General features: G+C 42.8%; 1 protein-coding gene across 1 annotated transcript; it reads left to right on the top strand.

Annotated features, from left to right (window-relative positions):
- Positions 1–18,657: 18,657 nt before the first annotated feature.
- LOC124594093 (sialin-like) lies at positions 18,658–88,134 on the top strand. The gene is made up of 7 exons (XM_047132444.1): positions 18,658–18,678; positions 19,031–19,118; positions 24,474–24,694; positions 31,116–31,268; positions 47,552–47,684; positions 50,759–51,000; positions 87,840–88,134. Exons 1-7 carry the CDS (start codon positions 18,658–18,660, stop codon positions 88,002–88,004), a joined length of 1,023 nt encoding a protein of 340 aa, XP_046988400.1. The 3' UTR covers positions 88,005–88,134.
- The last annotated feature ends 20,088 nt before the right edge of the window (positions 88,135–108,222 follow it).

Below are 108,222 nucleotides of genomic sequence, written 5' to 3'. Positions count from 1 at the left end.
CTTTACAATTTAAGTTGCTCGTAATTGTAATTCCTAGGTATTTAGTCGAATTGGCAGCCCTTAGATTTGTGCGATTAATCGTATACCCTAAATTCATTGGATTTCTTTTAGTACCCATGCCGATGACCTCGCACTTTTCTTTGTTTAGTGCCATTTGCCACTTTTCGCACCATACAGAAATCCTCTTTACATCATTTTGTAACTGGAATTGATCGTCTGATGATTTTACTAGACGGTAAATTACAGCGTCATCTGCAAACAATCTAACGGGGCTGCTCAGATTATCACCTAGACCATGTATGTAAATCAGGAGCAGCAGAGGGCGTATGACACTACCTTGCAGAACGCCAGATATCACTTCTGTTGTACTCGATGATTTACCGTCTGTCACTACAAACTGTGACCTCTCTGAGAGGAAATCACGAATCCAGTCACACAACTGAGACGATGCTCCATATGCAGGCAATTTGATTAATAGTCGCTTGTGCGCAAGTGAGGAACGGTATCAAAAGCCGTCTGGAAATCTAGGAATATGGAATCGATCTGAGATCCCTTGTCGACAGCACTCATTACTTCATGCGAATAAAGTGCTAGCTGTGTTGCAGAAGAACGATATATTCTGAATCCACGTTGGTTATGTATCAATAAGTAATTTTCTTCAAGGTGATTTATAATGTTAGAGTACAGTATATGCTCCAAAATCCTACTGCAAATTGATGTCAGTGATACGAGTCTATAATTCAGTGGGTTACTCCTATTTCCTTTCTTGAATATTGGTGTCACCTATGCTACTTTCCAGTCTTTAGGAACAGACCTTTCGTCAAGTGAGCGGTTGTCTATGATTGCTGAGAAAGGCGCTATTGTGTCTGCATACTCTGAAAGGAACCTCACTGGTATACCATCTGGACCGGAAGACTTGCCTTTCTTAAGTGATTTGTTTCTCAACACCTAAGATATCTACTTTTATGCCACTCATGTTAACAGCTGTTCTGATTTCGAATTCTGGAATATTTACTTCGTCTTCTTTCGTGAAGGAACTACGGAAAACTGTATTTGGTAACTCCGCTTTAGTGACACCATCATCGATAACATTCCCATTGCTATCGCGCAGTGACGGTATTGATTGTTTTTTGCCACTGGTGTACTTTACATACGACCAGAATCTCTTTGGGTTTTCTACCACATTTTGAAACAATGTTTCATTGTGGGAACTATTAAAAGCATCTCGCATTGACGTCCGCACTAAATTTCGAGCTTCCGTGAAACTTAGCCAGTCTTGGGGATTTTGCGTTCTTCTGAATTTGGCTTGCTTTTTTCGTTGCTTCTGCAACAGTGTTCTGACGTGTTTTGTGTACCATGGTGAATCAGTCCCGTCTCTTATTAACTTATGCGATATGAATCTATCTATTGCTGTCGATATTGTATCTCTGAATTTGAGCCATATCTGGTCTACACTTACATAATTAGCTTGGAAGGAATGGATAATTTTTATCTGCTGTTTTAAACAGATATATTTTGCGTTTATTTTTAGTGGTTTTGGTTGATATGGTTTTGAGCCTCGCTACGATGACCTTGTGTTCACTAATCCCTGCATCCGTCATGACGCTCTCTATTAGATCAGGATTATTTGTGGCTAAGAGGTCAAGTGTGTTTTCGCAACCATTTACAATTCGTGTGGGCTCATGAACTAATTGTTCAAAGTAATTTTCAGAGAAAGCATTTAGTACAATTTCGGAAGATGTTTTCTGTCTACCACCGGCTTTGAACATGTATTTTAGCCAACAAATCGAGGGTAGATTGAAGTCTCTATCAATTATAACTGTATGAGCGGGGTACTTATTTGTAATGAGATTCAAGTTTCCGTGAACCGTTCAGCTATTATATCATCTGAGTCGGGGGGTTGGTAGAAGGAGCCAATTATTATTTTGGTACAGCTGTGAAGTATAACATCTACCCATAGTAATTCGCAGGAACTATCTATTTCAACTTCACTACAAGATAAACTACCCCCATGAAAAATGGACCTTGCCGTTGGTGGGGAGGCTTGCGTGCCTCAGCGATACAGATGACCGTACCGTAGGTGCAACCACAACGGAGGGGTGTCTATTGAGAGGCCAGACAAACGTGTGGTTCCTGAAGAGGGGCAGCAGCCTTTTCAGTAGTTGCAGGGGCAACAGTCCGGATGATTGACTGATCTGGCCTTGTAACACTAACCAAAACGGACTTGCTGTGCTGGTACTGCGAACGGCTGAAAGCAAGGGGAAACTACAGCCGTAATTTTTCCCGAGGACATGCAGTTTTACTGTATGGTTAAATGATGATAGGCCCCCATTCGGATCTCCGGGTGGGGACTACTCAAGAGGACGTCATTATCAGGAGAAAGAAAACTGGCGTTCTACGGATCGGAGCGAAGAATGTCAGATCCCTTAATCGGGCAGGTAGGTTAGAAAATATAAAAACGGAAATGGATAGCTTAAAGTTATAGTGGGAATTAGTGCAGTTCGGTGGCAGGAGGAACAAGACTTTTCGTCAGGTGAATACAGGGTTATAAATACAAAATCAAATAGGGGTAATGCAGGAGTAGATTTAATAATGAATAAAGAAATATGAGTGCGGGTAAGCTACTACAAACAGCATAATGAACGCATTATTGTAACCAAGATAGACACGAAGCCCACGCCTACTACAGTAGTAAAAGTTGATGTGCCAACTAGCTCTGCAGATGATGAAGAAATTGACGCCTGGTAGAATTTTGCACAGAGCACAACATAATCATAACCAACACTTAGTTCAAGAATCATAAAAGAAGGTTGTATACATGGAAGGATCCTGGTGATACTAGAAGGTATCAGATAGATTATATAATGGTAAGACACAGACTTAGGAACCAGGTTGTAAATTGTAAGACATTTCCAGGGGCGGATGTGGACTCTGACCACAATCTATTGGTTATGAACTGTAGATTAAAACTGAAGAAACTGCAAAAAGGTGGGAATTTTTGGAGATGGGACCTGGATAAACTGAAAGAACCAGAGGTTGTACAGAGTTTCAGGGAGAGCATAAGGGAACAATTGACAGGCATAGGGGAAAGAAATACAGTAGAAGAATGGGTAGCTTTGAGGGATGAAGTAGTGAAGGTTGCTGGTAAGATAAAAAGACGAGGGCTAGTAGAAATTATTGGGTAACAGAAGAAATATTGAATTTAATTGATGAAAGGAGAAAATATGAAAATGCAGTAAATGAAGCAGGCAAAAAGGAATACAAACGTCTCAAAAATGAGATCGACAGGAAGTGCAAAATGGCTAAGCAGGGATGGCTAGAGGACAAATGTAAGGATGTAGAGGCTTATCTCACGAGGGGTAAGATAGATACTGCCTACAGGAAAATTAAAGAGACCCTTGGAGAAAAGAGAACCACTTGTATGAATATCGAGAGCTCAGGTGGAATCCCAGTGCTAAGCAAAGAAGGGAAAGCAGAAAGGTGGAAGGAGTATGTAGAGGATCTATACAAGGGCAATGTACTTGAGGACAATATTTTGGAAATGGATGAGGATGTATATGAAGATGAAATGGGAGATACGATACTGTGTGAAGAGTTTGACAGAGCACTGAAAGACCTGAGTCGAAACAAGGCCCCGGAAGTAGACAAGATTCCATTAGAACTACTGACAGCCTTGGGAGAGCCAGTCCTGACAGAACTCTACCATCTGGTGAGCAAAATGTAAGAGACAGGCCAAATAGCCTCAGACTTCAAGAAGTATGTAATAATTCCAATCCCAAAGAAAGCAGGTGTTGACAGATGTAAAAATTACCGAACTATTAGTTAAATAAGTCACCGCTGCAAAATACTAACGTGAATTCTTTACGGACGAATGGAAAAACTGGTAGAAGCCGACCTCGGGGATGATCAGTTTGGATTCCGTAGAAATATTGGAACACGAGAGGCAATACTGACCCTTCGACTTATCTTAGAAGCTAGATTAAGAAAAGGCAAACCTACGTTTCTAGAATTTGTAGACTTAGAGAAAGCTTTTGACAATGTTGACTGGAATACTCTCTTTCAAATTCTCAAGGTGGCAGGAGTCAAATACAGGGAGCGAAAGGCTATTTACAATTTGTACAAAAACCAGATTGTAGTTATAAGAGTCGAGCGGCACGAAAGGGAAGCAGTGGTTGGGAAGGGAGTGAGACAGGGTTTTGGTCCCTCTCACATGTTATTCAATATGTATATTGAGCAAGAAGTAAAGGAAATAAAAGAAAAATTTGGAGTAGGAATTAAAATCCATGGAGAAGAAATAAAAACTTTGAAGTTCGCCGATGACATTGTAGTTCTATCAGAGACAGCAAAGGACCTGGAAGGGCAATTGAACGGAATGGACAGTGTCTTGAAAGGAGGATATAAGATGAACATCAACAAAAGCAAAACGAAGATAATGGAATGTAGTCGAGTTAACTCGGGTGATGCTGAGGGAATTAGATTAGGAAATGAGACACTTAAAGTAGTAAATGAGTTTTGCTATTTGGGGAGCAAAATAACTGATGATGGTCGAAGTAGAGAGGATATAAAATGTAGACTGGAAATGGAAAGGAAAGTGTTTCTGAAGAAGCGAAATTTGTTAACATCGAGTATAGATTTAAGTGTGATGAAGTCGTTTCTGAAAGTATTTGTATGGAGTGTAGCCATGTATTGTGTGTGAAATCTTACGGGACTTCATTGCTAAGTCATCAGTCCCTAAGCCTACACACTACTTAACCTAAATTGTCCTAAGGACAAACACACACACCCATGCCCGAGGGAGGACTCGAACCTCCGCCGGAATTAGCCGCACAGTCGCCATTTATGGAAGTGAAACATATACGATAAATAATTCGGACCTGAAGAGAATAGAAGCTTTCGAAATGTGGTGCTACAGAAGAATGCTGAAGATTAGATGGGTAGATCACGTAACTAATGAGGAGGTAGTGAACAGAATTGGGGAGAAGAGGAGTTTGTAGCACTACTTGACAAGAAAAAGGGACCGGTTCGTAGGACATGTTCTGAGGCATCAGGGGATCACAAATTTAGCATTGAAGGGCAGCACGGAGGGTAAAAATCGTAGAGGGAGAACAAGGGATGAATGCACTAAGCAGATTCAGAAGGATGTAGGCTGCAGTGCGTACTGGGAGATGAAGCAGCTAGCACAGGATAGAGTAGCATGGAGAGCTGCATCAAACCAGTCTCTGGACTGAAGACCACGTCCGCCCCCTGTAGTTGAGTGGTTGGCGCGACAGAATGTCAATCCTAATGGTCCGGGTTCGATTCCCGACTGAGTCAGCGTTTCTCTTTCCTTCAAACTGAGTGTTGTGTTGTCCTAATCATCATCATTTCATCCCCATCGAAGCGCAAGTCGCCGAAGTGGCGTCAGATCGAAAGACTTGCACACGGCGAACGGTCTACCCGACGTGAGGCTCTAGTCACATGACATTTATTATTTATTTATGAACATGGTGCCAGTAGAATGTCTAAACCTGATCAGAACACAATTTCAGCTTAATTCTTCTTTGAAATTCGAACATGCCACCTAGTGACGATTTGTAGGTCTCCTATCACTCAAATATATATATATATATATATATATATATATATATATATATATATATATATAATTAAAAAAGCTCTTGAGCGGTGTAATCGGTAATCGGTAATCTGTGTTCATTTCGAAGTTTTCAGTCCGTGAGGCGTTCTCGGTTTTCCTTTCGGGGATACTGTTTGACGTCAGAGATGGAGGTTGCGCTGTTCCGCAGGCTGCGGCCGCACTACGTCAGCGGTACGCTGGCAGCGCTGGCCAACGCACACAAGCGCTTCCTTAAGCCGTCGGCACACGGACCGTGCATCCGAACGTTGAGCGTTGAGCGTGCCGAGTTTCTGACGTCATAGCGTGGAATAGCACGTTCGGGAGTTTTTCCGAACGTGCAGAGCAATATCTGGCATGTCAGATATTCTGAGCGTGTGTCTGAGCGTTGACCAATGAGATGGGACAACGCCACATACGTCACACGCACGCGTCTCCTTTTAGTACAGAGTTGTGAGGCACCATATTGGCATTCATCTCAAGCCTATATGTATATATGCTGTTTCTGAGCACCAGCAAATTGAGAATCACCGGGAAACCCGTTGTTAATTGTGTGATTCGTTCTAATAAAATGATGAGAAACATGACATTCGTGGCAAAAGAATTATTGTAACTTGCGTATTTGAAGGCAGCGACACACTGAAGATCCACGCAAAACGCATTGTTCTTGGTACAATTTGTTATAATTAAATTTCAATTAGTAACATAATTATCTACGATTAACGTTTTTAGCAAGGGTAATACAATATGGCTAAGTGCAGTGAACGAGTTGTTGGTGTAGCGTAATGAGTAGCGTCTATTTCCACTAATCAGTGTAGATTTGGTCGGTGGTTCGCGTCGTAGGACTTTCAAATTTTTTTTCCTAACATTCGCGTTTTTATTAGGTTCTCATACTTTATTATTAGTTTAATATAAGTATATGCAATAATATTTGATGTTATGTAAATATACGCTCACCTTTCTTTGAGGGGTGACTTTGTTCGATTGGCTTAATCTACAGGACAGCTTGCGCTACTTCTATAAAGATATTTTGCTGCTTTTTCTTTTACGCTTCGTAATTCACATGTTGCAAAGATTCTGCTACTGGGTAGGAATAGTGATCAAGTAAGACTGACCTTGGGGTTTTACTAAAATGTGGGAATGATGAAATAACGTTTATCTTGTGCGGAGAAATATTTCAAATTTGTACCGCATTGTTTGTAACGGAACTTTTATAAGCCTGTGTCCTTATCGATTGGACATGGTACTTTCCTTTTCGCGGACGATGAAGGAAATGCGCATTTTAATAGAGCCAACGTGGAAATTTTGCGTTCGCCCGTTGAGTAAACAGTGTGATTTACTAACTAGAAACATCCCTCAACTGCCGCCGGAGTGCGTTGCGATCGCGTATAGCACGTAGGGGCCCACGTACCGTGCCGGCCGAAGTGGCCGTGCGGTTAAAGGCGCTGCAGTCTGGAACCGCAAAACCGCTACGGTCGCAGGTTCGAATCCTGCCTCGGGCATGGATGTCTGTGATGTCCTTAGGTTAGTTAGGTTTAACTAGTTCTAAGTTCTAGGGGACTAATGACCTCAGCAGTTGAGTCCCATAGTGCTCAGAGCCATTTGAACCAACCCACGTACCGTATGCACAAGTCTCATCGTCCCTCAGCGTTCAGCAGCACGTTCAACTTGGCACGCTCAACGTTGACGTTCGACAGCACGGTCCGTGTGCCGACGGCTTTAGGTGGCAGACGGGTCACGCGCAGGCTCACTGGAGCTGCGTGTTGGACACGTTCTTGGCGTCCCTCATAGTTACGTACTGCACGACAGGCAGATACATTTTTGCAAACGGCTCATATTTTAGTAAATCAATCTTAACTTGTCCGACTCCACTCGAAATAGGCAAGAGAAATTTTTTATCCCATCTCTCTTCTTAAACAGAAATTACTCGTCCACATTCTCTTAAAGCTGCCTTGCATGATCACAAGGGATTTCAAATGGGAGCTTGAATACTTTTACAGTAAGCAAACCTAGGCCAAAAACGTACCTGAACCCACCCTATACTTTCATTAACGTGTACAAATTTCATAACATCTCCTGTCTCGTCAATTACACGGTAGCAAGTTTCACATAAGCAACAGTAGCGTACAGCGAAAAGCTGCAACCGTCATAACAAGCAGGAAAGGACCTAGAATGGCGATTTGTTTTCTTTTTGGGGGGTGATGGTATCTTTGCCTAGTTATTTTGTATGCTGTTTTAAATAAAAAATTAATTTGCCTCTGATGGATTAATCAGATAAAAAAATAACTGCCAGGCTAAACACTTTATTGTCCGTAAATCCATACATTGATTCATAGGATGGCGATTAAGTGAACTGAAATTAGCTCGAGCCCCTAATACAGTGGTCAGGGAACTCAATATATAAATTAAATAAATAAATTAGCTGGAAAACACGGGCAGTGTTCACAGCTAAAATTAACCACACTAACTTCAATAAATATAACTCTAGCCGATACACAGTGCTCTAAACGTAGGTGTCGATTGTTAACAGAAAATTCTTCAAAGTCCTACACTGGCAAACTGAGCTAAACTTCAGACTTACGCTATACATTAAGGATTCAAATAAATTTCACACGCAAAAATACACGTTCTTCTGAAATACCATCATAAATAAAGAGTGCTGGCTACTGCAGAAAAACTCTGAAACATTTCGCTTGAATTCACTGGGAATACAAAGCGTCGTGACACGGCGCGAAAAAATTTCTGTCACCGAAAACGATCGCGGCTGGATCACCACTCAGACCAGCATAGATGTTGCTTCAATCTCGTTGCAAACTGTGAGAGCGAACAAAACGTCCGCCACTCTGTTAAGGATTAGGACATCGCCAACACGGAAACACCTGGCGTCTACGTGACTTCGTACTGTCACCAGCTTGATACACAATTTTTTACACATAAACGATATTAAAACTCTGAACGTGCCATTAGCTGCTTCCTAAAACTTCACTTAGTTTTACGTGCAGAAGTTCGTCAAAAGTACTTCAAAGTGCCTCTTCTTGAAATCAACGAAAACTTCAAACAACGAACATTAAAAAAACAATGTGAACAACGTCAATTTACAGTCCACAAAATTAACTCAGCGAAACAACTGTGAAATAGTCAATTACTCAACGGCAATACGGCAAACTTTCCTTGCTCTTTGCAGTATACAGCTCAGTGTCAACACGACCGTTCGTAATTAGGTTTCAATCGAAACAAAATTTCCACTGAGGTAGCGAACAACTGCAGGAGACATGGCTCCCTCATTGCCCTATTGATGGCTCAGACAGACAATTCGCAACGTAAAAGATGAGATAAGTTGCAATATCTGCTTGGAAGGGACTTCCCGGACCCGAAAACATAAATTTCAAAACTCGAAGTCGCCCATTAGGTGAAAATCATTCAGATTACATAATCGCAATGACAAGAAAACATCAGATGAGTCTTAATCACTACAGGAAATAAAAAGATGATCACACAGTTTCCAAAAATATTACAGGGTGTTGCCACGTCCCAGGGTAGTATCAAGGAGAATATGTTTCCACAGCGGAATTGCTTCTTGAGTATCTCGTACTTGCATTTCGAAGACACGCACCAGGTAGAAACCGAGTTGTCTATAAATAGGGGTCAGAGCTAAAAAGTAGTTACGAATAATATTCATATTCACCCATCACAACACGAGCAACATAAATCAAGAACAGAGGGAGTAACTTGGGTGGCCTTCCTCTTCAATAGCTGTCATAATTATTCTTGTTTTCTGTCTTAAGGATGTTGTTGTTGTGGCCTTCAGTCCGAAGACTGGTTTGTACAGCTGTCCATGCTACTCCGTCCTGTGCAAGCCTCATCGTCTCCGAATAACAACTGCAACCTACATACTTCTGAATCTGCTAACGGTATTCATCTCGTGGTCTTCCTCTACGATTTTTACCCCGCACGTTTCCCTCCAGTACTAAATTGGTGGTCCCTTGATGTCTCAGAATGTGTCCTATCAACCGACCCCTTCATTTAATCAAACTGAGCAACAAACTTCTTTTCTCCCCAGTTCTGTTCAGTACCTCAACATTAGTTACTCTATCTACTCTTTTAATCTTCAGCATTCTTCTGTAGCACAAAATCTCAAAAGCTTCTATTCTTTTCTTGTCTGAATTGTTTATTGTCAATGTTTTATTTCCTTGCGTGGCTAAACTCTGCCTTCAGAAAGGACTCCCTAACATTTAAATGCCGAGCCCAGTGGCGCTGTGGTTAGCACGCTGGACTCGCATTCGAGAGGACGATGGTTCAAATCCGCATCCGATCGTGAGTAAAGTTTTCTGTGACTTCCATAAATCGCTTCAGGCAAATGCCTGGATGGTTCCTTTGAAGGGCACGATCGACTTCCTTCCCTAATACGGAGAGACCGATGACTTTGCTGTTTGGTCCCCACCCCCAAACCAACCAACCAACCACCCAACACTTAAATATATTTTCGGTATTAACAAATTTCTCATCTTATCATTCCCAGTCTATATTATATATCCTGTCTACTTCGGCCATCAGCAGTTATTTTGCTGCCCAAACAGCCAAACTCATATGTAACTTTAAGTGTCTCGTTTCCTAATCAAATTCCCTCAGCATCACCTGTTTTAATTCTACTACATTCAGTTATCCTTGTTTGGCTTTTGTTGATAGTTATCTTATATCCTTCCTTCAAGACTTCCGTTCCGTTCAACTGCTCTTCCAAGTCCTTTGCTGTCTGACAGAATTACAATGTCATCGGTCAGCTTCTTTTCTTCTCCCTGAGCTTTAATTCCTACTCCAGATTTTTCTTTGGTTTCCTTTACTGTTTGTTCTTTGTACAGATTGAATAACCTCGGGTTAGGCTACGACCCTGTCTCACTCCATTCTCAACCACTGCTTCCCTTTCATGCCCCGCAACTCTTATAACTACCATCTGGTTTCTGTACAAGTTGTAAACAGCCTTTCGCCCACCTGCTACCATCAAAATTTCAAAGACAGTATTCCAGTCGCATTTTCAAAAGCTTTAAGTCTAAAAATACTATGAACGTAGGTTTGCCTTTCCTTAACCTCTCTTCCAAGCGAAATCGTAGTGTCATTATCACCTCGTGGGTCCCTACATTCATTCAGAATACAAATTGATCTTTTCCGAGTTCACCTTCTACCAGTTTTGCCATTATTCTGCAAAGAATTCGTGTCAGTATTTTGCAGTACTGACTTATTAATCCGATAGTGTCCGGCTTTGGTGGCTGAGTGGTCAGCGCGACGGAATGTCATACCTAACGGCCCGGGTTCGATTCCCGGTTGGGTCAGGGTATTCTCCGCTTAGGGAATGGACGTTGTGTTGTCCTTATCATCATCATTTCATCCCCATCGACACGCAAATCGCTGAAGTGGCGTCAACTCGAAAGATTTGCACCAGGCGAACGGTCTACCCGACGGGAGGCCTTAGCCACACGACATTTTTTTCAATCCGATAGTTTGGTAATATTCACACCTGTCACCACCTACTTTCTTTGCAACTGAAATTATTACGTTTTTCTTGAAGGCTGAGGGTATTTCGCCTGTCGTCTTAGGCACACCACAAACAATTTTAAGACGTTCTTCTCGTCCAGCGAAGCCAAGTGAAGAACGATGGCCTCCGCCGTTGTTCAGAACCTCATTTAAACATGTTCTCTTACTACCAACTAGAATGAGGCTAGATTAGATTACACCATGCAAAAACGGATGCTGCAGCAAATAAAAACTTACACTCGAAATTTAGTTTTCGTGTAATTATTGAAAAATAAGGGATAAAATACTCATTCTCGCTTTGCAAACCGATGGCTTGTAGAGATTTCTTTGGTACTACACAGTTCTCTGTTTGTTTCCCTGCTATACATGTTTCTAAAATTAACGGGAAAAAACCATGTTAGTTTTAGGTGCAAATACAATATTGTATGGTGGTCGCTAATTATTACACTAAAATGCCGATTTCGGATCAAGTAGGAGCCGTTGTAAATGTTCACAGTCGATTGTCAATATTTTATTTGTGGGTATTAATGTAAGGAAATGATAAATAACTTAAGCTTCTCATTTCAGAAATTAGAAAATTCGCTTCTCTATTGTCCGTCCTAAGAGATATCCTGGTAAAACAATGGCAAGGATACGAAATATACCAGGAGCCAGGGAATACCATGCATCGTTTACCCCAGTCGGACAGTCGGGGTAGTATTCGTTTGATCTGTAGCCTTTTCTTATACTGAACTGCAAAGGTTTACTGTCTGCTACGCAGTAAAACAACCAAATAGAAACAGTGCTACCGATGTGCTGCCGACTTCCAGGTTTCGCTACTGCACTTTGGAGGAAACAACAACTACTACTGGACCGTTGTTAGGAGTTAATAGAAGATGAATTTTATGCAAAAACGGTTTAACAAAAGGGGCACTTGTTCTATCATAAAACGAGGAAAGGAAATAGTCATGTATCAGCGTCAAGACCGGGGATAACAACATTCTTCGTGATGTGCGCTTTGCATGCGATGACGTGGAACCTGTAAACGGATTTACTAACTATTCCGCGATTTTATTTTGCACACAACATTTTTAGCCTGTCGCTGCTGACACATTCTTCTCTACATCCCTGTCATCAAAGTTTCATTAAAGGGAAACCTCAAAAACACTTGAGATGCCACAGTTCGCATATACTAGTCAGACATTTCTGACACATTATGATGAATCGATGCTTACATTATATGAAGTTCCATGAATTAGATGATGGGCTACAAACTATTGACAACAGCTAGTATTTCAAGTTTCTGTCACCTTAACAAACCAGATCTAGCAGATGGACGTTCAGTGGGTCGCTAAAGATCTGATAACAACACGAGTAAGTTCAGAGATGGATGAGACACAATCCTTAAGCATATGGTGTTTGCTGGTAATAACATGATTTTATGTCCATGTGGAACCATGTCTCAGTGTCGTCCAGGTAGATGTGCTGAGATCGATACAATTTTTTCTTGTTGTTGCTGACTGTCAAACGTTTCAGTAAAACGAAAGGTAGACCAGTGCTAACAACAACCATCCGTTGGCGGTACAGACTAATGGCCACCGCTACCTGCAACTAAAAAGTTTATTTTTGGTATGGATACTGTTAGAGCTGGCACGTATTTCTGCATGATGTCATGATGGCTGATACGGTAATGTACTAAAAACGCATGTATAAAGGAAATTGTCAAGAATCATATTGAATCCACCTTATATTTGTCTTACATATAATTTAATATTTTAGTTTCCACATCTACCGTAAATATTACAAGTAGTGGAGATTACAACTGAATTATATCACCCATTTCGAGGAAACCAACGACGAGGCAGCATGCCAAACATTTGTCACCCTCCTACACATGACAAAGCCGGTGAGCAGACACTGTCATGTGGGCTGTAAGAAAATGGCTGGACTCTGTGGCCTCTAACGATTCGCAACAGAAGGTGTAAAGCAGGATCCCTCTTGTCTGTGCCACCATCGGATATTTGTTGTTAGTACTGGTCTAGCTGGGTAGCAGCGTTCATTTTACTTGCACGTTCGATAGTCAGGAACAAATAGAAAAAAAACATTTCGATCTCAGCACAACTATCTGGATTACACTGAGACAACATGATTCGCATATAGACATAAATCATGTTATTACCAGCAAATATCATAAGTTTGTGGATTTTGTCTCATCCATCTCTGAACATACTCGTATTGTTACCGGATATTTAGCGACCCACTGGACGTCCATCTCCTAGATCTGGTTTGTCAAGGTGACAGATACTTGAAATACTAGCTGTTGTCAATGGTTTGAAGCCTATTATTTAATTCATGGAACTTCATATAATGTAACCATCGATTCATCATAATGTGTCAGAAACGTCTGACTAGTATATGCGAACTGTGGCATCTCAAGTGTTTTTGATGTTTCCCTTTACTGAAACTATGATGACAGGGATGTAGAGAACAATGTGTTCGCAGTGACGAGCTAACAATGCTGTGTGAAAAATAAAGTAGCGGATCAGTTAGTAAATCCGTTTACAATCTCCGCGCTGTTGCATACCAGGCGCACATCATGAAGAATGTTGTTATACCTGGTTGTGATGCTCATACGTGACTATTTTCTTTCCTCGTTTTATGGTGGATAAGTGCCCCTTTTGTTAAGCCGTCTTTGAATAAAATTCATCTTTTTTAACTTCTAAATGCGGTACAGTTGGTATTTCACTTGTTATTTCCTTGAAGGTGCAGTAGCGAAACCTGGGAGTCGGCAGTATGTTGGTAGTACTGTTTCTATTTGCTTGTTATGCTATGTAACAGACAGTAAACCTTTGCAATTCATTATAAGAAAAGGTGACGGGTCACACGAATTCTGTTCCCGACTGCACATCCTGTATTGGCTCCGACTGGGGAAAACGATGCACGATATTTCCTGGTTCCTAGTGTATTTTCTATCTTTATCATTGCGTTACCAGAATATCTCTTAGGACTATCACTGTACTTCGTGATTCGGTGAGCCGGCAAGTCTGTGGATGGTTTTTACTCGGTTTTCCATCTGCCTCGGCGAATGCGGGCTGCTTCCCCTTATTCCACCTCAGTTACACTATATCGGCGATTGCTGCCCAAACAAGTTCTCCACGTACGCGTACACCACCATTACTCTACCACGCCAACATAGGGGTTACACTCGTCCTTTGTGAGACGTTCCCTGGGGGGTCCACCGGGGGTCGAACCGCACAATAACCCTGGGTTCGGTGTGGGGCGACGGAGGGGTGAAGTGGACTGCGGTAGTCGTCGTGGGGTTGCAGACCACTGCGGCTGCGGCGGGGACGGAGCCTCTCCGTCGTTTCTAGGTCCTCGGTTAACATAACATAACATAACATCACTGTACTTCAAATTGTTTTGTTGATCACTTATGAAAAAGAATATGTACGCGTTTCACTCATTATTAGGAACAGAAAGCTTATTTTTGGAATGAGGAGACTTTCATACCTGTTTTTTTTTTTTCATTAAAAAGACATGAAGGCCAATCACAAGCAATGGGATAGAAATATGCAATTGTTCTTGAAAGTAAACCAGTTGAATATCTTGCAAACTATTCTTTCGAAGAGGATTTGAACGTAATAATAGATAGAAATAAAGCAGCGTGAACAATCATTGCAATAGATCTACGTGTTGTGTTGTGAAGTTTTTATGCCCTGTCATGAAATGAAATAGCCTACGCGGCAGAAAGAAAACTGCCAGTAGCCTTAACCGGGAAGCAAATGTAGCATCCATCTGAAATAACAACACTGACAAATTAAATCAACATAGGAATATAAAGCGAAACAGAGTTCGTGATTAAAGGCCTACCGTTTTTGTAGCTTTATCGTTTCACGCTTCGATGGTCAAGTAATGTTAGACTAGATAATAACAACGTGAGTACTGATAATCTTCCTCGTCCTTCAATGTCAGCTTATCGATCTCATGATGAATAAAAGCACTCCATCGCAAGAGCTTTGCTAGTATCCGCATGACAACATACAATCACGTGATGAGCTGTTCTTTCGCCGGCCGGAGTGGCCGTGTGGTTCTATGCGCTCCAGTCCGGAACCGAGCGACCGCTACGGTCGCAGGTTCGAATCCTGCCACAGGCATGGAAGTGTGTGATGTCCTTTGGTTAGTTAAGTTTAAGTTGTTCTAAGTTCTAGGGGACTGATGACCTTAGATGTTAAGTCCCATAGTGCTCAGAGCCATTTGAACCATTCCTGACATTTCTACAGTATTGCACTGTACTCTTAGACTCTCTTATGCTTTATGGAAAATGAACACTTGTTCTTCTTCTTTCGCTGTGTGTTGAGGCATTAATTAATTCCAACGCGAGAAGGTACGCGTATCATGTGATAACATTCTCTGCGAAGAAAAATGAGTCAGACCCACGTGGTTTTATAACTAGCACAAAACACATTTACTTCTCAATTGTTACCTTCGATTTAAAGGCTTGTAGAACTGTTATCAATGTCTCATATGGGGTAGGTCAGTAATGACTTACCCACATAAATACGAGCTATATATCCCTTTTGTCACTCATAATATTTCATTCTGTGACACACTGATGCTGTTCATTAATATTCTTCTAATTCACATGAAGTATCTGTTTCTGTACGGAATCAACACGAACCATTTCAGTCGCTTCCCTGGAATCTTCTCCACTCCTCTGCAACCACTAGTTGGATCCACGTACGAATTTCTGCAGCTTCCCTAGGAAAATCACACTGTCGTCCGTAGACTTTGTCGCATATGCAGTTAAATGCAAGAACTGAAGCTGTTCTTCCTAAGTTGTAAATTCAGGCATTTGTGTTTACTACCATATCAAATTGTCCAATAATTCGTAACATGTTACTACACGTGCAGCAGAGCAATACACATGACCATTTTATTTTCGAAGGATATGATAATGCATATTGTGCCAATAATTTATTGCCTTCTTAGTGTAATGGTTGTTTCCCAGGTAATCGGCACCTTGCAACCCTAAATAAGCAAAGAACGGGATTATGTACAATGTAGGAATCGTACAAAAACTGTGGCCGTTGGAAGTTAGCTGCAAACAGTACGTCTGAAGACTACCGGAAAGTCAGCTGTGCAACAGGTGCTAATAATGAAGTGTTCTATGTGCCAAAATGTATGATTGACCACCTACAATAGTTGAGCAAGTTTGTCTAAAGAGTTCATCTCTTGCAGTTGCGTATAGTTGGGTTCAAAATGGTTCAAATGGCTCTAAGCACTATGGAGCTTAACATCTGAGGTCATCAGTCCCCTAGACTCAAAACTACTTAAACCTGTCTAACCTAAGGACATCAAACACATCCATGCCCGAGGCAGGATTCGAAGCTGCGTCCGTAGCAGCCGCGTGGTTCCGGACTGAAGCGCCTAGAACGGCTCGGCCACCACGGCCGGCTATTGTTGGGACTTGGTGACAGCGTCCACTATAGACATACTGTCGGACTGATGCATAAAGGTTTAAGCGATAATAAAAACAACAACAACAACAATACTGACACTGACCGTGTTTATGAGATTTCCATACCAATGTGGAAAGTCTCATAGTGATCACGTGGCACACTATTAAAGACAGATGCGACAAATATAGATGACGTACACAATTCGTTCATCTGGAAATATTAGTGGCTGCCGAGTTCTTTCTGAGTAACGGGCACGGAAAGATAAAAAAAAAAACCAGAAAGATACTCGCTTTTCTTTCTCTTTCTGAGCTATCCTTAACGAAGAAATGTCTACACCTGCACAACAGGTAATTTAACTGCCAGACGCAGGATATTCCATCATCAAAGAGTGGGAACAGGCACAGACTGTGCTAGACACGTTGCAGGAGAGCTATGCCGAGCGGGGTAGCCGCGCGGTCAATGGTGTCTTGTCACGGTCCGCGCGGCTCCCCCGTCGGAGGTTCGAGTCCTCCCTCGGGCATAGGTGTGTGTGTTATCCTTAGCATAAGTTAGTTTAAGTTAGGTTAAGTAGTGTGTAAGCTTAGGGACCGATCACCTCAGCAGATTCGTCCCATAAGCCCTTACCACAAATTTCCAAAATTTCAAGATAAGCGGCCACTAGTTCGCACCTATACATTTGGCAACCACCCCAACGACCTGTTTCCTCCACCTCTCTATAGACTGCGGTATCAGGCTGCCGAATTTAAAATTGATTCTTCACGACAAGGCGATTAACGTCCATATGAGGTCTTCCAACAACAGTCGTCATCATTGCATGAACGCGAAGAACAAGTGCTTATTGAGAATACCGTTTCGATGATGCCATCAGATGCAGTACGTTTGAGAAGCAACAATAATATATTTGAATATCCACAGTGTTTGTCTTACATCGTTAAATATGAAATTGTGCTTCAATGGATTTTGACATACGAGGGTTGGAACTTTAACAGTGGCAACTATTTATTTATAGCTCGTACAAAATAGATACGTGTTTCAAAGTCTGATTGACCTTCAAAGTAGTCACCAGCGTTGTGTATAACCCGTTGTCAGCGATGTGGAAGTCGTAGGATACTCTTAGCAGTGCCAGTCGTGTTGACAGTTCAAGCGGCGCGGTCTATTGCACGACGAATGTGTAGCAGTTCTGAAGCGAATGCCGTGAAGTGTTTCCTTCAGTTTAGAAATCGAGTTGAACTAACGAGGGCTTAAGTCAGGGGAGTGCAGTAGGTGGTATACCACTTAGCAGCCCCATCAGTCAAACAAATTAGTAACAGCTTGCTCTGTACGTACTTAAGCACTGTCCTGCAAAATGTTGGTCAGGTCCTGCAGGAAGTGTTATCACTTCTGTCTCTAAGCTGATCGTAGGTTGTGTTCCAAAAATGAACAACGTAGAGGAAGAAGTGAAGACACCTCCGTCAGGACCTAACCATCATTTTGCAGGAAATGCTCAAGCACGTACAGTGCAAGCTGTTACTGATTTGTGAGACCTTAACTTTTCCCGGTGAATTGAATGTTTAAATACCTTACGGGGATTGCTGCCGGGTGACGTCGTCGACCACCGCCGAAATATCGACGGTGGTCGACGACGTCACCCGGTAGCAAACCCGTAAGGTATTTGTTACTGATCTGTTTGATCTATGGGGCTGCTAAGTGCTATACCACTTACTGCACTTCCCCGTCTTAAGCCCTCGTGAGTTCAACTCGATTTCTAAACTGAAGGAAACACTTCACGGCATTCGCTTCAGAACTGCTACAAATTCGTCTGGCAATAGACCGCGCCACTCGAACTGTCAACACAACAGGCACTGCTACGAGTGGCCTACGACTTCCACATCGCTGACAACGGGTTTTACACAATGCTGGTTCTAGGCGCTTCAGTCCGGAGCCGCGCGACTGCTACGATCGCAGGTTCGAATCCTGCCTCGGGCATGGATGTGTGTGATGTCCTTAGGTTAGTTAGGTTTCGGTAGTTCTAAGTTCTAGGGGACTGGTGGCCTCAGATGTTAAGTCCCATAGTTCTCAGAGCCATTTGAATCATTTTGAACAATGCCGGTGACTACTTTGAAGGTCAGTAAAACTTTGAAAGATGTATCTATTTTGTACGAGCTGTAAATAAATAGTTGGCGAGTATTAAAGTTCCAACCCTCGTAATTACGTGAAACACTGAATAATGTCAAATAAAGAGGAAAAATATCATACATGTTTTTTCAGACTGTTCACTAATGACGTAACGGTTGAATAAGAATATTAGACGTCATATTTTGGAACTGGTTTACAATTACAGTAAGCTGTCATTTATTATTGGTACGTATACATTTATTTACATTAGTGCTGAGAGTACATTATACATCGAAGTTTTGAAAAAGTTATTCGTTAAAAACAATCGAGCAAGCATTTGAATTCTGTTTCCTTTTTTCAGGGTGTTGTTATTCCGTCTCTCCAGGCTATGGTATCCAAGTGGTTTCATCCAAAGGAGAGGTCGAAATTCTCAGGATTTTTATTTTCAGGTATTAATATTAAACTAAGATATTTAATGTAGCGATAGTTTCCACTCGCTTTTTCAAGCTGTAGCACTCCTCACGTTTCCTATGACTATAATTTCTTTTGTAATTTTATGACAAGTTTTCTGCAGTTCAAATAGTAGTTACTTGTAAATACGGTTCTATACATTTCGAGTTCTAACAACTTTCAGTCCTACTCGCGGTATTGACAAATGGCGACGCCACTGTTTATCTTTCACAGTGACGCATATTTCGCGGATAATGTCTAATTATCACGAAGTTATCTAGATAAACTCTTCGCTGTAACGAGCTCCTGGCGCCTGTGTTACGGACGCGCGCCACTGTTGGACGACATCAAGGTCGCAACCCATTTCTTCCGGCAGAAGACAAGAGAGGGTGGTGGGCAGGCGGGGGAGGGGGGGGGGGGGGGGGAGAACGTTCCTGGAGGAAAAAAAAAAAACGTCCATAAGTGTTCGAGTCAATGTGCAGCGCTCTGTCATCAATACCACAACCCATACAAAAGGAAAGATAATTGAAATCCCTGATTAAAAAAAAAGTGAAGCGTGCAGAGCGGGAGGAAGAAATGAAATTAAACATCATAGGTTGAGAGGGAACATTATGTTATTTCAGGGACTACAAAATGAAACCAGATTTACAAACAACTTGGTAATGTGGGCTTACTTATCGGTATGAACCTGGACCCCTCTGACATGGATGTATGCAATGATAAGGTTGGAAAGGATATCACAAAGCCGTTGTATCCTTTCCTGAGGCAAGCTGGCCCACAACTGTTGTAGCTGGTCCGTGATATCTTTGGACACTGGCACTGGATCAGAGTTAACGTCCGAGCTGGTCCCGTACACGTTCTGTGGGGGGCAGATAGCACCTTGGAAGTATCAGTTCACTGAAATACGTGTCATGAAAAATGGCATCACGGTACTAGCACAGGAGCAAAACGTACGAGGGCACAGGATGTCAGTGACGTACCGTTGTGCCGTCAGATTTCCCTCAACCACTACTAGCCGTGACCTGAAGTCATACTCGATGGCTCCCCATACCACGAGGCCAGAAGTAACATTACTGTGCCACCCGAAAACACTGGAAGAATGAGATCTCTCCTTCCTATGACTGCTCCATCCCATATGCAGCCGTTTGCGTCGTGATGTTAACGGCAGCCCACGTACGGGGCGATAATTTCCTAGTACGGCTACTGTTAGTCTCCGGCCAACGGTGCGGGATGGCAGAAGACTTTGCAGAGGGTGCTTTACCTGTTGGGGATGACATTCGCATATGTCAAGGGTTTACGACGTGCTTGGCGCACAATACAGCGATCCTCCCTTGCGGTGGTCAGACGTGGTCGATCGGAACCCTGACGACCAATAAGAGCGCCCCCACGTTCCCATGCAGTCCAACGTTGGGATATGTCACACCCGAATGTTCCACAAGTCCGAACATTGCGCGATTCACCCAGCCGGCCAATTGAAGACCCTCAATGAGATCCCATTCAAACTCCATCAGGTACTAATAACGCTATCTCGCACGAGCACACGGCTTATGCGTGTGATCACTCAATATCGACGCTGTTCACGACCTTATATAACCTACCAGGCCCGGTAATAACACTAAATATGAACACTAATTCACTCTTGCGGGCGTTCTACGTGTCACAGAGAATTGCAACTCTAATCATTTACATACCCGCCGATCGTGTGTACGTGTACGAAGTTACATTCACAACCGGCCGTGTGTTCTGGGTGCTTGATATTTTTTCGGACACTGTACCAAATCTCATAATCAGCATAATTGTCCCATAGGAACGCTTTGAGCTTGTTAATTGTGAAGTTCACACCTGTATTAAAGTAGGCCTATAGCGAAAGCTGCAAAACCTACAAAAATGAGGGATTTTTGACGGCAACTTCATGCATCTAATGGTATATAAATGTCAATAAGGAAAAGTGAAGCACAAATAGACACGAGAGGAATGGGAGTGACACTTAAAGGGAAGAAAATGTTATTATAATCAGCACTTCTTTCCTTCATAGTAACATACACGCAGGTGACAAAAGTCAAAGAATACCTCCTAATATCGTGTCGGACCTCGTTTTGCCCGGCGTAGTGCAGCAACTCGTCGTAACACGGACTCGTCAAGTCGTTGGAAGTCCCCTCCAGAGATATTGAGCCATGCTGCCTCTACAGCCATACATAATTGCGACAGTGTTGCCGGTGCACGAACTGATCTCTCCATTATGTCTCATAAATGCTCCATGGAATTCATGCCGGGCGATGTGGGTGGCCAGAACCAGTCGCTCGAATAGTGCAGAATATTCTTCAAACTAATCGCAAACAATTGTGCCCCGTAACATGGCGCATTGCTGTCCACAACTCATAGGGTCAATTGGACGAGAGGGAGCCACCATCAGCTTGCACTGTGCCTTGTTGACAAGTTGGGTCCATGGCTTCGTAGGGTCTACACCACACTCGAAACCTATCATCAGCTCTTACCAACTGAAATCGGGACTCATCTGAACAGACCGCGGGCTTCCAATCGCCTAGGGTCACGAGCTGAGGAGAGGCGTCGCAGGCAGTTTCGTGCTGTCGGCAGAGGCACTCGTATCGGTCGTCTGCTGCCATAGCCCATTACAGTCAAATTTCGCCGCACTGTCTTAACGAAAACAGTCCGTAGTACACTTTTGCAGAAATGGTGAAAACATTGAGGCACCCACCTTAGTAGCTTTTGTCAATCTTTATGCTTTCCTGCAGGCTGTGAGTCCGACACTTTTTCGCACAGCACAAAGTTCTTCAGGCCAGGCTGCCCCTCTTTTTCGCCGCTGTACATCAGTATCTTGAAATGCACGATCGGATGTTTTTTTTTATGCAACACAGAACCTCAATTCTCTGCTCGAACTTGTAAATGCACGGTTTGGCTAAACAAAAAGTTTTCTGGTAATAAACTTTTGGTTGGCCGTTTAACTAAAGGCGATGGCTTGAAAAGACTTGCAAAGTCTTTGAAATCTGTCATTTGCATATCATATAATTCGATCAGTTCCTTGAAGCGGCATTGGCGTACAAACTATTGTCAGTCCCACAGTGTCGCAGTTAAGGTATTTGAGCTCAGTCTACTTTTGACTCGTTCAGGAACAGCACGGACACCAACTACGATAAGAATTTATGATTCATCACTTTAAGATTAGGAACAGATTTCATAATCCAAAAATATGACACAATGGGGAAGTTACGATTCGGACCTCTGCAGCTATCAGTTCGTATAGTAAGTTCCTCAGTTTGAATTTCAGACGAGTTAGCCAGGACCCACTTCAGCAAACAATATGGCACTTCTTTGGGTCCACAGCCTGCAGCTATTTCATCCACATGCAACAATGGGATTTCTACTCTGATACATGAAGGATTTTCACATTATAGTGTGTTTTATCTAAGAAATCTCTGGACATATATTTAGTAAGGTGTGGTGTCGGCAAACATTTCTGAAGATCGAACATGACAACCTTTCCTTTAATCCAGATTATTTAGACCGATTTTTGTCAAAGGTCTTGTTTTTGTGTCTTATATTACTGACCAGTGGGCATCATAATCTTATTTAATATGGATTGCTTCTGCATCTGTTACATCATTCTTTAGGTTCATCTGAAATTTGTCACTGTCATCACAGGTATCTTTAGCAGGTTCCTTGACACCAAAGTCAAACTTGGTCTTAAAATGCCATGGTAAAGTCACTGCTTTGTAGTAAACTCTTGCTTCACTTGTTTTCCCTTGCAGTGCTCTAAGTACAAAGAATACATTTTTGATATATTGAGATGGCTACGAAGATGCCTGATTTCTCTCGGCTGTAGGGACTACTGCTTTTGGGGAACATTGTGATGTGCATTCTGACACCGTTCCTTATTTCTTCGGCCAACTTATTTGGTGGAACTTTCTTTTCTCTCCGATCTGGTTCAACAATTCCATCAGCAGAGTTTCGTACCAAACTGTGGTGACATACACTTCCGAAATACTCAAAGTATTTAACAAAACTGTTTTGCAAACTTGAAGTCTCTGGCCTTGAAAGGGAACTTCACCACCGGAATCGTCTGCCTCACTACGACCGCATTCGATCTTTTCATCGTGTATTTCATAGTTGCATGTCTTACCGATGTCGTCATCATCGGAGCTGACCACATAGTAGGACCCTATACACCTATACTCGGCTACCACCTATGAAAAAGGCGGAGACTTCAAAACATAAGGAAGCAACCAAATTAATACGACTTAAAATGATTAAAATCATCATTAGTACAATTGAAATGCCGTTAATTGTGTTTTGGTCTGAAGTACATTTTTATGCACATTTATGTAAATGAATATCTTATGGCCAACCAAAATGAGAATTGAAAATCATATTCCTGGGATTCTTCATTCGTTAGCAACATATCGATTCCATCAATAACGTTGTCTTAAGAGACCACAACACCCAATCCATTTGCAGTGTCATTTTCCTAAGTAAATAAGTAAAATAGCATTATTATGGAAAATGTAATCAATTTTGCTGAATGCAAATGTCACATTATGAGTAATAGAGGCGTAACTTTGATTGATCGTATGATGTGTCAGTTCTGTATATTCCAGCCAGTCATTTTCGTCAGAAGGAAGAGCAGCTTCTGTAATTGTGTTACGATATTAAATGGCCTCCTGGCGGTAAAGCATCCAGATCATTCTTCTCCTAAATCGGGGAATGTACCACAAGGGCTTGTTACTTTCCATTATAACGAATAATACCCTACAATCTGCAATAGTTATGCACACTGACTGAAAGTTCTCGGTTGATGAAGGAGTGAGATTGTAGGATAGAATATTAATTCTCGAGGTATTTGAAGTACTTAAACATTTGCTTACCTGTACTAATTTCAGCGCTAGTTCCACAAATGCTGTTCCAAACATCAAAATATACAGAAGTTTGCTATTTGCACATGATTAACAATGCATCTGATGATACGGAAGTAATGTATAACTGAGAGGTAAACTATCGTAATAGCCGATACGATCAGGAGCGCGGCGCTCAACATTCGTCTCACTTGAAGCATCATCACTAACAAGTGTTTACCGCTGGATTCTGCTTGCACATACGATAGTATCACATTTCTGAATTTCTATTCTGTGAAACGTACACATACAACAGTTCACCCCACAGAAGATGCAACTTAAGCAAGCCACAACCTCAAAATCGTCATTCTTGCACTAGCGATAGTTTACCTCAGGCGTCAAGAGTTATTGTCCTGCTGTCATCTGAGATTCTCATCACAGCTCATGCTGTTGATCAAAAGCCCAGGTATATCTCGAGATTTCCAGTATGCGTGTTCTCTTGTTCAGGTATTTACGCCGGCAGTCTGATAGCTATGGCTGTTTCCGGCGTGCTGGTTGAAGCAGGAGGGTGGCCGATGGCGTTCTACTTCTTCGGCGCCGTCGCTGTCGCTTGGTTCGTGCCCTGGCTGTACCTCATTTACAGCACCCCAGACGACCACCCACGAATATCGTTGCAGGAGAAAGAGTACATAAAGGCCGGTTTTGGGCAGCAGGTTAACGACAAACAGGTGAGTGAACTTATGATTGTTTTGTTATTCCCTTAGAATTGTGGACGTACACGCCTTTAACTTGTTTCGAAGTAAGGTAGGTCTATGCGCCCAGGGAAAGAAATCGGAAAAGACTGAATTACATTTTATTTCGATATGCTCTGACATTTAATCTTCATTAATTCCATACGTTCCACTTATCAGGCGTTATCTCTTGAAGCGTTTATGTGTATGCTGCCTATCTTATCATCTAGGAGAATCCAATACATTTTCAGTTTAGCGGCTACAACAAAGAAAACTGACAGCTGTTATTGAAACTCGTGCGCAAATTGGTATAGTGGATGAGGAAACGTTTGAAAGATCATTGTGGCTCATTGACTGATGTTATGAGATAAATATCTATACTGCCGTATATTATGCGTGCTGTTAATGGAGACTACACGTACTGATGGTACTGGCGGTGATGATGGAGATGATGAAGAGACTAATACTTAATAATAACGTAAATATGGAAATTGGTATACAAAAGCTAACGCGACAGCTGGACCGTTCTTTACTTTGTAACATAGGTAATTGTGGAGAAGTGGTCACTGGCCCATCTAAAGTAGATATCCGTCTATAAACCACTGAAGTCTTTTGTTGAACCCATATTTACGATGTTAGTCATTTCGAGTCATTCTCTTAAGAAGTAGATGGGAAAGAACCCTACGTGGAGGTGGAAACGAGAAAGAGTTCTTGCAATAAATACGTGTAGCGAAATACAACAAAGCACACCCAGCGCAAAAAGTTTCTTTGGCTTTAGTTGTTAGAAAAGGATAAGACGGATACGTTTCAGGAACCCAACATATTAGCGAGTGGCCGGGAACAAGACATTTCTAAACATGGTGACGTCGGCAGAGGAGTGGTACAACAGCGGACAGTGACAGTAAATGTATGAGTGGAAAAGAACACGGAGGCAGCTCTCAGAAATAGCACAGAATAAAGAAAACGGAGAACGAGAGATGATATCAGAGGAAGAACACCAACGAAGAAAAGCTAAGACATTTAGCATAGTGTACAGCATGAATGGGATTGAAAGGGCTCTTAGGATTCTGGGGCCCAGTTGATTTGAAGGCTTCACGTCGAACATACTAGCTCGATATTTAAAAACCTATAAAATTATACAATTTACATGAAAGAAAATATATTGACTGCCCGCAAAGATCTGTCCGCAGGTAATGTTTATCCCGTTTAATTCCGCACTATCGTTACAAATGGGCGTTATATTCGGAGAAAGGAGAGCTGCAATGAAGAATTTAATCCACTAGGACTTGGTGTATTACTGTACCCGAGACACGTTAGGGTCTCGCATCACTAGACACTTCCTTCTTCCTCCCCCACATTCCGTATCTTCTGTTTTGGTAACATGTAAGCTTACTATAAATGTCAGTGAGTATGAGAACATATTATCGTGTATAAGTTCATTGCCTCCTACAGAAGGGATACGGTTTATGAAGATGAGCGACGTATGACCAAACCGGCCATTTTTGAACACGTGTTACGGTGATAGTGTCCATGTCACTTTTATTCACAGACAGAAACTCGTTTTTCGCTATGTCCACCGAAACTGTCACCATTATTCAGCTTCTTGATGCCCCAACTAGTCTCTTTTAGTCGCTTTCTCACATTTTATTTGTTTTATGGTTTCACTGCAACACGTCCATATGATGTCAGGTTATTCAGTACTAGCAGAACAGACTGTAGGCTAGCCTTTGCCTCCTTGAGGAACAGAATATTTGTTGTTTATGTTAGAATGGATAAATATCTCTGTAGTCAATAGGACTTGTTAACATTAGTGGACGCAAGGTGTGTGACGACAGTCTATACACCAGAACGTGTTTAAGAGCAAAATGGTTCAAATGGCTCTGAGCACTATGGGACTTAATTGCTGAGGTCATCAGTCCCCCAGAACTTGGAACTACTTAAATCTTACTAACCTAAGGACACCACACACATCCATGCCCGAGGCAGGATTCTAACCTGCGACCGTAGCGGTCGCTCGGTTCCAGACTGTAGCGCCTAGAACCGCTCGGCCATCCCGGCTGGCGTTTAAGAGCAGTTCTAAAGCGGTTACCTAACGTATGTGTCAAGATGGGGAAAGGAATTATTATAGCGAATTTCAATGCGGCTTAATTGTAAGGGTCCAGACCTTCCATCCTTCCTACAGAGAACTTCCGTACGAGTTATATGTACATTTCAGGCGCCCCTGCAGGTCATGTAATTGCTAAATCGAGACGTAAGGAAAGCACTACACCCGATCACTGGATCACGTCGCCCTTACGTGGGCCTGGAGAGGACGCTGAGGGTGCTTGACGAAGAATATTTTTTGTATATGTTGTAACATCATTGGAACTGCGTGGAGGCTCTGTAATTATATGTAGTTGTTTTACTTCTCTGGGATCGGACCAATATTTACAGCCTATGATACAACGAATAATTATGGTCATGAGAACACAGTGAACAGTAATTCGCTTCCCAAAATGTGTCGACAGTTTGAAATGAGACCCTAAGGGTATTAGTCTAGTTTATTGTTGTTGTGGTCTTCAGTGTTGAGACTGGTTTGATGCAGCTCTCCATGCTACTCTATCCTGTGCAAGCTTCTTCATCTTCCAGTACCTACTGCAGCATTCATCCTTCTGAATCTGCTTAGTGTATTCATCTCTTGGTCTCCCTCTACGACTTTTATCCTCCACGCTGCCCTCCTGTACTAAATTGGTGATCCCTCGATGTCTCAGAACATGTCCATCCAATCGATCCCTTCTTCTAGTCAAGTTGTGCCACAAGCTCCTCTTCTCTAGTCTATTATTTAGCGTGATAACTGTCCTCTCTATAGAGTAAAGGAAATTTCGTCATGGGTGGAAGAAAGTGGGTTTGGTGGACTGGCTCGCTCAAAGCTGCAACGGGAACCTCAGTTTTAGCATAACTGAAGTAACGGCTACTGCCAAACCAATACGCCTGAACACGGACGACAACTAGAAGAACAAAAAAATAATAATAATAATAAAAGAAGCAATCCTTCCATTGTTAAAAACAGTTTATAAATTCACTTATAGGGATGTTCTTTATTTCTTCCAGCGATTTTTGTTTTACCTCCTCCACAGTGGCAAAACGCTTTTCTTTCATGTCTCTATTGAGTCTGGGGAACAAAAAGAAACCAAGGGGGCAGGACCTGGTGAGTAGGGGGTGCGGGTGGACAATCGGTGTCGTGCTGTTTTTGGTCAAAACTGCTTTACGGAGAGGGCCGTGTGGGCCGACGCGTTGCCACGATGGAAGAACCAGTCGCCTGTGCGCCAAAAATCTGCCCTTTCCTTCAGGATACTCTCCCTCAGTCTTTCAAAACCTCCAAGTAGAGCTCCTGGCTGACAATTTACCCGGGGGAACGAACTCCGCTTGCACAACACCTCTGCAATTTTAAAAAAAAACAAACGAGCGTTTTGTTGACGTTTGACTTGATTTGCCGAGCTTTTTTGGGACGAGGAAAGCCACTTGTCTTCCACAGGCTTGATTGCTGATTTGTCTCGGGGTCGTATCCATAGCACCACAGTTTATCGCCAGTAATCACCTCGGGAAAAAATTCAGGTCCACTTTGAGCTGATTTTGAAGCTCAAAACATGCCTGGAGTCGATGCTCCCTTTGCTCGTCTGTAGGAAGGGGAGGGACAACTTTGGCTGCAACCCTTCTCATGTGCAAATCATAGGATAAAATCGTCTGAATGTAACTCCATGATATTCCAGACACCTCATAAAGTTGATCAACGTTTCGGCGACGGTCTTTACGAACGAGGGCAATAATTTCGTCGATGTTTTCGTCACTTCTTGACGTTGAGGAACGTCCTGAACGGGTTGATCTTCAACTGACATTCCTCCATTTTTTAAACGTGAAAACCACTGGTAGACTTTGGTTTTACTTAAGGCAGTATTCCCATAAGCAGTCTTAAACATTGTAATAGTTTCCGCGTCCGATTTCCCCAACAGGGAACTTCTTTGTTGCTGAACAGCTGTTTATCAAACGTCCCCGAAGTTATGCCACTCGAAGCATACGCTGGGCAAACATCAAGAGGAAGGCAAGACTAATGCCCGATTGCCAACTGTCGTTTATCATTCCTGGATATTACGAAAGTCCAGCTGGTCACTAACGCCATATTTTCTCCTCGTCTTTCAGGCCAACCTCCAAAATGATAAATCAGACTTTGAATTCGAGTCCTCTGAGTGCATCAAAAACACACTGATCTGTTCTGTTTATAGCTCGGATTGGAATAAACAATAGAAAATAAACCTTCAGCTATCTACAGCCAAAGTGTTTTACTATATACAGCGCGAAGTAACTCTTCTAAATATTTTAGCTAAACAGTTAATGGGTGACCTGCAACTTTACACAGAGCATGAACAGTGATGCCACCAGGCATCTTTGCATTAAACGAAAGAATGAAACAAATGAATATAACTTGAAGCCTTAATAAATGTATGATCCTAGTAAAATTTTAATCAAAAGTAAGATATTGCAGTGCCTGTGTTATTTTGAATTACGATGCAAAATTCCTCCAGACATGTATGCATGTTCGAAGGGACAGGCACTGTGGTGACTACAGCTGTTAAGAAATACGTGAAATGTACTCGCAGGTGTGAATACGTTTCATGTACAGTCAAAAGCGTTGCAGTTTCTCTTTCGACGACTTGACTGAATTAGCAGATGCCACTGACCTGGAGTAGGGATCCCGTAAAAACGTAGGTCGCTTCAAGCAAAAAAGTGACAAGAGCCAACGTGAAAATTAAAAGAAAACAAAATGTCTTCTGAAGTATCAGAGGACAATGTCCGAACTGCCATTCTTACTTTTTGTTACAAAAGACATCAGACGACAATTTTTGCGACAGTGGGAGAGCTCAGAAACTGACGAAGCAATCAAAGTTGTCATCTGCTATTACAGTTTTGGGTCACTGCGAATCATCAACACCTCATCGATGGTTCAAAAAAAAATGGTTCAAATGGCTCTGAGCACTATGGGACTTAACTTCTGAGGTCATCAATCCCCTAGAACTTAGAACTACGTAAACCTAACTAACCTAAGGACATCACACACATCCATGCCCGAGGCAGGATTCGAACCTGCGACCGTAGCGGTCGCGTGGTTCCAGACTGTAGCGCTTAGAACCACTCGGTCACTCCGGCCGGCGCATCGATGGATCGCTCTTACTCATGAGATCCTGTAGAATATTTTGCAATTTCTCAAGAAGAGCAATCTTGTCTTGAAAAGTCACGAGAGATCCTGCCATGTGAATCTCAAACGTCTATAGTAAACTTCCAGTGAACAGAGCACGTTAACCGTAAAATTCGGTCTACGTTGATCTCAGTACCGACGTCGAGAATTCGAGTGACACTTTCATCTTGTTTTATGTATGTACGTATGAGAGCAAGAACTGAAATCCATTACAATTCTGGACCTGAGAAGAACACTCCGCATTCTACAGAACAAAAGTTGGTGTTTAACGTCCAATCGACATCGAGGTACAAGAGTTCGGAGGATATCATCAATAAGTCTTCACTCCTCCTATGAAACGTTCCGGAAATGGTGGACGTGTCTATGTGTGCTAGCGCTGATTCCTGCCCACATCATCGCTATATTTGAATATGTCTCACAAAAATGTTGGCTACCACGCTTTCCCCAGATGTAAAAGTTATGTTTATTTGGCCGAACACGATACCGTGATTCGTCAGAGAATGAAGCACAAGTCTAATACCCATTCGACGTGCTCCTGTTTTACAATTAAATATGCTTCTGCATAGCGGGGTCACGTTGTTATTAGCACTAAAAACAGTGTCCTAATTGTAGGTGTACACCTCACCTTTGAGAAAACGATTGGGAATAGTACGGGCTAATATTATCGGCCCTGTCGAGGTTTTTAGTATTTGTTCTAGCTGGCATGCCTGCCTTGCATTCGGCACCCGTGGAAGTATTCGCTGTTGGAAAGGAATTTCGCCGTCTTCATTTGCTCTCTTGAACACTCAAGCGGAATTCGCCATCTCTCACTTGTATCTATATTTGCTAATATCAGAGTGAACACTATAAATGACCGCCAACTAACTCTTGCAAGTTTAATACTTGTCACTGTCCCACTTACCAGTAACATTTGTGATTGATGTGTATACTGCCGTTTTGCTGTTATCATAAGACTTCAAGCTCAGCGTCTCTCATGGTGCTATCCAGGGAGAGCAGGCTACCGACATTGTGTTTCCGTATATTCCTTGATATGGTACCCCAAAGTGCTCTAGACATTCCATTCGAACCAAGAATTATCATGATATACTGACTGATATCCTTTTTAACCAGTGTATATGTAATGTTGCTTATGAAAACTGGAATCTGGGAATATTTTCCTGTGCATAATGCGAAGCTGATGTTTTTCAGGAGAAGTTGCCCGTCCCGTGGATGAAGATTCTGACTTCTGCACCAGTGTGGGCAGGAATAGTGTTCCATTCTGGGACTGCGTGGGTACTGTACACTATGCTTTCTGATCTTCCGACTTACCTCAAGTTCATACTTCACTTCGGCGTTCAAGACGTGAGTGTGGAATACTATTATATCAGTTTTACTTTACGGACGCATTAGTCGAAGTGTTTGTTGCTACGAATATAGCTCACTGTTGCATTTTTTTCACTGGTAAAGAAAAATGGTTTACACTGTTTTTTACAGTTGTGTTGATGCAATCATTTCAACTCATAGCTAGCAACGCATCTGGCCTGCGGAAAGTACATCACAGCCCCGACGTATGCACTAAGTAAAACGCGATGCACTTAATCGTTAAAGTCACCGAAATTAGAACAATAATCTGAACTGTGTAACATACAAATTATGCAAGTTCGCTTTAAGTCTCATCTACTATCGATTTTTGAGATTTCTGTAATATGACCATCCTGTGCAATGTGGTCAGAAACAGCCTGAATAGCTTGTAAGGATATTGCAGGGGAGATTTTGCTGGGAAACAATTGTTAAGAAAGAATTCAATTTATCGCACCGTTCTCGAGTTATCATTGCAGTTAGCCAACGAGGTCGTCTTGCGAGTAAATTTAAGCACTTGCTCAAATGGCTCTGAGTATTATGGGACTTAACATCTGAGGTCTTCAGTCGCCTAGAACTTAGAACTACTTAAACCTAACTAACATAAGGACATCACACACATCCATGCCCAACGCAGGATTCGAACCTGCGACCGCAGTGGTCGCACGGTTCCAGATTGAAGCGCCTAGAACAGCTCGGCCATAGCTGCCGGCCAAGCACTTGCACGCGCTAAAATGCTGTAATGCACAGACATCTGTGGATCTGTGACTTATCACTCTTCCAGATGCTCATTACTACTTAAAATGGGTCTGTTCGAAAGTGATAAATCTAAGCTAGGCGAGCAAGAACTACGTGTGTTCGGTCTGAGAAAACCACACGAAGAACACGTATGGCGACACTGTCTGTATCAGGCTCCTTGAATTTGCTCGCGCAACTGCCTCATTAGCTAACTTCAATGCTAAATATCTCGGAAACGCTGCAACGTGTCAAATTTTTTCTTAACAATCATTTCTCAGAACTACCTCCTCTGCAACACCCTTACATGATTTTCAGATTGTTTCTAACCGTCCTGCACAGAAAAGTGATACAATAAAACGTCAAACGAACACGCTCGAACTAGGAAGGCAACGAGAATTCTTGAATACTGCCCATCTAGCTAGCACGCAAGAGTAATCTCATTGGCTGCCTACATTCAGAGCCAGTGATGTCACAGGCCAGGTCCTCCCTATTAATGACGTCATCACTTTCATCAGTAATGTCATCATCCTTATCAATGACATCATCAACCAATGCCACATTTCCCCCTGCCCTCCCCTCTCCTCTCCAACCAATCGAAATCCAAGATGACATAAGAGGCTCAATTGTGCATTGTACTCGTCCCCTTCTCCAGACAACCGCATCATAACCTTAAAATGAAATAGTCAATAAAAATTCAAGAGGGCGGATTTAACCCAGTTGTTTTGACAAGAAAATAAAGAAAAAATTCAAGATGATGGCATAGGCATTGTTTGGTTTTTTGCCCCTCCAGTCAGAGCCTAGTATTTTAGCCACTATTAAAATCAAACAGCTAGTTACCATGTACTATTATAGCAGCCACTGAAATGAAACAACCCATCGCAGGAAAGCCATCTTGGCTGTGCTCATAAGTATCTGAATGGCCTGACTTATTTGTGCAAAAAATGCGTTTGCAATATTTTCACATCTAAAATACATTATCAAAACACACACACACACACACACACACACACACACACACATACATACACACACACCCACTTTATAAATACACAGCCCATCACAGGATAGCCATCTTGGCTGTGCTCATAAGTATCTGAATGGCCTGACTTATTAGTGCAAAAAATACGTTTGCAATATTTTCACATCTAAAACACACACACACACACACACACACACACACACACACACACACACACACACGCGCTTTATAAATACACAGTCTCCACCTAAACTGCGTGGAACAGAACGCCATTAAAAGAAACATTAACTGTGTTTTCGTTCCTGAGTACAAAAAAGTTGTTATGGAGTGTCTTGTCAGTCACATCCGCAAATTTCATTGGAAATTATATGGCACTCATTGTTGAATATAAGAACAATTATAAAGCATACGCATCATAAATAGTTCAAAACCATTTTTCACGGATGCAGTGTAATTAAAAAATTAGAAATTTATAGTTGCTGAAGATGAGTTTTACTTTAAATATTATTCCACAGGACTTATAAATGCGAAATGATATAAACTGTTGCTTTTGCCTCTTTTGCTTGTTGTCAAAAACAGAGGACAACACTTTTGAACATCCAGTGAGCGATTATTGTACCAAGCGTGGGTTAAGACACAACAAGATCTCAAATCGTATATGATACATATGATTGGGCCTAGTCGAAGTTAAGTACAAAACGAACTGTTGTAATGCTTACAAATTGGAACGATAGAGCTAAGTCTCTCTAAAACATTTACCAATCGTAACTGTGACTCTCTAAAATTGTAATCAACTAATGAATGATACCAATATTTAATAACAATACGCAGTGTAAAAACCACACTCAGCCATCCACCCATCCACCCTCCCACCCACCCACCCACGCACACACACACATCATAGCCAAACACCATATTAGAAAGTAATTAAGGTGTTTTTCTTACTATGTATCACTTAAACTACAAAACACGAAGGACAGCAACTGCTTGGTTTACACCCAGGAAATGATCAAAGAATGTGCCAGAGTTATATCACCTACAAAGAAGATGACAGAATCGATGTGCCCAAAGTAAAATCTGTGACAAGACTGTGTATCATTTACCGAACACAGAAAAAACTTGTAGGTTACTTATCGTAATATGCAAGTACAATTATAGATCTCTTAAATGCGCGTTTTGCACCGAAATAAAATTCTAAATTCCAGGCACGAAACACATTTTGCAATCACAATGGGTCATCAAATGAAATACTTTCTCATCTAAATTGTCTGTATTATTTATTGAAACAGATACAGCTTGGATATTTGCACTACTATCAAAAACGAAATTAAATGTGCGAATGACATTTGTGACCAGAATCCTCTGCCTGATGCAGGTCTTTTTAGTTGACGCTACTTCGGCGGCTTGCACATCGATGATGATGAGGACAACACACACACACACGCACCCAGTCCCGAGCAGAGAAAATCCCCAACTGAGCCGGGAATCGAACCCGGAGTCCTGAGACGCTAACCACAAGCTGTTGACACCACTGATTAGAGCTGTTAGATCAAGCAGGACTTATTAATGATAAAATTTTGAGTGCTGTACCACACTTTGCAAGCACAATGGACCTCTAAATTATAGAGTTACACATCTAAATCGTCTGTATTACTTATTAAAATAAACGGAGCTCGCTTAGTCACATGATTGAATTATAGATTAATAGATGCCATGGTTCGATATTTGTACCACAGATTACATTCATCTAAATGCGCAAAAATCGGGTGCAAAACACGCACACGAGGACGAACAGCCTAAATGACAACTTCCTATGCTCCCAAAAAGCATTTCATCCACACATCTGCGGTGCATAGCACTACTATTAAAACGCATTTTGTTGGTTCGACAGAAACCTCTATGGAAGGTGGAGCTGTTTTCCTCATAATCTCACTCAGTCTTGGATCAATGACTGAATAAAGTAAGTTCACCATTATTTATCTAAGCACTTCATGGCTCTAGCTAACATTTAATGTTCTCGTATGCAAATTACCATTGAGTTTTTCACTTTGTTTTACACAACTATAAGCAGTAATTACTGGTCACTGAAGTTCCTTTATTTCAATGTAATATGAATTACTGCCTACTGTTATTAAAGTCAGCAAGAAAACTAATTGCTCTGCCACATCATTCAGATCGATGTCTGCTGGCGAATTGTTGGAGACCATCTTCCACTCAAGAAAATCATCATCTTTCTCATTGTAAGCATTCTTTCCTTCTTCTCCATCTTCTGCTTTTAAAAAGCTATTGTGTTTAACATCTTCGTGTTGCTCTGTGTTATAGAATCTCCATAGCAGCTGAGAAACGGTTTGATACGTATGCTTCTTGAATTTAATCCTCCCATCTAACAAAATCTGGCTAGATTTTTTGCTTCCAACGTTAGGCTCTGCTGGATTAGGGTCTGAAATTGCGTCCTTTCCCTTATCTGTAGGAGAGATACCTTAGCTTATAAGCACTGATTGCCTTCAGAATTTTACCACAGTTTTCAAGATCTCGTGTATCTCTGTTTAGGAGATTTAATTTTAAATAATAGATTATATAATCCTTTCGTTCCTGAATAGCTTATATTGTTAATTATTAAATCATCTCCATCAATATCGACCAGTGAATTACCAATCATCCACACTTTTGGTATAGGTTCAAATCCGATGTCGTACACTGTATCACAAAAAATGATGTTGCAAGTTTACCCCCTCCCTTTCGTCACTTTCCTTCATCTCCATCGGCATCGTCCACACTGTACTCTTCTTGTTCTTCTTCACTTCCAAAATCTCGACCTTCTGCTTTCATAAATACATTATTTTCTTTGGCTTCATTATTTTCGTCTTCGTCAATCTACTTTTGGAACTGCTGTCCCAATATCTGTAGCGGTTCAGTAATAGGACTAAATACATTTTAAAGTACAGAGTCAGCTTCGAATTGCCTTTTTTGCAGCAATGCCAATTTCCTGCAGACATTTCGTCGAGATTTCAACGTTTGACTTTTAAAGGTAATCTTTTGTCGAATGGATATGAGAGGCATGTTGACAGCAGTGGTGTGAATTGTGTGTGAAATCTTATGGGACTTAACTGCTACGGTCATCAGTCCCTAAGATTACACACTATTTAACCTAAATTATCCTAAGGACAAACACACACACCTATGCCCGAGGGAGGACTCGAACCTCCGCCGGGACAGCAGTGGTGAATCAACAACTGAACCGATTACAAGGAATCACTGCTCACGAGTAATGGATGATGTAAAACAAGTTATCAAAAATAGAATGGCGTCATTCACATAGTCTATTTAAGAAGTGGGTCGGATCAGAACGGATTGGAACGGAATGAATCAGAATGGAACGAGTAGAAACATACCGGATTAGATCACCAATAATAAAACGTAACGAGGCAGAACACACAGGCCGCTTAAGAAAACAAAACAGATTGTCGCCAAAAATAAATGGAATGGGCCACTGTTTAAGAAAAATGAAATGAGTGACCATTTTAAAAAAATAAAACAGGTAACCATTTAAGGAAAAGGAACTGGTCGCTAGAATGGCCTAAACACACAGACAGTGTAAAGAAATGGAACGGATTACCATTTAAAAAATAGCCAAACTAGTTACCATTTAAAAAATGAAACAAGTGGGAATACAAAGTCCATTTAGGAAATGGAATAGATTGCCATTTAAAAAACGGACTGGGTCATTGTTGAAAAAAAAAAAAAAACAGAATGGGTCAGAATATACAGATCATTTGAAAAAAAATATGTATTCTCTCTTTAAATTTCACCTGTGTGCACATAACATCGAAAGAGAATGATGTACAATACATCCACATCTGTCTCATCATCCTAATCAGTAAACTTTCTCGCTGATTTATACGCCTCAGTAAATTTTATCTGTCTCTGTGTAATGTGCTAACAACATTATAATACGCTCCAAGACAACGACACACCAAGGATGGAGCCGGCCGCTGTGGCCGAGCGGTTCTAGGCGCTTCAATCCGGAACCACGCGGCTGCTACGGTCGCAGGTTCGAATCCTGCCTCGGGCATGGATGTGTGTGATGTCCTTAGGTTAGTTAGGTTTAAGTAGTTCTAAGTCTAGGGGACTGATAACCTCAGATGTTAAGTCCTATGCACAGACCAACAAATAATTATAGTTTCTGAAAAATTGATGGTTTATTCAAGAGGAAGACGTTCACAAATTGAGCGAGTCAGTAGTGTGTTGGTCCACCTCTTTCCCTTATGCAAGCACTTATTTGGTATGACACGGATTGATAGAGCTATTGGATTTCCTCCTGAGGTATATCGTGCCAAATTCTGCCCAATTGGCACGTTATATCGTAAAATCCAGAGATGGCTGGAGGGCCTGCCCCTAATGCTTCAAACGTTCTCAATTAGGGAGAGTTCTGGCAACCTTGCTGGAGGAGGCAGCGTTTGGCAAGCACGAAAGCAAGCATGAGAAACTCTCGCTGTGTGCGGGCGGACATTATCTTGCTGCAATATAAGCCCAGGATGGCTTGCCATGACGGCCAACAAAACAGGTCGTAGAATATCGTCGGTGTACCCACTGTGCTGTAAGGGAGCCGTGGAAGACAACTAAAGGAGCCCTGCTATGAAAAGAAGTGGTACGCCAGATCACCATTCCTGGTCGTCGGGCCGCATGGCGGGCGACAGTCAGATTGGTATACCACCGCTGTCTGTGGCGTCTCCAGATATGTATTCGGCCTGGATTCATGTTGACTGGAGTAGAGTTGTCTTCAGTGCTGAGTCCTACTTCGAACTGAGCACAGATGACCAGCAAAGACGTATCTGGAGATGTCCTGGACAGCCCGCCATCGGCTCGATAACCAGGACTGATAGTATGGGAAGCCAGTTTATTTCAAAGCAGGACCCCTTTGGTTGTCATCCGCGGCAACTATACAGCACAATGGCACGTCGACAATATTCTACATTACGTTTTGGTACGCGTCATGGCAAGTCATCCTAGGCCTACATTTCAGCAAGTTAATGCCCATCTGCATACAGCGAGAGTTTCTACTCCCTCTCTTTGTGCTTACCAAATCCTACCTAGGCCAGAAACGCCGCTGGATCTACCCCCCCCCCCCCCCCTCTCTCCCACCAAATTAAGAACGTTTGGAACATTGTGGGCAGTGCCGTCGGACCATCTCGGGATTTTCACAATGTAACGCGTCAATTGGATACAAAATTTGGCATGAAATCCCGCACGAGACATCCAACAACCCTATCAATCAGTGCCAAGCCGAATAACTGCTTGCATAAGCGCCAGAGGTGGACCAATAAATTACTGACTTGCTCATTTAGAGAACCTCTTTAACCTGAACAAATCATCGAATTTTTCTGAAACTATAATTATTTGTTTGTCTATACGTGTAAATTACATCTACCGATTTCCGTCCCATCCGGGTAATTTCTTCGTGGTGTGTCTTTTTTTGTCTTACAGTACGTATTATACACTGAAGAGCCAAGGAAAATGGTAACCTGCCTAATATCGTGTAGGGCCCTTGCCAGCTCGCAGAAATGCCGCAACACGACGTGGTATGGACTCAATTAATGTCTGACGTAGTGCTGGAAGGAACTGACACCACAAATCCTGCAGAGAAGTCCATAAATCTGTAAGAGGGGATGGAGATTTCTTCTGTACAGCGAGTTGTAAGACATCCCAGGTATGCTCAATAATGTTCATGTCTGTGGAATTGGGTGGGCAGCGGTAGTATTTAATCTCGGAAGAGTGTTCCTGGAGCCACTCAGTAGCAATTCTGGACGTGTGGAGTGTCGAATTGTCCTGCTGGAATTGCCCAAGTCCGTCGGAACGCACAATGCAAATGAACGAATACAGGTGGCCAGACAGGAGCTTACGTAAGTGTCATCTGTCAGAGTCGTATCCAGACGTATCAGGGGTCCCATATCACTCCAACTGCACACGCCCCACACCGTTACAGAACCTCTACCAGCTTGAACAGTCCCCTGCTGACATGCAGGGTCCGTGGATTCATGAGGTTCTCTCCATACCCGTACACGTCCATCCCGTCGATACAATTTGAAACGAGACTCGTCCGACCAGACAACATGTTTCCAGTCATCAACAGTCCAATGCTGGTATTGGCGGTCTCAGGCGAGACGTAATGTTTTGTGTCGTGCAGTCATCAAGGGTACACGAGTGAGCCTTCGGCTCCGGAAGCCCATATCGATGATGTTTCGTTGAATAGTTAGCACGTTGACACTTGTTGATGGCCCAGCACTGAAATCTGCAACAATTTGCGGAAGGGTTGCACTTCTGTCACGATGAACGATTCTCTTCAGTCGTTGTCGGTCCCGTTCTTGCAGGATCTTTTTCGGCCGCAGCGATGTCGGAGATTTGAAGTTTTACCATATTCCTGATATTCACGATACACTCGTGAAATGGTCGCACGGAAAATCCCCACTTCGTCGCTACCTCGGAGATGCTGTGTCCCATCGCTTGTGTGCCGACTATAACACCACGTTCAAACTCACTTAATATTGATAACCTGCCAGTTTAGCAGCAGTAACCCATCTATCAACAGCGCCAGACAATTTTGTCTTATGTAAGTGTTGCCGACCGCAGCGCCGTATTCTGCCTGTTTACATATCTCTGTATTTGAAATACACATGCCTATACCAGTTTCTTTGGCGCTTCACTTTAGATGCAATCGAAGGAACACAGTTTTCCCTCAGTAGCTGATACCAAATGCGCTGTGGGCACAAATCTTCATTTCGTAAGTCTCAACTTGCTTTTGTTTGTTGTAAAAAATTTCAGTTTGCCAGATTTAGATTGCTTAGTCAGCATCATAATGAGACTTGCAAACATCTGTGGATGCTTATTGCAGCAATCTCCTAGCATCTGATAGTTAGCCTAGTCGTGATTTAGTCATCTGGAGGATAACGACATTCACCTTCTCAATTGACCCCATCCTTAATTGTATCTGGGAGGGGGAGGGGGGGGAGGGGTGTTAATGGCAGTCACCCACAACATTGCTGTAATGTGATCATGTGACTTGTTGGAAACAGTCAAAATTATTTAGGACATGCTAAGTGATGTAAGGGAGGCCAAGCTAAGATGTCTACATAATCTTACCCAGGGTAATTGTCGTCACTATATGGAGCTGTATCAACTATTACTTTTTTGCCAGCTTAGCACTGTCTCTATAAGATGACAGACATTTTCTACTGGAAGATAAAATTTGCACCCCACCTAGAAGTCGCTATAATGTTTGCCTGGCCTTGAGATGATGGCAACGTTTCTTAACTATGTGAATGTGTGGTACAACGTTCCAGTATGCTATTTCATCAATAAAATAGTTCCACCATCTTGGATTTTTTTAAATTTTCTGCTATAACCTCTATTGTAGATTCACCATCTTGGATTTTGGTTGACTGTTTGATTTTAATATTAGGCTTTGAGTGGTTGGAGAGGGAAGGTGCTACAAAGCCCAACTGGGATAATTTGACCATCTTGGTAATTTTCCATTAGCACAATTAGGTTAGTTCTGCTATTTTGAATGTCGATTGATTGGAGAAGAGAGGGAAAGGAAAAATGCAGAATGACTTGATGATGTTATTGATAAAGATGATGTCACTGGTAAAATTTAGTACATCACTGAGAACGAGGGTCTGACTTATGATATCATTGCCCTGTATTTAGGCAAGTGGTGAAGTTCTTCTCAGGTGTTAGTCATCTACATCTACATCTACATCCATACTCCGCAAGCCACCTGACGGTGTGTGGCGGAGGATACCTTGAGTACCTCTATCGGTTCTCCCTTCTATTCCAGTCTCGTACTGTTCGTGGAAAGGATTGTCGGTATGCCTCTGTGTGGTCTCTAATCTCTCTGATTTTATCCTCATGGTCTCTTCGCGAGATATACGTAGGAGGGAGCAATATACTGCTTGACTCCTCGGTGAAGGTATGTTCTCGAAACTTCAACAAAAGCCCGTACCGAGCTACTGAGGGTCTCTCCTGCAGAGTCTTCCACTGGAGTTTATCTACCATCTCTGTAACGCTTTCGCGATTACTAAATGATCCTGTAACGAAGCGCGCTGCTCTCCGATGGATCTTCTCTATCTCTTCTATCAACCCTAACTGGTACGGATCCCACACTGCTGAGCAGTATTCAAGCAGTGGGCGAACAAGCGTACTGTAACCTACTTCCTTTGTTTTCGGATTGCATTTCCTTAGGATTCTTCCAATGAATCTCAGTCTGGCATCTGCTTTACCGACGATCAACTTTATATGATTATTATTATTATTATTATTATTTCGTTTGGCATCAAGGATACATTACTTGAATTGAACAGCAATGATGTTACTGGTAACACAATATGCATGTACTACAAATAAAATAGATTACATTCATTTATGGTAATAAAAGTCTTAGATTAGATCGATAAATCAATAATATACATATGGATAAAAACACTAGGATGAGTTACATGTAAAAGAAAAATGTGGTTTTTATAAACAGTAATATTGACAAACAGAGCTTGAAGTTGTAATAAAAACTATAGGTTAATATCTAAAGTATCCAGCCAGGAGATTGCTTCCTCAGAGACCTCATGTATGCTGGTCAGAGTTGCAGCATATTTCCGTAGGGGACACTCTGTGACTATGTGGTGTATTGTTTGTCGTTGGTGTCCCCAGTCACACTTGGCACTTTCAGCGATTCCCCACTTATGCTTCAAGTCCTGCCATCGTCCGTGCTTGGTGCGTACGCGATTTAGGGTGGTCCACGACCTCCTAGGTAAGTGGAATCCAGGAGGGACTCGTGTAGGATCAGCAATGAGACCTGCAGAATCGGGATTGGCTGCGAACCATTCTTCCCGCCATGCTGTTTCTGGTTGGAATCCTTCAGCAGTAAGCCTTTTTCCAAGTCTCCAGGAGGGTTTCCTGGACTTAAGACGTAGGCTTTGAGTGACATCACAGTCCTGGTGTAGCGGTAACTCGGGATTCTTGGAGCATTTCTCCCGTTCCCTTTTCAACGCTGCTTGACGTCGTAACTTCGGTGGTGCAATATTAGACAGAACAGGTAGCCATTCTGTGGGTGTGGATTTTATTGTCCCGGATACGCTTCTCATGGCTACATTCAGCTGCGTGTCTACCATGGCTGTATGGGCGCTGTTCAGCCATACTGGGCTGCAATATTCTCCAACAGAGTATACAAGTGAGAGGGCAGTTGTTTTGAGTACTGATGCCTTAGCTCCCCAGCTTGTTCCGGAGAGTTTGTGTAATATATTGTTTCTGGTCCTCATTTTTAAAGCTGTTTCAGTTAGGTGTTTTCTATATGTTAGCGAACGATCCAAGGTCACACCGAGATATTTTGGGAATGGGTTATATAACAGCAACTGATTTCTAAAGGAAATTTGCGGTTTATAGAGAGCATGCCTATTACTCAGATGGAAGGTGGAGGATTCAGTTTTATTTCTGTTTACTTTGAGTCGCCATCCATTAAAAAATTCATCTAGAATTCGCAGATCCTGAGTGAGAGTCATTTCTGAAGTTGTAAAATCGTTAGCCTGCGTCACCAAGGCTATGTCATCAGCATAGATAAATGTTGTTGCTTTCGTTTCTGGCAAGTCAGCGACATATAAATTGAAAAGTAGGGGGGCCAATACTGATCCTTGTCGTAGTCCGTCATTTAAATTGTATACCTTGCTTACTTGACCTTTTAGGTGAACTTGGAATTTCCTGTTTATGATCATTCCATTTTAAATCACTCCTAATGCGTACTCCCTGATGATTTATGGAATTAACTGCTTCCAGTTGCTGACCTGCTATTTTGTAGCTAAATGATAAGGGATCTATCTTTCTATGTATTCGCAGCACATTACAATTGTCTACATTGAGATTCAGTTGCCATTCCCTGCACCATGCGTCAATTCGCTGCAGATCCTCCTGCATTTCAGTACAATTTTCCATTGTTACAACCTCTCGGTACACCACAGCATCATCTGCAAAAAGCCTCAGTGAACTTCCGATGTCATCCATAAGGTCATTTATGTATATTGTGAATAGCAACGGTCCTATGACACTCCCCTGCGTCACACCTGAAATCACTCTTACTTCGGAAGACTTCTCTCCATTGAGAATGACATGCTGCGTTCTGTTATCTAGGAACTCCTCAGTCCAGTCACACAATTGGTCTGATTGTCCATATGCTCTTACTTTGTTCATTAAACGACTGTGGGGAACTGTATCGAACGCCTTGCGGAAGTCAAGAAACACGGCAGCTACCTGTGAACCCGTGTCTTTGGCCCTCTGAGTCTCGTGGACGAATAGCGCGAGCTGGGTTTCACAGGATCGTCTTTTTCGAAACCCATGCTGATTCCTACAGAGTAGATTTCTAGCCTCCAGAGAAGTCATTATACTCGAACACAATACGTGTTCCAAAATTCTACAACTGATCGACGTTAGAGATATAGGTCTATAGTTCTGCACATCTGTTCGACGTCCCTTCTTGAAAACGAGGATGACCTGTGCCCTTTTCCAATCCTTTGGAAAATGGTCCAGATTTTTCACTGCCTTCCTACTGATGTATAATGTTCTTCTAAGTACACTAGTGTTCTGGAATGAAATTTGAGCTTCAACCGGTAATCTTTAGCATCTGGCTCTAACAACTGAAGCCAAAGGTCTTTCTGCAGAGGTAACACCAGTTCCAGCCATATCACCTAGGTTAAACGCTGTTGGGCTTTTCTAGCACTTGGATGGGTCACAGTCCCGGTCTGCCGGGTGCTGTAGGCGAGCGTGGTGCACTCAGCCCTTGTGAAGCCAATTGAGAAGTAGCGGCTCTGGTCACTAAAACTGACAACGGCTGGGAGAGCGGCGTGCTGACCACACGCCCCTCCATATCCACATCCAGTGACATCTAAAGGCAGAGGATGACACGGCGGTCGGTCGGTACCGTTGGGCCTTACGAGACATGTTTGGACGGGGGTTTCTAATAACTAAAACAATAATTTTAAATACTGAATTTGCATTTTGGTATTAATTTTATGGTTTATTCAGTCTGTTTTATGGACTATATTCGCTTGAAGTGACTAACATTCCTTGTTCCAGATTTGTCAACGTCACACTCAAGCGTAAGGCTACTAACTAGAAAAATACTTCTATTCGTAAAAAGGATAGAGATATGATACTGACATCTCTTCATATGAAGTAACGTAGTAAAAACTTAAAGAAGGTAGTGCCTACATGCTACGCAAACTGGTAATTGTCATTACCTTTTATACAGCTGTGAGGCATTTTAGAAGCATCTATTTATGAAACACTGTGGTTACTGAAAATGTTAACTGGTTAGCACATTAGTGAATTATGTTCAAGCTACTCAAAGACTTCATGGTTACTGTTGCGGGAAAAAAAGAAACCGAGTGAACCGCTGCTAGAGTAATCAAATAGGAAATCATTGCAGCGGTGTCAACTAGGATTCACACACTAGAGTAAGTCTGTTAGAAAAGTCATAACGATGTTCTTATGTGAACGTCAAAGGATTTGACTCATCGTCTTGCTTACTGTAATTCAATATATAAACGCCGACAGACACCTTGAGAAATTCGTTCTGAGCCATTTAGAATCAGAGGAGTAAACGGTTGTGAAATAGGGTGTTTATTGCACAACATCCCAGTCTACAAACTGCACGGTCGAACGGTCTGTTTTCTCTACAACGTTTGTTATGCTCTTTCGAACCACAAGTTCAGCACCAATTTCTTCCTTTTCAACAATCTGAAGGAGAACAGAGGGTAAATGCTGCTGTGTACGACTAGTCAAGGGGGTTAGGCCCAGGGACGTGTGACATGAAACACAAAATTTGATGGCCCGCCTCGCCAGATGCCCGGAAAATGATGGGCTTATTGTGAAAAATTACCGTATGTCTGCGCAATATTGAAAGTAAGTTTTAAGAATAAATATGCATTAGTATACGAGTACGTCTGAAAAAAAGCTGTAATTTCACTTTCGAAGTACGAATCGTTAATTCATCAGTGTACACTTAGGAAGTTCGCCTCGTTAGTTGAGCGATCTGCGCGTCTAACTGCCATGCCCGGGTTCGCTTCCCGCTAGGGTCGGAGATCTCTGTTCGTTGACTGGGTGTAGTGTTGCCCTCATCATCATTTCATAACCATCGACACGCACGCCGCCCAGTGTGGCGTCAACTGAAAAGACTTGTTTCTAGGTGGCAGAACTTCTCCAATTGGGGACTTCCGGTCATGAATACCTTAAATTATTTTATTTCATACACTTAGGAATTTCTGACATCAGGAGTGAAATACCTACTCATACCTAGAGAAGACAGAAAAAAACATTTGGGTTATCCACAACAGCAAGTCAATAACATCAAATATCGCATGTTTTCAGATCACGCTACATTGAGTAATGTGCTCAAGGGATTCGGCATGGAAAGCATCGATTTAAACCTGCCACCATTTGCCTGTCGAAATTACAGAAACTCTTTTAGTTTTGGTGATGGACGATGCGAAATAAGCTTTGATGAAACTTGTGCAAATATCGTGAAATGAAAAGAAACGTTGTAATGGTCAATAAAAGTCGGCTACTATTTGTCGCCGAAGTCATGGGAATTCAGTGGCTTTCGAATATAGAATATCAGAAATATGCTAAGACTAAAAAACTAAAGACAAATAACTACTTTTGAGTTGGTTTTCTAGGTATAGGATAATACCATGGCTTCTTAAAACTTCGTAAAACTCCTGTATTTCCACGTAATAGTCTAGACGTTCCCAGCTGAATAATGCTCTAATGGCAGTTAGGAGGTGCATGGTGCGTAGTGTTGTTGGAATTGCGTGACTTGTATTAAATCGACCAGTGCAGAATTCCAACTACGCAAAGATCGATCTCAACGTCGACCAACAACGTCGATTGTAGCAACGGTCATGCGACTTTTTGACCACACTGTAAGACTTCAGGAGAGGTGGAAAAGAAAATCGAAAAACAGGAACTGAGCTGCGGAAGAAGGAAACGAAGCAGACTGCGCAAAAGAAATATATAACAAAATGTTTCAGGAAAATGGAAACAACTGGCCAAATATGACCTCTATCAAAAGAAGAGAAAGATGGCGAAACTTTCCTCATTAGGGACAAGCAACAAGGTACCAGTCGGGAATGCTACACAGTTTCTGAATCAGGTAGACTGCAAACATAAGGAACTCAGAATCTACCCTTATAAATTAACAATTGCAACCACTCTTGGTCCGCTTTAACCAAGTCCTGTGGATTGGATTCACTACAACCTAATCAGGTGACTACTAGGAAGCCTTCCAGATCAAATACGAAATTGAAACTTCCTGGCAGATTAGAACTGTGTGCCGGACCGAGACTCGAACTCGGGACCTTTGCCTTTCGCGGGCAAGTGCTCTACCAACTGAGCTACCCACGCACGATTCACGACTGGCGGAAGTAAAATTGTGAGGATGGGTAGTTCAGTTGGTAGAGCACTTGCCAGCGAAAGGCAAAGGCCCCGGGTTCGAGTCTCGGTCCGGCACACAGTTCTAATTTGACAGGAAGTTTCAAAACCTACGCACACTGCGCGGCAAAATTTCGTTCTGGAAATTCGAAATCACTGTACTTGTGGAGTGCAGAGAGTGCTCTACAAACGACAACAGTCCAGTACTTTGTTGTACGCTCCTTTCTATATGATTAATGCTCACAACCGATAGCAGCTTGTACATATTACGTTTCTACGATCCCACAGCAATCATTGCAGCCTTACATTTTCTGCTTTCTGATAGCTTACAAGGTCACCCTTCCTTATTAAATATGCGAAAGTATTTAAAGTGATATGACCTTGGATCAGAGCAGAAACTCATCACACTCAGTGATTTTATTTTGCAGAATAGAACAATACAAAGCATTCTCAACTAAGTTCGGGAGTATCTAGGAACTAGTTATCAATATCTCATTGACAGTTGAATAGAAAAACCATTTTTGGAGACATTTATGCTTCGAGGTATGTTAATATATCTACTCACATAACATATACTTCTTGCATTATTTTAAACTATGGGAACGATTCGAAAAATGTCATTGCACGTTTAGATTCCATAAGCGTCTATTTGCATGTGAATATGGTTTGAAAACTGACGGCACTGTCTTTTAAATAGATGTAATTTCCCGCTTGTAGCTTCAGTTTGCATCGTCCACTAGGAAATTTATGTGTTTGGTTGATTTGGGGAAGAACCCAAAGACCAAGGTCATCTCTCCCATCGGGTTAGGAAATGATGAGGGAGAAAGTCGGTCGTGCCCTTTCAAAGGAACCATCCCGGCATTTGCCTGAAGCGATTTAGGGAAATCACGGAGAACCTGAATCAAGGTGGCCGGAGGCGGGTTTGAACCGTCATCCATCCGAATGCGAGTCCAGTGTGCTAACCACTGCGCCACCTCGCTCGGTGAAATTTGTGTGCGAATATGCTTTCAAACTGATGTCACTGTCTTTTTAATGCATACAGTTCTCCACATGCAGGTTCACCTCACATCATACACTAAGAAACGTTACCTCTATGTTTCAGAGCGGACTCATCTCATCGCTGACGTATCTGTTTTCCTGGATCAGTGGCGTTGCATTTGGATGGTTGTCGCAGACGTTGCGAGCCAAAGGCATTCTCTCACATCTCACGTGCTACCGGCTCTTCAATGGAATAAGTAAACATTTATGTAGTCTGTGTGGAGTCAAATTTTCAAATGTGTGTATGACGAACTTTTTATATGAAGACAGCTGTTACAACGCTATACTTACCTACTGCCGGCCAGTGTGGCCGAGCGGTTCTAGGCGCTTCAGTCTGGAACCTCGCGACCGTTGCGGTCGCAGGCTAGAATCCTGCCTCGGGCATGGATGTGTGTGATGTCCTGAGGTTAGTTATGTTTCAGTAGTTCTAAGTTCTAGGGGACTGATGACCTCAGATGTTAAGTCCCATAGTGCCCAGAGCCATTTAAACCATTATTAAACTTACCGACTTTTCCTGCTGGCGAAAATATTTTGTAAAACACGTTGTGTAATACGAAAATTCCATCATCTCCAGTAACTTACGTTTCTGTCCAAATCTGTATGTGCTATAATTTTTGGCGTGATATAGTTCAAATGGTTCAAATGGCTCTGAGCACTGTGGGACTTAACATCTGTGGTCATCAGTCCCCTAGAACTTAGAACTACTTAAACCTAACTAACCTAAGGACATCACACACATCCATGCCCGAGGCAGGATTCGAACCTGCGACCGTAGTAGTCGCGCAGTTCCGGACTGAGCGCCTGAACCGCTAGACCACCGCGGCCGGCTGATATAGTTCCACAAAGATTTATGACAGACAAAGTCTTATGTTCAGTAACTTTTCATATGATTTGTTTTAAATTAAATCACGTATCTACACATCCTGCCCACATTTATTTAAATGCATGATAGTGGCTATGTAAGACATCATTATGTATATTTTATATGAGGGCTATTCGGAAAATAAGGTCTGATCGGGCATGAAATGGAAAATACAGTAAAAATCCGATGAAGCTTTGCAGACATGCGTTGGGCAATGTCTCTAGCATACCTGTCTATCGCGTCATGTCGCTTTTTTCAGTTCTGACTGCACAGTGAGCACATAAAGATTCCTACAAAATAGTGTCTCCGGCAAGTATGAGTGCCTGGTGAAAGATTTCGCCTGAATTCATGCAACCCACATAACATAAGTGAAAATTCTCGGCCGCCCTCTGCAGGGGCAATGAAGACGCCCCTGCAGCGTTTTCTATGGAAAGTGTTTAATCACCCACCATGAAGCCCGTAGTTGGCTCCCCTCAGTTTCCACTCCGCTCACATGAGCCGCTGGCTATGAAGACGACATTTTGGCACAGACAACGAGTTGCAAACCAGTGTAGAGAATTGTGGAAAGCACAGGCGGTTGCCTTCTGCGACGAGGATATTGGAAAATTGGTACAACACTGCGGCAAATGTCTAAGTCGGATCCGCTGTGTATAGAAGCAGCTGGAAAGTGTAGCAAACTGTTACAAATAAAACATTTTTGATTTTCGCTGTGGTTTCCGTTTCGTGACCGATCGGACCTTACTTTCCGAACAGCCCTCGTAGTATGTATACAATAACGCATATCTGTCATGTTTTTTAGTCGGTAAGATTTGTTTGAATGAGTGCAATGGGACAGCTAATTGTGGGTTTTCCTTTTATTACACTACTGGCCATTAAAATTGCTACACCACGAAGATGACGTGCTACAGACGCGAAATTTAACCGACAGGAAGAAGATGCTGTGATATGCAAATGATTAGCTTTTCAGAACATTCACACAAGGTTGGCGCCGGTGGCGACACCTACAACGTGCTGACATGAGGAAAGTTTCCAACCGATATCTCATACACAAACAGCAGTTGACCGGCTTGCCTGGTGAAACATTGTTGTGATGCCTCATGTAGGGAGGAGAAATGCGTACCATCATGTTTCCGACTTTGATAAAGGTCGGATTGTAGCCTATCGCGATTGCGGTTTATCGTATCACGACATTGCTGCTCGCGTTGGTCGAGATCCAATGACTGTCAGCAGAATATGGAATCGGTAGGTTCAGGTGGGTAATACAGAACGCCGTGCTGGACCCCAACGGCCTCGTATCACTAGCAGTCGAGATGACAGGCATCTTATCCGCACGGCTGTAACGGATTGTGCAGCCACGTCTCGATCCCTGAGTCAACAGATGGAGACGTTTGCAAGACAACAACCATCTGCACGATCAGTTGGACGACGTTTGCAGCAGCATGGACTATCTGCTCGGAGACCGTGGTTGTGGTTACCCTTGACGCTGCACCACAGACAGGAGCGTCTGCAATGGTGTACTCAACGACGAACCTGGGTGCACGAATGGCAAAACGTCATTTTTTCGGATGAATCCAGGTTCTGTTTACAGCATCATGATGGTCGCATCCGTGTTTGTCGACATCACGGTGAACGCACATTGGAAGCGTGTATTTATCATCACCATACTGGCGTGATGGCATGGGGTGCCATTGGTTACACGTCTGGGTCACCTCTTGTTCGCATTGACGGCACTTTGAACAGTGGACGCTACATTTCAGATGTGTTACGACCCGTGACTCTACACTTCATTCGATCCCTGCGAAACCCTACATTTCAGCAGGATAATGGACGACCGCATGTTGCAGGTTCTGTACGGGCCTTTTTGGATACAGAAAATGTTCGACTGCTGCCCCGGCCAGCACATTCTTCAGATCTCTCACCAATTGAAAACGTCTGGTCAATGGTGGCCGAGCAACTGGCTCGTCACAATACCCCAGTCACTACTCTTAATGAACTGTGGTATCGTGTTGAAGCTGTATGGGCAGCTGTACATGTACACGCCATCCAACTTCTGTTTGACTCAGTGCCCAGATGTATCAAGGCCGTTATCACGGCCGGAGGTGGTAGTTCTGGGTACTGATTTCTCAGGATCTATGCACCCAAATTGCGTGAAAAGTAATCACATGTCAGTTCTAGTACAAGGATGGGCATGTCATTTGGCAAATGTATGTTGAGCATATGCTAACGGCACTGATTAGCGATAATAACTTTACTGATTCGTGTGTAGCTTGTAGATGTTTCCTGAAGAAGACTTTACAATCCTATAATTACTAATAATAAGGCATTGCTGTACCTGTGCAGCGTATCACACAGTTTGGCTTAAGTAAAATGGTGATGCTGCATCGGTTAACGAGCTCCTTTTGGTTTCAGCTAGCATCGGTGCAGCTGCGTGCCTGGTGGCGATAACCCTGGTCGAGTGCCAGACTCAGGTGATCGTGGTCCTCCTCGTACTGGTGCTGGTGGCCAACAGCGGTCTCTACGGAGGCAGCTACCTCAACCACGTTGACCTGGCTCGGAACTTCGCTGGAACGATTGCTGGGATTTTGCACTTGCTCATGAATTCCACCGGGATTTTCACGCCACTTGTCATCGGAGCTCTGACGAAAGGAAACGTGAGTATTTGTACTAATCTGTGGTCTTGTATACGAAAAGCGACCCTTTGTGGGCAACTAAATTGTAAGTGAAGTGAATGTCGAATGACTAGGGCCTCCCATCGGGTAGACCGTTCGCCTGGTGCAGGTCTTTCGAATTGACGCCCCTTAGGCGACTTGCGCGTCGATGGGGATGAAATAATGATGATTAGGACAACACAACACTCAGTCCCTGAGCGGAGAAAATCTCCGACCGAGCCGGGAATCGAACCCGGGCCCTTAGGATTGACACTCAGCTACCGGGGGAGGACAATTGTAAGTGGTATCGTACTCTATGGCGTGCCCTTGAGTTATTCTCGTTTTAAAGCAATTTATGCCTCTCTACCTTAGAATAAAGTGGTGATTTTTCTTAAAGTGTTGTGGAGTCCTCAAAATTTTGTTATTGGTCCTGTTTACTGCAGACAGATATACTGTGCATTTACCGTGTGGTCTTTATGTCCCAACTCCTCGGAGCAGCTACGGGTCAGACGAGACTGCTTCTTTGAAGAAACTTGTTTTTTTTGTTGGCTCTCTTTCCCTTGGATGACTTCACTGTAGTCGTTTTCACATTTGACTTGATTGATGACGAAGCGTTAGGTCGTGGAACAATGTATCTATGGCAATGCTTCGGGATTTTGTAATAATAGAAAATGATAGAAACTACTCTCGTAATACTACGATAGAGCTAAAGAGAGAGAGAGAGAGAGAGAGGGAGAGAGAGAGAGAGAGAGAGAGAGAGAGAGAGAGAGAAAGAAAGAAAGAAAGGGACTGTAATATTATATTCTGTTCACTTTCCTGTGAGGAATTATACCTTATTTTGTTTGCAAAAGTTGGTGAAATAATTCGTGCTGCACTAATTTCACACCACACTGCTAGTTTCGGATCATGCAGAAGCTCTTAGTGTAACTGACGAGTATTTTCACTACTCGATCGTCGAGTGTTCTGCCATTTCACGTACCCCGATGAATACATCCACACTTCATACAAGGATCATTTCAGGATTGACCTCTCTATCAAACACAGAGTGCGATAGGCAGCTGCAGTACTGATGTCGACCAACAATATCTTAATCTATCAGTCTACGGCTCTACGCACTAACAGTGTGAAAGTTATCAGATTGCATACCTGCACAGCTGTGTTAGCAGACGCTACTGAGACAGCAGTGTGAAGCCCTAAATGTTACAACGATTTTTTGGGACTTCCGTCTGAAACCGATACGGCATCCGCTGCAGTCAGACGCCCGGGGACCGTTCGCGGCGGTCATTGCCCTCCTCCCCGGTACTGTTCCACTCGCAATGCTGGGCAGAGCTTGCGGCGTACCTGAAGCACCCTATATAATACTTGTACTGTAATGATTCGATTCCTATAAAAAGAAATTCGTTTTCAAGACAGTATCAGAAACTAATGGTCGCAAAGTGGTCACTTCTCATACATTTTATTAGTTGTTGAAATATATTGCCTTCTGTAATTAGGCCCATCTAGCATTGCGTATCTACGAGAAGCTGTGTGGTCCACATGAAAGTCTGTCTTTAACCGTGGTGATATTACCGCTGCGTAATTTCTTCTGCCACAGATCTTATGATATGAACGAGAATCGCTGGTTAAAGGTACTTCTGAAAATTTCCCTTAGGCAGCGGTTGATATAGACCTGTGTTCACTGGGAGGATAAATTCCTGTCAGATCTGAAACCGAATGTCGCTGACAATGTATTTCCCTCGTCTTCTATCCCCGTCGGCTTGAATTTTTCTGAGGCCACTGTTCTTACACAGAGTTACATTACTGCGACTGTTATACGATTCCTTGAAGAAACAGTGCGCGTTGATAACCAACAAATCGGGTAACTTTATTCCCGATATTGCCATGGACACGTGCAAACGCCATAGCTCGCTTTTTCCAGTCTGTCTTGTTGGCCCATCTTACTGAGGTGGCTCAGCTCTTTATTACCATGACTTAGCCGGCAAAGAACGGTCACTTGAATGCCTGGTAATGTGTCAGAGTCGCCAAAGTTCCCTGCCAGCTGGCAGCACTGCATCCAGCTTTCAAATGCGAAGCACTGCAGGCGAGAACAGTAGTCTTCTATACAGCAGTGATAACAATGAGGCGTTATCATAGAGACGTATACAAAATTGCGTTACGTGATTGGACGAAGAAGACGCGTGAAGTAGCCGGACCAAGCCCACTGCAGCTGTCAGCGATCTCCTTCCATAAACTCTACTGCTGTTGCGCGCCATTAGCCGGCTGGGTGATTTCTACGACTGACCACAACCTCAGGTTAGTTTCGCAGATATTTTGACGGATCCGATCTGCCCATCTAAGGTCGACGATTTTCACTTAGGTGCAGGCCGTACCTGTCGGATCTACACTACTGGCCATTAAAATTGCTACTCCAAGAAGAAATGATGATGATAAAGGGGTATTGATTGGACAAATATATTATACTACAGCTGACATGTGATTACATTTTCACGCAATTTGGGTGCACAGATCCTGAGAAATCAGTACCCAGAACAACCACCTCTGGCAGTAATAACTGCCTTGATACGCCTGGGCATTGAGTGAAACAGAGCTTGGATGGCGTGTACAGGTACAGCTGCCCATGCAGCTTCAACACGATACCACAGTTCATCAAGAGTAGTGACTGGCGTATTGTGACGAGCCAGTTGCTCGGCCACCACTGACCAGACGTTTTCACTTTGTGAGAATGTGCTGGCCAGGGCAGCAGTCGAACATTTTCTGTATCCAGAAAGGCCCGTACAGGACCTGCAACATGCAGTCGTGCATTACCCTGCTGAAATGTAGGGTTTCGCAGGGATCGAATGAAGGGTAGAGCCACGGGTCGTAACACATGTGAAATGTAACGTTCGCTGTTCAAAGTGCCGTCAATGCGAACAAGAGGTGACCGAGACGTGTAACCAATGGTACCCTATACCATCACGCCGGGTGATACGCCAGTACGGCGATGACGAATACACGCTTCCAATGTGCGTTCACCGTGATGTCGCCAAACGCGGATGCGACCATAATGATGATGTAAACAGAGCCTGGATTCATCCGAAAAAAATGACGTTTTGCCATTCGTGCACCCAGGTTCGTCGTTGAGTACACTATCACAGGCGCTCCTGTCTGATACAACGCCGGCCGCGGTGTTCTCGCGGTTCTAGGCGCGCAGTCCGGAACCGTGCGACTGCTACGGTCGCAGGTTCGAATCCTGCCTCGGGCATGGATGTGTGTGATGTCCTTAGGTTAGTTAGGTTTAAGTAGTTCTAAGTTCTAGGGGACTGATGACCACAGCTGTTAAGTCCCATAGTGCTCAGAGCCATTTGAGCCATTTTGTGATACAACGTTAAGGGTAACCGCAGCCATGTTCTCCGAGCTGATAGTCTATGCTGCTGCAAACGTCGTCGAACTGTTCGTGCAGATGGTTGTTGTCTTGCAAACGTCCCCATCTGTTGACTTAGGGATCGTGACGTGGCTGCACGATCCGCTACAGCCATGCGGATAAGATGCCTGTCATCTCGACTGCTAGTGATACGAGGCCGTTGGTATCCAGCACGGCGTTCCGTATTACCCTCCTGAACCCACCGATTCCATATTCTGCTAACAGTCACGGGATCTCGACCAACGCGAGCAGCAGTGTCGCAATACGATAAACCGCAATCGCGATAGGCTACAATCCGACCTTTATCAAAGTCGGAAACGTGATGGAGCGCATTTCTCCTCCTTACACGAGGCATCACAACAACGTTTTACCAAGCAACGCCGGTCAACTGCTGTTTGTGTATGAGAAATCGGTTGGAAACTTTCCTCATGTCAGCACGTTGTAGGTGACGCCACCGGCGCCAACCTTGTGTGAATGCTCTGAAAAGCTAATCATTTGCGTATCACAGTATCTTCTTCCTGTAGGTTAAATTTCGCGTCTGTAGCACGTTATCTTCGTGGTGTAGCAATTTTAATGGCCACTAGTGTGGTTTCTCAGTTATATCCAGAGCCCGGGTTCCTTCCTGTGTAGGCGATTTTTGTGATTTAAGCGTAGACCAAGGACTGCAGTGTCTGCTCGACAGGATCATAGTTCAGTAGCTGCGACTTTGCCTCGCCGAAAGTACGACGTACAGTGTGACGTTTTTAGACATTATTTTACTGCTCTGGATTTTGAAAGTTAGTATGGAAGCTAGTAGGAGAAAACCGAGGCAGCCACCGGAGACTAGTATACTATGTACTCATAGATTTCTCGGAAGAATAATTGTGCAAAAGGTGTCAAAAATGGATTGACGAAAGACGAAGCTGCAGACATATTGGTCTGATTCAGAATCGTGTGTGTTCCTCTGAGAGTCGTGAAGGTTTCATACGCTAGGATGAGGAAGCTCTTGATCCTTTGTAAAGTACAGTAATTCTTAATACCTGTAAAATAATAGACACAACATAGTTATGGATAATACAATAATGAGATCAGTGAAAGCTATTTTTTGTTGGCACTTACCATCGTGTTGGTTTAAACAGGTCTTCTCCCCTCCCTTTTATTGGATTCTTTGAGACAACTGGACGATTCTGAGCTCTTTTCCGATACGCGACATCAAATGTTGTAGCATAGATTTCATTAAACGTTGGTCTACAGCTGGAATAACGTCTAGAAAAGTTTCAGCCACCTCTTTGTACACCCTGTTTTTTACATTCTTGTTCGTGAAATGAAACAACTAAATCTTGCTGTCACACGAAAACCACAAGAAAATTCATTGACTTCCTCAACGTAGCCCTTCACAGAAATCCACTAGTGCGTCCCAAGCAGGGAGGGTGGGATCGCCGGTTCCGAGAACTACAGGAAAGGAATGAAGGACTCGTTTCCAGGTGTGCACAGGCAGCATCTGCGGGATTCTCAGAATCTTCCAGCTTCTGGCAGCGCTCAATAGCCATCAGTATTATCGTTTTAAATGGGTGACTAATATTTTGTCCGGCGAATTGCATTTAGGAATTTTGCTAAGACATTACAGAGTATGTAGAATTGTAAAAAAAAAATTGAGAATTGTTTTAGATTTGATAACGGATTTTCATGTAGGTTTTGACGCTGATTTCAGAATTTCACGTAAGGTTTGTCTACAAAAAGGGTGAATCTTGGAGGAAAATCCTAAAAAAGGCCACTTTTTATATCAGTATTATTTATGTACAGTGTTAGTACACCATATTAAACATAGGTTAATCTCATACATAGAGTAAGATAAGTTGGTAAGGCTTCATTACAGCACTACTACAAGTCTTTGTAGTAACGTTTCCTTTTTCCTTCTAAACTTCTTTTTGTACTTTTCTTGCTGTGGAATTGAGGATTTTCTCTTTTTAACATCTAACAGTAGTCAGCCATCTTTTTCATGTCCCAGCGTCTTTGACACCTTCGTTCATTTCTTTTATGTCTTGATGGGATCGTTCTCCTTGTTCTTCACTGACAGATGCAAGATTTCCCGGAAAATAATTCAGATGATGATGAAGGAAATTAACTTTAACACTCATGTTGCAACCAAGCAATTTGTAGTCAATTAACAGATCGGCAACAATATTCTTTTAGTTTGGGTTTTTTTATTTCCTATAAAACTGTGTTGCCACTTGTTTAAGAGATTTCCATGCTTCCCTTTCCTGGTTTTTCATTTTCAAGTCGAAGTTTTCATCTTTCATAAGTTTTCTTTTACCAGGCCCAATAAATGTCCATTCTTTAAATTTTACCAGATACGGCGACTGATTTTGAAAGAATTAACAGTTTTTTTTTCTATCTGAATCGTTTTCATTTGACGGCCCGTCATACGTGACCATTAGTACCATAAAACGGTAAGCAAGTAAAGTGGCGCAGTGCTAAGGCACTGGACTCACATTATGGAGGACAGTGGTTCGGATCTGTATGGCTACACAGATCTAGGATTGATGACAAATGCCGGATGGTTCCCTGGAAAGGACAGGGACGATTTCCTTGTCCTGTGCGAGCTTCATCTCCGTGTCTAATGATCTCGTTGTCGACGGGACGTTGAACCCCAGTCCTCATTTCGTCTTTCATAAAGCGATACGTTTAAGCAATATAAGTAATATCGAAATTCAAATGTGAGCATCTTCAAGCAGAAGAAGCACGTAATATGTCTGGAGCAGCATTCTTTAGATGTGACGCGTTGCTCCGTCACGTACAAATGGTTTCCTTTGTAAGAGTGGACGTTCATCTTATCGATTAAGAAAACCCAATACGCGTTAGCCTTGATAAGTCTTGTCATATACACACTTGAGAGATATTGCCAACGGAACTGGCGGTATTGGGTAACTATAACCTAGGTAAGGGATTTTACACATTCTCACATGGTATGTACTGATCATTCTGAGCTGATATAACATTGGGCAACCTCTAGTACGAACAGCAGTTCGTCATGGTGTGGATTCTGAAGATGATGATGTTGAATATATTGGTTTTAGAGTGCTCAGCGGCTTAGTTTGGCCTTGCGAAATGTGAAGTTGTGCAATTTTTTGAATTGAGCAAAGGAGGCTTTCCTTACAAAAAAGAAGTTACTCTATTTGTATGCCAAGGGAATATATTAGTGACTTTTCGAAAAAAGTGTGACAACGTCAGCTTCTGGCAGGCCGCGAACGGCTGCCCTTTCGAACAAAATGTAAGGGAAGAGGCAATCTACTGCAGATAGCAACAATGCAAGCATCGCCCGTATCAGTAATGCTAAAAATTATATTGAACCAGTGAACATAAATCGCTTTAAAGGTAGTTCTTAAGCAATTAAGCAATTAAATTATCCAAATGCGACGAAAATTGGTAGATGTGGTATACAGCTACACAAATAATTAAACTTTCAGAAAAATTGGATGATATTTATTCAAGAGAAATAGCTTCACAAAATGAGCAAGTCAATAATGTATCTGTCCACCTCTGGCTCTCATACAAGCGATATTGGGCTGCTTCACACTGAATGACAGAATTGTTGGAAGTCCTCCTGAGGGATACCGTGAAACATTCGACACTACTGGTGCGTTAGATCGTCAAAATCCCGATATGGTTAGAGGGCCGTGTCCATAATGCTCCAAACGTTCTTCAAAGGGGAGTGCTACGGCGACTTTGCTGCCCAAGACAGGGTTTGGCAAGCACGAAGACAAGCGGAAGAAACTCAGGCCGTGTGTGTGTGCATGTATTATCTCGCTGAATTGTAAGCCAAGGATGGCTTACCATGAAGAACAGCAAAACGGGGCGTAGAAATCATCGACGTACCGCTGTGCTGTAAGGGTGGCGCAGGACAACCAAAGGGTCCTGCTATGAAATGGAATGGCGCCCGAGACCATCACTCCTGGTTGTCGGGCGTTATGGCGGGTAAATAAATAAATAAATGGCGTGCGACGAGGGCCTCCCGTCGGGTAGACCGCTCGCCTGGTGCAAGTCTTTCGATTTGACGCCACTTCGGCGACTTGCGCGTCGATGGGGATGAACACGACACCCAGTCCCTGAGCGGAGAAAGTCTCCGACCCAGCCGGAAATCGAACCCAGACCCTTAGGATTGACAGTCTGTCGCGCTGACCACTCAGCTACCGGGGGCGGACGGTATGGCGGGTGATTATCAGACTGGTTTACCACCACTGTCTGGGGTCTCCAGAAGTGTCTTCGGCCTGGAATCTCACTGACTGGAGTAGAATTGTCTTCAGTGATGAGTCCTGCTTAAAACTGAGCCCTGATGACCACCGAAGACATGTCTGGAGATTTCCCGGACAGTGGTGGGATACCAACCTGACTGTCGCCCACCATACGATCAAACGCCAGGAGTAATGGTCTGGGGTGGCATTTCTTTTCGTAGCAGGATCGCATTGGTTGTCATCTGCCGCAGTCTTATAGAACAGCGGTACGTCGACGATATTCTGCGCCCCGTTTTGTTGCCCTTCTCAGCAAGCCATCCTGGGCTTACATTTCAGCAAGATCATGGCCGCTCGCATGCGGCGAGAGTTTCGACTGCTTACCTTTCGGCTTGCCAAACCCTATCTTAATCAGCAAGGTCCAAGATCTCTCCCCAACTGAGAACGTTTGGAGCATTGTAAGCAGGGCTCTCCCATCTGCTAGGAATTTTGCCGATCTAAGGCGCCAGTTGGACAGAATTTGGCACGATATCCCTCAGGAGGACATCCAACAACTCAGTCAATGCTAAGCCGAATAACTGCTTGCATAAGGGCCACAAGTAGACCAACGCGTTATTGACTTACTCGATTTATGAAGCTCTTTCTCTTGAATAAGTCAGCCAATTTTTCTGAAATTGTAATGATATGTTTGTCTGCACATGTACATCACATCTACAGATTTCCATCCCATTCGGACAAGTCCTTCGTGATATGCCAGTTTCTTTTTTTTTCTTTTTTTTAGCTTAAAGTGTATAATGGGAGATGTGGGCCTGGTGCTTTATTAGCAGACTTTCAGTATTTGGCTTCAGTTTTTATGTATTTATACAACGTACGTCAGTTTCTCAATGACATTCCACTTCAACTCTGAATAGGGTGCACGGGAGTCTCCAATATAGCCAGACGTGATTCCACCTCTTCTTTTTTTGTGGGGATAAATGAAGAAAAGTGTGTTCAGCTCCCCTTTACGTAGTGACATACAAGAAGTGAACAACGGAGTAACAACTGCCATCACGTACATCGAGTTAAGTTTATGACGAATTTAGCTACCGTCTAGATATTGTTCGTGCTGTTTCTGGAGGACGCAAAGAGCATTTGTAATAACATACCTAAAACTTTAGGATTTTACGAGTATTTTGCAATTCGGCCCATTGTTGTAGTATGTTTTTATCAATAAATATACAGTTTGGAAATCAAATCATTCTTTTTACAACACCCTCCATCTTCTCCTGAGACACACAATGCCTGCGTTAATGAATTATTGATACAGCAGTTACTGCCACCATGTACACTAATGGTAGTTTGATTCACATTATATCGGAACCACTGGAGAACTGAAGACGTGAGACGATTTAATATATTACATGGGTCAAACCTCTGTAACTAACTCACAATTACAATTTTTAAACAGATGCATTCCTGCAAATGTTTTTAGAACAGCTCATACTATCTGTCTAGACCACATCACACCCATCGCAGCCATATTTCCGCCATGCACATCCTTCTCAGCTGCGGACGGTATCTGTTTTTCCACCGGTGGCCGAATGGCGCCATTAAATAGACGTGGGTATGTAATATTGACTACTTGCAAGTGGCTTGAAGTCTAAATAAAAATCCGCCACAGCTAGACATGACTGTAACAAGATTTTTGAATAACAGATTTAATTTCTTCAACATTCATGCCTTTATCGATGTTTCAGAAGAATCTTTGGCTGTGAACCTTATGCATAGAAAAATAAACCTCTAACAATGACATTTTCACTCTGCAGCGGAGTGTGCGCTGATATGAAACTTCCTGGCAGATTAAAACTGTGTGCCGGACCGAGACTCGAACTCGGGACCTTTGCCTTTCGAAGGCAAGTGCTCTACCAACTTTTTTCTTTTTTTTTCGTTTCTTTGTTGATCTCATTTTGTTCTATTTTGTTCGTTGTATATGATCGGGGCGGACGTCTCATGACACCCGTTCAGGTTGTTCATTGAACCGTTCACTCAGTTTTTTTTATTACAGACGGCAGCTAAAGCCTCTGACCGAACAATACTGAGCTACCCAAGCACGACTCACGCCCCGTACTCACAGCTTCAGAGACTAGATACTGGCAGAAGTGAAGCTGTGAGGACGGGGTGTCGGTCGTGCTTGGATAGCTCAGTTGGTAGAGCACTTGCCCGCGAAAGGCAAAGGTCTCGAGTTCGAGTCTCGGTCCGGCACACAGTTGTAATCAGCCAGGAAGTTTCATATACCTCTAACTTTTTTCATTTAACGTACACTCGTATTTACTAATATCTTTGAACTTGTAGCTGGTTTCATTTCCGAGAGAATCCAGTTTCAGCCAGTATTGCAAATATGTTTGTGCGATTAAAATAAGTTGCGACTTTTGACAATTCGTCCCGATTGAGGTGACATGATGAGTTTGCCCACGTAACCCCCACCTCCCCTCCACCTCATGATACAATTGTTTTCCTTCCCGCACCATCAGGAATTTGGCAGATGTAGCGCACCATGTTGCCACCCCGTCGGTGAACAATAGCACGTGTTATCAAGTATCTGTCGCTTGAGTGTTCGTCTCGTCTCGTTGTGAAGCGCAGTGTTTTTAAGAGAATTGTAGGTTTTGTGCTCGTCAACTGTCGCTGCGAACTAGCGTTTTTTGTATTGCCGTTGTTTTAGTAACAGTGTGATATGTTTCAAGAGGAGGCCTGGCATATAAGCGACCGTCTGAGAACACGTTCTCTGGCTTCAACCATATCGAAGGTTGTAACGAAAATTCCAATCCACGGACCAGGTCATGAGTTAGTATATCATCGACAGAAATTGCTTAATGCCCTGGAGATGCAATTATCTGTATGGCGTGACGAGCGTTTCATTCAGCGATGACCCGTGGCTTCACGAGACATTGACAATAGAACGGATGGACCGCACAGCTGAAGGAATCATAAAAGCAACGTTAGGAATGGGAAGGGTGGCGGGGTAGCCGTCCTTCACGTTGCCTCGGCTCGTGGCCTCATTTCAAACTGTTTATAGCAGTTTTATTGCAGAAAGAAAAGTGACTACCCTGAGGAAATGAATGCCCCATATTTCACGGAATATTTTTTCAATTTTCTGCTACAAAATGTTTCCCCCAAATCAACGATAGCAATAAACGAAGCGCCATGTCACTCCGTTGTTAAAGCTCCGACAGTGCAGGGGGGGAAACCAGATATTTTTCTGCGGACACGGAATTAGACCTGGTATGAATAAGGCTGAATTAATGTAACTTACTGAACTGTTGAACCCAAAAAGACCATGCTACCAGGTCGACGGAGAGACGGTGAGAGGACATAGTCTCATCAGGCTTTCCCCATACCACTCTTATTTAAACCCTGTTAAATTTGGGTGGACTAAGGGAAAAGTTAAGTGCCAGGAAAATGGTTCAAATGGCTCTGAGCACTATGGGACTTAACTTCTGAGGTCATCAGTCCCCTAGAAAATAGAACTACTTAAACCTAACTGATCTAAGGACATCACACACATCCATGCCCGAGGCAGGATTCAAACCTGCGACCGTAGCGGTTGCGCGGCTCCAGACTGTAGCGCCAGAACCGCTCGGCCACAGCGGCCGGCCGTGCCAGGAAACAAAAGACATTCTGTCTCAGTAAGGTGTAAATGCTGACCAAAGAAGCTATTTTGAACTTTACCCCACAGGACTAATCTCGAGTTGTGGGTGATATTAAGAGCCGGCCTAAGTGGCCGAGCGGTTCTAGGCGCTACAGTCTGGAACAGCGCGACCGCTACGGAGGTGGATCAGTGAAGGATTGCTATAGAAGCAAATCTAAGAAACGGCGATTTGTTAGATCCGGTTCCGAATGCGCGGATAATGGCGATGATTCTTCCCTTGGAGTCGCAATATTTCCACGTTAATCGTATGTACAAAATGTTCACTGACGTAAATGCTCTGTTCGGCGTTGTCACTTATTACTTACTATAATGATACACACTCCACAGACGCAGCTGTAAATAGTAAAATATCAGTCGCAATATGCGAAATGTATGGATTTTTAAAAAAAGTTTTACCGTTTTACTTTTGCGATATTGTTATGACAGGCAAATGAAAATTGACACAAGCTGAAACTGTCCGCTACTGTAGTGCAATACAGCTAATCTTGTGTAAAGAATATGACAGCCTACGATGGACATTTGAAATGGTTTTAGTTTTAGCATTCGGATGTTTATTGCTAGACTGGCGCCCAGTTACCGACTACACGCTGGAAGTTTGCGTGGACAGCGCTGGCGACAAAGCTCACCACCACAGCCCGCGTGCATTCCTGTCGTTTTCTTCCGCGAAGACCTTCAATGGCCTAGTATCCCTGACTGCCTGTCTACACGAGCTCCTGAAAAACTTTTGCAGGGGGGCCAACACTTGTTCGTGAATGGGCGCAATGGCCTCGATCACTCGTGCTCCGTAGATCATGTTAACGATACAAGTTACGTTGTCAAAGTATCATTTGAACAAAAGATTCCACAGATAATTTAGGAAATACAGATATGGTTACATGCCGGCCATTTACTTGTTTGTAGTACCTAATTCTCTCTATTCAAACATTACACTAGGGTATAGTAGGAGTCAAGGAGAAATAACTTGAATCTGTATGTTACAACTTTTGAACTGTCTGTCACGCCAATTACTCCAATGTCAAAATATCCAGGTTTATATATTTATACGCTATGGTCGCAGGCTCGAATCCTGCTTCGGGCATGGGTGTGTGTGATGTCCTTAGGTTAGCTAGGTTTAAGTAGTTCTAAGTTCTAGGGGACTGATGACCTGAGAAGTTAAGTCTCGTAGTGCTCAGAGACATTTGAACCATCTATTTATAAATTTCACTGAATCAGTGAAAACGACCGACTGAAGGGGGTCAGCGGAAGAAAATGCTAGTGTTTAGTTTAGTAATCATTAGTTTCATCGCTCTGTTTGTTGTGCTTCCGAATTCACTACATGTTGATACCAACTTGCTGGTATGTGCTGCTAGAAATTGCTCTCTATTACATAAATTATTTTATGTTATCAAATTTATGTTCCTGTCTTTGCATTCAACCAAAAAAATAGCATGCACGTCCTCAAAGTACGCTCGAGTGTAATAGCATTTTCTTCCGCTGACCTCTTAAAATCTGCTTACTGATTAAAACGGAATAATAAATAATTAAAACAGAGCAAGAACAATAGCTGGCTCATGACCGAAACAAGGGGATCGCCCATTGTGCCATCGCCCCATGCAGATTGTGTAGCGTCCTTCTAGTATACTATCCATACTTCGCAGTGCTGCACTATGCAACCTGTTCCTTAAACAGAAACAATCTCAGGCCTTCGCTGAACCATGTATCCCCCCCAAAAATTATCTTCTCCACTAGAATATCTTTTCTATGATTATACAGTCAAACCCTTCCGATACGTTGCAAAAGATTCCAGCTGGAGATGGTTTATTATTATGTTAAAAGCTTCATTTCACAAAATTTTCTTGAACCAATTTTCTCACCTACTTTTAAAAAGGTAATTAAGAAGTTATCCTGTTATGACATCGCCGGTCGGGGTGGCCGAGCGGTTCTAGGCGCTACAGTCTGTAACCGCGCGACCGCTACGGTCGCAGGTTCGAATCCTGCCTCGGGCATGGATGTGTGTGATGTCCTTAGGTTAGTTCGGTTTAAGTAGTTCTGAGTTCTAGGGGACTGATGACCTTCGAAGTTGAGTCCCATAGTGCTCAGAGCCATTTGAACCATTTTTTGTTATGATATAGCCAAAACAATTCCTTTGAGTTTTTTGACTTTCCGCTGCGTTGGTTGGCAACATTCTCGGTCCGTTGTTCCACCGATTAGATTGGTCATGGTGACGTACGCAGTATCTCATTGTGTTGATCTGTTCGACACACTTTTGTAGATAAATTCACGAAGTTCATGTCGATGACTGTAGTCGCTCTGTGGGTGGGTTTGCAGAGAGCTGGAACAGCAGCTCAGAGTGTCCAACCCTCCCATGGACCCCACCAAATATTGTGATTTACTGATGGGGTGGAAACACCAGTTTAACGACGAATTATCAGTAAGACATAGGTTAGAGTAACGCATTATCGCTTACTGAGGGAAAATCACAAACACAAACAAACATGCAGTCTTCGACTCGAAGTAAACTGACTAGCGACAATGCTCACCAATGATGCACTCTTGATGATTAAACCAGAATAATTCAAAACTATTAGAACAGCAAACTTAATAGCGACATCCATAGAATGATAGTAATTAGCAACTTGACATGTACAGTTGACTGTTACAAAGATGTATTTTAGCAGTGTATGACTATCGATTCGCTGTAAGACATTTCTGCTTAGCTATTAATTCTACAGTTACGAGAAACTAAATTGTAGGTAGCTGCAGCTACTGTGTCTGAAGAAGAATAAAATAATTGAAAGTATCACACGAGTAATTCGTAGTTATACCTTGTACTGCGTGTCGGCGTCACATTCGACCACAGAATGAACAAAACCAGCGATATCAGCGCCGTTGATCACGTCCAGATCACGGCTGTGCATTGCATGGGACACCACAAATTAAAGGTCGAGAAGTCATTGGGATTCTCAGTTTCCATAGTGCGAAGCTTGTACCCTGAGCTGCCTGATTCGGGGGAAACCATCACTCCGGACTTTTCTGCAGACAAAAACCAACAACCTATTGACAATAGGTAGAGGTCTGTGCGGATGCGGACATCTCCACGTAAATCCACAGCAGGAAGTACTTTGCAGGTAAAAGCACACACTACTGCAGACATCTGCAGGTACATCCACAGAAATAGCTACTTTGCTGATAAAAGTCCATGATAATGCAGACATCCTCAGGTATGTCCATAGCAATCTAGACCTAGACTGCCCTGCATTTCACAACTAAGTGACTGGCAGAGGTTCTTCGAAACACCTTCAAGCTATTTTTTCCACTGTTCCACTCACGAAAAGCGCGCAGGAAAAAGAGCACTTAAATATTCTTGCGCGAGCTCTTATTTCTCCTATTTTATTACAATAATGATTTCTCCCTATGCCCTATGTGTACTGGCGCCAGCACAATATTTTCACACTCGGAGGAGAAATTTGATGATTGAAATTTCATGAGAAGATCCTGTCGCAACGAAAAACGCCTTTGATTTAATGATTGCCAACGAAATTCACGTATCATATCCGTGGCACTTTCTCCTCTACTTCACAATAATGTAAAATGAGTTGCTCTACTTTGAAGGTTTTCGATGTCTTCCGTCAATCCTATGTGGTAATGATCCCACAGCAGACAGGAATACTCCAAAGGAAGACGGACAGGCATAGTGTAGGCAGTCTCTTTAGTAAACTTCTTGGATCTATTAAATATTCTACCAATAAATCACATCTCTGGTTTGCTTTCACCATAATATTATCTACGCGATCATTCCCACAGAAGTCCAAAAGTATTTAGATGAATTAACATCCTTTAGATCTGTGTGAGTTATTGTGTAACCAGAATTTAGCAGATGCATTTTAGTATTCATTTGGATCACTTTACACTTTTCAGTAATAGCTACTTTGCAGATGAAAGCCCAAGCTGATGCGGACATCCACAGTAATAGTTACTTTCAGGACAAAGAGTCACACTGATGTGGATATCTGCAGGTATATCCACAGTAACAGCCACTTCGCAGATAAAAGCCCATGCCGATGTGGACTGCCTTGGGTATATCTGGGAATATGTGCAAAAATGGTTACTTTATGGTTAAAACTACAATGTGTGAGCTTCCCTCGAAATCTCGTCGGAATTTTCCAAGTGCAGTCACACCTGAAGTGAGTTCAACACTACAGATTCTTTGATGCTCAAAAAAATTCGGGGCACGGTGCACTCATCTTTTTTGTTGATGATCCCGTTGAAGTCGAAGATATGTATTGTGTATATCGAGGTTCATTGCAGAAACTCTGCAGAAATTTTACATAAATATTTTGTTAAATGAATCGAAGTAAACTACTGAAGACTGTCATTTTCAGTAAAGTATATTCTTCATTGTTAACGTTACATATTACTCCACCTATGTTCCATACACATTATACTTCGAACATGGACACTAACATTGCAGAATCCTTTCACACACCAGAATGAACTAATGCACCTGTCTTATAATACACCTGACAAACGACTCGAATACTCAGCTTCTCCGTGCCAAATGTAGCGCACCGTTTCCAATGTCCATACAATTTTTGTATATGGATTTATTTACGGAGATCACTGGGAGTTATTTAAAAGTAGACTAAATATCAAACAGATGTTGGGAACTTTAAATTAATATATCAACTTCTGTGTAACGATCACATTCTACATAAATATAATTTAGCATTCCTGTTTCCAATAGACCGAGTAATTTGATCAGGCTAGCTGTTGCTAATACTCTTAAAGGAATCATTAGAAGTGAATGCTGTCTTTTTTCTGAACATGATTTTTCAACTTTAACTATTGTTTCGACGTTACAAAATTCCATAAGTTAAGTTAGTTACTGAATTTATGTGAATTCAGTGAGTTTCGATAATTCAACTAGAGATGCAGCTTACGTATTTAGTACTTGAATTTTATCCAAGTTCAACAGTTTTGACATGATCGAAAAACCATCGTATTTACTCTGTCTACTGAGCTTTTCACTGAGCTGTGAATTATCGAAAGGCGATAAAGTTTTATAAATACGTAAATTGCGAGTCTAAGTGTTTCATCAGATTGTGTATCAATTTGTATTCCTTATGCATTTGGTTGACTTTTCGGTTTGATATTTTTATTATTTTTTTATTTGATATTTTCTGTTGGTCTGTTATCTATATACAAGAACAGATCGAGTGTTGCACATGAAGTGGCATGAATATAGAAAGTAATATTTTGATGCAACTTCAAATGTGTTAGTATAACTTAGCATTATGGCGTTTAAGGAAAAAATCTGCATAGTATGTTTACATAAAAAGAATAATAATAATATTAATTAGAAAAGAATAAAAAATAAATGTCCACATATTATCATTTGGCCATCTGGCTAACAGGTATATATTCATCCGGAATCCAGAAACGCGCTACTGGTCTGCTACACTTTGTAACAGTGGTAGGTCACAAATTTTGCACTTCAAAATTCTTAACAACGTTACTATACAACATTACACTACATAGCACTATAATGCACTACATTATTATACTTGGTATCAGAACCAAAGTGAGTTCTCATTTGCCTGGATTATTAGCCCTCGGCGTGCTGACGTACAACGCAAGATTCACAGGATCTGTGCTGTTGTACCACCAGAGGTGTAGAGATTGGATGATGGCTGTCACGGTTTCAGGAAATCCTTCCTGCTCCTCCCTGAGGCTCATGTCCTCACTCTTTCTGGAAGGTTGCTGTAGGCGGATGTTCTGCCCTGGCGCGTCTCGTTCCCATGTAGGCTTGCAGTTCCTCATTTAGTATTATATTATAGACTGTTGTATTACCAAAGACGTTCCTGCCCTGATCTGTAACATCTTGTATAATTATACATTATTCCCAATTGTGGTAGGTTCTCCTAACTGTTTCCGCACTGTCCCACATTTCTTGCCATTCTCTAACAATGCTTGCGTTAATTTCATTATTCGATGTGTCTCTTGTGCCCAGTATGTCCTTCGCCTTACCTTATTCGCCCTTACTGGGCCAATATTGTGCACCTCTGTTCCTTACCGCTAGGTCTAGATGTAGCGAGCTTAGTGTCAGCAACGGCGCCTCAGTCGTTGCCCAGCGCAGGAGTACACTCCTCTATGCTCACCCCAGAGCCTGTGCTATTCTTACCTTTCTGGCTCTCGACATTCGACCCATGGCCCACAATCGCTGGTAAGATGGCGTTGTGGTAGGTTTTTATTGCATGTAGTGACAGCTGAAAACTTCTTTGGCCAATTGTTGTTGTTTCGTTCAGGATGATAATGCACGTATGTTAGTCGACCTCCACGTGTGCATGAAAGTTTTGCTTTTCGTCAATGTTAACTCTAAGGTACCTATATGCGTCTTTTCTTTTCAGAGACTGGTCATTTATTCCGATTGTGGGGTTACTCGTTTTTGATAAAGTTTCTTTCAGCAACATTTAAACTGTTTTGTGTGCTGCTATCGTTAGTTTGTTTTCTACACACCAGTTACTTAGTTTTTAAGAACTACTCGACTATTTTCCTTCAATTTAGCCTTTGTGTTGCCTGTTGCTGTAATTACCACGTCGTCCATAGGCATTGCAGCCTCTAATGTTTGCAGAACTCTGGACCACAGACCGAACCTTGTGGGCAGCCTTTCGCAATTTTCTTTCCAGGACATTCTAGTTGCACCTACCTGTCTGTGCAATAATCCCGTAGACTGTTATAGAGACACCTGGGACAGTCCATCCGTTCCAGTCTTTTGAACGGGCAGGCCACCACAAATTATCAAATGCCCCAGCTATGCCAATCATTATGCTCATAACATACTTGTCGTCTGAAGTGTTCACAATATTCATTGCATGATTTATCGCATCCACGCTGGATTTCTCTTTCCTGAAACCGTACTACACGGGCTTCGCCAGCCGGAGTGGCCGAGCGGCTCTAGGCGCCACAGTCTGGAACCGCACGACCGCTACAGTCGCAGGTTCGAATCCTGCCTCGGGATGGATGTGTGTGATGTCCTTAGGTTAGTTAGGTTGAAGTAGTTCTAAGTTCTAGGGGACTGATGACCTCAGAAGTTAAGTCCCATAGTGCTCAGAGCCATTTGAGCCATCTTGCACGGGCTTCATGCCTACTGCCCGCTTGTGTTCACTCAGTCAGCAGCACATGAGCATCTTCTGTACTTCGGCTACAGCATTTACCAAGGAAATCGGCTTGCCAGATTTCGGTCCTCTTGGGTCTTTGTCGTTCCCTTCTTTTAGTACAATGTTATTCGTGATTTTCCAAATTCTTACAATCTTCCCTACAAAAAACATTCGTTTAATAACACTGTCATATGTGGCACAATTTGGTCCACTAACTGTGCAACACTTCTGCCATTATTCTGTCAGCCCTTGCTGCTTCATCAGATCCGCTTGTTTGTTCCGGTTGTATCTTAAATTCTGCCTTTAAAAGTTCCCACTCGCCATAAGTAGATCGTATATTCACCGGAGCTGGTTGTTAGCGTCTAAATAATTATCTGCGTTTATAATTGTGAAGTAAATGAGATAATACTGTCGTCGTTGGAAAGTAGGTGTGCTGAGTGGCTTATTCATGACATGAAGGCCAAGTTCTAGTATAGTGTCCTGAAGACAGAGTCCTCTTTCATTCTTTGCTATGTCACAATGTTGATATCACGTTCGCGTCCATTAATAAAATGTGTCTTTCGTGTCGACCCAGTATTGTTGCTGTCTTTTAAGTTGTCTGTACGTGGTTGTATCTCCTGACTGTATTGAAATTATTGATTAGTTATGAACAATTTTCCCAAGGCACTCATTATTTCTGTTTTCACCATGTGTTCATCATAGAGCTGATGTGCTTTCGTTACTGTTATGTCTTTATCTGGCATCACAATGGCGGCTGTTGGATGAAGACCTGATGTTATGGTCGATCTTTGCTGTAACTGGCATCTGCAGTGATACCCCATTTCTGCATTATGGCGTCTGCATACATCGCATGTGTAGGTCCAACTCCTCTAAGACTTTCCCGAGTTCTTGCATCACCATGACACTGTGCATTGCATTTATATGGCCGATTTTAGTCACTTGCCTCTATCTCACTGCGATTGGAGTGCGAGGTGGTTGGATACGAAGGTTCAAATGGCTCTGAGCACTCTGGGACTTAACTTCTGAGGTCATCAGTCCCTTAGAACTTAGAACTACTTAAATCTAACTGACCTAAGGACATCATACACATCCATGCCCGAGGCAGGATTAGAACCTGTGACCGTAGCGGTCGCGCGGTTCCAGACTGTAGCGCCTAGAACCGCTCGGCCACCCCAGCCTGCATACGAAGGCTACGGTAACCTAGTGAACAAATATCCATGGGGCTATTCTGTAATCATACAGAGTTCGGCTATGTGTCATCACTAACTGCTCAAATTCAAATGGTTCAAATGGCTCCGAGCACTATGGGACTCAACTGCTGTGGTCATAAGTCCCCTAGAACTTAGAACTACTTAAACCTAACTAACCTAAGGACATCACACACATCCATGGCCAAGGCAGGATTCGAACCTGCGACCGTAGCGGTCGTGCGGTTCCAGACTGTAGTAGCGCCTTTAACCGCTCGGCCACTCCGGCCGGCTCCATTAACTGCCTGTACAGATGCTCAATATCAAGTCTCTTCTGCCTCCTCTTAAAAATGACGTCAAGTACGGTCCGCAGTTCCTTTGTACACAGATCAAAACATGTTTTGCGTCAACCCAGTTCCCAGAACTCCTGAAGATACACGTTGTCTGCGGATATTGCATCACAGCCACTCTCCCTCTCACTGTTTAGAGATGTGACTAAACCCGCCCAGAGATGTAAACTACCATGCACGAGGAGCGCCTATTAGACGGAGGGGGTCCGACAGCCGATCAGTTCCAGTCATTCCACCAGGAAAGAGGTACACGGCTCGTGTTGTCTGTAGTTCATCCATGCCTAGACGGTCAATACCGCAGTTCGATCGCTTCCGCATTGTTACTTTGTGCCAGGAAGGGCTCTCAAGAAGGAAAGAGTCCAGGCGTCTCCGGGTGAACCAAAGCGATGTTGTTCGGACTTGGAGGAGATACAGAGAGACAGGAACTGTCGATGACATGCCTCGTTCACGCCGCCCAAGGGGTACTACTGCAGTGGATGATCGCTACCTACGGATTATGGCTCTGAGGAACCCTGACAGCAATGTCACGATGTTGAATAATGCTTTTCGTGCAGCCACAGGACGTCGTGTTACGACTCAGACTATGCGCAATAGGCTGTATGATGCGCAACTTCACTCTCGACGTCCATGGCGAGGTCCATCTTTGCAACCACGACACCGTGCAGCTTGGTACAGATGGGTCCAATAACATGCCGAATGGACCGCTCAGGATTTGCATCACGTTCTCTTCACCGATGAGTGTCGCATATGCCTTCAACCAGACAATCTTCGGGGACGTGTTTGGAGGCAACCCGGTCAGGCTGAACGCCTTAGACACACTGTCCAGCGAGAGGTTCTCTGCTGTTTTGGGGTGGCATTATGTGGGGCCGACGTACGCCGCTGGTGGTCATGGAAGGCGCCGTAACGGCTGTACGATACGTGAATGCCATTCTCCGACCGATAGTGCAACTATATCGGTAGTACATTCGCGAGGCATTCGTCTTCATGGACGACAATTCGCGCACCATCGTACACATCTTGTGAATGACTTTTTTCAGCATAACGACATCTCTCGACTAGAGTGGCCAGCATGTTCTCCAGACATGATACCTATCGAACATGCCTGGGATAGACCGAAAATGGCTGTTTACGGACGACGTGACCCACCAACCACTCTGAGGGATCTACGCCGAATCGCCGTTGAGGAGTAGGACAATGTTTACCAACAGTGCCTTGATAAACTTGTGGATAGTATGCCACGACGTGTAAAGGCATGCATCAATGCAAGAGGACGTGCTAATTGGTATTAGAGGTACCGGTGTGTACAGCAGTTTGGACCACAACCTGTGAAGGTCTCGCTGTATGGTAGTACAGCATGCAATGTGTGGTTTTCATGATCAATAAAAAGAGCAGAAATGATGTTTATGTTGATCTCTATTCCAATTTTCTGTACAGGTTCCGGAACTCTCGGAACCGAGGTGATGCAAAACTTTTTTTGATGTGTATATTTGTAGGCAGGTTGTTGACACTGAGCTAAATATGGTCAACTTCCTCCGTGACAAGAAAACTTATGGTACACACTTTGAGATCAATGTGCTTAACCAGGTGTCTTTTTGCTATGGTTAACACACATAAATTCTCTAATTTAGCAAGTCTTATTGCGTTTTCACACATTTCGTACATACACTGCGGGTCCATTTTTCGTGTCATGTCTTTCCTGTTGCCGTCTGTAGCTTCCCCTATGATCTGCGTATTTTCATAATCTTCCTCCATTAGCTGTTGCGTACTATCACACTTCACTGCTATAACGTGTTGCGTGCTGTCACGCCTTGCTTTCATTGCACTTTCAACTTTTTCTGAATGTCCTTTAAATCTTCCTGCCTAGAGGTAGGCATTTGTTCGTTCCTTGTTTCGTTTGTTCTTAGCCATTTCCGCAAACTCCATTCCTTCTCTTCATTATTCGTGTTATTGGTCCATCTCATTATTGGCCTTGTCTGTATGGTCAGTCACGTTTTCGGTTTGTGCCACTGTGTCTCTTCTCGCTATACCCTTCACACTGGATTAGAACAATTTGGAGCTTTCTGCATCTTGCTTTCTTTTCCACGCAGGTTTTCGTTTTTTACAAAGATGACAGGTAATTTTATAGTCCGTTTTATCAGTGGGCTCGGGTTTAATGGGCTTCTTTCTGTACAGTGTAGCATCTTATTCGACTGTCGACCTGATATTTGCCTCATTTTATTTACTATGTAGTACTGCAATTGGTGACTGCAATGTTGTCCTTCGCAGTAGTTGATCAAATCGAATGCACATTCCTATTTGTGTAAACAACTGTGCTCTGACTTTTGGATTTACCCGCATTACGTAATATTGCAAACTTCTCCCGTGGACCTGTTTTAAACGTTTTGTTTGTTCTAAGAACTGCTCCGTGTCTGAGGTTCCCTCCAAGTTCTGTTTGTAGAGTGACTCAGTTCACTGCCTGGCATGATAATTGGGACATCGTATACTATCACTTTCGGCCTACACTTCCTAGGTGCTTCCCATTTCATTTCTTTATTTAGGCCCGAATTCTGTTTCAGTTTCCTGATTTCCTCTTCTCTTTCAGTTATGACTACACTGCGAATTTTGTTTCAGCTTGCCTGTTTTTCACTTCTGTCTCATTTTCATTTGTGACTGTACTGTTTAGTGTCTTTATTTTTAAAGCTTATCTTTTCTTTCTTCGCATGAATTAGCTCTTTCAGTCGGGTCTGTATTTCCTTTCCGTCTTTGTTGTACTTGGATTAGATAAATTGTGTGATACCTTGCTTGGCTTACGTGATCTCAATAATTGATTTTGTGGCGGCCGTCTGAACGAGTAGGGGCAGTGGCGTCACACTAGCGAACGAACGGACCGTCTAGTTTTTGTTTTCTTGCCTAAGCCTGGCGTATATTTTTCTGATTGTTCTATACGTCCAGTCAGTTTTGCGTGTGATACTGCCCAATGAGTGACTTTTTATTTCAGTTCTAGTACTTTTGCGGCAGTAATCTTTGTGGTTACGTGTGACAGTGTCACTGAGATACTGAAAGAACTGAACTGGCAGACTGTTGAAAAAAGACGGTAAACTGTCCCGACAAAGTCTATTAACAAAGTTGCAAGAACCAGCTTTAAATGATTACCCTAGGGATATACCACAACCCCTACGTATCGCTCACAAAGCGATCGTGATGATAAGATTAGAATAATTACTGCACGCACAGATGCATTCAATCTTTCTTCTCGCGCCTCATACGTGAATGTAAACCCTAATAATTGGTGCAATGGTACGTACCCTCTGCCGTCCACCTCACGGTGGTTTGCAGAGTATAGACGTAGATGTAGATTCCTTATTAACGTATTATAATATACTTCACGGTAAATGATAACAGCCGAACAGTTGCAGGATAAAGATTTATTAAAATTCTTGGCCACGGTTTCGGTATATCTAAATACACCTGAACAGGAAGACACCTTCATTAGCAAAAACTATGCATCGGAACTGAGAAAGAAAAGACACTATAGCTAAAGTAACTGTAAAATTACCAGAGTATTACAAGCACAAAAACTTTTAGTCACTTACTAAAATCACATCCTGCAGTGGAGATACATAAAACAATTGCGCCAAAGGCGTCGTCAGTAGTTAAAACATCATCTCCATGTATACAACATAATACTGGACAGAGGGTTGATGCAAACACAGCATAGCAACATTACCTCGCCTGTGAACTAGCGTGAAGAGGATGTGAAAGCCCTAGGGCAGACAGTTTCACCGAGAGAGGGCAGTTGTGGTATGCGCGAGACACTCGCGCACATTAATCAGTCTGGTAATGAAGATAGAAGGTTTGAATTAGCACAACTTTTTATAATTTTGATGTGCATGTGTATGTATCCGTGAATTTTAATGTGCGCATACCACAACTGCCCTCTCTCGGTGAAACTGTCTGCCCTAGGGCTTTCACATCCTCTTCACGCTAGTTCACAGGCGAGGTAATAATGCTATGCTGTGTTTGCATCATCCCTCTGTCCATAATTATGTTGTATACATGGAGATGATGTTTTAACTACTGACGACGTCTTTGGCACAATTGTTTTATGTATCTCCACTGCAAGATGTGATTTTAGTAAGTGACTAAAAGTTTTTGTGCTTGTAAGACTCTGGTATTTTACAGTTACTTTAGCTATAGTGTTTTTTTCTTTCTCAGTTCAGATGCAAAGTTTTTGTTAATGAAGATGTCTTCCTGTGCAGGTGTATTTTACTTCTGATGAAGGTATATTTAGATATACCGAAACCGTGGTCAAGAATTTTAATAAATCTTTATCCTGCAACTGTTTGGCTGTTATCATTTGCCGTGAAGGATTTCAACAGTTGCTGTTTCAGCCATGTTTAAAATCTTGTATTCTAGTATGTCCTCAAGTTCGTCTGAATCTACATTACCTGTTCCTGAGTGCTCGGAAGTTCTTGTGGAGCGCTTTGTTGCACTCTCTGTGTCCCTTTTCGCCTCATCGACGTTTCATAAAGCGTGGTTGAAATACCTGGGCCCCGCTACGTTGGCACTCACGTACATGTACAGGCGCCGTTGTTGCTGATACGTCTTCCTTCTCCACAGTCGCCGACGTCACACGCCTCCACCGCCGCTAGTGCCGATGCCACGGGTGGTCGGTGCTGCAACAGCTGCAGCCGGTGTCGTTACTGCTGCTGACGTCAGCTGCGCCCCACTTGGCCTGAACGCTGATGTTGACGCTTCGCAATTCGACGCTGCGCGGCGCGACGCGGCCCGGGCCGCGGAGAACGATTGTTACACGCAGACCAATACACGAAGAGTGTTTATACGCCTCTTACTGTCACAGTAATGGTTAAAATGGTTCTGAGCATTCTGGGACTTAACATCTGAGGTCATCAATCCCCGGCCGGCCGGAGTGGCAGTGCGGTTCTAGGCGCTTCAGTCCTGAACCGCGTGACCGCTGCGGTCGCAGGTTCGAATCCTACCTCGGCATGGATATGTGTGATGTCCTTAGGTTAGTTAGGTTTACGTGGTTCTAAGTTCTACGGGACTGATGTCCACAGATGTTAAGTCCCATAGTGCTCAGCGCCATTTCATCAGTACCCTAGAACTTCGAACTACTTAAACCTAACTAACCTAAGGACATCAGACACATCCATGCCCGAGGCAGGATTTGAACCTGCGACCGTAGCGGTCGCGCGTTTCCAGACTGAAGCGCCTAGAACGGCTCAGTCACATCACAGTAATGTCCGCACGTTTCACACTCACTAACAGCGGAATTGATGCCGTTGCATGCACTCGCTAACCGAACGTAAACGTTAGTGGATTCCGTTTTCCACCGTAAGTCCGGTTTTTTACGAGATGTGGTCATTATTGAAGTAAATCAAGTGAATAAAATCATATAGTATGAATGCTTACTATGATGATAAAAGTTATTTTTGCGAAAATTTTTAAAATAATACAGTGCAAGCTTTCACTGCTGCTACTGACATCACTTGCAACTTGTACATCACGTACAATTTCCGGCCCAATAGGCCGTGGTTGATGTAGAATTTTTTTTCCTAACGTTTATTCCCCGACTGCGGGAGACATCTTCAGAGATAAGGAAGATGAGGTCCCATATACCGAGGAGCGTAAGGGACGATGCGGGAGACCGCACCGCCGACTAGGCAAGTAAAGGCGCTACAGTCTGGAACCGCGTGACCGCTACGGTCGCAGGTTCGAATCCTGCCTCGGGCATGGATGTGTGTGATGTCCTTAGGTTAGTTAGGTTTAAGTAGTTCTAAGTTCTAGGGGACTGATGACCTTAGAAGTTAAGTCCCATAGTGCTCAGAGCCATTTGAACCATTTTGACTAGGCAAGTTCGTAGCGGAGGTGGCTTGCCATTGGCTTCCTCCGACCGTAATGGGGGTTAATAATGATGATGAAGACAACACAACAATACCCAGACATCTCGAGGCACGAAAAATCCCTAACCCCGCCGGGAATCGAACCCTGGGACCCCGTGCGCGGGAAGCGAGAACGCTTACCGCACGACCACGAGCTGCACACTCACAGATAAAGTGGTGACAAATTAAAAGAAATACACATGAACAAATATGATATCCTTTTTAAGTTTGATGTGTCATTATTTACCATGATCCCAGTGAATGAAGCTATTTCATGCAGAGTGGATATTTTTCCAGCAGATATTATGCACTTACTCAGACACTGTCTCACTACGATCTATTTTCAATACAATAATCATTTTTGTGAACAGACTGACAAGGTGGCTATGGGCACTGCTCTTAGTGCAGCTGTGGCCAATTTGTTTATGGGGGAATTTAAACAACGGGCGTTGCAGACTGCCAGTAAAAGACCAGCCAGATGATATCGCCGATACTTTCGTAGTATGAACGCTCGCTGCAGAGGAATTGGATGCCTTCCTGATACATCTCAAAAGTATTAATCCAAAAATGCATTTACTACGGAGTCGGAGATAATGGCCAACTGACTTTCTTGAATATGTCTGTTATCACTTGGTAGGGACGTTGTGCCAAGGGTATACAGAAAAGCCACGCATACTGACGGTTACCTCCACAAAGTTTCTAACCACCACCCCGGACAAAAAAGAGATGTGATTATAACCATGGTGAATAGGGAGCACAAAATTTGTGAACCGAATTATTTCAAATATGAGCTTGAACATCTACGATCGACAGTCAAGAACAATGGTTATTGTAACAAGGAGATAGATCGGGTACTTCGCCCTAGGGAGAGAATTTGAACTGACTAGGAACTACGGCCGCTCGAAGGGAAATTGTTTCGTTCATCAATACATTTGCAGGTCGCAATGGGGAAATGTTGATCAAGTATGGTTTGGAAACTACCTTCAGATGCACCAGATCCACCAGGAAGATAAAAGAATGTTTAAAATCGGCAAAAGATATACGAAATCCCTTGGCTATACTGGGAGCATATAAAATTCCTTGTAGTTGTGGAATGGTTTATATAGGTACCAAAAAAAGATGTGTTAACACCCGTATGGTTAAACGCAAGAGGAATTGCCGCCTGGGACATGCGAATAAATCGGCAGTAGCGGAACATCTGTACTGAGAGGGTGATCGTGAAATAAAATTCGCTGAGACGAGTGTCATATCGAAAACATCGTATTATCAGTGCGTAGAGAGGCTATTGAGATTTATAAACACCGCAATAATTTTAACAGAAAAGAGGGAGATGTTAAATTACATAAAATTTGGATTCAACACTGCATCATAAGAATGACGATCGACTACCTTCAGTCGAGAATGTTGGCACTACCAGAAATAATCTCGTAGCTGACGTCACGCGATGGACTGTGGTGCTCTCTACATTGCCCATGTATTCAGCGCTCCCCGAAGTTCTGGTTGTAGTTCGCCATTTTACCTCTGAAGATGCCCTCCCCAGTCGGAAAGGAAATATTAGGGGAAAGTTTTATACACCGATCCCGGAAGTTGTAAGTGATGTTTAAAATATTTTTTCTTCATATTGTTGGACTCGAAAGGTTAAGTGTAGATGACTACTATAGTGTGTGTGTAGTATAGTTTCGTGTCCGTGTTGGGAACCATGAGAGAAGGGAGACAGTGAAACCCAGTCCCTGCACATAGCCTGCTCCTCTCCAAGAGTAACACCCAGCCCGACAAGCTTATCGTTCCCATCCGACAGACGTTTCACCATCAGAAATGTCGCGTGCTCTCGCTTCACGAGACGTCCGCCCCCGGTAGCTGAGTGGTCAGCCGGTACGGTTGCTCAGCGTGTTCGATCAGAGGGCTAGCTGCCCTCTGTAATGAAAAAACTGAGTTAATGGATCAACAACGAACTGAAACGGGTGTCTTTCGACGTCCGCCCAGAGCAAATACAACGAACGAAAACGAACAAAATGAGATTTAAAAAAAAAAAAAAAAAAGTGGTCAGCGCGACAGACTGTCAATCCAAAGGGCCCGGGTTCGATTCCCGGCTGGGTCGGAGATTTTCTCCGCTCAGGGACTGGGTGTTGTGTTGTCCTAATCATCATCATTTCATCCCCATCGACGTGCAAGTCGCCGAAGTGGCGTCAAATCGAAAGACCTGCACCAGGCGAACGGTATACCCGACGGGAGGCCTTCGTCACACGACATTTCATTTTTACTTCACGAGACAAGGCAGACAGGTTTGGAATTTAGTCCAAGACACTTGCGCAAAGACTTTACGGAACCATCGCTCATATTTCCTCTGCCGAAAAGAGAAAGGCAAAATTATCAACATCACGCTTCATACCCAGAGGGTCACGTATCCAAGTACTGTACCGGCCCGCCCGACGGAGCTTAACTTCGAAGGTCCGACGGGAACCGGAGTATCCAGCTCGTCACGGCCGTTGACAGTAAATGAAGTATTAGTCACAGTTAAATTACTTCTCAAGAGGGCGCAAGCGTCTTAAGCGGCCACTTAGGAGGCCAATCTGAGATGGGCTCCAGACGTGCCGAGTGTAACCGTGTAACATTTGCATGTGTGTGTGTGTGTGTGAAATCTTATGGGACATAACTGCTAAGGTCATCAGTGCCTAAGCGTACACACTACTTAACCTAAATTATGTTAAGGACAAACGCACACGCCCATGCCCGAGGGAGGACTCGAACCTCCGCCGGGACCAGCCGCACAGTCCATGACTGCAGCGCCTGAGACCGCTCGGCTAATCCCGAGCGGCTGTAACATTTGCATACAAGACGAGTAATCAAGATTTTTATGGCTGGGGGAGGGGGAAGAGGGGGCAAGGGGCTAGCGTGGTTGAAGAGGTACATTCTGGCACGTACAATTTGGAAATTAAGCTCTGTCAATAAACAATTCTACCAAATGTTATTTCTACCTAGTAACATTTCTATCACGAGAACCTCTACAACATACAACATCTACCACTACATCTACCACTTTTACACTCTATCAGTAACAATGCTACAATTAAAATGACTACCAAATCGTAAACCATCTGAAACAAAACTTTACCGGAACTATTCTATACCCCTAAACATCTTCACAGAAAGACTTACCTTAAGGTAACTTTACCGTTTTCTGACATCTCGGAAACGGAACTCTACAGTACCAGAATTTAATCCTGCAAGAAAAATCGAACTCCAGAATGAAATTTTCACTCTGTAAGTGCTCTACCAGGTAGAGCACTTGCCCGTGGAAGGCAATGGTCCCGAGTTCGAATCTCGGTCCGGCACACAGTTTTAATCTGCCAGTAAGTTTCATATCAGCGCACACTCCGCTGCAGAGTGAAAATCTCGTTCTGGAAACATCCCCCAGGCTGTGGCAAAGCCATGTCTCCGCAGTATCCTTTCTTCCAGGAGTGCTAGTTCTGCAAGGTTCGCAGGAGAGCTTCTGTGAAGTTTGGAAGGTAGGAGACGAGGTACTGGTGGAACTAAAACTGTGAAGGCGGGTCGTGAGTCGTGCTTGGGTAGCTCAGATGGTAGATCACTTGCCAGCGAAAGGCAGTGGTCCCGATTTCGAGTCTCGGTCCGGCACACAGTTTTAATCTGCCAGGAAGTTTCAAAGTCAAACTATTTTATCAGTAATCTGTGTCTCATGAGACGAAAAGTCGGAGCAGCCTGTATGTTCTAATGCGTGCCAGAAGCTGTTTCACCAGTTGAACATTCTTATCAAGAAAACTGGAAAACGATACCTGTCACACTTGTAATAAGCTTCATATGCAGATTTCCAATTCTGCAGAAGAAGAAAAATTGCAATTTCAGAATTTATGTTAAGCAGAGAGTGGAGAAAATAAAAAACTACCAATAAGGTATAATTACGTGTCCTTTGAGCTTTGTTTCTTGTCTCCCTTAAAACTATATAATCGCTGTTCTTCTGCCCGAAAAGATTTAATTTCTACATCTACATCTACATTTATACTCCGCAAGCCACCCAACGGTGTGTGGCGGAGGGCACTTTACGTGCCACTGTCATTACCTCCCTTTTCTGTTCCAGTCGCGTATGGTTCGCGGGAAGAACAACTGTCTGAAAGCCTCCGTGCGCGCTCGAATCTCTCTAATTTTACATTCGTGATCTCCTCGGAAGGTATAAGTAGGGGGAATCAATATATTCGATACCTCATCCAGAAACGCACCCTCTCGAAACCTGGACAGCAAGCTACACCGCGATTCAGAGTGCCTCTCTTGCAGAGTCTGCCACCTGAGTTTGCTAAACATCTACGTAACGCTATCACGCTTACCAAATAACCCTGTGACGAAACGCGCCACTCTTCTTTGGATCTTCTCTATCTCCTCCGTCAACCCGATCTGGTACGGATCCCACACTGATGAGCAATACTCAAGTATAGGTCGAACGAGTGTTTTGTAAGCCACCTCCTTTCTTGATGGACTACATTTTCTAAGGACCCTCCCAATGAATCTCAACCTGGTACCCGCCTTACCAACAATTAATTTTATATGATCATTCCACTTCAAATCGTTCCGCACGCATACTCCCAGATATTTTACAGAAGTAACTGCTACCAGTGTTTGTTCCGCTATCATATAATCATACAATAAAGGATCCTTCTTTCTATGTATTCGCAATACATTACATTTGTCTATGTTAAGGGACAGTTGCCACTCCCTGCACCAAGTGCCTATCCGCTGCAGATCTTCCTGCATTTCGCTACAATTTTCTAATGCTGCAACTTCTCTGTATACTACAGCATCATCCGCGAAAAGCCGCATGGAACTTCCGACACTATCTACTAGGTCATTTATATATATTGCGAAAAGCAATGGTCCAATAACACTCCCCTGTGGCACGCCAGAGGTTACTTTAACGTCTGTAGACGTCTCTCCACTGATAACAACATGCTGTATTCTGTTTGCTAAAAACTCTTCAATCCAGCCACACAGCTGATCTGATATTCCGTAGGCTCTTACTTTGTTTATCAGGCGACAGTGCGGAACTGTATCGAACGCCTTCCGGAAGTCAAGGAAAATAGCATCTACCTGGGAGCCTGTATCTAATATTTTCTGGGTCTCATGAACAAATAAAGCGAGTTGAGTCTCACACGATCGCTGTTTCCGGAATCCATGTTGATTCCTACATAGTAGATTCTGGGTTTCCAAAAACGACATGATACTCGAGCAAAAAACATGTTCTAAAATTCAACAACAGATCGCCGTCAGAGATATAGGTCTATAGTTTTGCGCATCTGCTCGACGACCCTTCTTGAAGACTGGGACTACCTGTGCTCTTTTCCAATCATTTGGATCCCTCCGTTCCTCTAGAGACTTGCGGTACACGGCTTTTAGAAGGGGGGCAAGTTCTTTCGCGTACTCTGTGTAGAATCGAATTGGTATCCCGTCAGGTCCAGTGGACTTTCCTCTGTTGAGTGATTCCAGTTGCTTTTCTATTCCTTGGACACTTATTTCGATGTCAGCCATTTTTTCGTTTGTGCGAGGATTTAGAGAAGGAACTGCAGTGCGGTCTTCCTCTGTGAAACAGCTCTGGAAAAAGGTGTTTAGTACTTCAGCTTTACGCGTGTCATCCTCTGTTTCAATGCCATCATCATCCCGGAGTGTCTGGATATGCTGTTTCGAGCCACTTACTGATTTAACGTAAGACCAGAACTTCCTAGGATTTTCTGTCAAGTCGGTACATAGAATTTTACTTTCGAATTCACTGAACGCTTCACGCATAGCCCTCCTTACGCTAACTTTGACATCGTTTAGCTTCTGTTTTTTTCTTCCCCCATGAACCATGGACCTTGCCGTTGGTGGGGAGGCTTGCGTGCCTCAGCGATACAGATGGCCGTACCGTAGGTGCAACCACAACGGAGGGGTATCTGTTGAGAGGCCAGACAAACATGTGGTTCCTGAAGAGGGGCAGCAGCCTTTTCAGTAGTTGCAGGGGCAACAGTCTGGATGATTGACTGATCTGGCCTTGTAACATTAACCAAAACGGCCTTGCTGTGCTGGTACTGCGAACGGCTGAAAGCAAGGGGAAACTACAGCCGTAATTTTTCCCGAGGACATGCAGCTTTACTGTATGGTTCAATGATTATGGCGTCCTCTTGGGTAAAATATTCCGGAGGTAAAATAGTCCCCCATTCGGATCTCCGGGCGGGGACTACTCAAGAGGATGTCGTTATCAGGAGAAAGAAAACTGGCGTTCTACGGATCGGAGCGTGGAATGTCAGATCACTTAATCGGGCAGGTACGTTAGAAAATTTAAAAAGGGAAATGGATAGGTTAAAGTTAGATATAGTGGGAATTAGTGAAGTTCGGTGGCAGGAGGAACAAGACTTTTGGTCAGGTGATTACAGGGTTATAAATACAAAATCAAATAGGGGTAATGCAGGAGTAGGTTTAATAATGAATAAAAAAATAGGAGTGCGGGTTAGCTACTACAAACAGCATAGTGAACGCATTATTGTGGCCAAGATAGACACAAAGCCCATGCCTACTACAGTAGTACAAGTTTATATGCCAACTAGCTCTGCAGATGATGAAGAAATATATGAAATGTATGACGGGATAAAAGAAATTATTCAGGTAGTGAAGGGAGATGAAAATTTAATAGTCATGGGTGACGAATTCGTCAGTAGGAAAAGGGAGAGAAGGAAACATAGTAGGTGAATATGGATTGGGGGGAAGAAATGAAAGAGGAAGCCGTCTGGTAGAATTTTGCACAGAGCATAACTTAATCATAGCTAACACTTGGTTCAAGAATCATAAAAGAAGGTTGTATACATGGAAGAATCCTGGAGATACTAAAAGGTATCAGATAGATTATATAATGGTAAGACAGAGATTTAGGAACCAGGTTTTAAATTGTAGGACATTTCCAGGGGCAGATGTGGATTCTGACCACAATCTATTGGTTATGAACTGCAGATTGAAACTGAAGAAGCTGCAAAATGGTGGGAATTTCAGGAGATGGGACCTGGATAAACTGAAAGAACCAGAGGTTGTAGAGAGTTTCAGGGAGAGCATAAGGGAACAATTGACAGGAATGGGGGAAAGAAATACAGTAGAAGAAGAATGGGTAGCTCTGAGGGATGAAGTAGTGAAGGCAGCAGACGATCAAGTAGGTAAAAAGACGAGGGCTAGTAGAAATCCTTGGGTAACAGAAGAAATATTGAATTTAATTGATGAAAGGAGAAAATATAAAAATGCAGTAAATGAAGCAGGCAAAAAGGAATACAAACGTCTCAAAAATGAGATCGACAGGAAGTGCAAAATGGCTAAGCAGGGATGGCTAGAGGACAAATGTAAGGATGTAGAGGCTTGTCTCTATAGGGGTAAGATAGATACTGCCTACAGGAAAATTAAAGAGACCTTTGGAGAGAAGAGAACCACTTGTATGAATATCAAGAGTTCAGATGGCAACCCAGTTCTAAGCAAAGAAGGGAAAGCAGAAAGGTGGAAGGAGTATATAGAGCATCTATACAAGGGCGATGTACTTGAGGACAATATTATGGAAATGGAAGAGGATGTAGATGAAGACGAAATGGGAGATAAGATACTGCGTGAAGAGTTTGACAGGGCACTGAAAGACCTGAGTCGAAACAAGGCCCCGGGAGTAGACAACATTCCATTAGAACTACTGATGGCCTTGGGAGAGCCAGTCATGACAAAACTCTACCATCTGGTGAGCAAGATGTATGAGACGGGCGAAATACCCTCAGACTTCAAGAAGAATATAATAATTCCAATCCCAAAGAAAGCAGGTGTTGACAGATGTGAAAATTACCGAACTATCAGTTTAATAAGTCACAGCTGCAAAATACTAACGCGTATTCTTTACAGACGAATGGAAAAACTGGTAGAAGCGGACCTCGGGGAAGATCAGTTTGGATTCCGTAGAAATGTTGGAACACGTGATGCAGTACTAACCTTACGACTTATCTTAGAAGAAAGATTAAGAAAAGGCAAACCTACGTTTCTAGCATTTGTAGACTTAGAGAAAGCTTTTGACAATGTTAACTGGAATACTCTCTTTCAAATTCTGAAGGTGGCAAGGGTAAAATACAGGGAGCGAAAGGCTATTTACAATTTGTACAGAAACCAGATGGCAGTTATAAGAGTCGAGGGGCATGAAAGGTAAGCAGTGGTTGGGAAAGGAGTGAGACAGGGTTGTAGCCTCTCCCCGATGTTATTCAATCTGTATATTGAGCAAGCAGTAAAGGAAACAAAAGAAAAATTCGGAGTAGGTATTAAAATTCATGGAGAAGAAGTAAAAACTTTGAGGTTTGGCGATGACGTTGTAATTCTAACAGAGACAGCAAAGGACTTGGAAGAGCAGTTGAACGGAATGGACAGTGTCTTGAAAGGAGGATATAAGATGAACATCAACAAAAGAAAAACGAGGATAATGGAATGTAGTAAAATTAAATCGGGTGATGCTGAGGGAATTAGATTAGGAAATGAGACACTTAAAGTAGTAAAGGAGTTTAGCTATGTAGGGAGTAAAATAACTGATGATGGTCGAAGTAGAGAGGATATAAAATGTAGACTGGCAATGGCAAGGAAATCGTTTCTGAAGAAGAGAAATTTGTTAACATCGAGTATAGATTTAAGTGTCAGGAAGTCGTTTCTGAAAGTATTTGTGTGGAGTGTAGCCATGTATGGAAGTGAAACATGGACGATAACTAGTTTGGACAAGAAGAGAATAGAAGCTTTCGAAATGTGGTGCTACAGAAGAATGCTGAAGATAAGGTGGGTAGATCAAGTAACTAATGAGGAGGTATTGAATAGGATTGGGGAGAAGAGAATTTTGTGGCACAACTTGACTAGAAGAAGGGATCGGTTGGTAGGACACGTTTTGAGGCATCAAGGGATCACAAATTTAGCATTGGAGGGCAGCGTGGAGGGTAAAAATCGTAGAGGGAGACCAAGAGATGAATACACTATGCAAATTCAGAAGGATCTAGGTTGCAGTAGGTACTGGGAGATGAAGAAGCTTGCACAGGATAGAGTAGCATGGAGAGCTGCATCAAACCAGTCTCAGGACTGAAGACGACAACAACAACAGCTTCTGTTTGTCTGAGAGGTTTTGGCTGCGTTTAAACTTGGAGTGAAGCTCTCTTTGCTTTCGCAGTAGTTTCCTAACTTTGTTGTTGAACCACGATGGGTTTTTCCCGTCCCTCACAGTTTTACTCGGCACGTACCTGTCTAAAACGCATTTTACGATTGCCTTGAACTTTTTCCATAAACACTCAACATTGTCAGTGTCGAAACAGAAATTTTCGTTTTGATCTGTTAGGTAGTCTGAAATCTGCCTTCTTTTACTTTTGCTAAACAGATAAACCTTCCTCCTTTTTTTATATTCCTATTAACTTCCATATTCAGGGATGCTGCAACGGCCTTATGATCACTGATTCCCTGTTCTGCACTTACAGAGTCGAAAAGTTCGGGTCTGTTTGTTATCAGTAGGTCCAAGATGTTATCTCCACGAGTCGGTTCTTTGTTTAATTGCTCGAGGTAATTTTCGGATAGTGCACTCAGTATAATGTCACTCGTTGCTCTGTCCCTACCACCCGTCCTAAACATCTGAGTGTCCCAGTCTATATCTGGTAAATTGAAATCTCCACCTAAGACCATAACACGCTGAGAAAATTTATGTGAAATGTATTCCAAATTTTCTCTCAGTTGTTCTGCCACTAATGCTGCTGAGTCGGGAGGTCGGTAAAAGGAGTCAATTATTAACCTAGCTCGGTTGTTGAGTGTAACCTCCACCCATAATAATTCACAGGAACTATCCACTTCTACTTCACTACAGGATAAACTACTACTAACAGCGACAAACGCGCCACCACCGTTTGCATGCAATCTATCCTTTCTAAACACTGTCTGTGCCTTTGTAAAAATTTCGGCAGCATTTATCTCTGGCTTCAGCCAGCTTTCTGTACCTATAACGATTTCAACTTCGGTGCTTTCTATCAGCGCTTGAACTTCCGGTACTTTACCAATGCAGCTTCGACAGTTTACAATTACAATACCGATTGGTGCTTGGTCCCCGCATGTCCTGACTTTGCCCCGCACCCTTTGAGGCTGTTGCCCTTTCTGTACTTGCCCGAGGCCATCTAACCTAAAAAACCGCCCAGTCCACGCCACACAACCCCTGCTACCCGTGTTGCCGCTTGCTGCGTGTAGTGGACTCCTGACCTATCCAGCAGAACCCGAAACCCCACCACCCTATGGCGCAAGTCGAGGAATCTGCAGCCCACGCGGTCGCAGAACCGTCTCACCCTCTGATTCAGACCCTCCACTCGGCTCTGATCCCTATGACATTATTTCGTAAGCTAAATATCCGTGCAAGCAAATTTATTTTTAACACAATAATGTTTTAGGTTTTATGGTATAATTTAATGTTCTACACAATCGAAGGTCTTGTCAAGCTCACGAAAAATACGAACAGGGTATTTTTTGTATCATTTTTTCAGAATTGCGTTTCTGGAGATCGTGTATTGCTTCCGTTGTAGAGAATCATTAACGAAAGTAAAACTGGGCAGTTGTCAAAAGGTTATTATTAGAAAAAAAATTCTTATAAGATGTCTTCTCAAAAAGTAGAAATTACTTGCTTATTTCCATTTTTGTGAGTGGGTGTTGCTACTGTACATCTCAGTTATATGTCACTATCGACTTCTGCTTTAAACATTAGATGTGCGCTTATGCAGGAGTGTCATAGGTTTTAGAGAGATAGGCTTATAGAACTACGCCATACTTAAGCGCTATGGTTTTTAAGTCAAATCTTCAAGCCTCTGGTTGCTTCCTGTCATTACTGCTATTACTACCAATAATCTGTACACAATAAATATTTCGTAAATACTAGTGCAGCTTCTTAGCCACTCGTTATGTGCGTACATTACAGTGATAACACAGAATTTGTTTTTTGTTAACAGCAAACTCTGGCGCAGTGGAACATAGCCTTCTACATCGCAGCGGGCGTAACGTGCGGCTGCTTCGTTTTTTACCTGATTTTCGGTTCAGTGGAAGAGCAGAGTTGGAACAGACCTCCTGAGAAATCTAAAGAACCTGAAAAATCATCCCCAGTTCAAGAAACGTAGCAATACTTCTAAATTTCACTCTTGCTTCATCTGCCTAATTAACTGAATTTAATTCGTCTATCTACAACTGCCTTTCTTGTATGTTTATACTTTTTTGACAAATAAATAATTGTTTTGTACTTTCTTATCACCAGTTTCCAACTTTAAATTCACTATAAGTTAATTATTTATCATTGCAAAGTTTCAGACATCTCTGATATAGCGAACATTTGATTGTGGTAACGTGTCTCAGCAGAATAAGGCATAAGTCACTGAAAACTTTAGTTACTAGTGTGAAAGTGCTAAATGTAATGGTTACGACACAGAATTATTAATAGTAAGTAGGTTCAAATCTCTGGCTGATCATCTGTTTCTAAGCTTTCTGTGGATTCCTAAACCAGTTCAGATGATTGTGTAGATGGATCAATCAACCAGCTACCATTTCTTCCCATCTCCTTCCTTACCCGGCTTAGCAAGTGCTGAATCTTAGAAGACGTAACTTTTTTCGATGTACTTAGTGTATAAAGTAGTACTCAAGGAGAGGAACTTTTAAATAATATACTAAAATTAATTTTAAAACTATTATATGAGTTTCTGTGCTCATTTTTGCATTCTTTCGTGGCTTTTCTTTTTTAATTTAATCTCCATGAAGAATTACACTAAGATGTGACAACCATGAAAGTTGGTGACGGTGTTAGCTCTTCCAACACGTGCGATAATGCGACACATTTTTCTCAGATTCTTCCGCCAAGGATAGCTGTCCGCTGCGAGTTTGCGCCTGATTTCATGCGACCCAGCATAATGTACTTGTCATGCATTTCTATCTTCACGACAAATCTCGGCCGCACACTGCAAGGACAACGAGGACGTTCCTGCAGCGTTTTCGATGGGAAGTATTTGATTACACACCATACAGCCCGGACTTGACTCCCTCTGATGTTTATCCCCTTTCATATGATCCACTGGCTATACGAGGACAATATTTTGGCACAGAAAACGAACTGCAGATCAGCTTAGAGAAGTGGCGGAAAGCACAGGCGGCTGCCTTCCATGACGATGGTATTGGAAAGTTGGTACAACTCATTGACAAATGTCCGACTCAGAGTGGCGACTATGTAGAGAAGTAGCTAGGAGGGGAGGTGTAGCTAACTGTTGCAAATAAAAAATTTTTGGTTTTCACTGTGGTTTCCATTTCGCGACCGACCGGACCTCACTTTCCGAATAGTCCTCGTACTAACTGACTTGTATACGTAGGGTAGTGGGTTAGATTCCACTCTAATTTTTAAAAAATGTTTGTTGAAATGACATCTTGTGTTGTACATTAGAGAGTAAATGGAGTGTGTGGAGGAAAATAAATCTTTTCAGGGGACAGTGCACAGGTCACCATTCCTCAGTTTGTAACAGTTGGTCTTCCCGTACTCGAGCATTCAACTGTATATGTTACATACGTCATTCGTCATTCTGAAGAAGCATACGGAGTATCAGAGGGTGCAAAGAACCTCTCCGTGTACTGGAGAAAATGCGGGAAGTCTGCCCTCCCCTCCCCCCCAACTGCTTCTGAACAATCATGCAGACACTCGTTGTGGTGCTTCTCAGCGTTCGTGTCTCCTATTTGTATGGTGAAGATGGCTGAAACTGCGCAGTGTTTTTTTTTTTTTTTTGTAAAACATAGAAGAGGAACACGTCAAAAAGCTATGAAAAACGGATACCTCTCAATACTTTTGAGAATGTATTGAAAAAACATCGGTCGCTGTCGGTAAAGGAACTTGCAGTATTGTCACCCAAGTTTACTGGTGTTTCTGTGACAAGTGTAATGTGTGAGCATAAGGAAAGCCGCAATACGGGTAAACTGTCAATTTCAGAAGAGACAAGAAAATGTCAATCGTGTGTTTTAGGAACATTTGACGATTTCGATAAAAATGCTGTGCGGTCAAACGTGCAGGCATTTTTCTTCAGGAACGAAGCGCCTGCAGTAAAAAAAAGGTACTTCAAGCGGTAAATAATGAGTGTGACTTGTCTACTTTTAAAAAGAACGAGATTTTGTCAACTGACAAAAGCTACTGGTTTTTTACTTAAAAATTAGAAAACAAAATAGCGCAATTACGGATGGAGAGGATATTGCTTTGTGGAGAAGGCATATCTCCTGTAGATTCAACACTTCAGACCCGAAAAACGGAAAAGTTACTATCTTGACAAAACATGGGTTAACACAGGACATGTAACTCAAAAAATGTGGACTGATAAAACAGAGACTGTTAAGAGACAAGCTTCTGATGCAGGTCTACCACAGGGGTTAAAAAATCCGAAGGGAAAAGGAAAAAGGCCAATTATAGAGCATATAGACAGCAACTGTGATTTTGTGGAGGATGCTGAACTGATTTTAGAATAAAAAAGACCGGAGATTATTATGAAGATATGAATGGTGAAGTGTTTTTAAAATGGTTCACAGATATACCACCCAAATTAGAGCTCTACTACAGTGTTACAATTATGAACACATTCGTATTATAGCTCTAAGGTTATGCATACGCCATAGAAATCTTCCAGGAAGGAAGATATTGTAAACTGGCGCATGGGAGAGGGAGCACATGTCGACCCTACTGTGATTAAGCTTCAATTGCTGAAACAGGTTGAAGCTGACGTTGAAGACTGTTAGCTGCAACAAGCAGAAGACGTGCTTTGTTGGTGCTGCACATTTTAGCGATTGAGACCCAATAAACTCACGCCGCAGTATTCTGCTTCGGCACGCCAATGTAGAAGTGTGCACAGAAACAGCTAAGTGAAAATCCTTGCAATACCACGTTCATTCATATATGAAAGCCGACTTCGGAATTTTCCTTTGTGTGAGACCACATGTAAAAGATTCGTGCGCCGATTTCAAGTTCTAGATACGCATATTTTACTGTTCCCGGCACTTCTACATAATCTTTCAGTCATTGTATTAATACCTTATTGTACTGGGATGTATAGTGAAATTTTGAACATTCGTGAGTGCCGCGACAGACTTTTACTGTTATCTTCAATTGTAGGTTTAAACCAAATTTTGCTCATTGAAAATTTTTGAGAACAGTAGAGCTATCCTCGTTTAAAACGATCGTTCTCTGATTTAATTGTATATTTACGCGAGAAATGGGTTATTTTTGAGAATTTTCGAACGAATACAAAACTATATTGTGGATACGTACTTTATTTCGTAGCAAATTAGTGTTTGTTATTCACAGTTACTGCCAAAGAACACATAACTCCTGAATTTTTTTTTATATCAACGCAAATAAACGTGCGTTTTTGAGAGTTTTCGGAAGCTACCATTGTCCTTTGCAAAATCTACTAGTAATTTGTAGTAAATCGGCGTTTGTGCTTCAGTTACTGTAGCATTCTAACTGAGATATTGTGTTACATCTAGTTTTCTTTAAAGAGAGGTAGCCCTATATATTATCTGCCTTTATCGTACATAAACTCTGTCTTCGAGTTTTCTAGCAAATATTATTAACCTCTAAACGTTTTAGAAAACTAGAAACTTTTACCACAGCTTTTTCTGTTGCCTTAATAGAAATCTCGTTTTATGTATTTGCTTCAATTCTTTTAGGGAATTAGCAAATTTTTAGCTCATCTGATTAAAAGATAACCATTGGGTTTAATACAAAGTTATTTGTTCACTGCCCTGTAATGTACAATACACTAGCCAAAACGCAGCTCCACTGTGAATGTTGTTCTCGAACACGGGATGAGTTGATTAACGTTTGTAAGCAGCTGGAAATCGCCCCGACTACTGTCAAACGATTGGCAGCTACTGCGAACTGGTGTGTTGGGAGAGCTCCCAAGAACCTTGTACCTAGTGATACCGGTACCAGAGCTACCTGAAGCACTATCCTCTCCTGTTGGTCCTGACTCATCTGCAGAAAGCACAGAATCTGTCATTGCTCGACCACTGGGAGTGACGAGTCAGTGGCAGATATAGGCGTCCTGTACAGGGGTTACAGGGACCATGAAGGACTCAGGGTGTTGTGTCGATCCTCCTAACCAACAAGTCTAAGGTGCTGTCTCTAACAGAAACTGAAACTGAGCCAGTGGGACTCACTTCACCTGTTTTGGAGAAACGTGTTTTGTCCAGTGTCACGAGGAGGCAAACGCAAGGGTTGGGAGGGGTTTATTAATCGTTGGCAACTCAAAGATACAGCGATTGATGGTTCCCTCAGGAAAATGGCAGCAAGGAACAAGAAAGGACATCGAGTACACTCATTGTGTATGCCTGGGGGCTAATTCAACATGCTGAAGAGGTTATTCCAGCAACCATTGAGGGAAACTGGTGCAGACAACTGCATATTGTGCCGCATGTTGCAACAAATGGTGCCTGTCTTCTGGAATCTGAGGTCATACTTGGGTCACTCCGGTGACTGGCAGAGAAGGTTGAGAAGACCGGCCTTCCACGTGGAGTTTCAACGAAGCTCGTTATTTGCAGCAGTGCCCCCAGAACTGATCGTGGCTCTTTGGTTCTGAATCGATTGGAAGGACTGAACCAGAGACTTCGAAGGATCTGTGACAAGCTAATTGCGACTTCCTGGACTTAGGCCATAGGGATGAGAACTGTAGGGTCTCCCTAAAGAGTCAGGTGTGCGTTTCACGTCAGAGGCTACAACTCTGGTAGTATAAGATCGAAAGAAATATCTTCCACAGGTATTTCTTAATTTCCGACACGCATTTGAGTGAGTACTACACCTACGTTTGTTGTCAAAAGTACGATTATATGGGGTATCAAGTGAAATTTGTGACTGGACTGAGAACTTTTATGTAGGGGGGTCGTATTACGTTATCTTGGATGGAGAATCATTGCCATGTAGAAGTAGCTTCAGCTGTGATCCAGGGAAGTTCTGGGATTATTGCTGTTCATGTTGTATATTAATGACCTTGCACACAATATTAACAGTAATCTCAGACTTTTTGCAGATGATGCAGTCATTTATGATGAAGTACTATCTGAAAAAAGCTGCATAAAATTCTATCAGAACTTTATAAGATTTCAAAGTGGTGCAAATATTAGCAACTTGCTTTAAATGTTCAGTGACTATAATATCAATGAGACACAGCTGGAATCAGCGAACTCATACAAATAAGTGGGTGTATCACTTTCTAGGGATACGAAATGGAATGATCACCTAGGCCCAGTTGTGGGTAAAGTAGGTAGCAGACTTCGGTTTGTTGGTAGAACACTGGGGAAGTGCAATCAGTCTACAAAGGAGGTTGTTTACAAACCAGACGTGCGACGACCCTTCCTAGAACAGTGCTCAAGTGCGTGGGACACGTACCAGATAGGATTAACAACGAATATTGGATGTATACATGGAATGGCAGCACGAATGGTCACAGGTCTGTTTGATCTGTGGGAGAGTGTCACACAGATACAGAAGGAATTGTACTGGAAGACCCTTGAAGATAGATGCAAACCATCCCGAGATAGTCTATTAACAAAATTTCAAAAACCGGCTTTAAATGATAACTCTAAGAGTATACTACAACCCCCTACATATCGCTCACATAGGGATCGCGAACGTAAGATTACAATAATTGCTGCACGCTCAGAGGCAATCAAACAATCATTCTTTCTGCACTCCATACGTGAATTGAATGGGAGGGCTCCTAATAACTGGTACCTGCCATGCACCTCACGGTGGTCTTCAGAGTATAGACGTAGATGTAGATGTAGATACTGATGTAGATCAGTACATTATTCACGTCACAGTGCAGTCTGTAGGTCACATTGTTGTCAGGTTCCTGCCGTACCACTGCAATTTGACCCCCATTGAACTTATTTGGAGCTAAGTTAAAGGACACGTCGCAAGAAATAATACGCATTTAACCTACCAGACGAGCTGAGATTAATGCACGGAACTCTATTGCACATCACCGCCGAAAGTTAGTGGGATGCAGAACGACACGTAATAAAAAAGAAGACAAAATGTGGCACTTCATAGATTTTGTTATTCATCGGCTTCTCATCAGTTCTGAAGAGGATAGTTCCACTGATTCACATTCAGATTCAGACATAGAATAAGCAAAGTTCAGAGGTTATCACATGACTGAGGTGAGTAATACCGTCAGTGGCTTCAATATTTCACATAGAAAAATCTCTGCAATACGCTCTTAAAAACACGCATTGCTCTGACAGATAAATTATACTGCGTTTATGCAACTGTTTTCGATGCTCTTTTTCTAAGCTAAAATATTGTTTCCGCCTGGTCCCCTAAGAAGTGTATTATGAGTATTACTGTATATTTATTCATTCCTTTTATAATTTAAATGGGCTTTTGAAGTTCGATTATTTATCTACTTTTCGTAGTTCTTATTAATTATCTGCAAGTTTAATGTGTTGTCTAATTTTCTTCTAAAGGTTTTATTTTAATGCTTTTGACGTCAATGGTTTCAGCGTTCCAACATTTTCAAATACATGCCTATGAGAAATGTTAAAATAAATCAATTGGAAACAGATTAAGTGAAACATTATTAAGATTCGGTTGTGGGACATCGAACATAAACAAATAAGCTCCCTCATAATTATCTGCAGTTCTTCACATCACTGCAAACCAGATGGATTGGCCTCGCTGATTAAATGTGCCCATAAAGCGTCGTGATTGGCTTATCGTCGCTGAGCAGTGCGGGCGAGCTACGCCGCCGCATAAAATGCAAAGTTATTATTGCACCACACTAAACACAGCTAAAACTCCACGAGAAATAAAATCCAATGAGGAATAGCAAACGCAGAAGAGTACGCAGCGTAATGTTTACGATGAATAGACTGTAGACAGGCAGTGAAGTTCACTTTATGTGCATGCTGGAATTGCTCTGACGTAGTTGCTAATCTCCTTTCGGTGTAATTATTCGCGTCAGGTTCTGATGCTTTGGAGATTTCGAACGATCAGTGTTGCACGGTGGCATTCAGAATATTGCTAAAATCTTGTGTATCTAAAACTGTTTGAAATGAGTAACGATTCTAGTACAAAACCGTACAGTTAGTGATGCTCTATCACTGTTCTGAATCGAATCCGTCATTATCCACTTCCCCAAACTATCAATAAATCAAATAAAGCTATTGTTAATTTCTTGGAGTCGAGAGAGGCAGCGTCGTAATAATATAGCACATCAGGCGGCAGTTACATACAATGATGTGACAAAAGCCATGGGATAGCTCCTACCTCCTAATATCGTGTCGGACCTTCTTTTGCCCCGCATAGTGAAGCAACACACGTGGCATGGGCTCAACAAGTCAGTGGAAGCCCCCTGAAGAAATATTGAGCTATTTGGCTCAATAGCCGCCTGTAACTGAGAAAGTGTTTCCGGTGCAGGATTCTGTGCAGGAACTGACCTCTCGGTGAGGTCCCATAAATGTTCCATGGGATTCATGTCGGGCTATCTGGGTGTCCAAAATATTCGATCGATTTGTCCAAAATGTCCTTCAAACTGGTCGCGAGCAACTGTGGCGGATGACATGGCGCTTTGTCATCCATAATAACTCCATCGTTGTTTGGGAATACGAAGTCCATGAAAGGCTGCAGATGGTCGCCAAATAGCCGGACATAACCATTTTCAGCAATTTTCGGTTCAGTTGGACCACAGCACCCTGTCCATTCCATGTAAACGCAGGCCTCACCTTTATAGAGTCACCACCAGCTTGCTTGTTGACAACTTGGGTCCATGGCTTCCTGACATGTGCGCCACACTCGAAACCTATTATCATACATCCCAGAATGATTTCTGCCGTTAGCTGACGTAGTTTTGCTTGTCTGTTAGCACTGACAACTCTCCCCAAATGCTGATGCTGTCTGTCGTTAAGTGAAGGCCATCATCCACTGCGTTGTCTGTGGTGTGACAGGTAATTCCGGAAATGTGGTATTTTCGGAACACATTTGACTGTGTGCGTCTCTTAATATTGAATTCCCTAACGATATTCGAAATGGAATGTCCTATGTGTCTTGTTCCAACTACTACTCCGCATTCAAAGTCTGTTATTTCACGTCGCGCTGGCATAATCACGTCGGAAACCTTTTCACACGCACCACCTGAGTACAAAAGATAGCTCCGCCAATGCACTACCCTTTTATATCTAGCGTATTCGATATTAACGCCATCTGCGTACGTGCATCTCGCTATCCCATGACTTGTCACCTCAGTGTATATGGAGACTGGTAACAAGGACGTCACAGCCTGCTATAATCTTCGGGTCCCCAGCCCGACTGCCATTGTCAACGTATGGTGATTTTTTTTTTTTTTTTTTGGTCATCAGTCTACTGACTGGTTTTATGCGGCCCGCCACAAATTCCTTTCCTGTGCTAACCTCTTCATCTCAGAGTAGCACTTGCAACCTACGTCCTCAATTATTTGCTTGATGTATTCCAATCTCTGTCTTCCTCTACAGTTTCTGCCCTCTACAGCTCCCTCTAGTACCATGGAAGTCATTCCCTCATGTCTTAGCAGATGTCCTATCATCCTGCCCCTTCTCCTTATCAGTGTTTTCCACATATTCCTTTCCTCTCCGACTCTGCGTAGAACCTCCTCATTCCTTACCTTATCAGTCCACCTAATTTTCAACATTCGTCTATAGCACCACATCTCAAATACTTCGATTCTCTTCTGTTCCGGTTTTCCCACAGTCCATGATTCACTACCATAGAATGCTGTACTCCAGACGTACATCCTCAGAAATTTCTTCCTCAAATTAAGGCCGGTATTTGATATTAGTAGACTTCTCTTGGCCAGAAATGCCTTTTTTGCCATAGCGAGTCTGGTTTTGATGTCCTCCTTGCTCCGTCCGTCATTGGTTATTTTACTGCCTAGGTAGCAGAATTCCTTAACTTCATTGACTTCGTGACCATCAATCCTGATGTTAAGTTTCTCGCTGTTCTCATTTCTACTACTCATTACCTTCGTCTTTCTCCGATTTACTCTCAAACCATACTGTGTACTCATTAGACTGTTCATTCCGTTCAGCAGATCATTTAATTCTTCTTCACTTTCACTCAGGATAGCAATGTCATCAGCGAATCTTATCATTGATATCCTTTCACCTTGTATTTTAATTCCACTCCTGAACCTTTCTTTTATTTCCATCATTGCTTCCTCGATGTACAGATTGAAGAGTAGGGGCGAAAGGCTACAGCCTTGTCTTACACCCTTCTTAATACGAGCACTTCGTTCTTGATCGTCCACTCTTATTATTCCCTCTTGGTTGTTGTACATATTGTATATGACCCGTCTCTCCCTACAGCTTACCCCTACTTTTTTCAGAATCTCGAACAGCTTGTACCATTTTATATTGTCGAACGCTTTTTCCAGGTCGACAAATCCTATGAAAGTGTCTTGATTTTTCTTTAGCCTTGCTTCCATTATTAGCCGTAACGTCAGAATTGCCTCTCTCGTCCCTTTACTTTTCCTAAGGCCAAACTGATCGTCACCTAGCGCATTCTCAATTTTCTTTTCCATTCTTCTGTATATTATTCTTGTAAGCAGCTTCGATGCAAGAGCTGTTAAGCTGATTGTGCGATAATTCTCGCACTTGTCAGCTCTTGCCGTCTTCGGAATTGTGTGGATGATGCTTTTCCGAAAGTCAGATGGTATATCGCCAGACTCATATATTCTACACACCAACGTGAATAGGCGTTTTGTTGCCACTTCCCCCAATGATTTTAGAAATTCTGATGGAATGTTATCTATCCCTTCTGCCTTATTTGACCGTAAGTCCTCCAAAGCTCTTTTAAATTCCGATTCTAATACTGGATCCCCTATCTCTTCTAAATCGACTCCTGTTTCTTCTTCTATCACATCAGACAAATCTTCACTCTCATAGAGGCTTTCAATGTATTCTTTCCACCTATCTGCTCTCTCCTCTGCATTTAACAGTGGAATTACCGTTGCACTCTTAATGTTACCACCGTTGCTTTTAATGTCACCAAAGGTTGTTTTGACTTTCCTGTATGCTGAGTCTGTCCTTCCGACAATCATATCTTTTTCGATGTCTTCACATTTTTCCTGCAGCCATTTCGTCTTAGCTTCCCTGCACTTCCACAGCGACTTGTATTTCTGTATTCCTGATTTTCCCGGAACATGTTTGTACTTCCTCCTTTCATCAATCAACTGAAGTATTTCTTCTGTTACCCATGGTTTCTTCGCAGCTACCTTCTTTGTACCTATGTTTTCCTTCCCAACTTCTGTGATGGCCCTTTTTAGAGATGTCCATTCCTCTTCAACTGTGCTGCCTACTGCGCTATTCCTTATTGCTGTATCTATAGCGTTAGAGAACTTCTAACATATCTCGTCATTCCTTAGTACTTCCGTATCCCACTTCTTTGCGTATTGATTCTTCCTGACTAATGTCTTGAACTTCAGCCTACTCTTCATCACTACTATATTGTGATCTGAGTCTATATCTGCTTCTGGGTACGCCTTACAATCCAGTATCTGATTTCGGAATCTCTGTCTGACCATGATGTAATCTAATTGAAATCTTCCCGTATCTCCCGGCCTTTTCCAAGTATACCTCCTCCTCTTGTGATTCTTGAACAGGGTATTCGCTATTACTAGCTGAAACTTGTTACAGAACTCAGTTAGCCTTTCTCCTCTTTCATTCCTTGTCCCAAGCCCATATTCTCCTGTAACCTTTTCTTCTACTCCTTCCCCTACAACTGCATTCCAGTCGCCCATGACTATTAGATTTTCGTCCCCCTTTACATACTGCATTACCCTTTCAATATCCTCATACACTTTCTCTATCTGTTCATCTTCAGCTTGCGACGTCGGCATGTATACCTGAACTATCGTTGTCGGTGTTGGTCTGCTGTCGATTCTGATTAGAACAACCCGGTCACTGAACTGTTCACAGTAACACACCCTCTGCCCTACCTTCCTATTCATAACGAATCCTACACCTGTTATACCATTTTCTGCTGCTGTTGATATTACCCGATACTCATCTGACCAGAAATCCTTGTCTTCCTTCCACTTCACTTCACTGACCCCTACTATATCTAGATTGAGCCTTTGCATTTCCCTTTTCAGATTTTCTAGTTTCCCTACCACGTTCAAGCTTCTGACATTCACGCCCCGACTCGTAGAACGTTATCCTTTCGTAGATTATTGAATCTTTTTCTCATGGTAACCTCCCCCTTGGCAGTCCCCTCCCGGGGATCCGAATGGGGGACTATTCCGGAATCTTTTGCCAATGGAGAGATCATCACGACACTTCTTCAATTACAGGCCACATGTCCTGTGGATACACGTTGGTGTAGGATATGGAATTTGTAGCGCTGCTACAGTCTGGAACCGCGCGACCGCTACGGTGCCTCGGGCATGGATGTGTGTGATGTCCTTAGGTTAGTTAGGTTTAAGTAGTTCTAAGTTCTAGGGGACTGATGACCTCAGAAGTTAAGTCCTATAGTGCTCAGAGCCATTTTTTGTAGCGGTGCAACTATTTTTCAAGTAACGTTTTACTAGCAAAAATGATACAGACAGTGAACTATTAGTTACTTATAAAAAGTGTGTGCAGTGTGTATATTTGAACAACAATGGCTGGTCAAACCAAGACGGTGATGTAATTAATGGAGAGGGCAGTGTTAGTCAGAACGGTGTTGCTTTAGATCTTTTTAATGAATCGGGATTAATTAACAGGATTCCCAGAAATCCCGCTACGCGCTTCGAACCATCGTCCTCACTTGGTCGCAGCGGACGATCCACCGTCAAGCTCAGGGTCTGTTTTCTCGAGCGCATTGTCGGTAGCGAACTCATCAACATCGCCACGCGGCCAGACACAGCGGTACACTTCAATGCGGCAGCCCACACCTCACCCTGGTGCGACATTCAAATTGCTGTGGACGTGTGACGTTTCGTGAGAGAAGCAGTTGACAACAGAATGGGACGGCCCAGGAGAGCCGTATGATGTCGAACGTGTACTAGTCATTGCCTGTCACCTGTGTAAAACACCATTACGGGCATTTCGACCATCCAAAACGACCCAAGTCGATTGCTGGTGATGTGACCGTGAAGTGGAAACGCGAAGGAATGACCACTGCTAGACCAGGACCAGGCAGACCTCATGTATTGATGGACAGGGATCGTCGTGGAGGGTTGTTGTAAAAAACTGCATGAAATCACAGAAGGAATCACTCGTGAGTTCCAGAGCGCTAACAGCGGTCCAGCTGGCACTATTACAGTGCACAGGAAGTTGAAAAGGATGGGGCACAACGGTCAAGCAGCTCCTTCTGTATCAGTACTACGTTATGCTTGAGGTGGTGCAGAGGCCGACGCCATTGGTCAGTGAACGACTAGAAATAAGTGATTTGAAGTGATGAATCACGCTCTTCCATTTGTCAATCTGACGGAAGATTTTGCATTTGATGGACACCAGGAGAACGTTACGTAGCAGCATGTATAGTGTCAACGGTGAAATATGGGGTTGTTGGTGTTGAATTCTGGGGGTGTTTCTCGTAGTTAGGTTTTGGTTCCTACATTGCGCTTAAAAAGACACTAAATGTAGGATAGGAACACAGCTCACAGCATTGTGCACTGGGTGCAGTAAAGGAACAGTCCGGAGAGGATGACTGTTTGTATCAGCAGGACAATGCACTGAATCATGAAGCAGCATCTGTGAGGCAATGGTCTGTGGGCAATAACACTCCTGTAATGGACTAGCCTGGCCAGAGTTTCGACCTGAATCCATTTGGGATGAGTTAGAACGTCGACTTTGGTCCGTACTTCAGCATCCAACATCACTACCTACTCTGGTTTCAGCCATTCCTTCCTTTCAGGCACACCGCTCAAAGTATCCTCAGCAGAATCCAAGCCGCCATAAAGGCCCAGTTTAATGTCCACTACTATTTGTCCGAATACCTTTGATCGGATACGCTTCTAGTCACAGGGAGATATCCGCAATCCTTATTTATACAAAATAGGGGAGAAATGGTAGGAATCAAACGGCCTTGGAATACGGGCTACGACGTGTAATGGCCAACACTGAACAGAATAAAAAGATTAGGCTTTCTTTTCTATCTGTCGATCGCTATTTTTATGATACTGTACCTCGATCGGCAATAAACGGAACGGTTGAAGGATCACTTTGTTGTCCGTCTGTCTGTCCGATAGTTAAGACTCCTTTAAGACGTCACATATTATGATACTCTCAAACTCGCTCAACAAGAACTATAGACGAATTATCTACATACACTACTGGCCACTAAAATTGCTAGATGACGTGCTACAGACGCGAAATTTAACAGACAGGAAGAAGCTGCTGTGATATGCAAATGATTAGCTTTTCAGAGCATTCACACAAGGTTGGCTTCGCTGGCGACACCTACAACATGCTTACATGAGGAAAGTTTCCAACCGATTTCTCATATACAAACAGCAGTTGACCGGCGTTGCCTGGTGAGACGTTATTGTGACGCCTCGTGTAAGGAGGAGAAATGCGTACCATCACGTTTCCGACTTTGATAAAGGTCGGATTGTAGCCTATCGGGATTGCGGTTTATCGTATCGCGGCATTGCGTTGGTCGCAATCCAATGACTGTTAGCAGAATATGGAATCGGTGGGTTCAGGAGGGTAGTACGGAACGCAGTGCTGGATCCCAACGGCCTCGTATCACTAGCAGTCGAGATGACAGGCATCTTATCCGCATGACTGTAACGGATCGTGCAGCGACGTCTCGATCCCTGAGTTAACAGGTGGGGACGTTTGCAAGACAACAACCATCTGCACGAACAGTTCGACGACGTTTGCAGCAGCATGGACTATCAGCTCAGAGACCATGGCTGCAGTTACCATTGACGCTGCATCACAGACAGGAGCGCCTGCAATGGTGTATTCAACGACGAACCTGGGTGCACGAATGGCAAAACGTCATTTTTTTCGGATGAATCCAGGTTCTGTTTACAGCATCATGATGGTCACATCCGTATTTGGTGACATCGCGGTGAACTTACATTGGAAGTGTGTATTCGTCACCGCCATACTGGTGTATCACCTGACGTGATGGTATGGGGTGTCATTGGTTACACGTCTCCGTCACCTCTTTTTCGCATTGACCACACTTTCAACAGTGGAAGTTACATTTCAGATGTGTTACGACCCGTGGCTCCACCCTTCATTCGATCCCTGTGAAACCCTACATTTCAGCAGGATAATGCACGACCGGATGTTGCAGGTCCTGTACGGGCCTTTCTGGATACAGAAAATGTTCGACTGCTGCCCTGGCCAGCACATTCTCCAGATCTCTCACCAACTGTAAACGTCTGGTCAATGGTGGCCGAGCAACTGGCTCGTCACAATACGCCAGTCACTACTCTTGATGAACTGTGGTATCGTGTTGAAGCTGCACGGGCAGCTGTACCTGTACACGCCATCCAAGCTCTGTTTGACTCAATGCCCAGGCGTATCAAGGCCGTTATTACGGCCAGAGGTGGTTGTTATGGGTACTGATTTCTCAGGATCTATGCAACCAAATTGCGTGAAAATGTAATCATATGTCAGTTCTAGTATGATATATTTGTCCAATGAATACCCATTTATCATCTGCATTTCTTCTTGGTGTAGCAATTTTAATGGCCAGTAGTGTACGTAATTAAAGTTTTGTAGAACTCGCAGCGTGCGAGTCGTATTCGTACTTATCTGATCTTTTTTTCCGATGTTTCCGTTATTTCTCCCACAACTGGAAACTAAGAGACCGAGTTGGTAGTAAATTACATGGACCTTCATTAATAAACCGTGGCGCATCGTGTATTTTCGTCGATAATCTGCATGTCAGTCAAGACAGAGGTCCTTCTCATGACCACAATTACGGTTAGTAGTGTGGCCTAGGACGCCAGTATCTGGGGTGTTGCTTTCTTTCTTCAAGTTTGTTTCGCTACTTGTAATGCATTGCATTGTTTCAGTTATAAAGCCATAGCCACACTGTTGAGGAGTGATTAGTGGCGTGTGTGCGGGTGTAAGAACGTCCACAGAGAGAGTAAACAAGGACAAAGATAATGAGTACGTTTGGACATCACACGGCCCCGCTTCGTAAAGCAACCCACATTGATCAGAACAATCGTGCTTTTTTTTCAGGCAGTGCGAAAGGCAGGCCGCAAGATGGGCGGAAGCAAATGCAAGAGCAACTAAGTGCATCATGTGCAGCGTTTACTTGTCCAATAGCGCAGACTCCAATGAAATCCATTCACAAAAGAACAGCTAGCCCTCAAGCACCACAGCTGTCAATATACACTGCGCAGCAAAATTAAAAGACCACAGTTTAGAAAACCTGTAATTGATTTCCATTGCGACGTGCAAGTTTGATTCGGCTCATAGGTGCCTACAATTTTCCTCTGGGTTGTGCAAAAGCGTGGCACCCTGTGACGCCATCCTAGGGCTCAACGATGCTTCAGACAGCAAGGCAACTGGCATCGGAAGGGTCGGGGGACCAAGTGGGTACCTGCCTGCACGCGTCTCTGCTACCTCGCAGGTTTTCCCTGTAAAGGCAAATTTTTGAAATTCTCAACAAAAACGGGCGAGTGCCATCGAGGATAGTGCTGAACTTGTCGTCACAAGAAGAGATATTTCAAATCAATGATTCACTGTATCACAGAACTTCGCCTAAGTCAGTCTTCCACCGAGAAATAATTAGCAAACCATTGATATACTGCAGTCAGCAACGAATACAACCGTAATATTATGGATAACTTTATCAACAAGATCCCGATGAATTTAAATTTCCACTAGGTCTGTTACCTGCTAATACTAGATTCATCAAAACCCCTTTTATAGGCACTCTAACGCATGACCTTGAAAAGCTATTTACAAAATACTGTGCGGACATCCCCTCTTCTTTGACAAATAAAGTCCAAAACCAGTGCATCCATAATGAACTACCTAACTAACACAAATACGTTGACTCCTGGTTTACACAGTTGACTATGTCGACTGTGAAGCTTCATATGTGGACCAGACTGGTAGGAAATTTCGAACAAGATTTAGCGAATATGTAACTAGCAAGAAACGACAGATTAAGCAGCATTTGGCTTTTACTGAGCACATAAAATAGCCACCGGCTCCCAACGTTGAAGAATTTACGTGTACTCCATGCCGCCCGCAAAGGAAAAAAATCTGAATCTTTTAGAGGAAATAGAAATTCTTAAGCCCTCCGGTGCGGTGTGATTGATGAATTGGTCAGTAGAAACAAGTTTCATTATGATACCTACTGCACTAACCCGTCAATGGTTCTTTATTGTGAATGTGACTCAACATTATTGAGTCCTTTAGCTTCTAATTGGTGTTTTATGTTCTGATTCGTTATGTTTTACTCTCATTTTAATTTTTATTGTTAGTCCCGTTTCAATTATTTCGTATTCCATGGAAGTCATTTTCCCCTTACATAGCTTTACTGTCGGGTAAAAATCGCAGAGGGAGACCAAGAGATGAATACACTATGCAGATTCAGAAGGATGTAGGTTGCAGTAGGTACTGGGAGATGAAGAATCTTGCACAAGATAGAGTAGCATGGAGAGCTGCATCAAACCAGTCTCTGGACTGAAGACCACAACAACAGCTTGTGTCTTTTCAGTTATTGTATCACTATATCAGCACTGATTTAAATTTAAAAATTTTACTGTTTGCTCAACAGGACCAGCCGTACCTCTGAGGATGTCCAACGTAGTATTGGACGAACCGTTAGGAATAGAAGCATTCCATGGACCACGGCCATATGACCCGGAAGAATTATCAACAAACAGAACAGATCTCCATCTCGCCTCCAATGAACTCCCGCTTGACACCACTGAAGTCATAAATGGCGGTGGCTTGGGGCCAGTGTAATGCTCGCGTCTGGCATGGAGCTGTCCTTGAAGTAAGCAATTTGCAACAGTTCGTTGTGTCATTATGATGCCAGTTGCTGCTCAATTTGCTGCTGCAGACGCAGTACTATGCGCCGAAACCGATGGTGTTCCCTCTCGGTAGCCTCATCTTTCTACAATATCGCTAATGGTACATCCAACTTCTCATAGCCGTATTACCCGACCTCGTTCTGACTCAGTGATGTGATGATAAAGGCATTTTTGTCGCCTTAAAGGCATTTTTGACTAACACATACTCACCACGACCAGTCTCAAAGGTAACTAACGCTCACGACAGTTATAGCGTGTATTGAAAACAAACCTTCTTTGCGTCCTCATAGTGGCGCTACTATTGCCACTCTTAGGCGACTGGCCCGAAATTGGAATAGACATCATTTTTAAGATGTAGAAACACGCCAACCAACTTTAGTTTATGTCGCACAACTCCCTCTTGGTGTTGCGACTTTTTCCCGTCAGGGTATTTTTGTTGATTTGTCATAGTTCCTCTTTGCAGAAGATATTGTAACTATACACTGGAATTTTACTACCGGTTTCACGTCCCTTATGCTTTCATATGTCCAATGACGACAGGACGATGTTTCCTTATAATTTTTATCTTAATGACATATACTGGCATTAAAGAACGAATGTTGGCTCGCCACATGACTTCTTACGTAAGTTCACAGTTATTGTTTTGTAGAGACTGGATGCCCAGCCCCCCGTTTTTAATGTACCTATGCCTCACAATGATATTTTACACCTGTGGTTAATCTGTAGATGCCCGATACAGACGAAACGCGTCATTGCAAAAAGTAGGTGAAACAATTTGCAACCAAGACTGTCTAATTTCAAGATACTGATAACATGTTATCGTGTCATGACGTAGGCGTAACCCTCTCATGTCATAAAAATCCAGTTCTTATGTCCTAGTCCTGGTGGTTCTGTGTGTCAACGGGTATAAAACCATTCTAAAATCATTGTTTCCTTGACATTAAATGAACTTCCCATCGGTGCTTGGCAGAACATGACCACAATATAAAATAGGAAACACTTTCCTATCGTTGTGTAGGGTATCATTTACTTGGTCACGAACCAGCTTTTTTGGCCCCTTAGGTCATCCTCAGGTGAAAACTGAATGTGTCAAACACATGTAACACGAACATCTACATCTACATCCTCACTCCGCAAGCCACCTTACGGTCTGTGGCGGAGGGTACTTTCTCTACCACTGTTGCTGCCCCCTTTCCCTGTTCCAGTCGCATATGGTTCGCAGGAGGAACATTTGTTGCAAAGCCTCCATGTGGGCTCCAATCTCTCTCATTTTATCGTGATGGACTTTTCACGAGATATACATAGGAAAAAGCAATATGTTGGTTGAACCTTCTAGGAACGTCCGCTCTCGCAACTTTAACAGTAGACCACCACACCGTGGTGCAGAACGCGTCTCTTACAGCGTCTACCGCTGGAGTTGGCTGAGCCTCTGAGTGACGCTTTCGTGCTTGCTAAATGAAACTGTAGCGAAACGTGCTGCTCTTCTTTGGTTTTTCTACATTTCCTCTATGAGCCCTTTCTCGTACGGATACCATACTAAAGACCACTACTCAGGATGAAGTTCAATTTGCGCGGATATTACGTATACAGAAGATACAAAAGATATAATAAATGATGACGTACATAATGTCTACGAAGCAAAGTATTACATTTTTATGTCACGCAGAAATAGTTACATTTTACTAAAAATGAAAGATAAAGTTTTTTAGGTGGATATCGTTATATTTAACAACAGATTGAAAGAAGTCTGTGTCAGCACCGTTTTCTGTAACTGTCATTTGCAATATCTACCTTGTTCTGAATTAGACTGGCAGACTAGTTTTCTGCTATTTTTTTTTATCTTTCTATGTTGGGACAAGGTTTGTGCAGGGATCCATTTTAATTGCTATTATATTTAGAGTTTCACATCAGAACTGTTTTACATTTTTTCCCTAATCCTGTCCGCCTCCATAGCTGTGCGGTCAGCGCTGTAGAATGCCAAGCGAGGGGTCCAGGTTCGATTCCCGGATGGATTTCATCCGCCGCGTTTCTCTGTGTCGTGTTATCTGTATCACTATTTCATCCTCATCGACACACAAGTCGCCGAAGTGACGTCAGCTACAAATACTTACACAAGGCAGCCAGACTCCCCGTAGGTGGGGCTCCCTGCCAAGCGATACGCATTGTTATTAGTTAATAACCGTATGTGCACATGTACCAGCAGTGATCAAGATAATTTTTTCGTAGTTCACTTTGAAGAGTCTTGGGAAATTTCGTTGAATCTTGTTTTAACGTGATTTTTGGCCGGATATAGCTCATCAAAACCAGTCGATGAACTGATACTTTCTGATAGATTAAGACTGTCTGGCGGACCGGAACTGGGATCTTTGTCCATCGTGCGAAAGTGCTCTACCAACTGAAGTACCTGAGCACGACTCACAATTCGTACCCACAGCTTAACTTCCACCAGGAACCTCATCTTCTACCTTCCGAACTAAGCAGAAGTTCTTGTGCGAAACTTGCGGGACTAGCAATCTGAAATAAAGGATACTGCGGGAACCTGGCCGATCCACAGCCGGTGAATGTTACTGGAATGAATTTTCGATTTGCATTGGAAGTAGAGCTATAAGGACGGCTCGTGTGTCGTGCTCAAATAGCTCAAATGGTAGAGCACCTCCCTGCAAAAGGTAAAGGTCCTTGTTGCGAGTCCTGGTCTGCCACACAGTGTTAATTTTCCAGGAAGTTTAATATCAGCACACACTCCACCCTAGAGTGGAAATTCATTCTATAGATGAACTACTTGTACACAGTCAGTTCCACAAGAAAGTATACGCCGTTATTTGTATGAAATAAAAGATACTATTATAAATACATAATTACCTGAAGACACATGTTATTACTAATTGCACAATTACCTAATAGTTAATCCAATCACCATCATTATCTATTATAGCTTGGCACCTTAGCCCTCTCTCCGACAAATCACACACGTTTCCAACATCTAAATATCGCAACGAATGTCTTCGAATTTTTAGAATTTTAGCAGCATCTCCATATGAAAGCTTTGGTCCCTATGGATGATTTGCAAGGAACACCGGCTCATGACGCTTCAGATATTTTGCACCCCTTTTAAACTGTAACCGACAAAATGAAACATTCAAATCTCACGCTGTTTATCTGTACACTGTGCAAAAGCGAATTGATTACAGATTCCAAACCACTACCAGAGATGTCGCTGCGGACTTTACATTTAAAATTATGGCGTACACTTTCTTGTGGAACTTGCTGTACGTAATTAAGCTTGTATGGAACCCTCAGGGTGCGAGTCCTACTTGCATCTGTCTAGCTTTTTATTTCAAAATGACCT

Source organism: Schistocerca americana, chromosome 2 (assembly GCF_021461395.2).
Source record: "Schistocerca americana isolate TAMUIC-IGC-003095 chromosome 2, iqSchAmer2.1, whole genome shotgun sequence".
In the NCBI taxonomy this organism is placed as follows: domain Eukaryota; kingdom Metazoa; phylum Arthropoda; class Insecta; order Orthoptera; family Acrididae; genus Schistocerca; species Schistocerca americana.
This window is presented reverse-complemented; position numbering and strand designations above follow the sequence as displayed.

Bases quoted from the DNA above. Each gene is read 5' to 3' on its own strand.
- LOC124594093 (XM_047132444.1), top strand. From the start codon at position 18,658: ATGCCGGTGACTACTTTGAAG. The intron at 31,269-47,551 runs GTGAGTGTGGAA...TCTATGTTTCAG, and splicing joins TTCACTTCGGCGTTCAAGAC to AGCGGACTCATCTCATCGCT. The intron at 51,001-87,839 runs GTGAGTATTTGT...TTTTGTTAACAG, and splicing joins GAGCTCTGACGAAAGGAAAC to CAAACTCTGGCGCAGTGGAA.